Here is a 143070-nt window from a genome sequence, read left to right as displayed (position 1 = left end):
AAGGGGATGGGGAAAGAAATGAGTGCTAGGGAAGGCAGACACAGGGTTTGATTTGTCCTATCTCTTTTAAAAGCCATCGTGATCTGGGGTGTTAACCTGAAAGCACCGTCAAACCCTTCGGATCAGCCAGGGAGCCGCCAGCAGTCTGCAGCAGGTGGTCAGCTGCTGACTGAACGCACCGTGTCAGACCATGAGCCGGCAAGAGCTGTGGGTTCCACCGAGCAAGGGGCTTGTTAAAACCTTTGGAGATTTTAACACGGTGTAGCAGGAAAGCTGCTGCCATCAGCACCATAGGACAGCCTGAACCCAAGCTAAAAAATTTTATGGTTGAAAAAAACAACAAAAAAAGGAGAGCGAAGCTTGCTGTGCAGAGCCGCAGGTGTGGAGCCAGGGTTAGCCGGGCTGGACCAGCCACAGGCGCTGACATTTTAGAAGTGGTGGCACAAGCAGAAATGGGAGCTGCTGCTCTGGAACACGGACCCTTTCCCTGGAGACCAAAATAGATCTGCTTGCAGCTGAGCTGCTCTGCTCCCACCGGCCAAGTGCAGCAGCCATGGTCTGCATGGAGCGGGTTGTGGAGGGGCGGCTTGTTTGAGGGCTTCTCCGACAAGTGCGCTTCCACACGGGGTGTTGTAAGTCAGCAGCCTCCTTTACTTATTTAAGCCTTTACTCAGCAGGTACCATAAGCATTTAAACTCTGCCTTGAGTCCTCCGCAGGCCATTGACATGCAGGGGTTAACGAAGCAAGGGCAAACCCATGCACGTGCCTGGGAAGGTGCACAGATTTGCAGAGGAGCCCTGCCCCTGCAGAGGCATAGGTTTTGTCCAGAGCTGGTACATCTGTAACTGATCGTGGCTCCGTGTTTACAGGTCTGGGAATCGGCAGCAGAGGGATTAAAAGCAGCATGTTTAGCTGCGAAAGGAAAACATCCCTCTTCCTACACCAGCGCAGTGGCTCTTGCAGGGGCCTCACTGCAGCACATCCATGTCCATCACGGCCAGTATTACCAGCTTTGTAGAAACCAATCGCACGCAGCTGGCCTGGTGTGCACATGTGCATGCACATTGCACAGGCATCAAAGCAGCCTCTTATGCCTTCTCCTGGAGCTCCTGCACACAACCTCACCTCCCCAGCCTTGAACCCCTCCAAGACTATGCTCTTCATGCTGAGGAGTGAGGTTCATCTCAGGGCACGCAGTAACCAGGCAGGGTGGCTCTGCCATTGCCCACAGCTGGTTGGAGCCGGGGTGGATGCACCACAGCACAGTTTCTAAGGGAAAAACTGAATTTTTGGGATGAGCTGGTTACAGAACAACATTGCCAAGTGGCCACAGGGTGCAGTTGGAAGCGGGCACAGTCCTGGGGCAGTGGTGCAGCTGCTCTGCACTGGGGGTAGTGAGGACGGTATTCCAGCAGTGTCTTGACTTCAACCTTGTGTAGACTCATGGTCAGCACATATAGATACCATAGGGGAAAGCTAACGCTGGAAATCACCTCTAGCAGTGAAAATGGGCACCAAGGCTGTGGGTGAAGGGTGCTGCACTGGGCAGCGTGTAACAAAACCCAGCAGCATTGGTTTACAGAAAGACAACGGGTTCTTGTGTATTAGTTGTGACTCATTCAGGTTCCCACAGGTAAGGAAACCTTGGGAGAATTATCATTGTGGTCATTGTATCATAAATGTCTGCATTAAAGAATGCATTTCCCACACAGGAATAAAGCCAGGACCCCTCTTTCAGAGCAAACCCTGGGCAACAAACCCTCATTCGGCACATCTTACAGGATCCTGCCCACGCCACAGACTCGGGCCATCCCAGATATGCTCCCACCACCTGAAGGGGAGAGATGAGGAGCCTGTGTTTGGCTGTGCCAGCATGTGCTCTCAAACCTCAGAAGTAAACATGTCTGTCTTACCCAGAAAATGATCCAGCTGATGGATATTTCCTCAGGGAGACAGGTCTGGTAGTCTCTGTTCCCCTGCCATCCCTGGCTGGGCATGCCGGCAGCTGAGCTGGCACGCCGTGGTTCATGCCGCTGCAGGAGGGTTTGCCATCTGGCAAAGCCACGTAGTGATGATGACGGGCATCTAACTTCATGAACAATGAGTCATGGTGTGGCCAAGCTTTATTTTCCTACACCTCTGTTCCCTGAAAGCAGCAACTCACCGAGCGAGAGCAAATGCCAGAAATAAGCTTGGCTCACTGGCATGTGCGTTACAGGGATGCTTTGGGGGAGCTGGTTTTCCCCTGGGACCCTCTATTCTCCTGTCTGGATGCTCACGGGTATCCTGTGGAGCCTTACCTTTCTCAAGAGAAAAAAGAAAAATCTGGCATGTGAAGGAAACCTGTAGAAGAGCAATTCAGGTGATAGGATGAGAGGAAATGGTCTCAAGTTGCACCAGGGGAGGTTTAGGCTGGATATTAGGAAAAAGTTCTTCACCAGAAGGGTGGTCAAGCATTGGAACAGGCTGTGCAGGGAGGTGGTGGAGTCACCATCCTGGGAGGTATTTAAAAGATGTGTAGATGTGGCACTTAGGGACATGGTTTAGTGGTGGTCTTGGCAGTGCTAGGCTAACAGTTGGACTCAGTGATCTTAAAGGTTTTTACCAAAACTAAATGATTCTATGATTCTTAAAATTCAGTAGGTCTACCCTGGGTAAGGCCTCACTTTGGCCCCAGGCATGGGAGGGGACCCTCCTGCCCCTGCCTGGCAGCCTCCCAGTGACTACCTGTTGGACATGGGTCTTTCAAGGTACCCAACAGTAAATCTCTTTGGGATCCTCCTGGAAGAGGGATGTCACACAAATGCCAATGACATAAATGCCTCTCACCACGGACTCCTGCCTGTGCATTACCAGATCCTGGCTGCAGGTGGGCAAAACACAGGTCTAACAGCAGTGACAGTGGCACCTGGTGAGGTACACTGTTCTTCTCATCTTCAAAGCATTAACTGGTGAGAATTAATCCTCATACCAGGCAGATGAGTCTCATGACCCTTGCTCCACAGAGAGACAGAGTAAATGATGTGATGAAGGGTGAATCAGGTCATGGCTGCAATGAAATCACGGCAGTTCCTGCTTGCCCATCCCATGACCATTAGGCCCTATGTACTCATCAAGGAGGCAGCTGGCATCCAAGGCGGTGCGGGAGCCAGCCTCTCCTCTGGTGGCAAGTCACGCAGCTCACAGGTAGGTGCTGGGCCATGACTCACCTTTGGAAGCAAGTTCCAGCCCTGGATGTGGCTGCGGAGTTGCAGGGTGTATCCTCTAACAACTTGCTCTCAAGGTCTGATGGTACAAGACCACCCAGTTAAGGATGCTGGAAGGCTGAAGGAAGCAGCTTCTGGCAGGATTGGGGCGCCAAACTTTTTCTTTGTCACCTTTGAAAGTCTGAGCCCAAGATTTTAACCCTCTGGATGGGGTCTTGGCTGCTGACGCTGGGGTCAGAGGGTCGTTTGTGTAAACCACTCGTGGGGACTCAAGCCAGGAGACTGGCCCCGAGGGCAGATTTGGTCTCACCAGCTGCTGCTTGACCTTGGGTGAGTTACTTGATCTCCCCAGGCAGAAGCCTACTCCACACTGAACTGGGAGCAGCGCAGAGCAGCAGCTCCTTGAAAACTGGAGGGAGAGGAGCAACATAGTTTCCTGGGCAAATACCTGGAAGCGGTTTTAGTGTGAAAATAGAAAATACTTAGGAAAAGTAAAATGATACTCTGGCTTTACCTTGGTTAACAGAAATGTACCCCTAAATGCAGGGTGATGTGGTTAGGACGGATAACAGGGAAGAGAAAGCCGCAATAGTACTGGCAGTTCCCCGTGCACAAAAGACAAACAGCGGGGTGTTGTCTGCAAGCCAGCTTCCACGTACGTCACGCGATGGGCCAGCCTGCCCTCCCTCCTCCCTGCACCATAGGTAGATCTAAAGGAGGAAAGAGCCTGGAAGCAAATTCATGTTAGCAAACTGATTGAAAAGAGGAGCAGACTGAGGGACTCGTGTCTTGTCAAATTGGAAGTATATCTGGAAATTATTTCTTGTGTATAGTAAATTGTGCATGATGTAGATGACAGCAGGCTTGGGGATTTGATTTCATAGAAAATATATATTTTCCATGTCAAAGGGCGTCCCCACCTCCCGCCCGTTGGGTTAAGCCCAGGATTTTGCAGCCAGGAGTTGTTAGTACTTGACATTCAGTTCCACAATGGAGAAGAGCAGGAGTTCAGAGCTACAGTGGGCGAGCAGCCAGCAGCGCCTGAACTGGCCATGGCGACAGTCCTGCAGGACACATGTTTCTCTGTGGGACAGCAACGTACCAAGCCAAGAGCTGGATCAACTTCAGGACCTCCCTGAGGTCTGTGGTGGTGTGTGTGCTGCACTGCCGGTGCTGGGGAAATCAAAAGGCACCGAAAGGCACTAAACTCTGAGGCTATCATGCCTGTGAAGATCAAGTCAGAGGTGAGGTGGGCTTGGCCTGGCTTTGGTCATGGCTGACCTCCTAGAATAATCAGTGAGCTCCTGTAATTACCCTGGGGACATCACATAGTGGCCATGCCTTTCAGCTCTTCTGTCCTCCTTGGGGCACATCATGGCTGTGGCTCTTACAATGGGTCTGAAGTTTGTTACTGGCACTGCAGCATTTTCTGTGGGTTTTGTGGCCCCCTGTGCAATGAGCATCACTGTCTGGTTGCCCTCAGTCTCGGGGGACCCAACTGGGTGACCTAAATTCTCCCTTTTTTTGCCCACTGCTCTCGTTCTCTCTATGCCTGTTACAGGGAGGTGGCTAACACCGGGTACTTCCTTTTGCAGCCTCCTTGCATCCTAATTTTCCTGTCTCCTAGAGGATTTGGAGCCTTCAGAGGTGGAATGATGATACAGTCCAAGAGTAGAGCCTGCTGCAGAGGACGGATGTCCCTGGAAGGAAAGGTAGGAATGCAGATGGAGGGAATGGAGTGTGAAATTTCTACCCTTCTGTCCCTCCAGCAGCCTGCAGAAAGCAGCTGCTTCCATCGCATGAAGAGCCATCATCCCCAGGCAGGGCAGCTTCCGAAGGTGAGAGGTGGCCCCAGGTGAGGTCTGGGAAGGTGCCAGGGGGTTACAGCCCTGCCCACTGGGTGTGCTGCTGCTCCAGGCCCCTTCAACATGATGGGGGACAAAATCTGAAGGTAACCTTTTGCTGTCGGGCCATACAGCACATCTACCCTCTCTCACAGGCTCTGAAAGGAGCTGTTTTTTCTCACTGGCTGTTAAGCGAATGCGATTTCATGGTCATGCTATAGAAACCACCGCAGCAGAAGCAGCCTGGGAAGTTTTTCCTGGCTAGATTTAAAGGTACCCCTTAGCTGACCCTTTTGTCCTTTACATGTTTCTAGCCCAGAACTACCTGTAGTACAGAACAGCTAATTTTTCCACATGTGAGAAAAGTCCTCTCTTGCACCAGCAGCTGCTTCCCATGAAAGCCAGAGCTTCAGCTGCTTGGTCGCAACACAGAGCCCACAGGGGTTTCTGAGGATGCTTGCCTCCATGTCTGTGGCAAGCTCCAGCCTGGGTTGCCCTACATTTTGCTTACCTCAACACCACCCTGCCAGTGTCAGTGGGATGCAGCCAGCATCCCTGCCTGATGGGTCGGGCCGTACAAAGCTGCTCCAGGGTGGCTGGGTCTCGTGGGTGGCCGCTGCCCTGCGCAGCCGTGGGAGCTTGTTGCAAAGGGCAGCGGGGCCATTTGCTGTGTAAAACTCCCCGTGGAGGGAGGAGCACGGTTATTAGAGAGTTCCGATCCTTCTCCTGGTTGGTAGGATACACAAGTTTTCCTAAACACAGCCTGTCCAGCTGCATTCCTGAAGCACAAATTCCTTGCTGGCGTAGCTCACCCGGAGTGTGGCCAGGAATAGTGCTGTGGCTTTGTGTGGGATCTCTCCCAAATACATCTTTAATTGAACAGGGCCATTTGGCCCATGTGCTTGAACTCAGACCAGGAGAGAAGTTTTGTAATTACTGGTCTTTTTGCCATTTTCTACCCAACACCATCTATTCTTTATCCCTCACATGTATGACTTAGAAGCACCACCGCTTTCAGCTTTGTTTTCTGTTTCTCAAGCATCTGACGGATGCTGTGCATGTACCACTGCCCTCTATAGGGCTGTGCATCAGGCCAGTGCAGGTGCCAGTGAGCAGGGACACTGGTGGAGCCACTTTCTTGAGTTAATATAGTTAAGGCTTGTTGTCGTGCAGCTGGAGGTACTAATTTCTGTCTCTAAATTCACATAGCTGAGATTCAGCTGGCTACTCCTAGCCGCAAAGAATGCTTTGCTGGAAGGGTAGTTGCCAGCTTTCTGATTTTTATCGTAAGTCTTGTGATAGCTAGCTTTCCTTTGACAGCACCGATATCTGGAGCATGGTTTTGGGGTGAGAAGCTCAGCTTATGTTTAAACCCAGAATGCACATTTGCAGCCCTGTCAGTCGCAGAAAGAAGCTGCAAAGTGACTTCTAGCATGCTGCTGTGGTTGAAAAAATGCAAAATACCCTGTGCTCTGGTTAAGAAGACAATCAAAAAAAGAATATAATGCTTTTTAAGGCTAAGTTGTGTACTTGGCACTGGCAATCTCAGGGAAAGATGCCGGTGTACCAGGCCCTTCTGTTGTGGAGAAGCTACCCATAATCTTGCGATCCAGGACTGCAGGGATTCAGATGTCCTGGAATAGGTGACAAATTCTTCCCTTCACTCCTAATAAGTGCTGAGGAGGGCACAGCTGCAGTGGTGAGCTCAATGTGCCACCTCTTATGCTCAGGACCTTTTCTAGAGGAGCAGGTAGGGGAGACATCAGATCAGGTTGGCTCCTTTCCCCTGCCCTGCCTATCACTGCCCACAGGCAATCTTAATGCCAGCACTCTCAATCTAAATACACACAAGCAAGACATTTTTATAACCCTTTCCTTTTTTTTATGAACAGTTCCATGAAAGAGGAACATTTTCTGATCAGACCTCCTGCTGAGGACCGCTGCACATCTGAGTTTTTCCCTTCCAGTAGGTAATATGAAGACGTGTCTTAGGAGCTTTGGCTTCATCTCTCTCAGGCTTGGTATTGCTCCAATGGAGGCAAAGACTTTGTGGCTCAGCAACCACAGTTTTTAATCCGCTTTTTTGTGTGCTTCCCTGTGCTGTGTGCAGGCATAATCACAGTGGTCAGCCCGGGCTTTCAACTTCCCCCTTGCTGCCTTGTGATGTTTACATGGTGTGTAGTGTTCTGCAAGCTTCAGATAAACAGAAATAAAAATCAGTGTTGGTTTGCTTTAGAAGAGTAACCCCTGGAGTCAACAGCCATTCATTGGTTGTAACCTTTAACTCTCACACCAAGAAGTGACTTTACAGAAGAAATAAATAGAGTATCGACTTAGGGTTCCCATGTGTCACACTGTTTTCACATGAAAGCATTAACAAACTAAACGCAGCATGGGAATGAAGCAATAAAGCATCTGGACTGTCTTGGCCAGGCATGGAGTTGAGCGTGCCTGATTTTTCCAGGAAGCAAGTGAATTTGCAGAGAAAGTGCCAAGGAGTCACAGCAGCATCAGTGTTATTACAAGGAGGGGATTTTCAGCACACACAGTGTGGAAATGATAATGGGTGGCTACTACATCTTTAGGATCTTTCAGTCTTTCTGCAGGCAATGGGAGCCCAGAGACAGCCCAAGAGCGACACTCTCCAAGGTGTTTTTCATCAGTCTGAGGCTGGTAGCTGCAAGGAAAGGGCACAACACTGGTACTTGCAACAGGAGGAGTGAATTCAGAGTTTAAGTCCATATTTCTTCTGCTACAGTTATCTCTTTTTGCAAGTTTTAGCTGGGAAAGAGGCAGTCTTCACCTGGTAAAATCGAAGGAAGATCTAAGAAATACCAGATCTATCTTTACAAATATCTATTTAGCGGCTTGATTTTAAAATTTTAAAATATAATTAAAACTGCAGGAAATCAATCAACTTGCTGCTTTGAGGGTCTTCCCATTCAAAAGACAAGTCCTGTCTCTTAACTGGGGCTAATAGTGCAATTACACAGCCTTGTGCCGAGTTGCTTGTCTCAACACTTGGTTGATGGGCAGAAGGATTTTTTGGAGAGTATCACGGGTGCCTTTCCCAAGGTTGAGGTACAAGCTGTGACAATCCCTCGAAGTCACAAAAAGGCCCCTTTATATGTTGGCAGGGGTTCAGGTATTTGGGGTTGATGGAAAAAATAATTAATCCCTTCCATAGTCAAATTGGGATATGGGGCTGCAGGATTCTGAATACCTCAGCAAGCTCAGCAGGCTCATAACTCAAAAGAAGCCCAAGTAGGCCATCTGTGTGGCTGGAACATCAATTTTGGTTTTTTTTTATTGGCAAGAGCTGGTGCGCATTAAGAGCCTCTGAGCTCTGCAGAAGCAGTTAGGTGCTTTACTCCGCCATCACAAATCGATCCTAAAGGGAAGAAGAAGTTACCTGTCATCCTTCCTTGGCTCATGGTAAGATATGTGAGCTGCCACATTACAATTATAGGCCAGTTCAGGAGAAAATTTTGTCCCTCTGATCCAAAACGCATCACCTGGCCCAGGACAGGACCTTTCTTCTGTTTTTTGGCAGTGGACACACACAGTTGCCTGGGTTTAACAAGTCCCCGTGCACAAGGAGAGCTGCAGGAACGCCGTGGCTCCGTGCTCTTTGTGTGCACCAGCTGCGAGGTGATGCAATCTGCCTTCCCACTTGTTAAATGAGGTCAGATTACCTTGCATTTCACTGGAGTCAGAAGTGCGGTCGGGGACAGTTACTGTGGCTCAGCTCACAGGCAGGAAATTATTAAATTTCAGTAATTAACTGCAAGAATGAGTCTGTCAGTTGAGTCTGTCTCAGCCTGTTCTTTAGGTTGCAGGTCCCTGGGAGCAGGAGCTGCTTTTCTCAGAGCTATAGTCTCTAATGTGATTTCCCACCCATATTGCATTGAAAGGTGAGTCCTCCTAAATTTGCATTTAATTTGGATGCTCTTCTACTCTAGCTCACCAGGGGTTGGCCCAGGCTAGGTGGGACACAGTAGCTCTATCAACCTGAGAGTGTAAGAGTCTCCTCTGCTGCTGCCAGAACAGCTAATTTGGCCTTGGCAGCTGCTGTTGGCAAGTTTCCCACTGATATTAGTGGAGCAGGTTTTGTTCTTAAATTTGCCATCCATGTCCCTAAGGAATACCCTAGTTTGAAACTCTGTGGTGGTTCATACGAGGCTATTTGCTGATATTGTCCATCTGCGGACCAGTAGTCCTCTTCCTCCAGCCCTATTGTCTGGAGGCAGAGCTGGCAGCCAAGAAAAAACGCTTCCCAGCAAGCACCATCCTATTTACTGGGGGGTGCTGAGCACTGTGCAGAATATGCTGACTTTTGAAGTGTGACCACTCTAAGCTGGAGCACAAGGAAGGAAAACGCTTCTAGTTCCAAGTTTAGTAATCAGCTATTCCATTGAGCATGAAACTTGTGTAAGAGTTTATAGCATTCGTCTTTTTGTTGAATATCCAACAAGTACTGCAGCAAAATTAATTCCAGATAATACAGTTGAGGTTCATGGAAAAAAATCTTGGAAAGCTTTTTTGGAAGGGGATCTCCCGTGTATATCTATATATCTATATCTATTACGGGAAGGACGTTAGCTGTCATGTGGGAGGGTAATGACACATGGGGCCTAACAGAGGTCTCATCATGTGTCTGTGGAAAATACATATTGTCTAAGGCAGCGTACATAGCGTAGGAGAATTAGGAAACCTTGAACAGGTGACAGCTGATTTAACAGCTGAATTTTTAGATCCCTGAGCTATTTGAAATGCAGAGATACATCAGAAGACAGCTACCTACCTTAAGCTGCCTGAACCCAGTGTTTCCCTCCTGTTCCCAGGCACTGCAGCTTACGTGGTACAGAGTTGTTATTGTTTAGCCTGTGCAGAAGCAGCTTTTGTCATCATATTGGAGTCTAACTCCTCCAGCTAAATTAGATCACTGTAGCAGTGTAGACAATATACAGCCCTGCAAGCCAGCATGTAAATTTATTACTTTTCCCATAAAACGAATTTCACAATGTTTTTGGAACAAGCCTTCCCGCTGTCTTTTGAATGGAGAGTTCAAGTGGAAAGAAGAAAGAGAAGGTAAATTCAACTTCAAATCTTCAGACCCCAGATCAGCCCCAAAGCATTTGTGTCATCAGAGGCAGAAGCCACCTTATCTTCTGGTATGGTTTTGCTGTAGCAGAGAGCTTGCAAGAATGCCTGATACCATGAGAACAGTTGATCCCTTTTTCACCCTTCTCCAGTGCTGGGATTTGTGCAATATTACATTCAAATGTGTTTCTCAAGAAAAGTCAACTGGGGTTACCACCCAACTCTTTTATCTTGATGGACCTTCAAAGCCATTCCCCATCCCGATACCCAGCCTTATCTGGATATAAACAGAGATGCTCAGTGCATCTCTGGGCCATCTTCCCCACATGGTCAAACTATACGATCATCAGCTGTTTCAGCAGCAGAAGCTGGTGTGAAAACAAAATGGCTGAAAGATTTGTATAGGCTGTAAAAAGGAACAAAATGCAAAGGACAGAGGGATGCTAGTCCCAGAGAGGAGAGGAGTGTGTGGGTGGGTCAGTTGTGCTCCCCATTGATCCTCCTTCGCTGGGGTGCAGGGAGTCTGGATGGATCTTTCTGAGGGGCCCTTGGGTAAAGACTTGAGGATTTAGATCACATCAGCTATGCATGAATTTGTGCACCGTTGCACACTGTCAGAAAAAACACAGTTCCCTCCAGAAAGAGGAAACCATTTTCTCTCCTGCTGGGGGCTGAAGTACGGAGAGCAGAGTGTTATTGCACTGATCTGACTAAGCTGACATAATAGGCTTCAAATAAGTAAGTCCAAGGCAGGCAGTAATTGCAGTGACATAGGCTTAGCGGTGAAAACGCAGATCGGCACACGTACGCCCAGCTACGAAGGAGGGCACTGTCTCTTCTTTTGCTCCTTGCCCCATAGGACTCCATTTTATAATTTACGATTACAGCTTGATCGGCACCGCAGACCAGAACCAACAGATGAAATGAAACCCGATAGCCCCTCCCTGCTATTTAAAATAATATTCCCAAAATATCCCCCTGTTCCCCAGGCATGGATAACACAAAGGGCAGAAGAGGACATCGCCTCCCAAATTCTGAGTTCGTCTCTTTCCCCAGCCCGGTCATGTCCTGACCGTCCATACAACTTGCCTAAATATTTCTATCATTAACAAAAGAAAGGAAAAAGGAAAAGGGGCATCCTCTATCAACAGGCAGAATGCCTGACTGCAATGTTTCCAGCAGGAAAAGGTTAAATTCAACTTTATGACATTTTTCATGAAGTGTCTGCTCTCCAGGGAAATTCTGGGTTTAGAAACGTTAGGAGTTCACTGCTGTGGTGACATTACCTCGGTGTGCCCCAGGCAGCAGGATTTTGGTTTCCCTGCTTTTCTATCCTTTTGTCATAACATGCCACCTTCATTCTCCAGGAGGACAGATTTCAGTGCTTCCTCGGGGTTTTGGTTTTTACCAGTGAAATGGCCCATACACCTGGCAGCGTAAAGTGCATTAACTACAGGTTCCATCACATTTAAAAGGCATAGAAAAAAGTCAGCACTGAAGTTATGCCTCTTCACATGTAAACCTAATTTTATGACCAATGACACGCATGTTTTTAATTTACTTTATCCTGTACAGGCTAGCAGCAGCAGTCAGTCTGGTGGCAAGCTGTTGGTTTCTTCCCCTAGAAAAAGCAACACAGAGATGTTGTACAGGGTCAGGGCTGGGACAAACTAACCTGATGTAAAGGATATTCAAAACAACATAAAAACGAGCCTGTACATAAAAGCTTTAAGTGGTGCAACGCAATTCCTGCAATTAAACTATCATAGTATCAGTCAGGCCATTGGTCTGGTTTGCTGGACTAACAGGAGGATAAAGACTCAAGTTGGCAGATACCAGAGTTTCAGCCCAGAATTTAGTTCTTGGACTAGATTCCAAGACTGAAGTACGGCTCTGAAGGCAGGAGCTCATCCAGTAACTGGTTGATTCCCTCTGCTGGGAAGTGATAAAAGACATCACTTTTACCAGTGAACCAGATGGATATCTCTTCTCAGAAAACGCTGCTGCAAACTTGAGAGGCATTGTGTTATGTACAATGTTCATCTCCCTGGCATGTTGGACTAAAATACTCTATCCATGATAATAAAATAATTGGCTGTAATTTAACATGTTAAGCAATCTGGCCTCAAAAGTCATCAGAGAGTACATGAGAGGATTTAGCCCCTCTACAGGCAATCATGGCATGTGTTTCTGTGGTGCAGGTAGCAGTAGAACTGCCCCCCCTTGAACAAAATACAACATTATCCCAAGCACACAATCGGCATGGATCCACCAAGACCAGTGTTTGGAGTGTGGAAGAATCCTGTGGGTCCTCCATTATGTGTTCCAGCCAACTTTCCTCTTCCTCTCCCAGATAAAATGCCCTGAAGATCTAATGGTAGAATTTGGCTCTCAGAGCTAGAAAGCTCCAACTGTAGCCAAAGTAATATCCTAAAATAGAAAGAAAAATGAGAAACCAGAAATGTTGTTTTCCCCTTTCAGAAGTTTCAGCAGGAAGCTAGCAGTGAGAAACCGCTGAAATGGCTCTCTCCCAATTACCTCTCCTGAGCTGGTCATTGCCTGAAACGCTCAAAAGATCCCTCACCCCAAGGCCCAAAGCGACCTTGATTTCATGCCTGTGGCTCTGGTATAGCTGGAAACCACCTTAAGGTAACTGAGCTCAGGATTTAGTCTTTCTGTATGAATCAGTTTTAGGGAAGCTGATAGCTACAAATCCCTGTGTTTTTGTTCTGATGAAAACAGCCTGAAGATCTAAATTTAACAGTTGGTTTCACAATGCTCATTTTTGACTGTAAGTAAAATCACCCTTGAAAAAATAGCTTATAATCGGAAGAGATATATTCTCCAGATGCTGGAAAAGCAAACCAAATAAGCTAACAGGACAAATTTATTCTCATTCACAATTTAGATAATTTCTGATGGAAGCTTTCTATCTCTGCTTGGGATCTTTGGATGAATATCGTGAATAAAAATAATGCTAGTTACAGAAGAGATTCATATTCCTGACCCGATTTCTGAGGAAGATACAGCACATACCTACAGTGTTTGGGTCAAGAGGAACGACACCTGCAGAGAGAATCTGTGATGTGAATGTTTTTTTCACATGATGAAACCAGACAGAATATTTTTCCAAGATGAAAAAGACTCTTCTTCATGCACAGAGTTATTCTGATTAATTTCTCCTTGTAGGCAAGTTATCACTGTCACTTACCCCACGGTCACATTATTCCACTTTAACAATGTAAAGAGATCACGGAGTGGATGTAAATATAATTTATAGTTGAAGAATGCCATAAATCACCTGCACATTATGAAGCAATTTATAGTAAATGAGAGTGGGGCCTCTACAGTGAAAATCTGCTCCCAAGAGTGACAAATAGCACCTTCTACTTAGCACTTTGTATTTGAAACAAGGTCTGCTTTCATACAAGCCAGGATGGATACCAGAGAATGATCTGTGTCCTGCTCCTCCTTGTGCTTCGTCAGCAGTTCACCAGGTTCCAGCCATGCAGATTCACGGAAGAGAGGAAGACGCGTATGTGTCCTTGGAAACACAATTTTATTTGGGAACATCCTGAACCTCAGATGCCAGTGGCATTCATCAATCCAGCACTTAGGAAAAAAAGGATTGCACTTATAAACTGAATGCAGCAGAGACCAGCTACTGCGAGGAATTACACAGAGGCTCCAATAATAAAGTGTACCATGTCACAGACCACCCCCAAAGCAGGAGATGTGCACCCACTATGGCTTATGGCCTGTCTTTGGCCATGTGCTACTTATCCAGGGGCTGACACCAATGTCCCCTCTGCATGCACAGGTGCACATCTGCATGGACACCTCTGAGGAACCAGTTGGCAGGTGGGTGCCAAGGGCACACATATGGTCCAGGCTGCCCTCCTGGGACAAGTCCTGGGCCTCCCCGTCCTGGGTTCCTCAGGACATGTCCCAGGCTGGTAGGATGCTTGAGCATGCAGTGAGACTTGATTCATCCTCATCTTGCACTTCCGTAGAGATGGTTGTCCCCAAAGCCATCTGCCCACTCTGGTGAGGGGGTGATACCTGTGGTCCACCACCTCTGTGAGTACCTTCTTTCCTGCAAAAGCTCCTCTGGCATCCCCCAGAAGAGCTGCTGTGGAGAGTTGGCACTGCAACACCTGGTGTGGATGTGGCAGGCAGCTGGGTGTGGCTGGATGAGCCACACTCATGGCAGAAGAATGTGACGTGCCTCCCTGGGCTGCAAGGTAGCCTGCGGGCAGGCTCAGCACTTTGTCAGCTTCACAGCCAGTGCATTGCTCTGTCTGCCATGTGATGGATGAGCAGGCAGCGTGGCATGCAGCTGCTCTTCAGCTCCTGGTGGAACCCATCTGGAGAAGCAGTGAGCTGGTGTCAAGCGTGATGTGTGCTCAGGTGGCTAGCTGGGTGGACCATGAGGCTCTACTTGGGCTGTCAGCGCTGCTCCCTGACTGAAGCTAGCTCCCTGGGAGAGGCAAGGCTTGGGAAGCTTCCCTAGGAGGGGCTGAAACAGGGCCAGTGCTTGCCCCCCAGTCAGGTCTATGCAGAAGTCCCACCAGCAGTCCCACCCCATGTTGCTGTGCTCCATCCTGCCTCTTCACATCCCACTTCTGCTTCAGATAAGTGTCCAGTCCTGAAGACATAAACATCAATAAAAATAACTCTTTTTATATTGTTCCTAGACTTCAACCATGCCAGTCCCTTGGACCTTCCATTCAGAGCAGACTGCAGCTTCTCTCGTCTTCCTTGTGGCTGCCTTGACTGGAGTGCCAACCTCCTAATCCTGCCTGGGCTCAGACTTGGCCCTTCTCTTTGGGATTGACTCTGCCTTGCCCTGTTCATGCTTACCTAAGAGAAGAAGGTCTTTCTTTGTTGGGTCCTTGCTCTTTCCTTGGGGGACAAATTCTTCCCACTGTGATGGACTCGATGTCTGCCTTGGAGAACCCACGGGCTCAAGTCTCAGCTCCAGCTACTGGCAGCCCCAGGGTTTAGGGCCTGGGAGTCTGGAGACACTTGACAGTGGAGCTGTTGCTTTGGCTACTTCTCTCTCAGCCCATGTTGCCTACTCTTTCTGCTAAAGCTACAGTTTCATTCCCCTGAACAGTCTGAGGTGACGCTGTTGGTGAAGATTTAAAACCATAATACCCCATGAGAGACCCCTCACGGTACAAGAACTGGTTTTGTTGACAAGGGCCAGCTCATCGGCTGGAGTTAGTCAGTTCAGCATCAGTTTAGCATCTGTGAGGATTTGTTGATTTGCACATGCAGAGGATTTGGCCTCAGTGCCCGGTCCATATTATTTTACAGCAGATAATGAATGCAGCATGTCATATTTGCTTTTCCTACCCTCCCCCGAAGCTACAATGCTACTGACCTGAAAACATTTTCCCACTATTAAACTTTCAGTCAGGACATAAGTCCTTTTTAAAATGCTGAACGCCACGCAATGCCTTCTCCTTGTGTGGGAGAACAGCTCTGCTGCACCAAGAGGAGGTGTAATCTTGACTTACGGGATAGAGATTCCTTGTGGCACTGACTCATACGCTGTACGTTTGCACTCATTTTCACATCTTCCTCCTGATCCTGTTTTAGGCTGCATTTCCATTACTCCTCCACCCTGGGGGAGGAATCCTCAGCCAGCGCAGCTCTAACCCGGAAACCACAGAGGATGAAAAGACCTTTCATAGCAGTAATGATGCCATGTTCATCTCCTCTGCAGCTGCATTTTGAAAACAAAAGATCAGGAGGCAAAGTCACCACCCACAGCAGAGCTTGCAGCTCCGCAGCCATCGGGGACTGGTGCAAATGGGCCTAATGCAGATGCCAGAGAACATACTTTCTACTGACATCAGGGAACAACAAGAACTGAAACGATAACCTAATCTAGGGTGAACACAATGTCTGTTTTTCCATATTTAGCAAGAATAGGCTCCGGCCATGAGCTGAGAATTAGCTTTGCCCACGCCCTAAAATCTTCACATGTTTGTAACCAGCTGTTTGGGTCTATCTATTGTAAGGACCATGGGATGTCTGCAAAATAAGGTGGCGGATGCAATTCCACTTCGTTGCACCTCAGTAGATACCCATGCCTATGCATATTCCAGCTCCGGTGCCCATGAAAGATTCACCATAAAATAGATAGGAAGACACGTGGAAGCACATCCAGTAGTTTGGTGAGTCTGTTGTTTGACACAAAGTGTAGAAGAAGAGGTTGAAGGCCATGCACCCATGACCTCTTTTTACTCCAGCATATTGCTAGGCTGGGTTTAGCTGTGACTTCTGGGCTGAAGTGCTCCTTGGGCGCTGCTTTTCCAGCATGCCTAGCACTTTTGAACTGGCAAAGGGTAGGTGATTGACATCAGACAGAAGGCCTGATTTCATCAAGGCTTTGGCGTGCCACTTGCTGGAAAATCTATTCCAATAAGTGCCATCCAATGTTATTAAATGTGGCACTGAAAGGTAAACTAAGTCCCTGCCAAGGAACTGCCACTCTGGTCTTGTTTGCTGTCTGCTCACACAGGCAGGGCTCATGCTAGTGCTCAATGGGAAAAGGTCAGTGGGACTAGGAAGGGTCTGGCTGCATCTGGCTTTAACTTCTGAAAGCCCCAGCCACAGAGCAGCAGTGTGATCCTGTAAGCTTTGTATGTAAAAATCCAGCTCTTCCTTCCCTTGGACAGGCTCAAGAGCATGAATTGGAGGCAAACTGACTTAAAGTTGGATGGTCTTTCACATGCACTCAATGTGCCAGTGCTCACATGAGGGGCAGGATGGTAGAGGACCAAGCTGACTGTCCACGTGAGACACTGAAATGTCCATGGGAAGCCTTTAGGAGCTTCCCCAGAGACTGTTTCAACCCTTGTGCTAATTATTTTCTTCTTGACCTGCTATGAGTTCACTCCCATAGCTGCCCACGGCTTGATAATCTTCTCTGGATTGCAGGGCTCTGCTTGGATTTCTGTCACCGCCTCTGTGTGACCTGTCCTCTGCCAGGCAGAAACCTGCAGGGTCACATGAGGTGCCCGTGCTGAGCTGGAAACACGGGAATGGGTTATTTCTTCTGAGTCGAGTGGGACCCTAAAATAAGAACCTCATTTCAAATAGCATTTGGCACGGCAGAATGTGTTTGTCTTCTCCAACGTGCGAGGTAGGGAAGAACTATTTTCTCCCTGGCACGGAAAGGAAACAGGAGAACTGAGACACCAACGCCCACGTCTATGAAGGTATTTAAGCATTCGTTGGGATCTGCTTGTTGTGGCCAAGTGGTTTGTTGATAGTCACACACAGTCTGGGACAGCAGGTGCCTAAACCCCGTGTTTCCAAAGTCCTAAGGTAGAGCCTTATCACAGGGTCGGGTTTCTCCAAAGCTCCTTGCAGGACCAATCCTAGGAAAGGGCTGATGCTGCGGGTGCCAGTTCCTCTGTTTATTTCCATGGTGCCCCATCCCTGCAGACACTTTTCCACCCCATGCCGTGCAGGCGCCTCGGCAGAGGTTGCTCTCAGCGCCTGGCTCCGCTCGTCCCTCGCGGGTGCTGCGGAGGAACCACCTGTTACTCTAAATCTGGCAGCATTTCCCCGTCCCCCCTGCATCCCCATTTCAACTTCTGTAACTACATCTGTGCGGCTGGTTCTCTCCTGCTATGTAGAAACTTGGGCAGTCACATGGGGACTTGTGGGGTCACTTGTACTCCCCTGACCCTGTAAATGTAGAAGGGTCAGTTTATTTCCAGAAAGTATGGTTTACAAATGGTTTTCCTTTCATTATTTTAGATGTCAGCTAGAAGGGCTCTGCTTGTTCCCTTCAGCAACAGCAAGTAAATACCTGACCTGTTTAGAAAAACTTAACACCAGAGACCTGGAGAAATCTTTGGATGCAAGATGCATGCTGAACTGTGTGTGACCCTCTGAAGAGAAATATTAGCTTAAAATATTAGTAAATGTTTTTTACTGAAGATAAAAGAATATTAGAGAAAATATACAAGACTTGGGGTCAAAGGTCCCTGCGTAGTCCATTTCCCATTGAAATCAAATGGCCAAAATGAAGAGGTCAGCAGAAGTTTGCTTGAATTCGGGTTGCGGAAAACAAGGAAAGCTCTTTGCTCACTCCAGGCAGTGCTGTTATCAAGAGGATCTTGTCATATCAGACCCAGGCCAGGATTTTCAAAAGCAGTTATTTGGTTTGCTTGCCTTGCTTGAAGCACGCTGAGCAAAGCCGCTTTTTGGAAGGTGTGAGAAATGGTGGAGCACCAAGAAGCCCCAAGCTAGTCCTGGGAGCCTTAACCAATGCCCTGAGGCTGCTTTGAAGCATTTGACTCATCCTGCTGTCAGATCAAAATCCAGGGGATAAATAGGGAATTTTGACTTGGACAAGTGCAGGTGAAGCGTATACTGTTGAGTCCTGGGTTGCCAGCTTGGGCATCTCCGTGCTGCATCCCCTTTCGTGCCAACACAGGCACACAGAAGCCAAAGAACGGAGATTCTTCAAGTTAGCTTCAAGATTTCGGGATGAGTTGAGCTTACCAAGGCAGGTGGTGAGTGCAGGGACCTAAGGAGTCATGCTTGGAAGACAAGGTTGAAGGACTCCTGCAGTTCACAAATGCTACTTGGGAACCAGATAGTCAAGTACTGCCAGTTCCTAGGATCAGCTTAAAGTTAATAGAGTGATGGCGGGTGCCCAAACATCCTTGCAATCCTACATTTGCAGGCAGTTTTCATCACAGTACAGACAAAATAAAATGGTTTTTAAAAACAACACACCCCGCAGGTCTCTGTCCTTGCCACTGGGTATATGAAACTTAAACTACAAAAAAAAAAAAAAAAAAAGCTAACAGAAAGGAATGGATTCATATAAATAATGTAATTGGAGACTCTTGAAAGTAGCAAGAATGTGTGAGACTTTGATACATTTTTATCCTTTTAAAATAAAACAGATGCTGAGGGGAGGTTATAAGAAGGCATCTCAGAAAGGCTGGTGCAAAAACATTGAAAGAACTGAAAAACTTGCTTTTTCCAAGAGAACAAGCAAGGACCTGGTCCTATAGACCTTGTATATAGAAACACATGTTATGGAAATGCCATGTTTTGTCATTATCTGAAATTGCAGACTTGGGAATGAAATGAGTCCATGGAGTGCTCCATACATCATCACTCTGAATTTGGAAAAAAGTTTCAGATGACCTCAAAGGGCTGATTTTCATATCTTCAAGCTTATTTGGGAGATTGCCTCCAAGCAGAAAAGCCCTTGCTTAAGTGCATGCATTACTAGTCCATGGGCACAATCCACCTGCAAACCCAGCAGATATTTGTGTCCTTTTCATAAGGCCTGTTCTCCCAGTGGGTCTATAACTCCATATTCAATCCATCCTTAATTTCTGTGGAAAGCAGTGTACAAAAACACATTGTAGGAAAGAAGGAGGGGTCCAACTTCAGCCCTATTATTTATAAAGGCTTTTCTTAACACGGGTAGTCTTTAAAGAAGCATTTGGTTCCCTTTTTTTTTTTTTTTTGTGTGTGTGTGTGTGTAGCCTCAGTCAAAATCAGACCCATATTTACTTTATAAGCCTTTGTACTTAGCCAGCTGATTACCAGTTCATCTCAGATCATCCTTATATTAATTTAAAAGCACTGTTTCTACAGGTGTGGTTACATCCTAAACAGCAAGCAGCTGCAGTGGGGTTGTACAACAGCAGCCTTCCGCAGTTCACAAAAGACAGTGCTTTTCAGGCTTTTGTGGATTCATTCACAATGTCCTTCTAGGTTTGGTGTCATTCTTGCTTTAATGATGTGGCAATGGAGACATAAAAGAAATAACGTTTTACCCGCCATCACTCAGCAAGTCCCACCCTTTCTCACTTGACTGATGATGCCACATAACTGCTGCTGATACACACCAACAAACTCTCCTGTCCACCATTAGTGATAACGAAGAGTGAAGTATGAGGTAAGGCAAGACTCGATGAACAGAAGGTGCCCTGTAAAAGAAGGGGCTTGTTTCCCCGTGGGTGCATCTCTGATTTGTCCCTCCCAGTTTCCCCCATCAAATGTGCTCACACAGATGCCAGGGGAGTCCCAACCATGCGCCAGGCAGGGGGATCAAGGTCTGGCTCCATAGGGATGCTTTGTACTGTCCTGAAAGCGTAACTTAATCCTGCTAGTGGATAAAAAGCAAAGCAGTGAGGATAATGCAGTCTTGAGTTTCTGGCTCCTTTGACTCCATCCCTGTCTTGGACAAACTTCATCTCATCTCCAAGGAGTTAACTGAGTCCAGATCTCAGTATTGTCCTCCCTAGAGTTTATTATGAATTTATTAAAAAAATCCAATCCCTTCAGCTATGAAAATTACCCTAATTTGTCTATAAATAGGCTTAACCTCTTAAACTGTGTCAGATGCTGCTGATTCACCAATCTGATCTAGATCTTCAGATGTTCTCTGCTCCTACAGCTCCAGGGCAAATGACTCATGCTGTTTGCAAGTGCCATATCCCACTGAGCCTGGCAGTACCACAACTCTGCTAGCAGTGTGTCTGCAGATTTCTACTGAAACCTGGGCAGGGCTTTTCTCCTGGTCAAGCTGAGCTCACCAACATCCTTCAGCCACAAAGTGGTATGTTGTATTTATGTGAAAATCCATATATTTGCATTAGTCCAACCACAGATCAGCCGAGGAGAACGTATTTTAGAATCAAGCAAATGCGACAAAGGCAAAACCCTACTGATCCATGTAATCATTTCCCCAACTGCATTTCTCTTCCCTGGTGGTAGTCCTAGGAATGTTGGTCTGCCCTACCTCTCACCTTATCTTTGAAATTGCTTTGGAAATATGAAAAGGAAATGCCAAAGTATTTTCAGTCAATCTAAATGACTTTTATAGTTTGTTCCTGGAAATCAGGGTGCCCTGACCTGTCTTGGTGTTCTCTCCTCATGCTATAAATCATTCGTTTTTAAGAGCAGAAGAGATCTACTTTCCCAGTTGTGTGCCCATTCCTAGAGTTGTCCCAAACCTTCTGCTACCTTTCCTAGGGAAGGGGAAAATCTAGATGTTGAAAATCAGGGGAAAAAACTCTTCTTCTAGATATGTTTTAGGGTAATGATGCCCTTCCAGCTATGAGGCATCTGGGGACAGAAGAGGCTGGTATCCATCTGCCACATGTTGCCTGAGTTTCCAGGAAGCCCTGGTCCTCAGCACTTGTTTGATGACATTTGTGTGTGGATCTGTAGGATGGGTGGTGGGCCAGGGGAGCCACAGGGAAGAGATGATTTTGTTTTTTTAAGGTGTGCTTCAGTTATCCAGGTTGCGGCATAAAGTGTTGCTCTTGCCTAATGAACAAGTTGGATGCTCTGAAACTCCAGCTGATGATGCTCTGAGGGTCATCTGTGTCCTCTGCTCTGAATCTCTCATAAGCTCTTTAGAGTAAGGGCCCGTGTATTTTACACTGCCATCACAAATAACAGACTCTCGGCTTGAAATCTGTGATTGACTGTGCATGTCACATTTCATGCCATTAAAAACATAAGCTCAAGCTTGGAAGGGCGAATGTGCTTTTGGCTTCTCTGCCATTTGTATTTCAGTCTGCAGGCACCACTTCTTTCACTGCATGTTGCTGTTTTTCTCTTGAAAAAATTTCCAGAGCCCCCTGTGCCTGCAGAAGAAACAGATTCTATTTACTGACATTTGTTCCAAGTAATAATGAGCAGAAAGACAACTCTTGTAGGCTCTAAACAGGGTCTCTCAGCTAGAAGCCTTCAGGGCTTCAGCCAGCAGCTCCCAAGCCCAAAGGCTGCCTTCTTTTAAAAAAGTCTGAATTATCCATTAAATACCACAGCGTCTTGAAGAAGGTCCATGGGACCTCTCTGCTTTCCTCCTCGGTCAAGGCTTGAGCTGGCACCCAGTTAAGCTGCTGGGAGTCTTCTTAGGATGCCATGGCTATGTGTGCGCTGCTTGCACAAGCATTGACTAGTTTATGCCATGGGTAGGGGGAATTTGGGATCCCATTAATGGTTAATTCAGGTGCTTGCAAGGGAGTCCCAGGGCTGGCAAGTGGCCTGAAGCACTTGGAGGCACCACTGACACAGCCTGGGTGTTGAGGAGCCTTTCTATGCTTTTGCACAGGGTGAACCCTGTGTCAGTACCTTGGGGAAGAATTGTCCCCTGCCACTGGCTTCCTGTCTCCGGACCTCAGTGTATGGCAGGGGACTCTCTTTTGGTGGCTGATCCCTTCACGTGTCTCTAAGGGATGCCATCCTGCCAGGTGGTAATGGACAATAGCCATGCATGCCCTGATGCCCTGGGCTGGCTTCCCATGTCATGCTCGCTAGCGGCCCTCATGCCAGAGGCTGGTTTTTTGACAGGCAGCATATTCTGCAGTGCTCAGGCTGTCTCTAAGACTAAGAGCCCTACCCGGGGAACAGATAAACAGAATAATGTTTGAGCCTCTGGTACTCTTTAATGTCATTTTCAGGGAAATATATGTGTCATAACAACATAAAGCAGGCATAATTCCCTTGCTTTCAATCTGTTTGGTGCCAGGGTCCACGTCATTTCAGCATCAAAATAGATCCAGCAAGCTCATGGTAACTTTGCTCTCCCAAGAGCTGCCTCTCTTGCCCCCTTGGTTTGTACTTGTCTCTTGTCTTCCAGCAGCCTTCCTCACCCCTGTCAGAGGATGTCACGTACTGTTATGGTTAATATCTAATTTTCACTGGAAGCCCTTGGGAATTGGGCCCTTATCTCCACATACCATACACATCAAAACGGTTTAATCAACCCTATTAATTCCAGGGCTTGTTGCTGATCCGGATAAAACACTGTACTTTCCCAGCACTGAATCTTTGTAGCCAAGTTTCACGTTGCAGCACCCTCCACGCAGATTGCTCTCTGCTTCTTGGGGCTGGACACATTCCCTAGCAGTCCCTCACCCCTCACAGAGAGATGCCAGGGCCCTACTATAAGGTTCAGATTGGTTTTGGCTGATTTGCCAGACCAGAAGCATCCCATCAGCTTGAAAATGTGGACTTGAGAGTCCTTGGTGTCACTTCCCAGTGCTCTGGGTAGTCATTGCCACCTCCAAACACGGGTGCAGGGCACCTGCAGAGCACATCTGCCCAGTTGTTTGGCTTGAGAAGGTGTCTAAGAATGGGAAGCATGTCTCAGCGACATGCTAAGACCAGGGAAAAAATGGGAAAAACTCAGGAGATATTACAGCTGTAGCATGGGGGGACCTGAGGAAGGGGACATGCCTTTGTCATTGTTCCAGCATGCCTGCTTTAGGGAAGGGTGCTGGGACATGACTTATTCATCAGGAGACAAGTCTGATAGAGTAACAAACTTCAGAGGACTAGATATGGAAGGATTAGACACAGGAGGATGGTCTATAGACATCTTCCTGACCAGATGAAGAAGTGGACCAAATTCTGCCATCTTTTCCCACCTCCAGCAGTATTTTACCTCATAGCTCACCCCCATCTTAAAGCCAAGAGTCTCCAACAGCTGTGGGGATGTCACATGTTTAAAGCAACCGCAAGATGTCCACCTAATGTCCCGGGGCTGCTCGAGACATGCTGCTCCTTGCTTTTCTCAGAAAGGGTTCTTGCAACATGAAAGAAGTGCAGGCAAACAAAGAGCCCCAGGGAGAGAAGTGACAAGCAGCAGCTGGAGCCGGGGGGTGACTTGCCGAGTGACAGAGCAGTTGGGCTCCTCGTTACTCTGCTACTATTTTGGAAACATCAATAAACAGAAGAGGCCAGATCAATCTCTCAGCGCTCCAGCACAAACCTTGAGGAGCCCTGTTGACTACTGTGGCAAGGGCAGCCTGAGACACCAGTTTCTCCACATGCATTGTGCTTTCTTTGGACCCGGGGCAAAGTCATCAGAAATAGCCACTGCAAACATTATTAGCAGTCTCCTAATTAGCAAGCCTCAGCTCCTTTGCTGGTGCAAGCTTGCACCAAGGAATTCATGCTAATTTGTACCATGGAGAGTATTACTCTCTAAATTCTGTGTGGGAGCTTTCAAGCAGCTGGAAAAAAAGTATAGATGTTTATATTTTTAAAAAGGGATAAAAGGGATTGTTTTTGCCACTGTCAATTATTAATGGCTCTCAGGTCAGGCTAAGGAACAATGCCAGGGATAAATTACCCTGTACGCTATTCATATGTGCTCTCCCCAATTGTTTCCTTCTCAACCAGAGGATTCACCTCGCAGTGAACTCCTTGGCGTTTAGAAAAAAAGACTGATGAAGCAATGAACTCAGAGTGCCCGTTTATTTATGCATCGACATCTTTCCTACTTTGTCAGGTGTGTTTAATCAGAAAGAAGCAGGAAATGCATTATAATTATAAACATATTACCATGCAAGAAAAAGGCTGCCCTTGCAAAGGATTGTGTTGTTTGATAAAATGATTAGAGTGAAAAAACACAGGCTTAACCTGCGAAGCTCTTTGCTAAGATCAAAGCAAAGCTGCCTGCTACCACAGGCTGCCTGTGCAGATTCAGCTCTGAGTTTGCAGCGAGGGAAGTGGAAGAAAGTTAGAAAGAAAATGCAATCTCCTCCCTTACTTTTTTTTTCCTCTGAAACTTTTCCCCCAGTATAAAAAATGAGTCAAACATTAGATATTTGCTGTTAAAATTAATAGAATTAGTGATGAACCCAGCTGAGAACACAGTAATTAGGGCCCGGTCCAAAACCCCTTGCTGAAGCCCATGGAGAGACTTATTGTTTTCAATGGGATCTGGCTCAGAATCCTGGTGAGCCAAAGCAAAGATGGAGTTACGGCATAACCCTGGGAGATCCTGGATCTCCTGCAGTCTTTCCATGTGACCTTGCCCAAACTTGCAAGCATTCCTTAATCCTGAGCACAGCTGAAACAGAGTCACTAATCTGCTGCTGCTGCAAAAAGCAAAAAAGTCCTTCTAGGCTGTGAGACCAGGAGCGCTGTAGGTAAGACGCAGAAGGGGTTTATTGCCTTCCTCAGCACCATGAGGCTGAGCCACAGCCCTGCTCTTAAAAAACAACAACACAGACATACTGGAAATTTTCCAGAGGATAGCAACAAAAATGATCAGAGGTCTAGAAAACATGACTTATGAGGAAAGAAAGAAAGGGCTGGGTTTGTTTAGTCTACAGAATTAGAAACATCCTAATAAACTTGAGAGATGTAAAAAAATGTACGGTATCAAAAAGGCTAATCAATTGCCCTTTATCTCTGTGGAAATGGCAGAAGGTACAGCAAAGATTTAGGATAGATTGTATGAAAAGCTGTGAGGTTAATAATGCACTTAAGTATGTTACTGAGGGATGGAGCAGAGTGTGTCTCACAGGAGATTTTCAATGTGGTGGACAAGTCCCTGCCATGAGGGCCTGGGTAACTCACTATTTCATGGGGCAGGCTGCTTTCAGCTATGGTTTCCATGATCTAGTGACTGTCTTGGGACACCTAAGAAGGAGACCTTGGAGGTGATGAGCTTTCACAGCATTCCCCGATTTGAAAAAAAGCAGCAGGTGCTCAGCCCTTTTACTAGTTGACCCCCAAATCACTGGCCCTTTCTTAAAATCCTCTTTTCCTTGGCTTCCATGGTTATTAAATAAAGAGAAACAAATTCCCATCTCTTCACAGGGCTGTCATGATATTTAGGAAGTACCTTGATGCTCTCCCATGGGGAATTCCCATCTAAGTGAATGCTGAAATGCTTGAAATTAGGATGATGATACCTCTGAAAAAACATATGGTGATGCAGAAAGTGATCCAGGTAGTGGTGACCTTGCAAATCCTGCTCAGGAAAGTCCCCTCCTGATGCTGGAGAAAGAGGTACCTTGGTCAACCTTTGCTAGATGTGCTTTCACCCATAGCAACACTAGGTACGACAGTTGCAAAGCACTTGGGATAGTACTAAGTATTGCTCTAGGTGGGCCAGGTGGTGGCCAGCACCTGATTAGAAAGGCAGCATCCTTTCTCCCCATAGCATCTGCCCTGGGGCTGCATATCCTGGGCCCTGAAGCTGCTGCCTCCCTGTGACTCTGCTGGCCCTTGTCTGCCTTGGTAAAGCTCAATGCTGTTCCCTGGTTTCAACCCTTTTTGCAAAGGGCCCCAAAAACTTTGATCAGTTTGCATCCAAACTGACCACAAGACAGAAGTCTATCAGAAAACAGGCTTTATATTAACTACCCAGCAGAACCAAATTCCTTGATTTACGGGCATGAGGTGAGGAGTCGGTGAAGTACCACAGGGTTGCAGCCAGAGCAGGGCTGGCCATAGCCCTTGGCAGCTCTAAGGACTTGGGGGAGATGTGAGGGCTCCCCGAGGGCCGGGGGAAGGATGCTGTGCTCAATGCTATTGCAACCGTGCCTTTTCTTTGCACTCCCCATTTCCTGCCCAGCTACAGCTGTGCAAGGTACTATTTGGCCCCTGCATGAATGCTGAGAAAATCACTAGTTATACGATACAGGAACGAAAAAAATCTGTTTGCTTCCAAGCACAAACCAATGACTGTGGCAATGGTTTGCAAACATGGGGTTATGGCCCCAAGTCAGCTTTTTCCCCTTGGTTCTGGGTGTAGTCACGAGCCTGGCAGGAATCCGTGTCAGCTAAAATGCATGGCAGCAACAGGCGTCTCCTGGAGTTTTGGAGCTGAGTGGGGTCACAACAGGAAGGAGTTTGGCAAGGCGGCACTGTAGGGTTAGGAATAAACATCTCCCCGGGGCAGACTTTCCATAATTGGCCATGACAAGGCTTCTTTCTCCAGAGAGCTGGAGCTGGTCTGTGAGGAAGCAGAATGAAATCACTGCTCTGGTCCAATTTGGCATGTGCCCGCGATTTAGCCCTGCTTTGCACAGGGAGGAGGTGATGATATAGACTGAAAGACAGAGGAGAAACTTAGCCAAAGACTTCCGAGCCGGGGGGTGAGTTTGGTTTCCCACTCATTTTTTGCAGGTTTACTCAGATCCTTAGAAGGAAACCCTGGCACAAAACCGCTGGTACAAAACCAATTCCCTTTATCAACAATGCCGAGAGAACAATGGGGACTCCTGAACACAAAGCTTATACAAACAATAACAACCATTTTGTTTCATATTGTTAAAACAGCAGTTGATACGCAATGCTTCCTTCCAGCCCCCCACTTTGTTAACTATTTCTGTCACCCTTCTGCTCCCAGATACAGATTTATGGGAGGGGATCTTAGCTGTTGGAGTGGTGTCCTGCAACGTGATGGTGACCACACGGCTGTGCAGCCTTCTGTGAAGAGGAAGGTTGGGTGTGGTTTCCTCTTGACACCCTGAACCCTTGGAAAAGCCACACTTTCTTTCAAATATGAAGAAAAAGGGGTGTTGTCTCTGTTGTCCTTTCTCTGGACGGTGGTCATCAGTGCTATCTTCAAAGCTCCCTGCTGTCTCAGCAATCTTACCAAGCCTGGTGACCTGACAGCAGTTTACAGCCTGTTCGGTATCTGATGATTAATCCCCTCCCTTTAAAAATATGCACTTAGTGGCAGAACCCCACAAAAATATTGGTGGAGCCAGAACTGCTTTGCCAAGTGGCAGACTTAGACTTGCTCTTCTTGGAAAGCTGGTTTCCTGTCACTGGCTTTTTCTCATCGTTGTTTTCCAGTGGTTTGGAGAAAAGAGAAAAAAAAAAAAATTGTTCCTCCCAAATACCTCTTCTCCTTTACATCCCTTTTCCTTCATGCGTCCTCTCTGCCATTCCAGATTACAGGAATTCCATCAGCCAACGGGCTTCCTAACTAACCCCACAGCTATCCCTGATGCAAAAGGAGAAGCAAGCTCCCTGCAAAATAAGACCCCTTGAAAAAGAAGATGCAATCTTCATTTCCATCCCACCTTCTCCCGCTTCTTTGGAGAGCAGGCAGATGGAACAAAAATCTTCCATGCACTATGAAGGAGCGGCAGCTCAGAAAAGTCACATCTGCATCTTGTTGCAATGTGAGAGTTTAGATCACAGCGTTAGCCTTTTGCTAATTTCTAATTTGATGCTAGGAACATTTACGTTTTATTTCTTATGAAATGACTACCATAGCTAACGCAGGCAGCTGCTGCTGGGCTGGCTACAAGACTAGAGCTTGGGGCTTCCTATTCTAAACATTCCCATCACTTGAAATGGAGGCTTGGTCACCACCAAGCAGCAAAGGGCTGCGGCATGCAGCTGAGTTTGCATGCTAACAAATGCAGGTTACCCAGACCTTACTCTCCCTGGAGAAACCAGCATTCCTATTCACCTTTCATTTAAAGTCTGTGCAAGGCTAAATCCTGCAGCAGGTTCTTACCCAGCATCTTTTTCTGGTTTTCTGCTGAGCCTCTGTGTAAGGCCCCCAGGCTGGACTTAGCAGCACCATGTGCAATACTGGTCAGGTGAATACAGCATGAGCACAAAGCTCATGACCTTTGTGGCAGAGCGTTTGGGGAATGACTAACGCAGCTGGTGCCTTCAAGGTCAGGAGTTTGTGGGACCCCATGAGGATTCCCCACGTCCTCTCTGCAGAGCAAGGTGGGTCCTTTCTGAGAAGGAAAGCACTAAATGTCCTGGGGAGTACCAAAGATGGTTTAGAGGAGTTTAGAACAGGGGACGCACTGGAGTGTAAGGCATCCATGGTCAAAGAGTTTGTGTGGCAGTTTTCCTTTTGGTGTCCATGTGTCAGTCTCTGGATCATAGCAGTCCAAGGAATCCAAGTCCTTGATGGCATTGTCCGTGGTGAGACATCGTCCTCCTGTGACATACAGCTTGTTCTTGATGACAGTGGCCCCGTGATGCATTCGTCTGTCCTTCATGTCTGCACATTTAACAAACTTGTTGCCTTTTGTATCATAAGCAATTATTCTCCGGGTGTACCCTAAATGCAAAGCCAAAGGTAGATGAGACAGGTAATATATTTTCTGCTAGTCTTCAATAAAACATGTTATACTAGCACATAATTTGGCAGAATTAAGATACCTAAGCTGGGAAGTAATGATGTGTTGCAAGAATGCCTGTCTATCTTCCCTTCCTGTTTGGCCTCACCCTGTCTCAATAGCACCTTGGCAGCCAGGGTTTGATGACCACCATAAAACCCCTCAGAAACTTGTTAAACACAGTTGAACCTTGCAGTTTTCTACACGTGCCTTCAAACAGCCCAAAGTATTTCTTTTCACCCAACAGACTTCTAGAGCTTTGCAGAAGGATGGCTGCAGAAGCATGGCCTCAGAATCTCTGAAGATCTGCACAATCCAGGCCTGGTATTAGAATAGGCCTGTAATCAGAATTGTACTGAAGTTGCTGTGCTGAAGTTAACAAGAAAGGTAGCCTTGAGCTATTCTTGAATCCTGAGACCAAGTAATTATGTTGTGCCAACAGGCCGTGGCTGTAACAAGATACAGCTGCTGGGAAAGCAGGTGCAGGGCCAAGAAAGATAGGGACCGGTATGGGAAAACAGGGAGTAACAAACTGCAAGGCTGAAGCACGGCAACACAATTAGCTACATGGGTAGAATGCTTATTTTAGTCATGATAATTAGGGGTGTGAGAACCGTGCGCGTTTAGAGACTACTAACCAATTATATTTCTGCTTTACGAATATGTATGTGTATCGGTTCTATATAAGTAGTGTTAGAAACTAATAAAGTTGAGCAAGATGCATAACTCGTATTGAGCGTCTTCTTGACTCCGGCGAACCCTTCTTCCAGCAGAGCTTCACTTGGAAATACAGAAACCAATGGCACATGGGGAAGGAGCAACAATGCCTGGTTGGGTTGGAGTCATAATTGTCTACTGCGTTGACATGGGTACTCAACAGCACAGTGCCACTGCTGCTTGCTCCACTCCCAAAGCACTCAGCGCTGTGTCTGTGCTGGCCATCACGTCAGTGACCCAATGGACAGCTTGTCCACTAAAGGGTGATAGCTAGTACCAGAGCCATTGCCCTGGAGCGATGGAGGTGTGGAAGCCTGGTATGCAGCAGTACCTTGCTCATGTATCCCTGTAGATAATCAAGAGTGCCCATGGCAAACAAACTGCTTTAGGCTGTGTTTTTCAGGCTTTGAAGCCACTTTTCCTAACAATAATCAAGGCCTGCCTCGCTTAGGCCAACCCATTCCCCTTTGTTACAATATGGCCAGTCATGAAAAGAGGACCTGAAATGTGGCAAAAGCTGTTTTTAAGAGAAAATATTAGTTTTGTGTGTTTTACCGATGTTGATAAACTAAGAGTGTTTGGCCAATGTTTTGGCACGGAAGGTGAAAATTAGCATGGAAGTAAAACCTGACTGTGGTGAATCTCTCTACTTTCACGCAAAGTGAAAGATGTTTAAAGTTAACATGAATTTCTCTGGATTTTGTTAGATAAATAAAAAACAAATTGAGAACTTAAGCTCATCATCATCAGACTTGGGTCAATGCAGGCCCTTCAGATCAAACCATCTGAAGATAAGAGGTTGAAAATACTGTATTCTGGGCACTGTGGTCTGGGGTCAGGGTAATCTGCCACACGGGACCCTGATAGTCTTGGACTTTTTGACTCAGCCCTCCCCCTATTCTCACTGCAAAGGGTGGCAGTGGCCTCCCTCTGAGAGATGACATCATGTTTGAATCCTGTGTGATTTGAGTTCAGTCCTCTGCTCTGCGAAAGCTTCCCTAGGTCTCATTTTCCCTTAAATAATATAACACGTGCTTCCTCATGCCAGTCTGTGGTCAGGGGAGTTGCATTAAGGACGGTAGTGCCAAACTATCAACAACATGTGATCCATCAAAGTGCCATGGCCAGAGGCTGATCCTCAGGTTGAAGAAGACACTGAGAAGTTTCCTTTTTTCAAGTGTTTCACCCCCTTTCAGGACATTTCACAATGACCCTAAGGAGGCAGCTACAGGACTGATTGACCCCTCATAGCCCCTGTCCCCAACCATCCCAACAAGCCGTCCATGGCCTTGTGGTAACCACGCTCTCCACTTTTCCAAGAAGAATAGACAGGGAGGGCCAGACTGTGAGCCAGCAGGAGGGAGCAGGTTCCCCATGCCCTTGGCTTCCTCCCTTCTGCAGAGCAGTAACTTGCATTGGCTTTTCCCCAGTCTTCCCCCACCCAGGTCCTGCTACTTGGAGTAAGAAGGTGCCTCATAGAGAACTTGTTCCCACTTCCATGGCCATGAGACCCCATGTATGGAGGCTGGACACACTCCTCCTTTTTTTTCCCAAGCTCCATGTGCTTATTGAGGGAGCACCCCAAGCAGGAAAGCTGTGAAATCCCACAGGAGCTGGGCAGGGGGAGGCAGAAGGGAGGGGGAAACAGAGCCCTTACCACCTACGATGATAATCTGGTCTTCAATAACAACAGCTGGTGCACAGACGTTCTTCACCACTCTGGTCTCCATCCGAAACCATGTATTCCTGGAGACATGGTAAACCTGACAAATAAATAAAGATACAGACGCAGCTGTTTATGTTGCATTTTAACTGGCAATTATAATTACAGAGGAACTGATGGGTTTTACTTTGTCCTAATGAATATTATTCTCTGGCTTCAACTGCTGGAAACCTGAGAATTTACCCATTTTTTTCCCCGAATACGTCCCCTTGGAAAGCATTCTAGTTCTCCAGGCTTGTCTGCTCAGGAGATGCTTGCACATGCACTAAGGCAAAGTGTATCTGCCATAAGCAAGCTCCTCAGCTGTAAATCTTTGTATGGCAGTTAAATCACTGTAACTCCTGGATAATGCTCTACCAAAGTACAAGCTGTTTCATTTAATTTTCCAGTTATTCTGTGTGTTTCTGCCTTAGCCTTACAATTTTCTGGGCAAACAAACCTCAGCTTCACCAAGCTCTGCTGGCAGCCCCCGTGTTTGCCCAGCTGCTATATTTGTGCTGGTGGCTGGTATGCACTCAGATTGGCAAAGGGACTTGTTAATGGGACTTAGAGTAGTATCTAAGTCATCAATTTATGTGAGAAAAGGAGCTCTTGCCAGATGATGATCAGTCATCTGTATATGGGTGACACAAACTTTTATGTCATGTCATCCACTTCTTAATATAGCAAATATCTCCAGGACATCTCCCCACTAACTGATAAATACATTTCCTTCCCCCTGATAATCAAGTAGCGTTATCACTGTAAAGAAGCATTGCTCATGTGCTGGCTTCATCTTATCCTTTAATGATCCTTTTTAGTTAAAACACGTAAACCAGTGAAAAATACTCATGGGGAAAGTAACACTACGACGTTGCTAAAACATCACATCAGATAAGAAAGGATTTACGTATTTTTTCCTCCTCCTAACTGCTGAAAACAGGCAGAGAGCCAGCAACATGTGGCAGGAGGCATATTTTTAATACAACTGTTTACACGAAATAACTGTCAGTTTAAGTCCTGGCCCTTTGATGCGTGAGAATCTAATTGCTCTAATGATCGTGAGTCTGCTTTTGCTGCAAGCGAGCAGGTGCACGGCTGAGACCCCAGCTGGGCCACTGAGTGGAAAGCACTGGTTTTGGTGAGATCAGCTACAGGCATGAAGCCAGGCAGGAGGGTCGGCCGCTGCCTGCCATAGCATCACCTGCAGCAGCCCTGGCCCCTGTGCCCACCAGCGGCAGGGGTGACTGACACTCGACGAAGCACCTCAGGGCTTATGCCTGAAAAACTCAAAGGGCAAAATGAAAGAGCTGCAATATTCCTTGCAGACAAGACTTCCCTGAAGCCATGTGTCAACTCATCCTGCGTCTTGCTGCAACTCACAATAGTTTTCTTGGGGAGTTTGATTTCCTCAGGAGTGTGATGAACTGCTGAATACCTTAGATGAAACAGCCCTCAGCAAGTAGGACTGACCATTACCTGGATCAGCCGGACAGGGTTTTGCATAATGTCTTCTCCCCCAAAGAGGTAGACCCTCTGATCTTTGGCAGCAACAGCAGGGTGAAGGACAGCAACGGGCATGTTTGCCATGCTCTCACAGGTGTTGTAGATGCTATCGTATCTTTCCACAGAATTCAGGATTTCCTGGTTTTCACCAATTCCACCGAATGACAAAATATAATTTTTATATGCCAAGCTTCTGTGGGAGTAACGTGGAACTAACATGTGCTCAACCAACCTCCACTGATTGAGTTTGAGGGAATAAATGTAAATATTATCACTGACCGGGCTTTTCTTATTGCTAACAGGCATCCCTCCGAGCACATAAATATTGCTGTGTAAACTGACTGCGGAGGCTTTGTACAGGCGCATGGGAAGTTTGGCCAGACTTAGCCATTGGTTTGTCTTGTTGTCATAGAGCAGGACATCCCTTGTCGTCTGCTGGCTGTCCTTCCTGCCACCAATGATGATGAGGAACTCTTGGTTGGAGTACCTGCGAGGAACGTGCAGCATGGGCTTGATGTCAGGTGCATTGGTGCTGTACAAGGAAAACATATGTCTCCGGGCTGACTCAAGGATGCTCCTGCAAGTGGGTGAGGATTGAACGAGAGCGTCATTGGCGATGAAGTGGAAGAGGAAAGTTGGATGGACGTACTGAAGCCTGACCTTCTTGAACAACTCTTGGATGTAGCCTTGCCTTGCCTGGAGGTCGTGCCGGATCCAGACCATCAGTGCCTCAAAGACCTGCTCCTCCTCCCCACAGAGCTCATCGTCCCCAAGGTAATCGATGAGCTCCAAGAGACAAAGGTCTTTCAGGTCCTCAGAAGAGGCCACCTCAGGAAAGCATTTCAAAGCCATAGCCTTGGCTTTCTTATTCAGGCTTTGGCAGTTCAAGACTTTTGCCAGCCTGATCATGCTCAGACAGTTGTCAGGAGCCAGCTTATCTTGGAGGTAGGCAGAGCAGGCCTCGAACAGCTTAGCATACTGCAGCATGGAGGCTGTCTCCAACAGGCACAGGACATTCTCAGCGCATATAAGAATCTCCCCTGTGTAAGCGTAAAGGATAATCAGATCCAAAACCTTGGCGTCGATGCCCTTCAGGATGACTTTAGCCTGGTGGCTCTCTCTGAAGTCATTACAGAACATCGCCTTGAAGTATGGACTGCTGGAAGCCAGCACGTTTCGGTGACAGGGGATTTCAAAGCCCCCGCAGCAGAGGGTAACATCAGTCAGCATCCCGCTCTGCCGCAGAGCATTCAGCTGCCTCAGCAGTTCAGAGGAGAAGTCCTGGTCTTTGAAGAGAAACTCCTCAGCTGATCCCTCCTCCATAGCAAAACAGAAGAGAGATGAATTCTGGACTTGACAGAAAAAGACAAGTTCTTAGCAGCTTTTGTTGAAATATCCAGCTCCAAGGGAACAAACTGGGACTTTGATGTTGCTCTAAATATGCATTCACTGTTACACATAAAAATGGAACATGGTTTAAGCACAGTGGGAAAACAATAAAGAAGCTAAAAGGTCGCTAAGACCCTTTAAAATTTCCATAAAGTTATCAGATAGGTTGTAGCTCTGAGGTCAGTGCTGCCTGTGTCCCTGGCAACAAGCAAAAGCACTAAAGTTATCTCACTGATTTGGGATTAAAGCTGGATGGCTGAAGCAAATGGTTTGTTCATTTTAATCACGATGAATAAATGCACTTAGACATTTATTCACTATTTTAAAGTATTAGCAGTTTAGTAGCTTGCGCCTCTTCCCCCTAGAGTTAGTCACTCCCAAGGAATGTAAATCTGGCAGAGCTGAACTCTGCAGCAGGGCAAACGAAACCCTAGAGACTGGGAATCTGCATTAAAACGGTTATTTATTAACTCTGCTTAGCTGTGTATTTTTTTTATGTTAATCAGACACACAATGACTAAATTAAGTGCCAGGCAAGAACAATATGATGAGTATCTATTGTCTATGAGGCTAACTGCTCAACCTGCAGTGAAACGGTACGGTAGAAACGTTTACCTTCTGTCGTCCTTCACTGCATGCACTTACTCTCTGTCGTTTATTCTCGGCTGAGATTTTCCATAGCTAGAGCCTGGATAAAAACCTATAAACCCACAGGACGTTTCTTTCAGTAGGTAAGTGATTCATAGAGGGCGATTTCTGGATGTGTTTATTCTGAAGTCACTTTTGCCGCTTTCAGGAGCTGCGCGCAGGAGTGGCGAGGCGGTGGGGCATTGTATACATTCCAGCGCTAAGAATAGGCACACACGGGCTTCTCGCTGTTATCACATGTGACGCTGACGCTGCCTTTTGCAATGACCTGGCCGGTACTGAGCATGCCCGAGTGGTGTTTTTCTGGCAAATGTTTACATATAATAAATAGACAAGGAGAGGAAAGTTCACTTAAAAAAGTCCTGGCTGTCCATTTGGAAACAGCGGCAGGACCCTGTCCTAAAGTGCCTGGGAACTCTAGAAGCCTGTAAACAGTCTGCAATGCCTCGTGCTAGGTAATGCACTGTCACTGTAGTTTCATGGAGAAAGAGGGAGAGAGAAGAGCTTCCAGGGACCCCGCTGGGAGAGACCGTGTCTCCACCTTATGGAGAGATCTGGGGAGCAGCAGCTCCTTGCAGTCTGTGGGAGATGTTGATGCACCAGGACCCCTGTGTCCAGGGCTGCCCCAAGCTGGGCAGGGAGACCCCAGCTACCTCTGCTGATCAGAGAATGAAGTTCATTCTTGGAGCAGTTTATGATGCTGCTTGGTATTTCATATGGAAAATATCAGGTTGTGGCCGTTTCTGTAAGGACCTCACTGTCTGAAACCCTTGGCAAAGAACTTCTCAAGCAGGTGACTTAAAGAAGCTCAGTGTTATGGGTGGGGGGACCAGAGCAGGTTGCTGAAGCTAGTGCAGCAAGCTGGAAACTATAGAGTCCCAGCGTGGCATTTAGCTCCTCAGGGTGGACACCTCGCTGGGGTTCCTAGCTACAGAGGCCTGCCCACGAACAAGGTGTCCGAGCTTCTTTTGCAGCCGGTGAGGTCTAGTCAATACAAGCACATCTGCTGAGTTATTCAGGTCACCAGTAAGTACCACCTATGTTTGGGCAGGTGAGCAGTCCTCCAGGCACTGCTAGGTCTCCACAGGTGCTCAGCTGCCTCAATCACATGCAGGTGTCCATATTTAACACTCCCGAGTAGGTATCTGCGATGATGAGCCTAAATCCATCCCCAGGGCTGGGATCAGTCAAGTGCCTCATGCCAGCAGAGGATCTCCCACAACCCCAGCTGTCCCCCAGTGGGCGTCTTCAGCAGATCCAGTGTGATGTGTCCCAGCTCAGTGCCAGCTTTCTGGGTATTTCCAGAAAAACTGCATGGGCTGCCCACGGACCCATGGACTGGGTAACTGGATTGAGCCCTTCATCTGTGCTGAAATTCCTCCCTTTGTTCTGGGATGGGACTGAATCCAAAATGTCATTTCTAAGCATTGCTACCACAGGGAAACACAAGGTTAAAGCAAAACTCCTCATATTTTCAAAGCCAAAGCTCATGGGTGAGTCATGCCTGCATCTAGTCACAGCGAGGCAGATGAGTGAAAATCGTTGGGAGCTCAGTGCCCTTATGTCAACTCCTGTGCTGCGCTGGTGTCTGCAGTTCTCCATATGTCCCTGCCCCCGCATCCGCAGCCCAGCAGACTGCAGGGATGGGTGCAGCCTGTTTCTCTAAAAACAGCAGCTTTGCATCACGGGTCATGCCATACGTGACCTTTCCCAGAGACTTTTCAATGCAGCGTAACAACGTGGTGAAATGCCTGGAGGCTAACAAAACCCGGAAGGCCCAGATCCATGTTAGAGACAGGGTGGAGTTGGGCTGGAGTAAGGAGCTTTTTGGAGGTTGTGGCATCTTCCCTTCTGGCACAATCTGTGTGTGTGTGTGTGCACACGTGTGTGAATGGCCAGGTGAAGTGAGGGAGGGGAAGGGCAGGAGCCACTGGACTTGATTCCTGTAAATGAGCCCCTTTGAGGGTGAACTTGGCAATGGGGAGCCTTTTCCCTCTCCTTGAGTAAAGAGGCAACCCACAGGATGATGTTGAGGCGCTGGGGAACATGCGCCCTTCTCTCCCTGCTCCCCGCCGCCGCTGCCTCACCAGCTGGCCATGATCTTGCTATAAATATTTAGAGTGGCATTAAAAACCCAAAGGAGAATTTCTCTCTCCTCGTCCAGAGAACATTAGCTACCCAAACAAAACGCCCTCTCGCTTTCTTTGTTGCTCAGTATGTATATGCTTTCGTCGCGGTCCGTTTTGATGATTGATTTAGGTTTCTATCTCTGTTCTGGCTCTAACTCTTTGCTGCCTGTTTAGTTCTGCCTCTTCCTGGCAGTGGCTGTGGATTATTTTTTTAACCCTTAAAGAAACAAATGATGCTATCTGACTTCACTAATGACACTGTTTTATGGGGTCGTGGAAGGGTAGGAGGGATGTTCTTCTGCTTTAGATACTGATAAATGTGGCATTTATTTAGAAGATCCCAGGCTGGAGGGCTTTGCACGGTTATGCAAACTCCTGCTAACTCAGAGTACAGCGTGTGCTGTTTAAACAGCTTATTGCTCTCGGGGGGGTTGCTGCTCCCTGCTGAGTCCCCACACAGGTCCCTGCCAATTTGGGGCCAAGGCTCCCAAGCAATGAAGCTCTTGCTGCCTGCTTTACAACTGTCTCTTCTTTCTTTCCCAGAGATTATGGTTTCAGACACATCTCCAACCAAGTGGGCACATCAACACTGCTTAGCTAGGATTTCCTTTATAAATAAACTAGAAATAAATTTTCATGGCATATCCTAGAACAGTATGTCCTATATGGCCCCTACTGCCGCAGCATGACCCCTGGTGAGAGGATAGAGCTGTTTCTCCTGTGGGACAGTGCAACTTGTCTGAGAACAGCTGTTTCTGAATGAGTTGTTGAGGCACATTTCCTAGGTTGGCATGCTATTGACTGAACCAGGCCTGGGCAGTCTTTTTTGGGAGGACAGGATACTGCATTAACCACAGGAGTGGGATGTCGCACGGATAATGGGCTGGTCTGGACACCATGTGCGCATGGGAAAGTGGGCTTGTTCGCAGGTTATGTGGGCCAGCAGCACTGTGAGATGTGATGCTGCAGGTCCCCCCTCGCCCTTGAGTGGGACTGGGAGCCACTGGGGGCTGTTATAAACGGTGCCCCTCTGCAACTGCTGCTGTGTGAACTCCACCAATGGCCACTTTCTAGAAAATGGAAAAGTCTGCCAAAGAACTCACCCTGCTCCTTCTGCTCTCTCTCCTTAAGTGTTTGGGATTGCTCAGTTTTGGAATTAGGATGTCTGAACCTTTGATCTGACCCAGAGCAACTCTTCTTATGTTTTAATGTAATGGGATGATGAAATTACTATTATCGTGCACTAAGCAACAGAGTGGAAAAAAGCTGTAATCTAATCGGCCAGCAGACAGGTGCACGGAGAAGATTGGTGACGTCAGACAACTTCTAAAACTCATACATTGATCCTATTACAATTCAGGTGAAAATGAACAAATACGGATAAGGATAAAGGACTATTCAAGGCACAGACTTCACTGAGCTTAGTCAGTGTTATGTGCACTGCCTCAGTGACTACCAGCCCCCACAGTTATCAAGGGAGAGATCATCCCTTTCCCCAAATTTTCAGTCTAAAGAGACAGGGGGACAAGAACAAATATTCCTTATTATGGTCTTCATAAAACCGGGAAAGGGAACAAACCCCAGGATTAACATTCCTCATTGTAAAAAGAGACAATTACGGGGAGTGCAATTGATCAGATGCCATGTGTTGGAGAGGATGGGAAGATGCTCCAAGCACCAAGTGGTGGCTGGCTGGGGTGACAGCCTTCAGCCCAGGCTGGGAGAGCAGCCAGCACTGCCTGGGATGCTGCATGCCCTGGCAGTGTGGGGGTTGGTCATTGGGCCATGACACCATTTTGCTCATAAATGGGAGGGGAGAGAAATGCAAGAGTAGAAAGGAAGACTCGTACGTGGGAGAATTATTAGATATCTCTATTGCATATTTACACATGCATGTAAACATATATAACGGATATGTGCATTGAAAGAGCAAAAATATGTCTATACAGGCAAACTACTATCAAGAGATAGCATGGACAGGGACCTTTCTACTCAACATGTATGTCTGTTTCTCACCCAGCTGATAACACCACCAGGAGACCAAACTCCACACGTGATGTCTGAGCCAGACCTGTGAAGAAAATGTTTCCCGACAACCAGCACCCAGTTTTTGACTCATCCTGACACTTCCCACTGAAGCAGCCTCCTCAAGTGCTGTCCATGCTCAGCTGGAGCCCAATGTAGATTTACTATTTGCTTCACTGGACTGGGACAACAGCCCTTTGACATTGTCCTTTAGCTCCCTTATTGACATCTCAGGGCTGCTGAAGGCAATGAAACTCCCCAAGCTAGCAACTAGCAGAGAAGACACTGAAAAGTAAACAGAATCCAGTGTGAATATGGGGAACCGATAGGCAATCACACATGACAAATAAGATGAAATCCTTTGTGCTACTCCAGGCAACAGAAATACAATGACTATTCCACACAGCACTGCCAGGTGGGGTCTCCTGTTCAGAAACCACCCAATTCTAGAGTCATGGGAAGATTGGGTTGGGGACCCCCTGGGAGCAAACTTTGTGCAATCTCCTGCACACAGTAGGGCTAACCTCAGAGTTAGATCAGCTTGCTCAGGGACTTGTCCGGTTGAATTTTTGAAATCTTGAAAGATAGAGATTTCACAGCCTCTCTGGACAACCTGCTCCAGCTCTGAACCACTCTCCTGATGCAAAATTTTTTCTGTATGTCTGACAGAAATTTCCTTTGTTGTGAATTGCGAATGCTGCCTCTTGCCCACAGAAGTCTAAATTCCTTCTGCTGCTACTAGTTGCCAATATCTGGTCTTCTTCCTATTCTTTAAGTTCAGATACCCTTGTGGTCCTTCTCTCTCAATCCTCTGTAATTATTGCATTACTCATTTTCTATTTAGCTGCTCAGCAAACATGGTTTCTCCGAGTGCCCTATCACCACAGCTGTTGTTCACATTGGTATGATGCTTTAATTCTGAACCAAGGCTTAGTTTAAGACTTGATTGAATCTGTCTTTGGTTCTGATTTTTTGGGCAAGGTAGCAGACCACATCTGTAGATACTGGTCTTGAAATCTGAACTTGAATTTTGAACCACTGATCTAAACTTTTGTTATAGAGGCATAGGGACATGTTTTACAGCACTGGAGACACAGAGCAACTTCCCAAGTGTCTCTGCCATCACTGTATGTATTGTGCACAGATAGAGAGATATAGCATGTAATTCAATAATTGCTTTGGCCCAGTATGTGTGGGTGTGAAGATGTGTGGGCTTCTGGCTTGGTTTCAGGCCAATCTCTAATTAAAGAGTGAGAGATTAAGATGAAAGCAATTGTACTCATCCTTCTTTAGTCAGAATGACCTACTAGTGTTAATTAAAACAGTCTTCAGGCAAAAATAAATTTAGCTGCCAAAGTTATGTGCTTCACATTAAATAAGGAGATAGCTGGGTTTCAAGTGTGCTGAGTTTCTAGAGGTTTCACAGAAACCACTCATATAGCTTTGGGCACTCTTGTTGGAATATTTTAAAACAAATCTTTTGCCTAAATCAGCTCCTTCATGTGCATTTCAGCAACCTGCTGGCTTTTTCTTCTTTCTACATCGTTTGAGAATGGGTACCTGCCAGCTTATCTTGGATTGAACATACAGTGTGGCCTCTGGAGGATAAAATATCACCAGAAACACTGGACACCTAAGTAGATCATTCATCTATCCTTTCTATAGTCTCTGGTTACAAGAGCCCCGTGGCAACAGCAACAAGAAGATATGCAGATCCTGCACTGCTCCGCTCTTTCTGGGTCTGAACGTTAAAATGCCTTTGATAAAGGCAAACCTGGAATCAGGTCTTTCATTTCAGGTTCAGGATCTTCCCCTGATATTTTAGGTTGCTAGAAATGTTTCCAAAGGAGGATCAGACATTTAAAACTCCAGAATGTCCTTTGACACTTCTGTGACACACAGATCATTGTTCTTAAAAGCCTTCACCTTTCTCATCTCCCATTTATTTTGCCTCAACTTTACAGACTGTAACTAGACAGCCAGGTACGACTGCTGTGACGTTGATACAAGCAGAGAGAAACAGGTCCAGTGCTTCAGAAATATTATTTTCAATGGGAAAATCAACTGTGGTCATAAGTATGATGGCCACCAGCCATCAGACCCTCAGAGGATCTAGGCCCGAAACGCCCTTCCCCTTGCAGAGCAGTGCACTCAAAAGAAGGAAGGGGGCAGATGCAGGGAAATGCTCGCAAGCCCAACTTCTTGACCCAGACTCTTTCTCTCTTCTTATTTATCAGGCCCTGTCATGTTATTTTTCATCCACATCTTCTCTCATACAATTACAGCATTTTAGGGTAAATCAGGGAGGAATTCTGGTGGGGGTGAGCCATGAGATCAGACCAGCTTGCTCAGGGCTTTATCCAGTCAGATCTTGGAAACCTCCAAGGATGGAGACTGTGCAGCTGTCCTGAGGCCCATGCCTGCCTCAGTGGGAACCTCATTTCCCTGCCTGGCAGATCCACCTCACAAATCCCCATCTCTTCCCCAGCTATGCTTCTGCACCATATTCCAGGATTTGGTGCCAATGGGGACCACAAGTCCTTATATCCTTCACAGGATAACTTCGGAGGTCACTATGTTGGGATAACTTAGGAGGTCACTATGTTGAGAGGGCAACTCACAGACAGGGAAATCACTCTGGCCTTCCCAGCTGATAGGAGGATTTTAATCAGGGCCTGAATTAAATGATTAATTCGCAGCCCTCAGGTTGTTTAAAAAGCTGTGATAATGGGCTGAGAAGAAATTACTGTCCGTTTTCTCTTGGCAGGACTGTAACGGCATGACATAGCACCCGTAGAATTGGGGAAAGAACAGGGATAATCTTCAGAATGACAGAAAGACAGAAAATCTACCCAGAAGAAATAATAACAGAAGATTCTTCCACATACCCAAACACAAAGAGGTCAATTTAGATTTAGATTTTTTAACATGTCTTTATTGCTTAAGGACATTTGGCGAGATAGCCATAACATAAACCTCATGTCCAGCATTACTTGGCAACACATTTCCCAGCTGGAAAGAAAATAAATTGGATTTTTTTTCTTTGTGCTAATGCCACATTTTTTGGATGCTATTTTGGAAACTAATCAAGAGGTGGCTGCTCAGCATGCCTCTTCATTCTTGATGGCTTTTTAGTGCAAAAGAGCCAGCAGCAACTTTCTGAAGTCCCCAGAGGTATCCGATCGGACAGCTTCAGCTAACGACTTCTTGTACATTTGTTGGAACTTCTCTTGTATTGCTGGCAGGTCACTCTAAGGAGACACCAAGAACCTCTTTAGAAGCACGGGATGTACTTTGAGTGATATGCCCTGCTTCTACTGGGACCCCTGGGATCTGATCTAAAGCCCATCGCACCCAGTGGGAGGAGGAGAGGAGAAAGCAGATCTAAAAATCTTGGGAGGACTTTCAGCTTAACTTTTGGATTTGAGGTAAGCCCATGTCTGATGGTGTGGTGAGGGGATGCTAGCTGCAAAGAGGGGTACGGGCCTGTGTGGAGAGCTGTGCTGGGGTGACCAGCGCCATCTCTGCCCAGTGCTCAGCAGTGCTGTGAAGGCATAGCCTTGGGACCGGACAAACTCAAATGGGTTGCTGAGACCTCCTGAGGCTGCTCCATGGTGGCAAGCAAGGACAAAGGCACTTCCAGGAGTGTGGCTAAAAGAGAGTTTTGTTCCACCCACAGAAGTAATTTTCTGGTTACTACAGGGGGAGAATTAAATGCCTTGTCTCAAGCTTTCCTGTGAAAAGGCACCCGTTGGTCTGATCTTTACCACTTTGGGTTGTAAATGTTATCATGATTGGACTACGGCTTAAGAGAGAGACTACCCTGGAGCCTAATTTCTCGCACTGCGGACCATAGAGAAATATGCTCTTCTCTCTGTGAACGACTCCTCCTCTTTGTCAAGACTGAAACAGTCCTGGGGTTACAACCTACACAGCTTACAAGGAAGGAAGACTTAAAGACTGTGTTTAAGATCTCAAATGCCTCGTGTAGTTTTGTGCTTTTTAAAATGGCAATTATCTTCTTTGGCTCTTTATTTGTCTTCCCTCCTTCCCATCTGTTTTTCCCATCTGGAATCAGAGAGAATTTGCAACATATGTTTATAAACAATTCTCAATTTGGGAACTGCTGCTTTATCATTACTTAACTAGGGATTTACTTTTACACATCCTAACGGGGCCAGACCTCCCTGTGGATTAGTTTTAACCAGGTATCGTTGACTCCACTTGAAATTGCCTGCATGCTTTCTGGTTTAGTTCTTTTGAAAACTAAATAGATGCAATATTGAAAGAGCGTGACCACCAATGTTGTTGAGCTGAAGTGGGTTGACTGAGCACATGATCCACCAGGACTCACTCCATATCCTCTACATTTATATTTCTCCCACAGCTGATGTGAGGTATTACAGGTCACAGGGTTCCCTACCTCAGCCCTGGTCACAAGGATGCGGATCAAGGTCTTTTCGTCAGTCCCACCTCCTTTCATTGAGTTATGCAGAAGTGTAGCGAAGTAACCTGGGCAGTCTTTGGCACAGCTGACTAGAGAGAACAGGAAGAGATTTCATTATACTTGTATCTTGACATTTTGCAATACACCTTCAAGGAGAAGGAAATAAACAAGGAAGAAATAAAGGAAACTCTCTAGGGTTTACTTGTGAGCTAGTGGGGCTTTCATCCTGTGACTGGTCTCCTATGGGTATGCAAGGAGAAGTCTTGGAGGTTGAATGGGATGTACAGTTCTCCACTGGGAAAGCATGTCACACCGTGAATTATCAGTATGAGCACTCTGCCATTCCACAGTGAAAATGAAATTGAGGAGAATGAACATTTGCCCCTCTGGGGTTCCTTTTCCCCCATCTATTCCGATGCTCACTCCGCAGCTCACAAGAACAAGATTTGGGAGAGCCCAGACCCAGATGGATAACAGCTATACCAGCAAGTTAACCAGAGCCAGGGCACAGGCTTAAACACCAGTCACAGTCATCCCCAGTGCTAAATTGCTGTTGAGGTCACTGTACATTTTTGTGGTGGCTGGATAGCACACTTCTGATGATGCCCAGGCATCCACTGGAAGCTACCAACAGCCATGGCTTCAGGGGCAGCTTTAAGGTGAGCAATCTGTGTTAGAGGGCAAAAAATTTAGCTGCATGGAGAGGAGCTGTGTTTAGCAAATTTTATTTCTAATACCAAGGAGTCCAAATTGCTACTGAAAACTGTCTCTTCTCTTCCTGGCTCACTTTAGGGCTATCTTGATGGCTGCTGCCAGGCTATACACAGACACCCAAAAACCAATGTCAGATGATGGCAAGAACTAGAAAAGAAAGCTCTTGACACCTTTTTTTTTTTTTTTTTTCTTTACCAAGAGTGAGATAAGCCTTCTCCAGATCTCCAGATGTTTCACTTTTAATGGATTCTTCTATATCCTTCCCACACACCTATGAGGACAACAAAAAGGAGCTATAAGAGCTGCTGTTTGTACATGTAATCCCACTGTCATAAAACCAGCATCAGATTTAGGATCCAATGGCAAAAAAACAGTTCAGATCCTTTAGAGCCTTTCCCAGGGAGTAATTCAAGGCCAAATGAAGTTCTCTTCTGGTGCAAGTGCTCACAGGTCCACTAAGAAGAGAAGAAGGTCCATGGAGCCAGGTAAAGGTGCAGTGGTTAAGAGATGGATAACCTACATCAAGCAATTGCACTGCTATCTGAGGGCTTCTAGGACAAAGAAGATGCAGCTTCTTTTTGAGTGACCCCTAGTCAGGAGAAACTGCTTGAGCTTCCCCTAATCCCTCTATCAAAGGCTCTGGATGGCTCTCACACAAATATGATAATTTTTGGAGCTTTCCCAGCTCTATGAAGTTTTGTTACTTATTGTCTTTGGCTTCCCAGGGAAAGTTTACAACACTGCAGTTGTTCCTAAGTTTTGGTATTATTCTGTAGGAAAGGGAAAAAAGAGACTGACACTTCAAAACAGAGTTGATCCTGATTTATGAACTCCATGAACCTCAAAGGCTTTTACTTTGCTCTGTTTTGTCTGTCAGGATGGCCCCGCGTGGAAGACTTAAGTGGACTTTTAGGTCAGAGCTGGGAGACCATGTGTACAAAGCTACCCTTGTAGGGTACCTTGTAGCTCTATTTAGGCTTTATTAATATATATCATATAATATATAATATGTAATATACAATATATAATAGATAATAGATAACATATAATAGATAATAGATAAATAGGCTCTATTTAACTTTCCAACTGCAGAGGGGGACTGAAGTCTGCACAGCTCTTATCTTGACGCACTTCTGCTTAAGTACAGCCAGGCAGGATGTGGTGGACCAGTTTGGGCAACCTGATCTGCTTGGCTTTTGGAATCAAAAAGCCAAGGTAGCTTGGCTATCAGAGCACTTAACTGAACCCCCAGGGTTTGAGCCACTCCAAGGGAGAGAGCCTCAGTCAGCGACTGGGTTTGTTCTCCTGCCAACAACAAACCAAAACTTGGATGAAGCTGCCAACATTTTTCCAGCTATGGGCTCCTTATTATGCTGACGCTGAAATATGGCCTTGACTGGAGCTTTTTTCATCTTCAGTGCCTAGGGTTACAGTTTTCTGGTGAACTCAGAGTTATTCTAGGGAATTTCAGGACTGTGAGCCAGAGGCTGGACGGGGGACCTTCTCCTGAGAATAAATGTCACTGCTGAGCTTCCACCTCACTGTCAGGAGAAGGACCTTGAATCTCCCATTGCTTTGACTTTCTCAGGCCATCTCCAGGTGAGGCATCTCAGTGGGGGTCACCTCCAGGCCCAGGCATGTGTAAAATGTCCCTGGTGGGTGACACAGGGAGAAGTACCAAACGGCCAGGATCCCGCTGCCTACTTTGCCTTATGTTGGGAGACAGAGAGTGCAGCAAAGTACCCGCACAGGCTGTCTGCCCAGCGTGGGCAAAAAGGAAGAGGCTGTAGATGTGCCTCTGCCCAGCCACAATGAGCGTGTGAAGCAGTGGGATCTGGAGGAGAGACCTTGCCAGGCTCTGCCTTGGAGAAATAGAGGAAAAGACTAGAAAAGCAAAACTCTGCTACAGGGCAGGAGTTTTTAAACCTGTCCCTTTGCTGGTTCTCCTGCAGGAGTGGGGACACCCACCATCGTGCAGCTATGGGAGGGAAATGACATTATGACATTTATTTGGCTGGATGTTTTGTAGGTTATGAAGGGGAATAGGTTCTTCAGCAGCAGCAAATATAGCTTTTATCCCCTATTTCCGTAAGATCAGGATCCAGATGAATAAGAATGTTTTCCGAGATTCTTAAAGCACTGAAGAAGTTTTAAAACGGCAAAGAAAGGATGGCCTGGTCTACATGTTGTTGTAGGGTCTGCAAACTCATGCCAGGCCCTATGCGACCCACATCGCAGAAGAGAATAACTCACCTTTTGGTACGCTTGAAAAGTAGCTCTCAGCTGACTGTAGCTTCTCTTTGCTAAGACCACGTTGAAAGCCAGCTCCTCTGTTCCCCAGCGGCCTTCTCCTGCCTTAAATATTACACGTTATTTTTTTGAATCACTTGTTTATTTGTCTTTACTGTTAAAGACAAAAAGTCAGCCAGAGCTCTTGATCCACCAGGCTCCAGCCTGTGCCCCCCTTGCTCACCTTCCACTGCCGTGGCCCCTGTGCATGGTGTGTTTAGCCACCCCCAAGACAGCACGGGGCAAATGAGGATTTCTCCACAATTGCACTTACTTTGTACAGATCTGTGGCATCTTGCTCAGCGAGCTCTGCATTGACCTGTTGGGTCTCATCTCGGGTTGCCTAGAGAAAAAAGGACATGACCGTGAAAAAACCAGACCAAGCGCAGGTTAGGTTTCATAGTGGAAGGGAAGGTGGTCAGCCTGTGGCCCTCACAAACATTTTGGTTATAGTTTTGCTGCCATCTGCTGACAGATGTCTCGTAACGGGGCACGGTGGGACTTGGTGGTGCAGCTTTGAACACGTTTACTACAGCCTCTGGTTTTGCTGACTTCAGCCTGGATGGTAGGGTTTATCTCCCACGTTTATTTGCTATGTGCTGGGACCCTGATGAGACAGTAACCCTGATGCCTCTGGAGCAGGAAGGGACTCTCAGGGGTGGGCAGCTGCACAGCATTAGACCATACCCTGCAGCAGGGTGACCCGTTGGTCCCCCTTGTCCCCAGACTCTTTGCCATACCATAGGTGCTCCTGCTCCCTCCCCCAGCCAGCATGTGTCCAGAGCAGAAAACAAAATCAGAGGAAAACCTGATCTGAGTTTGGAGTTACGCTTGCTTTGAGGAGGGCTGGACTAGAGTAGCTCCAGAGATCCCTTCCCACCTGGCTGCTTCTTTGGTTCTGCTTTCTGCCACTTTTTGCTGCTATTTTTCCACTGGTGGCAAGTGGTTGCGTGCGTGGCCAGAAGCTGGGGTGGGAATGGGGCTGAGATCTGCAGGCAGAGCTGGGGCAAGATGGCCCCAACACGGCCTTGGGCTTTCACCCCTTGAGGGCTGAGCTGCTGGGTACGTACAGCACCCGGGGCTCAAACCACAAACTGGTTTATCTGTTATACAGCTACTGCAAAATGGCTCCCAGTACTTGCGGTGAAGTGCTGGTGGTTTTCATCATGCTGGATATGCCCTGATAACTGCAAGATATCTTCCTGGCTAACCTATATACTCTGACCATTCACTAACACTGTAATGCCTGGTAGAAATTATGAAGGACTAATCTATGAATAATATGTATTTGCCACTCCTGAAAATATACCCTAAGTGGTTGAAGAGCTGTGACAATGCTTTCCAGAATGGGAATCTAACTGTGATATATTTAGTGATGTGACTGTTAGGTCTTCAAAGCGTCTTCTGTTTATTTAATCTTGTAATTTCTCAGGGCTGTCTGACCAGACTGGCTACCATGCTGCATTTCTAGGTGTGATCTGACTCTTCTTAGTTATCATTCTTACTTATGAATACATATATTCATAAATGTCTTTATGAAAATATTAATTTTCTTCTTTATTTCATGTAGGTGGTTCAAAATAAAGTGTGTTCTAATGGAAAATATGCATTTTTGGTGAATGGAAAATAAATAGAACAGCAATCTCTTTCTTTATTGTTCTGGATCTATCTGAACTGTAAAATCCTCAGCTGAGATGGAAATTAGATTTTGTTGGTTTGGGGCAGAATTCAGCATAATGTAACCATGCCCTTGAATGGGTATTCTAGCCATTACCATGGCATAAATAATGATAAAAAAATGCTATTCTCTTCAAAGTATCAGAATTTATAAAATTACTTCTGATTTTAGAAATTAAAATTGTATATATTAAAAGGCTATAGATTAGAAGGCTCTTATACTGAAGAATGCCTTTTGCTTATGATGATTACCTCATTATTATATCACATATTGTAATTACTTTATTATAAATACAAGCCAATATTTATTATGATTACTCAGGGTAGAGAAAACTAAATACTTCAGTCAGGCAACTGCATAAAAGGAAAGCCCCCACCAGCCTTACCTCGAGCACAGTGACTAATATCTTCTGTAGGGAGCCACTTGTGTCACTTTTAACATCAGACTCTAGATCCCTATCAAAGACTATGGAGAAAAAAGAAAAAAAATCCGTGAGGGTTCGCCCAGTGATAAAGGTTTTAAATGAAGGCATTTGAAGGACAATACTACTTACGCCGTTTATATGCCTCCTTTATGTTTACAATTTCCTAGGCAAATAAATAAAATAAATAAATAAGGAAAAAACACTTAGAAATAATAAATACAAATTCAATTAGTTAATAAATAAACAAGCAAACAACCCCCCAGTATGTCAGTGCCATGACCATGTTTGCATGAGGTGTAGCAGGCGTGGGGATGGGAGAAGCTGAATTCCCATTCCCCACTGGTGCTGGGACCCAGTGTGGTGCAGACCCACAACTCAAACCCATCCCTGTTCAGGACAGCATTTCAAGGGATGCCTGACTCATGCAGGCATCTCTCTGGTTTCACTTGTTTTTTAGTGTTAGCTAAAGGGCCTTTTGAAGAGGATCTCGTTCCCATAGCTGGTGGGAGCCACCTCTGAACAGTCAGAGCAGTGCCAAAGCTGCCTCTAACAGGCACCCGGGGATTTCTCTTCATCAGCGCTGCTTCTGGGCCATCCACGGAGATATGGACGAAGGAAGAAATTTGCATTCTATTGCTCTTAACTCCTCCAAGAGTTTCAGCCCTGGTATGGCAACCTTACCGCTGCAACCACAGACAACAAGCATTTCAGCTGTGGGAGCTGGTCTGATCCCTCCTCCTCCTCCTCCCGGGGGGACACACGGGACGACGCGGAAATGCTCTTGGCTAGCTCTTTGCCCTGCTACCTAAAGAAGGTCATGCATGGCGTCCCAACCTTATTGTTTCGTGTGCAGAGAACCTCAATCAGCAGCGACTCATCCGTCCCAGCACCCTTCATCGCCTTCTGAAGCTCCCGGGCCTCATACTCGCAGGGCAGGTCCAGCAGAGCCAGCACAGCCATTTCGAAATTCCCACTCAAGTCTCCCTTCAGGTCCTCTACCAGATCCTGAGGGGACAGTTGGAAGGGTTAGTGCAAATGCTGAGTTGAGATTAGAGGGTTTCTTAATTTGTTTCAGGGAATTTCACAATTTCAAAGCTTCTTCTGTACCAGAAAGGGACAAAAACATAAAAAAGACTTTAAATACGTAGACTTCTTTTTTGCAAAATAAATTCCCTAAAAAGTTTTGTTTGGGATTGAATGAAATGATTGTCCCATCTTCAAATACCAGCTCATATCAGTCCAGTTTTGACTCTTGTTTAAATAAATGCAAACTAGTGTTTTTAAAAACTTAACAGGAGGAGACTTTACACTGAAACTTCCTGCTTCGAGCTGCAACAGAAGGGATTAAACTTATTAAACTTCTCTTCTTACTGGAAAAACCAACAAATTTTTACAAAGTGCTTTGGTGCCAAGCAGTCAGCATTTTTTCCAACAACAACAACAAAAATAATAATAATAAAAAAAAAATCAACCTTCTGATCTACTTAATTCAAAACGTAGTAAGACCCTGGAGTATGTACACTGGAAGGCTGCCTGCTGATAATTCATTTGAAGCCCTACCTCCAGTTAACATTTCCTGTAGCATGGGAAGCACTTGACAAGTTCAGAACAACAAAGCCCAGCTCTAAATCTATTGTTCTTTAATACCCTCTTACACAACCCCGAGTGAACACTCAGTTTATTCGAGCCAGATTGACATGGGTGTTGGAGCAGTTTCCGCACGTGTGCCACGAGCCTTGCTGCTGCCTGGAGCAGCGACAGAGCGAAACGGCACAGCTTGCGGCTCCTTCCCGAGGGATTCAGGCTTCCCAAGCAAGCGAGAAGGGTTGCTACGTGCCATTGTAACCGGGATGTCTCGCGGCACTTGCTCATTTCTAATGACTATTTTTCTTTATCCTCATTATAGAACTAAATTAATAGTATTTACGTAACCAAAATCTTTATCATGCTTGCTGTAAGTTCTACTTACAGAAGGATTTCAGGTTCAGTGCTGCCTGTCTTATTAATATTGATTAACGACTAATGAGCAAGCAGACCTTAAGAAAATACCAATGTAATGATAAGCTCTGAAGGAGTCCGCTTTGCACCTAAATAATATATTGGAAGATTTATTTTTCTTACATGCAAAATCATTAAGGCAGTCTACGCTTCCTCCTCCAGAAATCAAGTCCCCAGTGAGACTTCTTAGTTTTACAAGGTGTATTCTACTTCATCACTGGAAGAAATCAATACTACATCTACTAAACTCAACAAAAATATCATGATGTAAGATCAAACAGTTCCTCTGAATTTGCATCTGGTCTAAGAGGGATTCTGACTTAAAAATTTCCCTTTTACATCAATTCCTTTTTCTGAATGTGCTGAAGATGAACACAAGCTGAAATATTTTTTTTATTTCAGTTATGAATTATTTTCTAGCTCTCCCAGCTTTGATTAAAACACTCTGATCTGGTTGAGGCTGAACTCAAGAAGACTCTGAGGCTAAGATTAGAAATATAATCTGTATTTTAGGAGATAAAATAAATTGCTGAATAACTGGTGTCCTCCTGAAATCCACTGTGCCCTTGTTCTTTTCAGAAGTAGAGGCCTGTAGGCTATATTTCTAGCAGGCATGCAGTTTGAAACAGGGGCCATTTATATTGAAATACCTTATTATACAGAGTTTTGTACTTCTGTTTTATTTGTTGTCTCTGCTCTGATGTTCGACTCGACAAGACTTCAATAATTTTCTTTTCATTGGTTCCTGTAAAAGAAGTTGCACATAGTAATTACTTAATCGTGGATCTAATGCAAAGGATAGAAAATGTGATCTCTAAAGAGAAAAAAATTGCTATACGTATATCCCCACTGATGCCAACTTTATGATTTGTAGCACCTAAGGTTCTTTTGCGGATATATTTAATTGTAATCAGCTACAATGATCAGACCATAATATAAAAGTTCACCATCCCGTGCCACTCAGATTTTACCAGGGCAACTCAGTCTTCTGTTTGAGAAGGTCAGGCACTACTCCCAAAATCAGGGTTATGCCAGCACCGGCAGCCTGACATACACGTTTTTGGTAGCAACGCTTGTTAGAGTAGTCCTGAGGGATCACCCACCAGCTTGTGCACTAAGTGCACAAACACTTGTGCCGGCACAACAGGACAAATAGCGTGGGGTGAGAGGCTGGGGCAGGTGAGGATGTGTTTAAAACAGCTTCATTATCCCACTGCCTGAATGTACAGCCTGTACAAAATGGGTTGTGCCTTGTGCTAAGCGGAGTCAGGAAGAGGAGCAGGAACTGGCCTTTATGGTCTGAGTCTCTGCTGATGCCATTGTGCTTGGCAAAAGTAAGTGAGAGTGAAGGGGGAGCATGGGGTGCCCCAGTGACAGGCACCACAGCAGCTGCATCTCCCGGGAACCCGCAGGAGAACTGCACACGGAGCACACTCCATAGGAAAGCCCTTGGGCAGCTTGGAGCTGTAACTTACGCAACGGATGGAAGCAGCTTTCTAAAGGCGATGGCTTTGTTCTTGTACTTTTCTTGCTGTCAGCCTTATAAACAGATGTTTGCACTAAACAAAGCTGCTGGAAGGCATTTGTTATGTTTGTGGAACAGGACCACAGTGATGTTACTTGGATGCCCAAAAGACACTTTAGAGTAGCTATTGCATTCACACACGTGCCCTAGTACCCTTCCATCCAAGGGCCAGCAGCCTGCCTCAGGCATTATTTTTTCAAGACAAGTATTGAAATGGGGAATGTGTATCAGGAGAGACCTATGACCCTGCATGTGATGGGCATTGCCAAAATGCCTGTGGTGCATAAAGGGTTTAGATGGCAGAGCAAAGGCATCCATGCCAGGTCTGCTGATGCATGCATGTCATGCTGGTGGACGCTGCCCCATGCTCTCCTTGTGCTCTTCCATCTGTTGCATCCACATACTGGGCTTTGTGCTGTGCCTCATCACAGGTTCTTGGGAGCAGGGACCAACAAGGCCTTCCAAGGAGCTACCAGTACAAAGGATAAAAATACAAATGATATTGGCATTCAGCAGCAGCTGATGCATTTTCATGCCTGCCTATCACCACCAAGTACATACAGGGCAAGTTTAAGGCATCTGGTCCAGTTTTTCCTGCTTAGAATAGAGGCAGAAGGCACGGTCCAATTTCAGAAGGAAAAGATACCTTTTCTCCTATCTGGCAATGAGGGGTTAAACTGTCAGTAGGAGAGTCCTCTGGGGAGCTCTCTTGAGGGGGCTGAGTTGATAGGATAGGAACAGTTCCTAAAATTCAGCACATAAGTAGCTGATTCTGAATGTCAGTGCTACACCAGGAAGAAATGTTTAAATACTTGTTTACTGTGCAAATACCTGGAGTGAATTAATGACTTATTGCTCTTGTGTGCTGCCTGGCTGCTCTCCCTCTGCTGGACATTGTCACTTCCATGGACCTGAGGATCCCATGAACACTGTGCATTCCTGGTTCCTGCCAGTGCACAGTCAGCCAGCTTACTTCAAACTACCTTAGAAGATGGTGGGAGGCAGTATTTTTGGTTAAGAATCACTGATGCAGATTGAAAGCACTGTATATTCCTTTCAGCTGATGGAGCTGCAGTGGGCTTTGATGAACATTTGGAGGTGGTGATGTTTTTTACTGGTCCTTGAAGGCCTGAGAAAGGACATATAACCATGACCTTAGTCTGACTGGAATAGCTGGACCCCATGACTGTCATATCAGTCTTGGTAGCTTGATGTTCCTATCGCAGGGAGCAAATATCATGTTTATCCCAATCCCCTGGAGCCAAGCAATTAACAAACTTGACCTTACCAGTTTTTGAGAAACAAGCTGGCTTCCCTTCACATTTATCTTATTCGTATAAAACTTTGTGGGTGTGCATATTCTTTGAGTCAGTGACAGAAAGCATAAAGATTACCTGAAACTTGTTGGAACAGCTGTTTTGCCCTAAGTTTATGTATACGTCTTTCTAATATTGAAATGTCCTTTGTATAAAACCCAGGAGGTTTCTTACCTGCTCCTTTGCAGGCACTATGTAGTTTCTTGGCATCTTGGTCTGCATCAAAACCATGATGATGGTGTTTATTGGTTGACTAGGAAAACAGGAAAACAAGATAGATGGGAAGCAATTTTGCATTAGTCTCACTGAACGACAGCAGTCTGGGTCAGGTTCTTGCTTGATCTTTGTTCTCACCATCTAAACCATTCACTGGTTTAAGAGAAGTTCACACTGGGCTTTGCTGAAATACTGTATCTATCACTAGGGTGCCTAGAATGGATCTGCAAATAGCTGTCACCACATGACACACAGTGCCAATCGTATATAACATTGTTCTGCCAGTTCAGGCTTATTCAAATAATTTAAAGGTAGTAACTCCATACTAGGCACCTTCATGGAGATGTAATATTATTTGTTTGTACTGCTTTAATAACAGGCCAATATAAATGCCTTAATCAGATGCATACAGAACCAGGCTCTGTCTCTGCAGTACGTTTGTTAGATAGGAGCTTTTACAATCCCAATCAGCTGAATAAAAACTGGTCCTGCAAACCTTTCTTGCGGCGATGCATTCCTGCAAACAAGATAATTGGACATACGTAATGTGATAAAGCTGGTGCATTTTATATTTTGGCAAAATACTACATGTGGTTGCCTTGAGCTAAATCCATGGGGGATAATAACTCAAAGTCCACAGCCACAACAAAAGTTTACAGCCTGACATATCAATGTAAACAGTGGCTACTAATTTGGCAAGCTGTGAATCACAAGGTCTGAAATGCTGGTACATCCTCTATTCTGCTGTTTCTCGGACAAGGATAGAAGTACCTGAGACCAGGAGGTCAGCAACATTTGCAACACCTGTAATCAGAATCATGAATCAGATCTTTTAAAAGCCTAAGCTCTAAAAGAATACCTGAAAATAGGTCTTAGGTTCCTAAATCAAGTAGAGCTGTATCCACAGCATGGACTTGGGGGGTCTAAGTGGGCACCGCAGGTACTTTGGCATTTCCATTCAAATAGCAACATGTCGATCAGGCTAGTTGCTTTGCAGGGCTGCCAAGCACTGGCACCACCACTGTTAATTAAGGTGTTAACTTAATTGTTACACTGTTAACTCCAGGGCATGGCACTCTGCTTTCCACTAAATTAAGTGTTGTGACACCCCAGAGTATGGCAGTCTACTATTAAGCCCTTTTGAAAATGCCACCAGCCTACTGAAGAGCAGAAGAGGCTAAAAGGCCTTGTCTTTGGGGATAGCACAGGGCAGAGATGATTCCTGAAAGACAGGAGGCACAGGATTGTTCTGCTTGTGGGATAAAAATAATTTAGCCATACGGCTGTGGGCCATGCTCTGCCATGCATCCATCTGGCCGGAGAACAACCTTTTTATTTACAAGTATAGCTACAACCTGGAAGTTTGTTGGTATTCTTCAGAAGTTTCATGCTGTGATTCACTGGTGGAAGAGCTACATCTCTGGACAAAGGAGTCCTCTGTCAAAAGCCAAAGGGTCTTTTCTCAAGGACAAAACCCAAATCCAGTCCCTACACTGCTTTACCGATGCACCTTTGTGACAGACTGAAGACCATTCAGGTACCTGGCTTTTCTCATGCAGTTAGCAGCTAGGGTACAACTTATTGCTAATGGTAGCTGCATGTAGTGCAGCCAGCTCACTGAAACTGGAAGTTATTTTGACAACAATAGCAATTAGTAAGGTACAATAACACAATAATTCCTCTTGGTCTCTACAGCACAAGGTAAACTTTCATTGCCATATCAATATCACAAATGTTGCTTGTAAATGCGTAACCTACTGTATGCTCTGACACACACACACTTCTCTAAACCTTTCAAACAAGGTGGAAATAGATGCATATAAGTAACTAATACTTTCTAGTGGGAGATTTTACTTAATTATCTTCAGATGTCCCAGAATTTTTGTCAAAAAGGAAAGGTGAAAGTACAAAGTTAGGAAACCGAGGCACTGATCACTGTCTTTATCCAAAATGAATTGCATTCACTTTTTTCTATTATGATAGGGTGTATGTGCTTCTCCTTTGATGGAATCATGTACAAAAGAAAGCTTTTTTGCACAACATGCTTGAAAATTAAGCAGCTTTAATTTCTTTCTTCCTTTCTGACTGCTACATCCTCATTTTCATTCCTGTGAGAATAAAATTCACCTCTGTTCTCTGTAACACCAAAGCAAACGACAGCTAACCAGACTCAGTGATGAGCGTGGGGGAACGGAATAATGGGATCCCACAATACCATGGAGGTTTATTCTGGATATACAGACCCAGGATGCAAATGCTGCATGCACAAAGGGCCTCTGCTGGAGAGTCATACGGGCACAGTGTTGCCACAAGGAGCATGGTCTAGGTGCTGCTCAGTGCGTGGCGGATTCAATGAACATCATGGTGTAGCATTCAGGAGTATGCTTTGCTGCCTGCTCAGCTGAGCGTGTCCTGCAGACAGCAGCTTGTGGTGCCAGTATAGTTTTCCCCTCTCAATAATACCAAATTTAACATGCAAAATGTTTTCAGACACTTCAGTCCATACTTTAACGTAGGATTGGTAGTGCTGTCAGTTAGGACTACGTTGCATAATGCACTCCTAATTACTTCTTGCATCTGTATCATGCACCCTGGAGCAATCCCAAAAGACAGCATAAGATGGAGAGACAGTATCCCTGCCTTTCCCCTGATGCATGTGGAATGCTCTTAGTTGGAACGGGGTACAATATCTGAATGGAGTACATGATGGTGACATTAAGATGTCATTTTGGCTCTATAGTGTTAGTATGCTTTTCAGATGATGTTCATGCCACTAGTATGGTTGATCCTGCTGTCTTTGTTAGGCAGCTGGTACGGAAGTTGTTCTAGGGTTGTTTGCAAAACATTTCTTTGTGAGGGTGAGGACCAGGGAAACAGCTGAAAAATCAGCCAAAAAAAGGGACAATTCTGGAGCACAAAATCCAGATAGAAATGCTAACATATCAAATGCATAGATTTGACTACTTTGTAGTATCCAAGTGCTATTCTAACTTGTAACTTACTATAGCCCCCAAATTGGCTCCAACAATGAGTTGAGAACTGTTACTCCACATTCATTTCCTCATGACCTGGGACAGAAGATGTACTGGTGAGGAGTGAGAGGAAAAAGGCTTTGTCTGGCATTTGCCCCCACTTTTCAATCATTCAGCCTGGACAGAAACACCTACACAAACACCCAAAAGCAAGAAGCTGGTTTGCCTTACCCACCAGCAGTGCTGGGCTGTGGGTATCGCTCTCGTCATGTTAATGCTGCCGCCTCTGCAGCTCCCACCGCCTCAACCCTACCACAGATGCACCGGGTCCCCGTAATGTCATTACAGGACTTTGGGAGAGTGGTTTGCTCCCTTATGCCTTGATGGATGGTCAGTTACACTCAGGTTTTAGTGAGTCCCTAACTCCTAGGTGCAACTTGTCGTAGCTGTTGTGTTTGGGTGTAGCACAGTTGCAACAGGCAGGAAAACAGTAGCACCAGCGACTGAAACAACATTGTGGATTTATGAGGATTCATAAAGATACGTATTTCTTTTCAAGGGGAAAATCATGCGGGAGAGAAGGAAGGCCTGTTTCTTAATGATGTTCAGGACATGTTTGTTTTAAAGCAGCACTGTTGAGTCAGCTCTGCTAAAGCCTCCATCTACAAATAAATCACTGTAAAACATTAAAAGATGCACCCCGGGGATATCATTCTTATAGTACTATGTGTAATCCCAGCATCAGCTTTATAGATGGGAAACCTGATACTCTGGGTAAATGACTGTCAAGGCCAACTCCTGAGTTATTTGGAAAGCTCTGGTTAAAATCCACCACTGGCTAGGTCCCAGCCTTGACCTTGCCCACTGATGCAGCCTTTCTGCGCAGGAGGGGGAAAGCTGCAGGTTTGGAGAGGTGGATTTTCCTGCAAGGGATAAATGGTGAAAGAAATGGGTGTTTAATACCATTTGTAAGTTTTAGGCATTTTTATTTTAAAAATATGGGCAGAATCACTTTAATATAGTTCTTGTTTTAGAGTTAGGTTCTAAGTTTAATTTGAGTAACTAATGACTTACAAGTGTTACAGCAGTTTAGGTGACAGCATGATGTGCAGTCTGGAACATCAGGTGGACAGATTGCATACAAATGTTGCAGCTGGACATAGGATGTAAGGGAACTTGCTTTCATAAATTAGTCCAGCTCCATCTACTCAGTTACTTCATATTCTTCCACATTTCTCTCCAATAGCTCTATATTAATTAGTGTCATCAGAGTTCTGGTGGTAAGAAATCTTCTTTTTAACTTCCAGCCTGGCTGAATTCATGGCCTATGTCTACTTGTTTTTTCTGCCTACAGTGTTCCTTAGCTTGAAGAGTTTTTGCCTCACTTAAGCATATTTTAAACAACAATCATTTCCTCTTGCAGCTTTGGCTAGAATTGCCACAGATTTATTTTTGTTACACTGTATAGATTATAACTGATCTAAACCTAACACTTCTACATTGTTGTGAAGCACAGAAAGCAGTTTTTCCTGCTGTAAATTAAATTTGACTTTAAGGAGATGTAAGATAAATTTATGGTTGAAGATGGTTTGCAATGCTTATAGCAGCATTTGGAGACTGTTCTTTGCTAGTTCAGCACATGGAGCCCTTACGGTGCACAAATAAACATTTTAACAAAAGGGTTAGCAAAACCAAGAAAGGCATAGTGGCGACGGGGGGTGGGGGTGGGGTGGGGGTGGCAGGGGGAATAAGAGCTCTGGTGGATTCAAGGCATCAGTAGTTAGAATTGGTGGGGTGTTGCAATACATCGCAGACATTTCTGAAGACTAAGTCTAGTATCTTCCTTGAGCCAAATACAATCAAGCTTGCAGTAGATACAAAGTGCTTATATGTCAGTAGACAAGAAGAGAAGAAACACTACCATGAGCATGCCAGGTAGCTTCCTGTATTACAAAAAAGAGAGAGCGTGCCCTACTTGAAAATAGTGGAAAATACAGCTGAGCAATCACGGCTATTTTTCCATTTCCATCATTTCAAGCAGATGGCGCAACCGTGCTCAGGAACAGAGGTTTCTGGAGGAGTACTGTCAAAACAACAGAAAGGGTAGCTGCTCGGGATGCTGCTGACAGTGCTCACCCACTGCAGCTCTCACGCAGATCGATGCTGATAATGTACATTGAGAGATGCAGACACAGACCCTTCTAGCAAGCGCCAGCAGAAGCGTGGCCGCTGACAAGAGCAGGTCTAATAGCTATGGGCAGAGCTCTAGAAAGGGCTGGATTGATCCAGGGATGTTGAGTGCCTGCCCCAGTCTTCATTTTTGCCAGATCCACTTAATGTGCTTTATTCAGTGCATGCCTAATTTCAAGCTTCTCTTTGGTTGCTGTTTTCATTTTTCTTTGGCTTAACAAAAATAAAAATTAAATCTCAAAATGGCTGCACATAGAAAGGGCAGACTGACTCGTGCTCTTTCTGGCACTGACTCCTGCAAATCAGTGTGGTCTGGAATAAAAATTAGGGCTGTATTCAGTTGTCTAAATGTAGGTATCTGTTGCTGTTAGAGATGCCCCAGGGTAAGCTGGCTGCTGCCTGTCAAAAATGAGCAGTGTCCTGTGGGACCTGCCTCCGTCAGCCCAGTGTGGATGTCTCACATACCTGAGAGCATACCAGTGGTTACTGGAGGTAGGCAACAGAATCATGCCACACCTATTTCACCAGTTTCCTTATTCTTCACGTATACGTAATCATGTTCACAAAAATGCATTGAGAAACCCAAGGTTTTAAAAAGAATGACATAAACCAGTTCCATGCGTAACACTCTGAGCTTTCCTTTCTACCAAGCAGGTGAGCGTCAGTTTCCCACAGATTTATGTCTCCTGTCTGGCTGATTTTGGTGCCTCTACCACCTACTGCAGCTGAAGCAATTCCTGTGATGGGCAGAGGCATAATGGCCCATCGCTGTGGGGATTCTCTGGTGTCTTACAAGGGTTGAGCTCATGCCTCTGTCTTTTGTTCAGCAGACTTCTAATACAGTCTCTCTCTTCTCAAGATTTTCAAGAAATGTAACAGGCACTAAGAACTCTGAGACTAACACCCTGCTGGTAAAATCTGAAAATTGTCCAGTGGCTTCAAATATTTTTAGCTAGGGTAACAGAGAAATACATACAGCAGTGTCATGCATCCAGTTTCTTTAGGAAGCCAAGCCCCAGACAATCCATAATATCCCAAAGGTGAGCACAGGAATGCCAGAAAAACAGACAGACAAGCCAAAACAATTGAAAACCCATCACAGATAGGAAGCTGTGGAACCTGTTGAGATTTTGCAGTTCTCACTGTGCGCAGTCACTGGGTCACCAGTTCAAAGACCTTTGGGGACCCTCATCTCCAACTAATGAACCAGTTCTCTAGCTCAGCACTGCCAGAGCTGTCAGGACTGGTTTGGGCAGAGCTGATCTTGCTGTAGGCAAAGGATAAGTGAGCTGACATCTCAAAGTGCCTTCCAGTTCTATTGTTTTCTGTATTTCTCTTTTGTGTGGTGGGGAAAATGCAATTTCTCTGTCTGCCAAGAAATGTCCCAAACCATCTAGTCACCTTGTTAGCATAATAAATGAAAGGACTGGGGTGTTTATCTCATTAGTTAAATTGTATCTATTATACTAGGATCATGGAAGACAGCTTTTGGCAAATCAGCACCTATGTGATTAATTTTTTATCAACACACATACACTCCAGATTAATTATTTATCCTGGCAGAAGCCTTCAATAAGCTATAAATGCAACTGGAATCTAAGGTTAACTAGACTAACAGTACTGGATAGGATAAAAAGAAAGGGCATGTTATCTTAGATCCTGTGGTTTGTGTCTTCTAGTACGTAACACTTTGTGTGCATGACATCCTGTTAGCAGAACAAACGCTGAACTCCCACCCAAAGGGACAGTCTTAATGACAGCCCAAATCTCATTACTCATTTTCAAGCATTTCCATGTGTTAAGAATAAAACACAAGAACAAATATGGGAGTAGGCTGATATATTTCGATTCTGATCTACTTCCAAAGCGTGGATTGAAAACATGATGACACATCCCTACTTCACCAATAGTCTGATTTACTGATTTACTAAAACAAACGTTGCCAGTTATAAAGATTTTTTTTTCGCCCTGTTGTAATGCCTCCTTAGGCCCTTTTGACCTGGGTCAATTTGTGGATCATTGCAGAAGGTATGAGCATAACAAGAACAGTCACAGCCTCCTCCTGCTATATAAGGTATATTATATTTCTATAATAATGTCACCCTATTTGAAACCCATGCATTCCTAATAGAAAATGTATCTTCCTGCTTCTACCAGTGAAAAATGCAGCTGAGGCTGGAATGAACACCAACAGAAGCCATTTCAGAGGTAGCACCCAATCTGCTTGTCAAGCAGCATCCCTCCCTCACCCATGGCAAAGAGCCTGGAGACATGTATCACACATCTAAACTGTGGGCAGGAGAGCTCTCGGTGTCAGCAGGCAGAGGATCACCCCTCCACTGGGAGCCTTTGGCTTTGCCATGGGATGGATGAGGCTGGCAATGGGGCCCAGCAACCTGTGGCTGCTCTCTGTGGAGGGAAAGCCCTGGGACACTGGCACAGACCTGCTCTTGGCTGTGTCAGCCAGCCTGCCACAGGGCTGTCAGTGTTCCTGGGGAATAAAAGTGTGATTTGTTCAGAAAGCTCCAGACCATCAATCGGAAAGGGCAGAAAAGCAGATAAAGCCCATTTCATTTCAGTGTATAGGTACTTCCATGAGAAAGACTTCCAAATATTAGAGAGCTCTAATATAATGGAGAAGCAAAAGAAGCAAAGAGCAATTACTGGTAGGCAAGGTCAGGTCTCGTCTAATTGGGAAAGGCTGTTCAGGGGTGAGGATACCTGGTCACTGGTGCATGATGGGTTCACCATTGCCTATCATCCTTGCATCAAAGCAAGATGTTCTTCTGCAAGCTCTTCTTCAGTGAAATTCAAATAATTGGTCTCAATTATTCAGGTAGGAATTTATGTGAAACGTAAAGCCTTTTAGCATATGGGACAGAGTAGATGGGTGCTAGCATCTAAAAAAAACCCCAGAAGCGAACAGCAGCAGCATGTTGGAAGTGGGGCAGTGTCACCAAGCACCAGAGTTTGTGCTATGGTAATAAAAAGGTGGGGTTGCTAAACACCTTTTTTTGACATATGCCAACCGGCAAAGTGGTACCTTAAGGGCTATGTGTCCTTTTGACTGCAAGGTTTCTTCCTCTGCTGTTTTGTAAAATGTACCTGTCATTTTTGTTTGAGCAATTTTCTCAGTAAACCACAACACGTAATTGGAATATTGCCAGCTGCCTTCTTGTTGACTGCTCTGAGAATGGTATCAGCATCTCCGAATGCCGTCCGCCATCTGCCAGGCAGGCTGTCACTCTCCCAAATCCTTACGGCTGTTTTAGGTCTAACAGCTGCACAACAGCAACATGCGCTGTGAGGCCAGCTTATTGCTGACAGTTTGTTGCTATCAGGAACAAAGCAATTTCTAGATGACTTCATTTATATATATGTATTATATATATAACTACTGGATATTACAATATATGTAAATCATGTAGATTAGATTTCATTACTCAATGGCCTTTGCAATGACTCGGTGACTCTTTCCAAACTGAGAGATGCAAATAACTTTTTCTACGACTGAGACTAAAACTACAGTGATAACAAGATCCTAATAGAATTAGTTGTATTTACTTTTTCCTATTACAAACATGCGGCAACAGTGCAGGTAATTGCTCTGACAGTTATTTAAACTGGAAAATTAAAACCATCTCTCTCTCTTACTATGCCCCTCCTGTTTCTAAGTGGCTGTTAATGTATCATCTCATACTACCTTATGGCTAATTTTTTATCCACTCAGTTTATTCACACTCATTACGATGACAGAGAAGTTCATGATTAAGAGAAAAAATAAGTTTTGGGGGGGTTCTCTCATGGCTGAATTTTAAACTGTCTGGCTTTAATGTGTCCAAACCTTCCTGTGGCTGGTGGAACTCCTTAACGCAGATTGCTTTGAAGATCAAGAGCTGGCTACCAGTGGAAATGCCAAAGCTGCAAACCTGCAGCTTTTATTTCTAGAGGGTTCAATCCAGATGCTTAAACACAGACAACCTGGAGATGTGCCAGAGCACCCAGCACCTGCACGGGGCTGGCAGAGGTGACACAGGGCTGACAGGAACCTGACTCCCCTGGTGTTGCAGCTGAAGCCAAGGCAGCAAAGGATGCTAGGATTCTCCAGAGACACCACGCCTCTGTTTAGTCATGAGTCATGCCTCACATCACTTCCTTTTAATACTTAATGGCTTTCTTCCCCTAGGGCAAACCTGAAATTTCAAGTCTGGAATAATTCTCTGTTATGCTGGGGGTGGACTTGACTACTTTAGTTTTATTGACCATAATGCCTGGTTGGCAAACACTTTGTATGCTGGGCCATTAGGGGTAATGATAGCTAAAATGATTGGAAACTGCCATATTCTGCCTCTTTTTTCAGCTGAGATACCAAATCTCTGTCTTGCACGCTGATACAGAGACAGCTAAAATGTTCTTCTGTCTTACTAAAAATTTTACACTCATTACGTCAATTAAGGCTTGTGATGAGTACTGGTAAGTTAACATGGATGGAACTGAAATAAATTCTTGCGTATGCCAGCATGAAAGTTAACATGACTTAAGTACACCTATGCAGGGCTGAAATACATGAACACAATCTTTGGAAACATGATGATGACTCTCATGTATTTTAAAGCTCAATTATTTAAAAGGAGAAGAACCTGAAGGATGTTGCACCCCATCAGGGAAGCCCCAAGATTACACACTTCTCCCCTTGGTTCATTTTAAAACATTCCTCTGCAAGATGCATTATCTGAACACCAACCATACATACATAGACACATAGAAGGGCTGTTACTATACAGACATTACTTGTTTAGTGTCTGACAGCCAACTGTGTCTACCGAACTTGGAGACTTCTGTGTCGGACTCTTTTCCACCTCACAGGGTGGAGGAAGTCTCGGGATATCCCTGGTCAGCTGAGTCACCTACAGCAGCAGTAATCAATCTATTGCTTCTGTTAGTAGTCACAGTTAACAACAGAGGCAGAGTAATTTTTCTAGATAGTAACAACAGAACTTGATAGAATATGCTAAAACTGTTGTATACAAAGAAGAGCTTTAGAGTCCAAGTATTTTGGAATTTTTTTATGTTTTTGCAAAACATAGTTGTTTGACCTATTTACATTATGTAAAACATAAATGTAATGACCCTTTGATGCTTCAGATGGATTATTTTTTTTTTTGCCACAAATGCATCATACATTTTTCATGGGTAGATGCTTGTTAACATCTACCACGGCTGCACTCACAGGACAGACCTAAAAGGAACAGCAAATATCCTGGATAAAAGGGGATCATGGAAATGAAAAGAATTTGCCACAGTTCTTCCCCTGTGTTGGGTGGCTGAACAAGAAAGTATCTCTGTCTCCTGCTGACTGTGGGCTTATGGCCAGGGACTGAACAAGATTCGACTGTCCCTGAATATTGGTCTGTCAGGGGAAGCAACAAATAGCTATTGTTGAGCTTTGTCATGAGATAATAAAATCATGCTGTGGTAAGTAGTACTTGTACTAAGGGAACATTTCTACAAGGATAGTAATGTCCATAGGCAACACAGAGGTCCTCGTGATGTTTGTGAGCTTATGCCCAAGAGGACTCCTCAGGCAGGTATGTTCTCCGTGTTATACTTACTTTTTTACCTTCAGGTTCCCCAACCATCTGGCTCACAACAACCTGCCACCCCCCTTCTCACATTACAGAGTCTTCCCTGGCAGAAGGTTTGGGCTGCTTTACAATCAGAAGATGAAACTCAAGGACATCCCAGAGAACCTCAAAAAGTGGTTTAAATTACAAACACAGAACTTGCCCACCCACTAGATTAATTCAAGTCACAAACATCACAGAGAACACTGGAATAATGCACAAAGAGTCGTCTTGGATTCTTGAGAGACAGAAGGTAAAAAACCAATTACACAATTTCACAAAAGTCAAAATCCATCAAACTTTTCAAACCAGCATACCATCAGAACCATTGCTGCTTTTCCCAAACTGCCCCCAAAGCACCTTGCTTACAGCAGAGCAGCTACCCAGATTTTCAGGTGGATTTATTCCACTTCTGGTGATTTTGAAGACAGCAGCAGTACAGGTAAGCTTGATGCAAGACCGCAAACAGAGAAAGTAACTAGCGACTTTAAATCTCTAAGGAAGTGCAGTCAAAAACTTTGTTTGATTGTAGAAAAAGGGACTGGATCGAGTTCAGAGAGAAAAAAGCATGTGGAAATATGCAGATTTGGAGCTGTAACGTTGCATGGGGTACAGACCTTGACTGGGAGTTTGGTTTCTAAGACAAAGGTACACTTTAGGGCTAGTTAGAAATTTTTTGCTGAAAGCGTATTTTTTCAGTAAAATTTGGTACTTTTGATCAAATTAGCATGCTCAGCAACATACTAATTTTGATAAAAGCTCCATTCTAAAATGAGACATTTTGATATAGCTGAAAAGTTCCATTTTAACATCCATGTAATGGAACCTTTTCTTTGAACAATGCTTAGCTTTCAGTGAAAACCTCATTTAATAATGACATTTAAAAAAAATATAATTAAAACCTAAATCCATTTAACCAAATAAAATATCTCATTTGACACAGATGATTCATTCTATATTTCTCCTAGCAGAATTTGGGCTATTCAAAAATTTTTCACTTCTGAAATTTCAAAGCAGATAAAATTTTGGAAAGATGCAGCATTCAACAGAACGAAACAACCCAGTTTTACCCAGCTTTCTAGTGCTGAGATGGACCTCAAAGGTGGAGTTGCCTTTGTGCACTGCAGTGCCTCCCAAAGCCACCATAAACCACAGCAACAGGTGCTGCAAGACCACGGTGCCCCTTTCATCCTTCATAAATAAAGTGCTTACTGGCTCATCTGCTGACAAACTGGTAGTCCCTATGGCTGGTTTCCGTATATCCTCTGTGAGTCTGTAAGACTTGCTCTGGAGGTTTAAAAAACACAAGATGTAAGACACTCATGAACCTACGGTTGCAAAACAGGAGATCAGGAAAAAGAACAAATTGCAGCTGAAAAGCCTGGTTAAGAATTTAGTATTTTCAAGGCTATTCCAGAAGCGGTTCTCTGATACAGATGTAGGCATTTCTCCAAGATAACTTGTAATTTCTAGGGACAAACAGAATGATGCAATTCCCAGATAAGTCATGGGCTGAATCATGGAATTCTCTTCCAGTGTGGGCTCACACCTTTTTCCACTGAAGCTTACAGCCCAGCTCTGGTGTGCTGCACCTACATCCAGGGTGTAGTATGGACCAGTGTGGAGCTCATACAACTGCTAAACCTGCCCGAGATGCAGTGCTGTGATCTCTCTTGCCACAGACAGAAGTCAGCTGGCTAGCTTAAACCTAAATTGCGTATGCCTGCTCTACACTGCATTCAGTGAACTGCCCAGTGAAAGGCTCTCCAGGGTCAGGACCCTCAGGAGGTGCCTGCTGACAACCCTGCAATGTGTGCTTATGTGGACACGTGGGGCTGTGGCAGGAGCCTTCTTAGTCTTGTTCCCTAGGCAAAGACAGGTTGCTGAACTGCTTGCTCCTCTCTCCTTATGCAAGCAGCCAGTCCAGAAAAGGATGGTGTGGAGATGGGACCATCCACCCTTCCACAGGGAGACAAAATGCTCCTTGACTTAGTAGCTGGAGCTTTGTGTGAATGGCACAGGCTCTCTTGCTCAATCTGCCAAAGAAAAATGTCCTGACGAGCTGGTTCGAAAGCAGCAGATGCTTGGCATCTCTCAAAACCTTGCTGAATTTGAATTAAAAAAATAGTCACATAATAAAATAATATAAATCTTAGAGGAACTAATGCAACATTAGCCTGTATCAGTAAACAAGCTGTCTTCTATTGATATATACTGTGAAACTGCAGGGTTTCACCATTCACTCATGCACTGCTGAATAAATACTGCCTTTTATCCATGAATTTTAAAATTGAGGCTAAAACCCCCCAACTTCTTCAGCACAAGCTACTCAGCTTTCAGAAGGACCAATCACTCGCAGCTACCACACACAAAATTTCGACAATCAGGTTGCTTTGAGGTTAAGTATCTTTATGCAGATTTAGATATTTATTATTAAACACCTAAATGTTAGCCAAAATTGTCTCAGTCAAAACTCATATGGTAATTTGATGTGTAAAACCTGACACCTTTTTTTTTCCTCAGGCCCTTCTGTGAGCACCACATTTTGAGATTCTACTATTACACTACCATTCAGTGATAAACAGCCAGTTTTTGAAAGTGTTGACCTTTGGGACAGGAATTTTTTCATACATCTTTAGGGAATTATTTTAGTGTTCAGAATGTTCCAGTACAAATTTGCTAAACTACTTACAATTAGTTTTCTCCCAACATCCTATACATAATTTCTTTTTCTCAGAATTAAAGCGCTGCTCTTTTTAACTAAGCCGCAATGAGCATTAAAACACTCAGAACCAGTGTGCTACAGTAATAGTTTCATTATTCATGGACTGCAATTAAGCGATGTTACCAGCTACATGCAAGTTTTCCACCCACGCTTAAAGTAGATTTTGAGGTTAAATCTTCATTTGCAGCTGTATTAATGTCATTTAAAGTGAAAATTGTCAAAAATAAAACCAGAAAATTGTTGCATTTTTGACAATCCAAATTAAATAACTACTTACATGTGAACTGCCCATTTTTGCTTAGCCTGAGTGTGTAGAAGATGCAACTCTTCTGCACTTCAATAAAGCAAGCATACAGACTGAGTAGTCAACTTTTATTAGAGCAGCTAAACCCTACCCAACCCCGGGTTAATCAATAACTTCTAACATTATTTAAATACTAGCCATTTTGAGGTGGGGTGTATTCCTAGTTACATGCTGGCTTTATTATCTAATATCACATCCTGTTGGGTCATGGAGCTGGCTGGTTTCTCCAAGGAAAATCAGGATTTCGCAATATAAGCCTCAAGATTGTACATACTTATTTATCTAATTGCTATTACAATGATTCAAAACATATGGTGGTGCCCAACGTGAGCTTTCCAAACAGGATTAGAAGGAAGGATGCTCCTCTGAAGAGTTTATATTGGATCTTATGGGATTTAGTGGTATTCAATACATCACTGAGGACCCTCAGCTCCTACAAAATATTTCTAACAGAATCTCAATGCTTTTATTGGGTTTAAATGGCAAGGTTTTGGTGGTGGTGGTGGTGGGAGGGGTTTGCAGGGGTGGCCTCTGTGAGAAGAGACCAGGAGTTGCCCCCTTGCTGCACAGAGCCAGCACCAGCTGACTCTAAAATGGACCCACCACTGGACAAAGCTGAGCCTCATCAGAGATGCTGGTGTTGCCTCTGTGATCACATATTTAAAAAAGAGTAAAAAATACTGCACAGCAGCTGTGGGAGAGGAATGAGAAAGATGTGAGAGAACCAGCCCTGCAGATGCCTAGATCAGTGAGAAAGGAGGGGGAGGAGGTGCTCCAGGTGCTCCAGCAGAGATTCTCCTGCAGCCTGTGGAGAAGACCATGGGGAAGCAGGTTGTCTCCCTGCAGCCCATGGAGGTCCACAGTGGAGCAGATATCCACACTGCAGCCTACGGAGGATCCCACACTGGAGCAGGTGGACATGCCCTGAGGGAAGCTGCGGCCCCTGGAGAGCCCATGCTGGAGCAGGCTCCTGGCAGGAATGATGGCTGGTGGAGAGGAGCCCACACAGAGGCAAGTTTTCTGGCAGGACTTGTGATCCTGTGGAGGACCCCATGCTGGAGCAGGGGAAGAATATGGGAGGAAGGAGCAGCAGAGAAAGTATTATGGAGTGACTAAAACCACCATTCCCTGTAGCCCTGTACTGCTTGGGGGAAGGAGGTAGAAAAGCTGGGAGTGAAGAAGCGAAGTTGGGCCTGGGAAGGAGCGGGGAGAGGAAGGTGTTTTTAGTTTTGTCTTTGTTTCTCACTATCCTGCTCTACTTTTAATTGCCAATAAAATCAATTAATTCCCTTAATTCAAACCTGTTTTGCCCATGACAGTAAGTGATGAACAATCTCCACGTCTTTACCTCAGCTCATGAGGTTTTTCATCTTATTTTCTCCCTTTTGAGGCGGGGGTGTGAGAGAGTAACTTGGTGGGCATCTGGCAGCCAGGCAAGGTTCTGCTTTAGACCTCAGGTAAGGCACCCAGAGGAAAGAAAGAGAAGAAAACAAGTACACTTGAATTTATAGCAGTTCAGGAGGAAAAAAAAAAAGTTAAAATTCTATGTGATTATCTAAACAGTCAGCAAAAAAAAATACAAAAAATCACAGTGTTACTGGAAGTGTGGTAATATTTCTAGGTTTTAAATGATTTGATAGACAGTACTTTCCTGCAAAGACCTTGCTACCATTCAAACACACGTGAAAACAAATGATCAGCTTTGATTATGGTGTTTGAACATATGCTATGTAAAATTCAAATGTGAATGTGAAGAATTTTATACAGAATTCAATGTTTTGTAGTAACACACTGTCTCAAAGGCATCTTCAAAGTCTTTACTGAGCTGGGAACTACCCACTTCTTTCATAATATTTTTGGGAATAAAGCCGACCCAACTAACATTAAAGGGAACACTGAAGTCAGAGGGAAAGCAACTGCAGGGTTTCTCTGGAATCTGTAAGATCTGAGGGCACTCATATACTCAAATACAGACTCGTAATCCTGCTGCTTTTACTGGTTGTGAATGAAGTACAGCAGCTCAGCTCATTAAGGATTTAAAACAAACAGCAGACCGAGTCACAGTATATCGTGCTGTGCATGCAAATGATCTATCTGAATGTGCAAATAGGGTGTCGGTGGGAAAACTATGTGCTACTCCCACTGATCAGTTTGGTGGACTTAGCTTATGTACCAGGAGTTTAAAAGCTTGTATAATTTACAAAAATTAAGGACCGTATGGTATCTTTCAGCTTTGTAAATAACAGGACTGACTCCCTGCAGAAGATCTGAGGACCGTACTCCTGTGGGTGACATACCCCCAGGCAATGAGATAGGGGCATCTCTCGGTATCTAGTGAATGGAGTCCGCCTCTACCTATTTCTTCCTTCTTTTGCCAGCAGCATGGAAACCTGAGGGACAGGTATTATGCCATGGCAAGACCAAGTAGGCTGGATGCAGAGGACAAGGCGGCACTAGAGGCTTACCAGAAGGGTGCCTATAAACATCCTCCTCTGAAAGGTGGAGCGGGAACAATTCAAAAAGGTGAAAAAGAAATGAAATAATATCCCAGGTAAGAAACATCACACACTGCAGAGCATAACTGTTGATGGATAACACTGCTATAGGGAGAAGAGTCCGCCGGAGTCAAGAAACTACTCAATATGAGTTACGCATCTTGCTCAATTTTATTAGCTTCCAACAATTCTTATATAGCCTAAATACACTATCATGCTTTCAAAGCTTAATCATGATTGGAACAAGCATTCTATTCATGCAGCTATTTGCGTCAGCTATGTCTCGGCCTTGCGGTTTGTTACTTCTTCTATCTACCTCCTGTTCTTGGTTTTGCACCAGGTTTCAAGAATAGATCAAAGTTACTTTCTTTTTAACTTCAGCACAATTCTAATTCCAGTACACTTCTAATTCCAGGCCTGGATTGTGCACTCCAGGCCTGGACTGTGCAGACCCTCAGGGGTTCTGTGGCCACGCTTCTGCAGCCATTCTTCTACACACTGCTACTCTGGAGATTATTGCTGGTGACCACCAAGCGAGTCTTTGTTCTAAAGGCAACCACAGAACTGGTTGCAGTCGATGGGCCTTCACCAAGGCTAAATGGTAGAGGCAATGAAAATCTTGAGTCTAGTGAAGTAAATAAAATAATAAAGGACCGAGATAGTAACAGGTAAGAACTAAGTGAAGCTGAGTTTTGTGCTTTTTGCAGAGGGTATTTGTGGGTGGCAGCAGTGCACCCACAGGGCTGGGCAGTGAGATGGTGCCTTCTCTGTCTGCAAGAGGCAGAACTTTCCCTGGAGAGACAAACACCTGGATTTGTGTGACAGAGAAACACGGCTTGTGGATTACATCAGAGTCAACAGCCTTCACCAACTTTGACTGCAGCATTGGTATGAGCCATGAAAGGGCTCTTACAGTGGTATCACTGCCTGCCACTCCTGTTCAGCTCTGTTGATCTCTGGAAAACCTGTGTGAGACTGAGAATTTGCAGAAAGTAAAGACAACCACAAGAATCCTGAACCGTATTTGGAGATTGATACAGACCAGACAAAACGGGTGGTGGGTTGACCAGAGACTGATCAGGCACTATCAGTCTTATCAGATTTTCAGACAGGTATACCAAAACATTCACTATCAGGGGTAAGTTGCAGGAAGGACTGAAGCTTTCAAATCTTTCAAATGTTCACTTTGGAGAAGAAATGAAGGGGTTGAAAACTGAAGTGGAAGTCCTAAAACAATTCAGCCCATCAACAAACTTGGCTAAAACCAGGCATTTACAATTGATTTGTCTCCTGTTGGAAGTCGGTGTCCTTGAAGGAAGTCAGTGGCCCATTCCTGGATATGCAAAAAGCATTATTTCAGAGGAAATAATTCCCTGGGAACTATTTGGTCTTGAGATCTGATCAACAGTTGTCAATTTGAATAAGCAGCTCAGGAGTGCTGCACAAATCACTCCCAAGGAAGAGAAAAGAGTCACCTTGGAGAGCAGATATTCTTCACTTGTCGGTGAAGGTGGCATGCAGCTGCTCAGGCCAGCCAGGACTCAAAGAAGGAATGTGACTAAGAGATCTCATTGCAATTTCTCAGTGCAGGTGCTTAGTTCAGAGGAGAGCTGCACTGGTTCAGCTCAGGTCACTCTTTCAGAGTACTGTATATTATACCTTCAGAGTACTATACGTTATACTTTCAGAGTACTACACATACCGGTAGATATCTCAGCTACCTGTTGGTGGGAAAGGCAAACTGGCAGGCCCCCACCAGTCCATCAAGCCAACTTCTGTTACAGGAAACAGAGGAATTCACTAGAGGAAGCCAAGCTGCTACTTCTGATCTTGGACAAGGAGGAGCTGGTTGAAAATCCAGAAAGGGAAGGTAATTTGTCTGAAAGCAGTACTGACACATGGAGTTAAATTGTTGCAAGGAAAAAGCACAAAAGACTTGGAATAACAAAAAAAAAAAAAAAAAAAAAGCAGACTTTTGAAAAGTCAGTGAACCAAAAGGTAATGTCTTTTGAGAAGGTGATCTCAAGAATGAAGGCTGCTGAGAATAACTGGAAGCAAATATATTGAAACTCAAGAAGCAAATGTTCTCTATAGGGAGGAAAGATAGGTAACACAGTAAGAAAAATGTGTAGCAGTAAGTCTGCCGCAAATGCTCTTTGAGAAAGCAAAACTCCACAAGTCAATTAACAATAACTGAAGCTGCCAGTAGATAGAGAGAACAACACAGGAATCAATTTAGAAAAGCAAGTGGACAGAATGAGTTACGAACAGCAAGAGACAGCAAAGGCAAAAAGAAGATGGTCCAAAAATAGCTCAGAAGTAAGGGATAAGCAAAGGTAAATGGAGATTTATTAGAGAATGTGGAAGAAGAACAGCTAATGGATGATGCATACCACGCTAAGTTTTCAGTCCTTGTTTTGCTTGTCCTCACAAAGAAATATTATTCCTGCCAGAAATTAATGCATTTAAGTAAGTAGTCATGTGTACCAACCAGAATAGAAAAAAAAAAAAAAAAAAGTAATGAATATTCATTATATATAGTCAGCAGCACAGGTCTACTGAGCATCAAACTAGGTGTAGCAATCTCTGAACCAGTTGATTACCTGTGAGTTCTAAGAGAGGTCAGGAAAAGTTGTAAAGGACTGGACAAGCCTACACATAGTGCCTCTGTTCCAGGACAGATCTGTTCATTGCTGCAACTTCCTGAAGGGTCAGCTGGAGAACCTGTAAACTGTGCAACATCCTACACATAAATATCAATCCTGATGAACAGAGCTGGGAAGGGAAGTGGTTTTAATGATATCCTAGGCTTTGGAAAAAAGGATCAGTAGCCTGATCCTCACTGCTCACTGTATTTTATATACATGATTTAAAACAGTGTGATTATAACTTCAGAGTTCAATAACCTCAGGTGAAGGTGCAGGAGTTCAGAGTGTTTTATCTATGACCTTAATTTAGAAAGTGAATTTGAATCACTTGTCCTGTTTTTTGTTCAACAAGAACAAAATCCTGTTGAAAATCAAGTACTTCTGCTATTGGCTTCTAATCAGAGCTCTGCTCAATTATTCTGCCTCTCTGAAGATCTACCCTACATCAATAGTTGCTTTCTAATGGTCTTGTTTTTCTTCCCTTTTGCCAGTGCTATCACTGAAAAGTCTGAGACAGCTGATAGCTTTAATGGAAGAGGAATAATGCATACATTACTGTTATTCTAAGCACTTGAATTTTTAGCTTGTGGATTCTCATATCTGTGTCTTACTAAAAGTATTATTCAGGTGCTGGTGCCACTAACAAGATAATTTACCTCAGAACCATTGAAGAAAAAAATTGTCCTGCCCTGTTGAGAGGTATGTCCAATTGCTCATATCAAAAGCAAACAAACAGTACCAGCCAACTACCCGTACCATCTGGTTATATAGCAATGGGCAAGGCAAAAAAGGTTTTTTTATTACTATCTTTTCATAGTTTACTTATAAACCATTGTAGGGTGTGACAGAAAAGGGCTCATAAGAAACCTGAGAGCTGGGGTTAAAAGAACTGAGGGATGAAGTCAGATTCACAGGCTGTGACTGTTCCTGGACTGAAGCCTGCCAGTGACATGAGCAGGGAGGTCTTATCTGAAACTCTGGAGATCATGTGAGCTGTTCACCATGTCCTCAGCTGCAGGGATCTCTCTGTGTGTCGGCACCATGGGGCATATCCACTGCTGAGGCTTTGTGTCTCTGCAGTTAATGCAAAAGTAGGATCCTAAAGATAGCAGTGACGCTAAAAAAGGAGAACTGGGTCTGCAGTTCTCTGGGGAATTAGTCGAAGATAACAGAGCACTGAGATTCTATTGCTCTTGGTCCCCTTTCAGCCCCAAGGTTATTACCAAGCACGCATGGTAACAGCCTTAAAAATAAATTACACGTGTGATCAGGGCCTCACTTGCTTTGTTTATTCTAACACACTAAATCATTCACTAAAATGTTTTGTAGTGTTAAAAATATAGAACTCTTCCCCTGTCTCCAATTCCCTGACACTTAAAATGCTTCTGCATGGCAAGCTGCTGATTTCAACACAGGTAAGACTTTAAATGACACACAAGAACCTAGATTGTAAGATAAGGAAGGGCACCCGCTGCTATTTATTTGACGCAGCTTTCTTGATAATATTAATCCACTTGCTCGAGACCCTGCGTGAATAGGATGGGTGGCTGGTGGTATCAGAACTGCAAGCTTTCAGCCCCCACACTGTGCAGACCGTGTACTGGGGGCACAAGCCAGTTGCCGTAGCCCGGGGCCACTCCTAAACTAACATCTTGCGCATTCCTTGTACTGAAACGCTTATTTGCTGTACCTGCCCTTGCTTTGAGCAGGGAGTAGCATTCGTCCAGGTGTATCATCAACTGCATTAGGGAAATGAACGTTAAAACTAACCCAGCAGGTAACAGAGGTATTTTAACCTGGGCTCTGTTCCCAACCTGTGTCAGCCCACGGCCGGCGGCGCGGGTGTCTGGAGGAAGCAGCCCAGGGGAGGGTTTACCTCCCCAAGGCACAGGCACCTGGGCCTTAGGGCCGCTGTGGCAGCACAAGGCACACCAGGCCGCGACAGCCCGGCCGCGTCCCCCTGCTGCTGCCGGGCTCCAGCACCCCGACTGCGGAGAACAACCCGCTCCGCTTGCAGCTGCTTTTTAAAATCATAATGCCGCCGCGCTCCCCCGCCGTCCGACGATGCGAAGAAGCGTCAAGCCCCCTGGGCCGCAGCCGCGCTGTCCACCCACCGCCTCCCCTCCGCGCATGCGCAGCCGCACTCGCGGCGCTTCCGCCGGCCGTCTCCCGGGGTGACCGCCACGCCCCGCTCCGCCGGAAGTGACGCCTGCAGGCGCTTCCGGGGGCGTAACGCGGAAGCGGCGGCGGGCGGGAGGTGGCTGTGGCGGCGGCGGGGGTCTGAGGGCAGGGCGGCCCCTGGGCTGCAGCGCCTCCCGGTGGCGGGGCCCTGCGGCGCGGCCGGGTCTGCTCGCCATGAATATCGACGTGGAGTTCCACATCCGCCACAACTACCCCTGGGGCCGGCTGCCGGCCAGCGTCAAGCAGGTGCCGGCCGGCCGGCGGGCGGGCGGAGTCCGGGCTGCCGAGCTCCCGGCCCGGGGAAGCGGGAGGGTGCGGGGCGGGGTGCGGGGAGATGGGGGGACCCGGCCCTGGCCGGCTCATGGGGAAGGCAGGCGGCCCTGTCCGCGGGGGCCGTGAGGTTCCTGCGGGGGGGAGGGAGGCGTGTGGCTGTGGGGAGGGGGGGTTACGGCGGCGGGTGTGGGGATTCCTGCGGGGAGCGGCGTGTGAGGAGGGTGTGGGGCTGCGCGGCCCCCCTGGGGCGAGGGGGGATAAACGAGTGGTGTCGGGTCTGTATGTGAGGAGCAGGATATACCTGTGCGTTTGGGGCGGCCCTCCGTGAGGAGAGGGAGGCGTAGGGGTGGTTTGGGGTCTCTGGGCAGCGGGGGATGTGGGGGTCCTCTCGCAGCTTGTGCAGACACGAGACCGGCTGAGCCGGCTGTCCCTCATGCAAGCCCTGGATACTGTGAGCTGAGCCGGGACGCAGGTGCCATCGGATTCCGTAGCCAGGGAACTGTTGCACGAGTGGCTCGTGGAAAAGAAAACCTCATGAAATTTTGATTTGCTGGATTTAATGGGCCTCTAATAGCAGAGGGGAGGTATTGTGTCACATGGAGGGGAGGTTCTCATCTCCAAAGTCTTACTCTGCTTGAAAGCAGATGCTGTTAAACAATTCCTGCTCTTGCACAAAGGAAGGATGGAGAGGGCAGTGGCTGCAGGCCCTGAGTAACTGAATTCGTTGAATTTGGGATTTCAGGAGCTGTAAGAGGGGCATGAATGATAATTTTTTTTTACCTGTGCAGCTGAAGTGCTATACTGTTGGCTGTGTGATTCAGGATAGAAAACCTATTAGTATTTAATGTGTTATTTACTTAAGTGTAACTTCTGGAATGCTGTTTTGTTTACATTAGTGTTAGAATAGTCCTTAATATTTTTGTGCTTTGAGCAAATACCTGGATCTCTCTTTGGATACTTAATCAATTATGGACCCTGTCTGTGATACCAGATGTTTCTTCTCTAATACCTGATTCTGTAGTATGTGTGCAACCTACTTGTTTATCCCATATATGCAGTAAAGTACAGTTTTATCTGAGTATCTTTGTTAATATTAGCATCAGTGAAGGAACCAGGACAGGGTGAAAAAAACCCAAGAAGATCACTTGTTGCGGATGCAGAGTAGAAGAGTAATACGAAGAATTTTGCGGGGACAGTTTTTGAAATGAGGCATTTAAAGCATCAACCAGAGTTCTTGTTCTGTCTTCTTTCATGATAGTCAAGTGATGTGCTGTGCTCACACCTTAATCTTGTGACCTAAGATCACTTGATTGCCTTGCTTGTGTGAAGCTACAACTTGAGCTGTTTCGGTATTTATTTTTTGCGTTAATAAGCTTAGCTGGAGAAGTGGAAGTTTACATGTCATTCACCATGCTTGGTTTGTGTTAGGCTAATTCTGGGTAATTTTTCAAGGCTGCAAGTGGCTGAATGCTTGGTAAAATGCCTGATGTTTCATGTCTTCTGGAAGATGGTTGAGATGGATGAGAATTAGACGCTGCTTTTTTATCCAAATGGTACTATGAAGAAAAAGGCTAAAGATTATTGCTTAAATCTGCATCCTGTGCAGTGAGCTATTTAACTAAAGGTACTTTTGACCTCATACAGAGACTAAATACAGTATCACTGTTGAACTGAGGGACTCCCTGAGTAATGACAACTGCCTGCATATGTTTCTTCATAAGACACTGCCGTGGTTTAACTCAAAGGGGTTTTGTGTTTGTCAGCTAAAAGGCCTTTATGTTTTCAAGGGTCTTGGAAACTCTCAGAGGGAATATGAAAGGCAGGTCGTACTCTACAGCATCCGCAATCAGTTACGATACCGGAATAACTTAGGTGAGTAAAGAAGCTAAGTAACTTCTTATTGTTACCCAACTCTTCTGCATGGAAGCTTGTCTTACTGCAAAACTGCAAGGATTAGCCCTGTTCAAAGGTCCCTCCTTCCCTGAAAAGAAATACTTTTAAATGATAAAACATCAAGAAAAGTCTTGACTTCTGAGTCTGTTTGGCAGCTTTTCTAGTGAAGCACTCTTTAAGGTTACTGAGTTGGCAGGTGGAGCTGAATTTCTGCTGTACTTATCTTGCCCTTTTCCAAGAAATTAAGAGATGTTAAGAGAGGATTTGACTAATAAAATAAAGCCTGTCACTAGATGAGATGCAGACAGTGGCCCTGACTTGTTTGCAGACTTTGATTAGTTTGCATTGACTGCCTTCATTTGTCTTCCCAAAGTAGATTATAGCTTCACTGATTTTTATGGTGTGTAGCAATAGGATAAGGGCTACTGGCTTTAAGCTGAAAGAGGGTAGATTTAGATGAGATATTAGGAAGAAATTCTTTACTGTGAGGGTGGCGAGGCACTGGACGAAGTTGCCCAGAGAAGCTGTGGATGCCCCATCCCTGGCAGTGTTCAGGGCCAGGCTGGATGGGGCTCTGAGCAACCTCGCCTAGTGGAACGTGTCCCTGCTCATGGCAGGGGGGTTGGAACTAGATCATCTTTAAGGTCCCTTCCAGCCCAAACTGTTCTGTGATAATTAAAAGATGATTTTCTACAGCCTGTGTTAGTTCTGTGCCAATGGATCCCTCCCTGTTAACCTATAAGTTAAATCTGCTCTGTTTTAATGTCATCCTTAAAGGCTGTAAGAGTACTGCTATCATACATAGAAATCCTTGGATGCTGAATGCCCTGCACCACTCCTTTATTTTGTTCTTCGTTTTCTGTCAATTGCCATTATACTATTCTTAATACTTCTGTTGTAACGTTTCTTTAAAATTGAACATCATAGAATAGTGTAACTTTTTGTTTCTCCACTTGTAGTTAAGCATGTCAAGAAAGATGAACGTAAATATTATGAAGATTTGTTAAAATACAGCCGAGATCATCTCATGTTGTACCCTTATCATTTGTCTGACATCATGGTAAAAGGCTTGAGGGTAACACCATTTTCCTATTACACAGGCATAATGGAGGTGAGTACAAAGCCATGGTGAGAATATGTTTTCTGTCCTAGAGATCATGGTAATGGCCCTGTAATGCATACGAGGCAGTGTCACGTAGTTTGTTTGGTTTTGAGGGGGGTCTACTAACAAGTAAGGAAACGTAAGGAAAGGGTCTAGAGAACTACTTGTACCTGCAGTTTCTTCCCTTCTGCCCCTGTTTGCCTCCCAAGAGCTGGGCTTCATCATGTGGAGCTGGGGTGGGACGCACTCTGAGGCCAGTCTTTCTCTTTTGATGTTTGAGATTTATGACTCTTCACTTCAAACTGTAAAAGAAATACCTTATTCTGTTCGATTAATAGAATGAAGAGATTCACCATTTTTAAAAACCAGTACATTTAAATGGTTATTTTCTTTTTTTGTTCTTTTTCAAAAAGGACACTTAACTGTATTAGAAGCTTTTGTAAAAGCTTGAAGTAGATGCTTTTTTATGAGAACAAAGATGGTTCTGTTTTAGGTTAGCCCTCTGGCAACCTTTTATTTTCATTGGATATCAGAAGTGCTTTTTTAAAACTTTTTTTGTGTATAGTGATGGCAGACAAAACAGATTGTTAGCTTATTCTGTTATTACTGTTAGCAATTCTGTGTGCTGTTTTTTTGTGTGAAGACAGATACAAGATTTTGGTTATTCTTTCAATCTGCATTTTTCTTTGTAAAGCTTACATTAAACAGAAGTCCTTTTTTTAGGTATTTAACATACTGTATAACGATTAATCAAGCAATTGGCAAATTTGATAAGGTAACTGACTAATAAATTTGTTTTAAGTTCATTTTTCTCTTAAAAATAAAAAAAGGCAGGCAGAATTTTGGACCTACCTGCTTCACTGAAATGATGACATTCTTGTTGCAAGTAAGTTTTGTTGTCTTTTTAAGGATATAATGAACAGTGAAAAAAGCTATGATTCGTTACCCAACTTCACTGCTGCTGACTGTAAGTATTACCTAGTTGTTACTGCTTTCAGTGAAATAAGGAGCTTCTGAAAACAGATTTGTGGGCATCTGTTTGTTTGAACATAAGCATGTGAATGTAGGTGTACAAGCGTTTAAATAGTGATATTAAGGAGCATGTGCTCTCCATACAGGGTTCTGACCACGTGGTCAGCGCTGGAATTGGGCTAGTTTGAGTACAGATAGGCCCGGTGCAAGACCTTGTACAGCTTCTGTCTGTCCTTATATCGCGTTCCTGTTTGCTTGTGCTTCTGGGTGAAAAGTCTTACTGGCTGTTGGGCATCAGCAAGCTGAGTTGCTGGTCCTCTCCTAGTGCGTTTTTTGGCATGTGTCGGGCAGAAAGCTTTAGCAAGTTACTGAAAGGCTGTTGACGCTCCTGTGAATTAGAATCAGTGTGGACTAAGGGATGGTGTACCAGAAAAGAGAATCTCCTATTTTATGATGTTCCTGGATGTGCCAGATGTTTTATAGTGTTTTCTATTAGACTGTTGTGAGTATAGGATGGGGAGATTAGGAAAGCAGAAACATTGAACCTGGTGGAGGGGAACAGAGTAAGAGCAATAGCCTACTGGTAAGTCTTACGGAGCAAAATGTAAGCTGCTGGTGTAGGGAAGGTGTTAATCGCACCTGCCACTGAGAAGTTATAGCTAAGACTTCATTCCTCACCTTGGGTATGAATTTATATAAGGATAGTGTGTAGTCAGGTGAGGAGTAGCCTGCAGCTTCTGAAAACAGTTGGTTTGGTTTTGTTTTTAAAAAGATATTGTCAGTTAACTGTGCTAATTTGCCTCTATATTTTGTTTTTGTTTTTAAAAGGGATCTTGTTAATGGTGCTAATTTGCCTCTATGTAATGTTCACACTGGGGAAACATATAAGGCAAAACCTTTTTTCCTCAGCTCCATGTAGCTTGTTGGAAATCTAGTGATAGGAGTATGAAGAAAGGAAAGGCTTCTGTGTTTGAGTGGCTCTTTGCATTTGGTTATTTTTCCATAACAGTTCTGTTACTTTAGCAGCAGCTGCCAGTCAGTGACTGTGGTATAATTAAGTTAAACATCTTTATTAACATTTTTTGATAAAAACTGGTGTGGAACTACAAAGCTGGAGTTAAAACTGAGACAGAATATGGGTTAAAACTAATGAGTGGTTTTCCAGTATCTGTTCACAGTTCCTTAATGGTTGAAGGCTAGAGATTATAGAATTAAATTTTGATTCAGTTTAGCTCAACTGCATCTTAATCATCTTCCTTAGAGGCTTAGGTGGCCTTTTTTGCTCTAATTCTTAGTTTGAAGTTCTAATCCAGTGTGTAGTGTGGGCTTAGTTTTTATTCCTCCTAACTTCTGACCAAAATCTGGTACAACTTTAGTCCTGTTTATTTGAAGCAGTTATTACCTGTTGATGTGAGTGTAGGAGAGAAAGGGCTTGGATTATTCCCATATCACTCAAGTCACAGGGTAGAAGGGATTTTTTTTAACCTGTACAGAGTAAATGAATGGGGATGGCTTCTGGTTTTAGATGCACGCAGTTCTCTGTCAAATTCTGTTTGAACTGAATTTAGCTCCTATAAATATCCTTTTTTTTTTTTGGAAGAAACAGTAATTAAAAATAGTATTATAGAAATAGGTGTGATTCTTTGAGGAATGTTTTATGTACCTTCAGCTTAAGACTGTCTTAAGAGAAATAAAATCTTATTTATTTTTTAGGTCTAAGACTTCTTGGTATAGGAAGAAACCAGTATATAGATCTAATGAACCAATGTAGGTCTTCAAAGGTAAGTTTGTCTTTAATTTTCCCTCCTCTTTCCTTCATCTTTCCCAGTGCCGTGCTGTGTGTGTGTGTGTCCCCCCCCCCCTTATTTCATAGAAAATGAAGATCAGAATAATTTCGTGGGCCTGGTTAGTTTAATAGTGTGACTACCTGACTGTGACATAATGTATTTCTGATTATATTGTCTTTCCTGAAGTTAATGCAAGAGCTCTTTAATTTAAAATCAAAGTATACTAAAGAAAAAGATATTCAGTGCTATATTTTTGGTTTGGATTTTTTTTAAATCTTATATTTTCAGAGCTATATTTACTTGTGACATCAGATAACTAATGTCTTCTGGCCACTATAAACATGGAATAATGATACTGGTTCTGGAAGAATTATTGCATGTTTCTGTGGGTGGGCTTTATTCTAGGATAGCCCTCCCATCTAGGTATAAATTTTTATAATACATATGTTTTCCTCTAAGACAATGGTAATAAAGATGAACAGGTGTCCTTGCACATGAACAGCACCTGTGGAAAACATTGTAATGACTGTCGATAGAAGTAGGCCCTTTAGTTCACAAAAGTTCTTTTCTTCAGGAAACTTGTAAGTGCTCTTACAGTAGGTTCACAGTGCTCTTTCAACCAAAAGTGTGCTTACCAAAATGTGAAGCTGATAGTGAACCAAAAAGTAATGGCTGCACATGGAAGAGAAGATATTTAGGTCTATAAATAAACAGTATCATCCAGTTTTTCTTTCTTGGACTGACATTCAGTGTACTTTTTAAGAACCATGCTTATTGAGAATGTGGGGTACTTTGTCTTTTAAAGTAAATAAAATTGTTCATAAAATGTTTTTTTTTTTTAAGATCACTGAATTCCTTTAAAATACCCAATTTGTATACTTTGTTTGCTGTGCTTTTACCTGTTCACATCAGGAAAACGTCCTAAATAGTTTAAATGTGGACTTGATCCTAATGTGTTCGAATAGTGTGGTTTTTAATTAGTGACATGTACAGTACAGATGAAAATATGGGTTTATGTGAAGACTTAACAGTATCAGATGTAAATAATTTTTTCCTTCTTAATTTCATGTGATTTAAGAGAGGAGGGAAACTTAGTAAATGACAAGGCTAGCAGTATTTGTGTATGTCCAGCCTGTGAATATAATGTACTTAAAAATGGATGTTTATAAACATCCATTTTTATAAAGGTAAATGGCTGTCTGCAGATGTGACGTGCTCTTTATTACTATCTCAAATGGGCTGTACCACTGCAGAAATTTTTCAGAAGGAAAACTGCTCATGATCTGTTACCTGTGAAACCCGTGGAGATTGCTATAGAGGCATGGTGGGTTGTGCAGTCTGGCTACATCACTGAGGATGACATCAAGGTATTGTAGTATGGGTTGCTTCTCTAATTTTAGTTGAATACTGATAGTCCCTGAAAGCAGGGGCTTCCTTTATTCTACATAAAGATTATGTTGCAGGTTTATAAGTACTCTGTAATGGAAATTGTGATGTTTTCTTTGTTGACATATTCTGCCCTCTCCCTTCTTTGTACTTTCTACATTATGTACAGTGCTGAGGTAGTTTTGTGTCAACTATCTGTGGTAACTGATACGATAATGTGCTTTGAAGGAAATAAAGAACAAAATAAGTTTTCTTAAATTTCATATTTAATCTCAGAGAGCTCAGTTTTGACTGAATCTTCACCTTGAGTATAATTCGAATCTGAATGCCAGTGGACTTTGAGAGATATATATATATATATATGTTTTCATTGTTTCTGCTCCTTGTGTCTCCTTCTTGGTTTTTTTTTTTTCATTGTTTGCACATGAAGAACATGTGAGCTGCCTTAATGTTTCATCCTCATTCTACTTCCATTCTCACAGTTTCTTTTCACAGTCATTTGATCTGGATTTAATTCCTTCTCTGGAAGTCTTTTGTTTAGATTGAAACATATTTAAAGCAGCAATGGAATCTTTTTTGGAATATCTTGGCAGTAGCCCCTTAAAGTCTGACATCTGATCAGCTCAGAGTAGTTGACCTGATGCATATTATTTTGATATTGTAATGGACCCCTTTCTAGAACGGTTCCAATTGTGTGGCTGAATGCTTAGTTTGGAAGCTTTAAAGAGCAAACCTATTACACTGTGGACTTCACTTGCCAAATACCTGTGCAATTAAGTACTGTTCCTGGAGCGTGCGTAATTTTGTATGAGGACAAGAGTAAAAAAATGTTAAGACTTTAACAGGAACTGCAGTGAATTCTTCAGTGCACATAGTTTAAGAACTTGCATTACTTCCTATATTCTTATATTACTTATGACTGATTTGAGGCTGAAATTTTTGGCATTTTTTCAGTGGTATTAAGTTACATACACTCATTTCTACAAGATTAACATGATTTCTTTTACCTAGATTTGTACTACATCGGAGAAGTCTGCTATTGATAAGATCATTGATTCAGGTCCTCAGCTTGCTGGTTCATTAGACTTCAATGTAGTTCACAGTAAGTTTTTAATGACACTTCTCTTCTGTTTGTAGATTTTGCTTAGTAAGTTCTGAGGGTACTGCCTGAAAACTGGCAATAAAAGGGGATGCAGGCAGCTGAAGCATAAGAGGAGGTGGAGGAAAATACTCAAGAGCTTGTACAGGCTGCAGTCCAGATCTTGTAACTGTTTAACAGTGAGCCGCGAGCAGCTGTTGTTCTGTTGTTGTTTGATTCAACAAATTCTTTCATTAGAAGCTATCACTAAAGATTGTGGGGGAAGGGTATGTAGATGAGGACAAGAGAAACTAAAATTAAAAATGTCAGAGTTAGTAATCCTGGGTGGTAAAACTTCACTTCTTGCTTTTCAGAGAAGAGTTGTGATTTTTTTTTTTTTACTGTTTGAAGACCATAAAATGGGGCTTAAATCTAAGAGTGTGTCGTATTTCTCAAAGGTCTGCAGCTGTTACTGAAAAGTGATGTCTCCCCCCATTTCAGTGTAACAAGTATTAGATATACACAAGTCATATTAGGCAAGGAAGTACATGATGACCGACAGACTCCTCCTTGAGAAGTCTGTCTGTAAATGCTTGGCTTATTACAAGCAACGGAACCTGTGCACTGTAGTTTTCTTAAGAAATTGAGTCAGAACAAAACAAAAGTGAAGCAGGTGAAATTCAAGCTGTGGAGTGGGTCTGAATCAGTATAGGGCTTAAGAAAATTTGAATTCTGAAAATGCTTCATAGTTATTCTCTATACATGGCCTGGTGTTGCTTCTGGAGAGGGTTACAGCTCAGGTTTAGTAGGTTTAGGAGGATGTAATGTAACTTTCTATGTTAATTCATGGGTAGAAAAAGAATGTATGGAAATTTAATGTAATGGACTGCCAGTAGGATGGGATTTTATGGGGAAAGAGGACTGTTTAGTCCAAACTGCAATGTCATCAATACATTTCAGGTACGGTAAATAAAGAAGTATGAGAACTGAATCTGAAGGAGAGACAGTGAAAAGCACCATTAGCATGTTGATGGCTCGTAATGTCATCCTGATCCATCAAAGCCGATTTGCTGATACACTCAGCTGTGCAAACTCATGTGTGTGTCACTGCCCATGTTGAACAGCCGTTGTATCAGCATGAATTCAGGCTAGTTACCTGCATTAAACGAACATTTTATTTCAGATCTGATTCGGGGTGGTAATTTTTCTAGTTATACTATAATATATACATACATGCTATAGCTGGGCTGAGCGATGTTTGGGAAACATCCTGACAATTTTACTTCAGGTGTTTAGCTCTTCACCTGAGGGCGGTTGGTACACGTGCCCTGCACTGTAATGAATATGGTGTAGATGGGAGTGATCTTGGGTAAGAAAGGAACCGCAGAGAATAAATTTTCTTATTTTATACAGTGTAATTTAGCTTTATGCTTTACTGTTATGGTATAGCTGTTACAAACCTTAAACTCTAGAGATAAGCATGCTGAAATGTTTTGCGCTTCCTTAAAAACTTCTCCCAGGCCTATCTACTCTTCAGAACTCTGCTGATATGCTTAGTGCTCGAATCAATCTCATGTGGAGAAAGTGTAATTTAAAAATCTACCATATTATTGTCCTTATTGTATGTGATGTCCATCTGTATCTGCTGCAGCTTTGCTGATGACTTGTGCTGAAGTGCCCCAGAATTTATTTTTGCAGTTGTATAAAAAAAGACTTTTCTGTGAAGATGTGTGGGAAGGATGTCTGAGAACCATCAGAACTGATGTGATTTAGTTTGTATCCTTGCTACGAAGTGTGCAAGTTCCAGCCTGAGTTAGGGGAGAACCAAAATGTAGCCAGCATCCTCAGCTGACAAAACTAATTCAGGATTAAAAAAAAAAAATGCACTTCCTGACAGTACAGTGATGATGGTGAAAACTACATTAACGTTTAGGCAGAAAAACACTCCTCTCTGTCAGATGTAGCTGCTTCGATTGGTGGTTGTTCTGCTCTGCTGTCCTGAAAGTAGCTGTAGAGTTCCAAGTGTACTGCATTAGACTGCAAGTAAAGAACTCTGGTTTAGGGTGACACCTGTTTAATATTGTGTGTGGTTTATTGATCCATGCATTGCAAAGTAATATTCTGTGTTGGAGGCTATCAGGAAAAACCTTGAATTCTGCATTGGCTGATGGGGAAGTTTACTTAGTGTATCATTAATAGTCTGGAAAATGCTTTTCTCTGAAACGATGTGCTTTTATTTATGAAGGTTTGTATAACAAAGGATTTATTTACCTTGATGTACCAATATGTGATGACAGCTGTATAGCAGGTAAGTAAATCTGTAATGGTATTATACCTATGTTTTCTTGGCTTCATTTCAGTTATCCTGTAGTTTTCTGCCTTGGAGGCTGTGCATGAGTTTGCTTCAACAAAGCATTTGAGCTATAATTTTTTTTCCTAAATGTTTTAAACTCTGTCAAACTGTTGTTTTTATTGTGTATAGTATTCACTTCAACTTGAATTCTGAGATTTTAATCCATATTTGGGCAGATAAGATTCTGTAAAAGAGTTATGGCATGAATTAATAATTACCCTCCTATATACATCTGTAATGAAAAGGGAGAATAGCATAGAGAAACATAGTTGCCTTACCAAAAGGCCATGGGTTTTTTTTACTCCTATTTTCTATACAGATGCAACATTTTTATAGATGCTGAATTCATCCTTCATGATCTTGTCACCTCAATTATAGACAGGCACTGTGTCTGGGGACTGTGTAGGCGCTTAAACTAGCACAGCGTACGGCTGCCCTTTGAACAACTCATTATGTTATGCTAGGTCTTGGGGGTGTTGGAATGCCATATTATCTGTAAAGATTTAAATTGTTTAGAACTTGGTCATGCAGAAGTACCTGTCATTGCTGTAGTGTAGAGATCAGTTAAGGAAAAGTCCTCTAAATACAAGAGACTTCATGCTTATATAATACTTTGGGAATCTTAGCTTTGGAGTGTGGTGTGGGGTTGTTTTTCTGTATTTCATTCCAGTCAGAGCCATGATGTAATCTCCAGACACATTACAAAATCATTTTATGGGCTGCATGACTGGAAATTCTGTGGTGGATGAGCCGGCGACTGCAAGGCTATGATGTAAAAGTCAAGTGGCTTTAGTTTTTATAAGAAAACACATTGACAACCATAAATTTTCTTAGGGAGTGGGAGAATTTTAAATACCATGTATGCTATCTTTAGGCTCTTTGTGACTGGAAGAATCTTCAAACTTACAGGTACCATGAAAACTATATAAGTGTATATTTATTTTTCTGGTCTTATGCAGTTTCAGTTTAATTAAATAAGTTACCAGATTGTAATTTTGCAAGTAATTCTTCTTTTTTAGTACCACCACTTGAAGGTTTTGTGATGAACAGAGTGCAAGGTGATTACTTTGAAACACTCCTGTACAAGATATTTGTTTCGATAGATGAACACACTAATGTGGCAGAGGTAAGTAAAAATTACCTCCCTGTGTCAGGGAGGATAGGAATACTTGAAAGGGCTCAAAGCACACTGCTGAGAATACTCAAGGCAGAGATATGGATTGATACAAGTGATTTCATTTAGAAGTATTGCCAGGCTGAAGATCCAACGTGTTTCTTTTATCTTGAACGTGACTTTTATAGTGCTTCAGGCTTGAAGAGTACCTTCAATTCAGTGAAAAATTCCATCAGCTGGAACAAATTTATTTAGGGTTGACTAACTTAAACTGTTTTATATGAGCTAGAACTGGAGAAACAGCATTTTCCTAGTGTGAAATAAAAAAAAAATAATTCTTTGGCATTGAAAACATGCAGAGTATTAGAAGACGCTCAATACGAGTTATGCATCTTGCTCAACTTTATTAGTTTCTAACACTACTTATATAGAACCGATACACATGCATATTCGTAAAGCAGAAATATAATTGGTTAGTAGTCTCTAAACGCGCGCGGTTCTCACACCCCTAATTATCATGACTAAAATAAGCATTCTACCCATGTAGCTAATTGTGTTGCCGTGCTTCAGCCTTGCAGTTTGTTACTCCCTGTTTTCCCATACCGGTCCCTATCTTTCTTGGCCCTGCACCTGCTTTCCCAGCAGCTGTATCTTGTTACAGCCACGGCCTGTTGGCACAACATAATTACTTGGTCTCAGGATTCAAGAATAGCTCAAGGCTACCTTTCTTGTTAACTTCAGCACAGCAACTTCAGTACAATTCTGATTACAGGCCTATTCTAATACCAGGCCTGGATTGTGCAGATCTTCAGAGATTCTAAGGCCATGCTTCTGCAGCCATTCTTCTGCAAGTATTGTCTTAAATAGGAATGTAACTTTTGCTAAGTATTTATCATTTTAATGAGAAATATGTTTTCATAAGGTCTTATTCTCAAAACTTCGTGAATAAGCACCTGAAAAATACCCATTAAATATATCCAGATTTGCTTTTCTCTTTGTATGGCTTTTGATATGCATGAGTAACCTAGAAATTACACAGTGGAAGATGACCTCGTATTTCTTTTGCATGCTTTCAAGTGGGACAGTTATGAAACTTTATCCCTTTTTTTTAATCACTTGTGGTGAACACAAAATTGCTTCTGCAAGTACAGGCTGGGTTTAAAAATAAAGAAAACCCATAAAAAGAAAGCCCATGAGTGGTGAATTACCTTGTATTGTTAATACTGTATTGTTAATTTTTTTATTTTTATTTTTATTTTAGCTTGCAAATGTCCTAGAGATTGACTTATCTTTAGTAAAGGTATGTGTGTATAATGCATCTGTTGAACTTGACGTGGAAAGTTCATTGTCTTGCAGCCTGGTTTCATATAACAGTTGCTTATTACATGTGTGTCTGTTTCTTCAGAATGCTGTGTCCATGTATTGTCGGTTAGGCTTTGCTCATAAAAAAGGCCAAGTAATAAACCTGGATAATCTTCATCCATCATGGAAGAATGTTCCTTCAGTAAACAGACTGAAGTAAGTGTCTTCATTCTTTCACAAGGCTTACTTTTCTTGTTGAAGAGAAAGCTTTGAACCAAAATCTGATTGTAAAGCTATTGGTTGTTTTCTTTGACTTCTGAGGCAACAAATGTCACTTGGCTTTCTAATGTGTATAATAACAAGGATACTTGATCCTTTTTTTTTCTTTTTTTTCTTTCTTTCTTTAATCTGAGGATAAGGGGTGGTAATATAGCCTGTAAGTTCAATGTACTACTTTTGTTGCTGTTACTTAATGCTGGCTTTTTGACCTTTAAATGCCTAGTTGCTCACTTTTGAAGCAGAGAAGTGTATACTTGCTTTAAACTCCTAGGGCCAGAAATAACAGCTGTTACTGTGCTAGTACAGAGACAATGTCTCTTGGCACTGCTGTCAGTGAATACGTACATAAAATTTGCTTGCTTGGTATCAGGTACCATTGCAGTTCTTTCACTGACACCTATGTATGTCTATATCAAATCCTGGAAAAGTGATGTTAATACCAGTCAACAAAGGATTCTCCAAGTTGGAGTGCAAAGTTGCATTAATTAAGAGTTGTCATGTGTTCTTAGTTCAGTATCTATTAAGCCCTTTAAAATGACCACTATGCCTGAGTTTTCTTTAATGTTTATTCAGACTGTGAGAAGAAAGTGAATTAGATTTTTTTTTTTTCCTTTGGACTCTTTGACAGCGGTGATTTGAATTTTCAGATCTCTTTTTCAAAATCTGGTATTTTCAAACCCCTAAATAAGCTCTTCTGCTGAAGCTAAAGCAGGACTCCGAGGGATGTCAAGCTTGACTGATTCAGGGCTTAGAAGTATTGAAAGGCATGTACTGGGTATGCCTGTGCATGGACTACTAGCACTGGAAGGCAGAGATACTTCTCTGGTGCTACAGTGACCAATAGATGTGGATTTTAATTCACATTAATAGGAGTACTTTGGACGCTCAAAAGATGCTGCTTTCATGGGACAGTGGGGAAAACAGAAGTCCTATACAGGAAGCTGGGTCATCAGCCACAGATACAGATACCAACAGCCAAGATGATCCAGGTTAGCACTAACAGTAAACTTTAATACATTAGGATCAATTACTTCTATATTTCTAGAGTGCCATAGGCTGTAGAGGGGTCTAGAAACAAGTAAAACACAGATTGTGTAGATCCTTTTTTCATATGGAACATACAGTGGGGGAGGTGGTGTCTATTCTTGGTTTAAAATTCTGTAGCCATATAGCTTTTCTTCTGAGGATGAGACTGACCTGTATTATGGATATCAATTGATGCAAAGATACGAGCTTCAATTGAGAAGTCAATCAATAGTTTAGTAGTGATAAGGGAATTCTGTTCCACTCAGTATGGCAATAACTAACTTTTTTCTGTATTTCTTCAACTTGATGAACTTATTGTAAAAGAAATAAAATGTGATCATGTATTTTCTTTTTGTTCTCTTAGCTGAAACAGCCAGTGTGAGCAGCCTGAATCTGTCTAGTGGACACACAAAGCGTATTGCCTTCCTGTTCGATTCTACTCTCACTGCCTTTTTAATGATGGGAAATCTTTCACCAGTATGTCAAAATTGTTCAATGTATTATGCCAAGAATAAATATGTAGAGCTTTAAAATACTTTGACTTCAATATAATATGGTTGTAATTATTAAAAAAAACCTTGTGTTACTTGTTAAAAAATGTTTTTGCTTAATAAAACTTTACTTACCCATTCCATTCTCAAAGAATTAAGACAGTTTTGTTTTGTTACTCCAGAACTTGAAAAGTCATGCAGTCACTATGTTTGAAGTTGGGAAACTGTCGGATGAGAGTCTTGACAGCTTCTTGGTGGAGCTGGAAAAGGTAATCTGTTTGTTACATGTTTGATCAAATGCTTTTTCAGCACTTGGAAGTGTTTAAAGGGCCAGAAACACCGAGTATTTTCATTGTGTAAAACTGCTTATTTAGCAATACAACGATAAGAACAAGCACCTTATCATACTGAACCTGGTTCAGTTAAATGTTTCTTATTCACAGCATTTATTTCTGTAGTGACTTTCAGGTGCACACTGTGTATGCATATGAATGTGGTGAGTCTGGTGAGCAAAGTGAGTCCGTGAACTACATTTCCCTGAGTCTGTATGTCGACACACCTGCATTAGGGCTTGTTCAATAGAAATCACTTTCTTTTTAGTAAAGTATTAATATTTCTGAAAGTCTGCATGTCATTTTTGTAGGAAAATTTGACCATTATGTCTGGAATGCTTAACCTATCCACCTTTTAAAGATAATTCTAGAAGGACAACTGTAGAATTTTGTAGGAGGACCACTGGCAATTGCTGTATCGTTGTATACCAGTCAGCATGACTGGACATTTAAATCCTTTAACCTAAAGACTGTGTCATAGTTCTGATTTATAGATGTTGTATTTGTGTACTTTTTGACTGTTTGACTAGCATGGCCAAAACTCAATTTTTATTTAACAGCCTCTGCATATGAGCGGCAGGGTTGTTACTCAATTATGAAACTTTAAAATGCCGATTTGTTAATCTTTCCTTTTATGTAATTGTTGCTTGTGGAAACTACCTGCCACTTGTATGCATTTATGTTTGTTTTTTAGGTTCAAAGCACAGGTGAAGGGGAGGCACAGCGGTACTTTGATCATGCGCTTACGCTGAGAAACACAATACTGTTTTTGCGGCATAATAAAGATCTGGGGGCACAAGCTGTACAGCCTGATCAACCTAATAATGGTACTGTGAATACTCTTGAGGAAATCCTTCTAAGTTTGTTTACTTACCTGCTGTGGGCTCAGTTTTCTGATTAAGCTGTTAGTTCAGAAAGCAATTGTTTCGTACTTGTTTAAAAATAGTTTGAAGCCAAAACATCACTTTTCCATCATCCTTTGAGCCTGCATTACTGGCTTTGCCTGTTGAATGACAGATCTGGTTGCCAAAGCTTGGACTTAACATCCAAAGCAATAGATTAAAGCATAATGAAGGCAGGACAAGCTGAACTTGAGGAAGAGATTGGTTTCAAATCTTGTGCTTCTGAAGGCCATATAAAGGAGTCATTGTTTACTCAGAGTTGCTCTGTCAAATGAAACATTTTTCAAGTGGTGAAAGGGAGTGTATTCTTCTAATGGGGGTAGATATTTTTTTTAGATGTTTCTTACTTCCTTAGTATCTCTGCTTATTTCCTGGGCTCAGTTAGTTGGTGAGAAGCAAGCTGTAGTTCTGCCAGACAACCCTGTATGAATGAAACTGCTAAAGTTATGTACAGTTTTATTAAAATTCACCCCAATAATTCAAAACTTAATTGTGGAAAATGTTGTATTTCATGGCTTAGCAGGGGAGAATGGAAAATCTGAAATAATATCTTGGGTTGTGTGTTCAATGCTAAGTGATAATTTAAGAATCTTACACTTTCCACATAGGGTTTCCATTGGACCTCTTACGATGTGAGAGTTTGCTCGGCTTGGATCCAGCTACGTGCAGCAGAGTTCTCAACAAAAATTATACTTTGCTGGTTTCCATGGCACCACTTACCAATGAAATTCGACCTATTAGCAGCTGTACACCCCAGGTGAAAAAAATACGGGGGGTTTCCTCCCCAGTATCTAGTAATGTGGTATCTTAACAGCTTTGTTTTGGATACATCTGTGAGATGTCCCTTTCAAAGTAACCCAAGTACTGGCATGTAGAATAGTATAGCAATTAATCTAAAAGTGTTTAGTGAGGGGAAAACTCAAGTATTCACATTTGTTTTATTTATTTACCTGTTCAATTTACCTGTTCAGGTAGAGTCAATGACAGATACTTTGTTCTTGAATTTGTAGTCATAGAAAATACTATCACCTTTCTGTAAAGTCTTGCAATACTGGACTAAATACCTAGAATATTAGTAGCAGAGTAATACATTTGAACTCCTGTGCTGCAAAACTAGATTTATATTTCTTTAAAACTGTTGATTCATAAATGATAGCTGTACGTAAAACAGTTGCAATGTTGAGTTCTTCCTAATTTCTTGAATAACCTCTCTTCAGCATATTGGACCTGCAATACCAGAAGTCAGTTCAGTTTGGTTCAAACTGTATATTTACCATATAACTGGACAAGGACCACCTTCTCTGTTGCTCTCTAAAGGAACACGTCTTCGAAAACTTCCAGACATTTTTCAGGTATGGTATTCATGGATTTATTTTTCCTCCCTTCTCCAAATGTTTTAAAGATACTCTGTACACTATTTAGGGATGGCAGTTATGTCTCCTTGTCACAATGTCACTCCAGTGTATTTATGCCACCCCTTTCAATTTTAATGTAAAATATGCTACTGCAGTCATTGTGAATTTAAGTTTATGAGCCTATCCCTAGAGTGTGTTACAAAGATGTAGAAGACCTATATCAAAAGATAAAAACCTAGTATATTGTGCTTTTTCTAGTATCATGCGAGATAGGACATCTCTGCATATATCTTTCCCTGGTTTAGAAGATGGCTAAGATGATCGCTTTCAGTTTGGCCACTGTAGAAATCTGTGATGGAGGCTTTGAAGTTCTAGGCTGTAATTATCCCATCAGTTTAAATGACGGAATAATAAAGATTGCACTAGGTTAGACAAAAGGCCTTCCTAGCCCAGTAGCCTGTATCTAGCAGTGGCTGGAAGTAGGAGGAACAAACTCAGCATGCAATACTTCTTAAGACCTTTCCAGCCCTCGGCAATGTTCTGGTCTGGAACTTCCTGATATTGCTGTATGTGATATTGCGTATATAGACATTGTGACTGGAATTCTTGTCTCTGCAGTGATCTGTTGCTCTCCTGAATTCCTTCTAGCCTTGAATCCACCTAACTTCTTAACATCCATACAGTGCTTTGGCAAGGAGTCCTGCAAAACAGTGCAGGTGATAAAAGCATGCCTGAAAGACTTCAGATGCTGCCTTCTCCCATTCTGCCACTTGAGATGCTAATAAGGACAGATGTGCCGCAAAGGAGTACTGTTAGGTGTGTGTATGCTAGGCAACCCTAGGTAGAAGTGGCCATGGCAACTTCTAAACTTGCCTGAACCAAAAATCATTGTACCTATTGACTTTGATTTGAAATACTGCAGATGCTTAGTAGTGTTTAGGTCTTGCTGCTCACAGCGGAATTAATAAAATAATATTGTTCAAATTCATAATTGTAGAGAGGCCTCTACAGTTTGCATCTCATCGCTCTTGAGTAGATGCTTGAGGAGCTAAATATATTAGAACAGTAAGGAGACCTTCAGAGAGAGATGTGCATTCTTTGGGGTACCTACATCAGCAGTCGTCTCTGGCTCTAGGATTTGTAGATGTATTTTCCATTCCTCAAACCTCTTTCATGTGCCCCTTCCCTTTCCAATTTCAAAAATTTGGTAGATTTCGATTTCTAAGACTTACTTTAAGACAACATAGGATTAAGTGAATCAAGGCTTCTAGAGCAGAAGGCGTTTTGTAAGGCTGTGGGTGATGAGCTTGATTCAAACCTTAGTCTGTCATTAGCCTAAACTACCAGTAAATGTATGGATTGTGCACTTTTACTAGTAAAAGGCATTGAGTCTGTAGCCTTGGAAAAGTTCAATACGGATTGAATCTCAGTGTGCTGATAGGTTAGGCTGTCTTGTACTAAATGATCTCACGTTCTGCAGTGTCACAAACTTGCTGGAGCTTTTTTCCTCTGCATGTATATGTGAATGTTTCTCTCCTGCTACTGTTTTGCAGCTTCTTCCTTAGGAACTGTCAAGATATTTCTAGAAATCTTATGAAGGTTCAGGGGAATTCAGTCTTGAAAACTGAGAAACTAGGAAATTATTTCCTAGTCAGTGTTCTTGTTTTCCTGTTTCTCCCCCTTGGATAGGTATTTTGGGGACTGATATACCTTTGTTTCTCTGGTGGTTTTATTTTATCCAGTTTATATTTTGCTTTCAATTTTATGCAGGTTTATTTTCATCTCCTACTTGCTGGGAGGTAGATAGCTCTACAGGAATCGATGACAGATACCTCCTGTTCAAAATAGCATCTTACCTTTGAGATTGGCAAACTTCTGTCTTTACCAGGAATATGAACATGAGTTTGAGAGAGATGAGAACATGAGTATCCTTGGTACAGAGAATAACACTGTAGAGTTGTAGTTAGCTGTTGTGACTTCGTGATTGTAACAATATGCTCATGCCTAACTCTAGTATTTCACTTTATGTGCTTGGATGGTCCATTACTACTGTAAATATTCTTAATTTCTCTCTTCTAGGGTTATGATCGCTTACTAATAACGTCTTGGGGTCACGACCCAGGAGTAGTTCCTACTTCAAATGTGCTCACAATGTTGAATGATGCTTTAACGCATTCTGCTGTTCTAATCCAGGTACAGTGTGCTCTGTATAAATAATGAAAACACAGAATTTTTTTGAGTTAAGCTGCTACATGGTAGAGAACACTAACAATGTAGGAGAGCTACACTTTTGCCAAGAGCTGAAAAATGTTTAACTTCCCTAGCCAATGCTGCTATGATTCAGCCGTGGTTAAGGCATGGGTTTTGAACTGAATGCCTATTACGTATGCATTATTGTATTACAGGCAGATGTAATAGAGTTTTGCTAGCTAAAAATGAGGTGTGGATTTATGAGAGTAGGGATATAGGAAACTGGAATGAAAGTGAAAAGCCCACAAGCTTTTTAGACAGCGGTAGTGTAAAGCAACAGGGAGTAGAAACTGTATTCAAGAAATGGCCTTTTTTTGGGGTGCTTGGTATTTAGCTCTTACAGTAAAGTATGAGCAAAACATGTTTTTTATCACAAACAGCAGAAACAGAGTGGGTTTTTCTATTTGAGAGAAGTAAAATAGCTTCTTCTGTTTCTTCTGTTCAGCTGAACTCTCAGAATGAGTTGTTCAAATAAATAGATATTTAGTATTGTAACAAACATAGTTACACATTCTCAAAGGACCACTTGTGACAGCCTTGACTGCTCAAAAATGTTCTGTACTTAAGGGTGGAAGCTCTGTTTTGCTTCAGGAGCGCTCAGTGAATAGAAAATCAGTTTATAACCAATAATTGGAGAAAAAATCGCTCCTCTTCACTGAAGCTGAACTTTTTTGCGTTCACTCACATACATTTAGGGGGAAGGGTGGGGTATTTTATTAAATTACTTATTTCAGCTTAGTAGGAACTTTAATGTATAAATATCTTGATCTTATTTGTTTCATCACCTTGACTGGTACTCCTTAAAAGGAAGCACAAGTAGGACTAAGCTAAGCTGATGAGTATATATTTTTTTTTTTTTGTTCCTAATTTAATTACTTGATGTTCAGGGGCATGGCATGCATGGAATGGGAGAAACAATGCACATACCTTTCCCATTTGATGAAGCTGAGCAGCAGGGAGGTAACTGATTGTCTTTAACATAATCTTTATACCACCATTTTTAACTCTCTTGCACGTTACCTTGTGCAGTAAGGTTGCAATAAACCTTTTGATACAAATTTTCTTGGACTTACAAGTCAAGTTAGATGAGAAGATTTAAAGAATACTTAAAGGGTTGACAGGTCTGTTCTGAGCTTAGAGATAAAGTCTTCTGCTTTCTATCTTCTCTCTCCTAACTGGAATGTGTTTTCTGGCCTCTTCTTTCCTAGCACAGGTGTAAAGTAGTAACTTCCACAAACACATCTGGATCTTTCTTTGTGTGTACTTGCTTATTAACTAGCAAATATTTAATATATTTAACAGCATAAATAAATCTTCTGTATGTTCTATTCAGCATCTCTTAACTGTAAGACAGGTGAGATGAAAACTGAACAAACTTATCTTGATTAGTAGCACTAGGAACTATTACGGAGGCTTTTTCCCCCAGGAAGAGCTTTGCTAGCAAAATCTCCTATTCCTTCAAAGTCTGCCTAGCTCAACTGATTTTGAAAGGCAGGAATTAACATGTTCTGAAATACGCCTTGATGAGTTAGGGCACAAGCTTTGCATAATTGAGACCATAACCTTCCCACCTGAGAGCTGCCATTAAAGTATGAATTTCCAGATATGAAATCTAAAATTATTTAAGCTACCACTTAGAAAAATCGGGGCCAACTAAAAGCAAAGCTAAACTTTCTAATTTAATTTTCACTAGGTTCAAAATGAGTTATTTTCAACAAAATGAGTTACGTTTGTTCACACTCTGAGATGTCTGTTTTCTTCCAACTTGACGCTAGGTGAAAAATCTTGAAGGCAGAATCTCTAAGTTCTAGCATGAGCAACTCAGTGTTGAAACTCATTGTTAATCTCTAATATTCTATTCTAATTCTTCAGAATTTCAGATATGTGGAACATGTATCTTGTATTGAATTTGCCATAAAAGACACTGGCACTGAAAGAGCTGGACATCTGATTCCTAGCTGAACCTTTCCATCTCTGCTGTCTATATGTGTCTGTGTGTGTGAGAGAGATCATCTTCTGTTTGTATTTTTCTTTTTCCTTGGCTTTTTTACTGTACTATAAAATTCCAATTAGTGCTTGGTGTGGGAAGACTGTGATCACTTAGGTGTTACCCTAGATCTACCAATGTGATCACTAACATGGAGCATAACCAGAGAGAAAAATCCAGATAAAAAAAACTTAGCCTGGCCTAGAGATGAACTTACATGGTTATGGAGGAGGCTTCTTGTAAAATAATGTTGAGTATGTGTTGTTTTTCTACTAGACTTCTCTCGTGTGAACATGGGCATTCATGCGGCTTTAAAAATACTGAGAAGCAAAGTAGACTTGCAGCATTTTTGTGGCTATGTCACTATGTTGAATCCTTCAAGTCGGCACGCTAACAGAAAGCTGAGTGATGCTTCCGATGGGAGAGGTTGGTTACCAATAATTGTCTTTTTTGGCTATGTTCCCTTAATTTCAAATACAGTCATTTTAGCAGAGGTGAGCAAAGGATTAAATTCTTTGGTTTGAAACTCTAAAAATTATAATCCAACACAGATAGGAACCTATTTTGAGTGTAAATCTATTGGCAGTAGGCTTACTTCCTAATTCTTCTTTGTGACTAGATCAGAAATAGCAAATACAGACTGAAAAATCACTGGACTAACAGTCAACAGAAGAAAACCAAAATTTCAAAATATTAAAAGTAAATTATGTCATTTTTATATGCCAGAACTGAATCTTCTGTAAGTGTGCTGAAGATCCTGAAGTTACTCCAATTCTAAAATGAATTGGACCCTATGTTTCTCCATATCCCTTCCTCCAGTTTTCTAGCTGTAAGGTCTTTGGGCAAAGCTTGTGTCATGTTCCTTACATCAGGTGGTAACTAAACTTATATTCACCTACATGTTTATGTAAAAATTACTTTACCTTTAGGAGAGGCTGAACTAGCATCAGGTTCTGATGTAAATGGGAGCACAGAATCATTTGAGATGGTAATAGAAGAAGCCCCAACGGATTCTGCAGTCAAGCAAAGCCTTGAAGGTAAAAACATGGCAAATGGCTTGTACTGAACATTTTCAGTCCACTGGGATACCTTGTTTTTAAGGATCTTAACACGTTGTTTGGTTGTCTGGGACAAGTGCAACACCAACTGTTCTTCCTCTTTAAAATCTGGAATCCCTTAAATCTTTGAGCAGTTCAGTAAATGAACTGTCTTAAAAAGTATGAACTGTCCAGTGGATCCTGCTCAGAGCTAACTGATTTCTGGGGTCAATATTTTTGCTTTGTCTCTTATTAAAATTTGGCTGTCCTTTGGTTTTCTTTCTGTAGTACCCACAACAGAACTGGAATGGGTTCCCCTGGAATTATGCTTTGGCATTCCTCTCTTCAGCTCCGAGTTGAATCAGAAGGTCTGCAGAAAAATTGCCACTCATGGATTATGTAGAAAAGAAAGGTGAGCTGTCATCTGTCAGCTACAGGCTTAACAGTTTGTATGTGTTATGTCCAGAGCTTCTGCAAAAAAACCCACCTACAACTCAATGCCTACTAAAGCAGAACTGGGCTCAGTTTCATGGAGTGCTTAATTCTAGCATGTAAGGTGGTTGCTTTTTGGCTACCAGCTATAATGTGCAATGTAGTAGACTTTAGCTGTGGTAAATTTAAGATTAGGCTGGTTTTGTAGCTTCTGCGGAGAAAAAGTTAATTCTTTGTAGTAAACTGTTTATGAACAGATCAGGAAAAAAGTACATTTGGGTGCCTTCCTACTCATTTCCCCTTTTTAGCCTAGCACAGGCTTTTTCTTTCTTCCGCCTGACTGTTTGGGGCAGGGCTTACTGGCAATGGTTTGATGTAAAATGTGTTTAGCTCTTGTGGAAATTTTCTTTGCTATTGGTATTTTATTTGCTGAGTTAGTCATGGCTTCCGATCAAGGTGTCTTCTGCTTTTTGTTTTTCATTATGAAAGATTACTCTTTCAACAATGGGATTTTTGGGTTTGTTTCTTTTGTGGTTTTTTTTTTTTTTTGTGTGTGTGTGGTTTGTTTTTGTTTTGTTTTTTTCCTGGGGCATGGTTCTGGAGACCAAAAGTAAGGCTGCCTGGAAACATGGCTTAAGGATTTTATTACAGTAGTTGACCTGTTTTTTAACAGTGTGTCGCTAATCTGCTTAAGTCATGTTACCAGACTGTGCTGCATAAGTATGAGACATAATAAAGTCTAATATATTAATTTCTTATGTAAAATAGCATTTTTCAATTGCAGTAATTTCACTTTAGTTAGTGTAAATGTCAGCTAAATGCTATTTTCCCTACCTAGACTCAAGAGCAGATGAGTGGAGCACCTCTTCAGTGATGACTATCAGGCTTTCTGTGTGAAACCTTTTAACTTTGTCACATGATGTTAGGTACTACTAGATTTACTTGTGAGCAAGTTACTATGGTGGTACTTTACTCGTAAAAATTTTTGCATCCTGGACAAAGCTTCTTCTCTTTTGTTTTTGGCAGCCTTCAAAAACTCTTACATTCCAGTAGAAAGCTGTCTCTTCAGGTCCTTAATTTTGTTCATTCATTTCAGGTAAGGAGCAGTAACCCAAATGTAAATCATTCTGATTGGTCTGTCATCCCTCTTTGCCTTTCTACTTGCCATTCTTGGGTGTATGGAAATATACGTGGTTTGTTTTATTTGCTTTTTCTTTGAATGGTAACTGTATTAAAAGCACTATCAACCTCAAATGCTGCTGGTAGCAAAAAGTGAGTACTTCCCTATCCCTTTTCTAATATTATTTGATACTTCTCTCGACTTCCGTGGTTGCATTGTGTAATTAGTTTCATTGTTTTTTTTATGGGGCTTGCACAGTACAGCAGAATTGTTCTTTGCTCCTCCAGTTGTAATGCAGCCTACTCTACTAGTTACTTGATTGATTCTTAGATATGTTAGGGAGATAATACTCCAAACCATGGATGTGCTAATCTTTTGAGATTATCTGCATCTGAAGTCCACTGTGTTCCCTTAGGAAAAAATAAAATACATGAACATGTGTTTCATACCAGTTACTTTTTGTATTTGTCCAAAGATCCTCCAGAACTTGGTGTTGAATGAGTATAGATATGTAAAACTGCATACTCTGGGAGGATTTTTTTAAGAGCATGGAGAGAGAATAGAATAGGGGTCTCGTGTATCAAGCAAGGAGCAGTGCCAGGTCTGTAGCCTTGTATAATTCTGCACGGAAGCGTATGTTAGCAAGGCATGTCCACATTTAACATGGAATCTTCTTAGCTGTGTATGACTTGTGATACTTTTCTCTAAAACCCTTATCTTTTCAGTAAGGTAAGGAACTTGTAGGTTACTTAACCAGGTAGCATTATGGGTGGTGTGATCCTGGAATTGCCTCCTTATGAGAATGGTGGAGATTCCCAGTAGGTCTGAAGCCTCAAAACCATCTGTCAGTCTCAAGTGACTCCTGTCCTAATCTCTTAGATGATCTCTCTGAGATACACTCTCCTTGATGATGATCATAGAGACGGGGGAAAAAAGAAGGTGCTGAAGTGATTCTTAAGCTGAGGAAACCAAACTTCTGGGAAATAAAACTACTCAAAATACAATCAAGTCCGTGCCTTCAAATATGTATACCTCTTAGCACATTATGGGATAAATAGCAGTATGGTAGCTGTCCTGAAGACTTTATAGCTTTACATTCATTTTGCTAGGCCTTTCCTTCAATTTTAAGCCTTAGGCTTCCCTGAAGTTTTCTTTGAAGCCAAGTAATGCATGCACAGATGCAGCTGAGGCAGCTGTACGCTTATTTCATGCTTCCCTTTTGTTTATTCCGTTTTTACTTCCATAACCATTTGGTATTTATTGGGTTAAAGTAACACACTTCAGAAACACTAAGTGTATTTGCAATTTAGATTAGCCTGTCAAATTTAGCTGTTAAATCCTTCATTGTTTGTCTTGTTTTTAAGACACTATTTCTTCCTTTTGCTTTCAGGAAGGTATTTCAACACTGGATCAGCTCCATGATGCTGGTTCTTCCAGTTCACTTTTGCAGCCTATTTCTGCAGATATGGGTGTTCCACTTCCTGCCAAGAATCTCATGTTCAAAGAAGGTGTATTATCTGAATGGAACGGATGGGCCCCTTCCTCAGTTTTTTTCAGCCACACCTAAGGAACAGGCCAAATAGGGATTCTCATGCATTGATCACTAAATGCCTTTCTTCTATTATGGTTAATTCCTAGTGCCAACCACTAAGAAGTGTACTGCTGCTGCAGCATAACCCATGTAAAAGTAGTGTTATAAAAATGTGTCGTGTTGCAGTATTGGGGAAGTGCTTAAACAGTCTAGAACTTGTTACTCATTACTGCATATCTTGCTGCAACAGAGAGCTTTTTAGCTGTCAGCACTATTTTTATCTTGAGACAATCTTTCTTTTGTAACTAAACACGCCCTTTCTAGGCTTTCTGATGATTGTTAAATTTCTATGCTGTCACCACAAAATTGCAATAGTAGTTTTCTATGTTCGTTACTCAGACATAAATTCTGTTTAGTTTTGTACTGTATTACTGAAAGTCTTTCTGTATAAGGAGAGAGATTTGGCTCTTCCTCTGAAAGCTCAGTGATACTATCTGTTTAAAAAAAAAAGTATCATGGTGATATGGGGCATTAAGAATTGTTGAATTCTGTAGTTCAGCTTAACACTGGGGCCTTGACAAATCAGTATGATGGGAAGAGATTTGATGCTCACAGGAGGCTGAGTTAGTGCAGGCTCGAAGGCCTGCTGATGGTTTAAGGCCACTTTGAAGATGTGTGGTGCACTTTCATCTCTGACAGAATTTGATGAGGTGCAGAATTACGGAAGGGCTGGAGTGGTCAGCTCTGTTTGTGTGCTTCTTCATGATAACGGGTTCGTCTTGCTCTTTGTGTGAAACCAGGAGTGTCTGAGACTTGATCACACTGAGTTAGTACCTCATTGTTATTTGAAGCTGGTGATGATTGTTGTGGGAAAACTCCTTATGTCGTAAGTTGAGTTTAAAGTAGACAACTAGACCTGTCCTGTTGGTTAATGTTTGAAAGAAGAGGGCTCTTGATTTTTTCAGTCACTAGCAAAGGAAGACAACAGCAGGGTATGTATAGGCAGAGACTTCTCGGAATCTGTTTTCCTTGAGCCATTAGCTGCTGGTTATAACAAATATTAACAGTGAGCTGTTGCATCTAAAACCATGTTCTGGCTGTATTTATAGGGGATGATTTTTATGTAGCATGATTTCACTTTGTTTATATTAGGCATTAACAACTTCTTGCCAGCTTAAAAAAAAGTCTGTCCTGTTTAGCACACAAGGAGAACAAGAGATGTAGAATGTTAAGACTTTTAACCCAACTGTCTAAAGTACTCTGCCAGCTCTCTTTACTGGAACTGCCTTGTTTTAAAAAGTCATAATTAAAAATGAGACTTAACCATCCTGTCCTTGCTAGCCTACAATACGTAACGGACCAAGAATCTGTGGCACAGATGATGCTGGAAAACAGCAAGGAGAAAAATGGCACCATTTGGGTTTGTATCCTGTTCTGTACGACTAAGAAAAAACAGGACAGAACTTTGAAAAGGACAAATGTACCACGATAAGATAATGCAGTGGCTTCAGTTACAACTGTGAAAATTCCATTCTTTTTCCCTTTGCTTTATATACATTCCTAAAGTGTAAGTGTAGGACTTGCACTCTTAAGAAACAGAGTCTGTAGTACTTCAGTTTGTTCAGTGCTGCTTTCCTACGTCTGTTTTGGTTTTGTATTTTACCAACAGCAGCTGAACTTGCTATTCTGCATATGTTACAGGGTTAGATTCTCTATATAAGGTTAATCACTTAACACTACAGTGACTTTTGTACTGGACGTGCATACTCTCCGTAGCGTGTTTTAAGTTGCCTTATTTCCTTCAAAAGAAATTAAAGAGGAACTGAATGTCAGTCTGCTAGAAATGGCAGAGGAAACATCTACTGTGAGAATTGTTGTGTGGAGATTAAGTCAATATCTAGCACTCTAGATGAGCTAAGCAGTAGGTGATGGCTTACACTTTCAGTACTGTAGATGTTACTTTAAGTGCTACAGTGAGCTGTAGTAGATGAGCTAGTTTGCTGTGTTGTATTGAATTTTGCCATGCACTATCTATACTGGTATGTTAAGTGATGATAGTGCGTTGTGTGGAAGTTTGAAATTGGATGAAAATTTCTTGTTCTCACTGCATATTCTTCGGTGTTACTAAGTGAAGGATACCCTTTGTTATTAGGTTGTCTAAAGTAGTTTCTAAATAAAAGTAGCCTGCTCCTCAGAGTTGTTTAATTCCCATGAATCTTACAATGAAGAGTGAGAATTCCAGATATGTTGCGGTTTTTTCAAACTCAAGCTACTCTAATTTAGGTGCTTCAACACTAGTTTAGGGGCTTAAATGTTCAGGTCAGCATACCCGAGTTTACTGAATAGATTGCAACCAAAGAAGTCCATAAAATACCTGAAACTCGACTACAGATCCAGTGCTTGGGATGGTCCAGAGGCTTTATTCAAAGTATGGGACTTTTGTTTTAAATGTGGTGTAAAAAGATCTCAAAGATCTTCATACCAAAAGAATCTATTTTATATTGTATTGCAAATAAAGACAAATTAAATAAATTTCTTTTCTTCAGGTAGTTTTATTGACAGTGGGGAAAATCATATGCGTTACACACTGTAAAGCTGTTCTAAGTTTTTGTCTTCAGCAAGATGTTTTTTAAGTTGTGGAAGAGCTGTTGGCTTTGTGCTCTGGCACAACCCTAGTAATACTCAGTCTAGATGGATGTACCTGAAGATGTTCAGGAGCCACTAGAAAGCATGTTGTGTTGTGTTCAGGTTTTTTGATATGACTTATTATTTCACAGTTCTTTTTTTTCTTTTCCCTTGTTCTCAATTTTTCCTTTATTTTCTTGTTCAGTGTTCCAAATGGTTTGTATTTTGAAGATTTTAAAGTAGGGCTGTAACTGAATACAGTTGCGCTCTTCTAGTGTGACATTGTTAATATTATACATTGAATTGTACAAAGTCTGTGTTCAATTAAATTATTGGCACATGTAACAAATGTTTACAAATAAACTGGTGTAGGTCAAACCACGTGCAGAATCCTTCACATGCAGTAGTTTTCTTCCTGGGCACAGCACTGAAATGTCACTCTCACTGTAGTGCTCAAGACTACCAAGTGTCATCAAAGTATCTTTTTCCCATGTGCATGCAGTTCTTCAGAAATGCAGTTTTATCAATGGAAACACCTTATTTTAGCATCGTTTTCCCCACACCATACGCTTAACCTCTAAGGAGAAGGGAAAGTACAAGAGGATGGTGTACAGCAATCTAAGCCTGTAGTGTTGGGTGTTTGAAGGCACTTGCACATGTGGGGTCTTACCCATTTTCTTTGACTAAAGACATTTTTGACTAGGAACTTGGAAGGAATGAGATCAAAACTGTTATTTGTTTCTTTAAATTAATCCAGGCTAAGTTTTTTCATCTTAGCAGTATAACTGCAGAGAGTCTGACTGTTGGATTACAATATAAGAAAGAAATATAGACCTAGGTGGTGAAAGAAACCTAATAGCATCCTCATTGGGCTTAAATCTTCCTTTATTCGATCTCAGATTTTCTGGAAAATGTGTATGCAACTACCTCTTTTTTTCTTTTTTTTTTTTTTTTTTTTTTTTTTCTTTAATTCCCCTGTCCTTCCTCTTGACCCCAAGTTGTTTTGTTCAGGTCAAATACTCCAAACACGTGCCTCTAGCTTTGTCATCGTGATAGAGCTCAAGGTTCCTTTTGGACCACACATGAAATGTATCTGGTTTTATTGTTCAGCACTTAAAGCTCATATTAATTGCCCCCCCTGCCCCCATCCCCTGGAGCTAAGCCAAGCTTTTTAATGCTTCTGGAAGAGGGCTTTGGGCGACTTTGATTATCAAGGTCACTTGCTTAGGAGCTACTTGGTACAAGGTGCCTTTTGGAAATGGTGAGTTGGGGCTAGGCAGGCTTTGGGAGTTGGTCTTGCGCAGAAACACAAAGTACTTGTGGGGCTGGAACGAGGGATGCGGCTCAGCGTTCTGTCTTGTACACGTGGAGCTGAACGGTGTTGCGTGGTGTGCTTAAGTCTTCCAAACCTGAATCACTGTCTTCAGTAACGGGCTTAAGGGTTGCGGGTAACTCCTTGTATGCTTGATTCTTTTGTTAGGTGATTCTGCACAGCTCGCAAAAGTGAATCAAAAGCATCGCTGTGTGAATAGGATGTCGGAAGCATTAGTTTATGATAGCTTTCATGAATACGGTGTTGGATTCTTGCAAATTAATGGAGACCTATATTTATATAGGTTTAAATTGTCTCTTTACATTGTGGATATATGTCATGTATCTCTAGGCTCCTGCTCTCCATCCTTTGTTTTCCATTCCACCCTCCCAATCAAAGAAAACTATTGTTCCAAGTCTAAGCAGAACTGTGAAAACCTCAAAATAGGTGCACAAGTGACCCGTGTTGTCTCCCAACATTTTTTCTATACTACAGCAATATAATTTCTTACAATTCCTTATTTATTGTCATCTTGTGTTGTCTTACAGACAACACACACCCCAACAAAGGATATAAGGAAACTTTTTTTTTTTTGGCAATTAAGACAGTGAAGGGCTGGTGCAGTCTCCATCTGTGGAGGTTTTAAAAAACAGACTAGATAAAAAGCCCTGAGCAACCTTACCTGACCTCATGGCTGCCTTTGCTCTGAGCAGATTGGACTGCAGACTGCCTGAAGTCCTTTTCAACCTGAGTTATTCTATGCTTCTGGTCATAAAATGCATGAAGGAATTTTAGACACTTGTTTTTAAGTAGGACAGGGTCAAACGCTAGACAAAATTCAGATTGTGGGTTTGAAGAACACTAGTATAGTGGAACGTACAGCCAGTAATACAACAACAAATTTTCGTAAAACTAGTTCATCACTACTAGCTGCCAGCGTTAGACCAGGATTATGAATGCGGTGTTTGTGTGGTACCAGCTGCATGGAAGCAAACGAACCAGCGACAAGAAAACTTGATGGCAGCAAGAATGTTGGGACTGGAGCCCAGGGCAGCAGCAACAGGTGGAGGACTGAGACCTTGGAGAAGAGGGTGGATGGAGATGGGAGGGTGACGCTGCAGAGAACGGTAGCAAGGAGGCACGTGGCCACAGCAACTTGTAAGTTGTCAAAGTGCTTCCAGGTTCTGTTTTACCTGCTGGTGTCTGGTATGGGGGGATTTACTGCTTTCCTGGTCCAGCAGCACTGAACAGCTTCCATGGCCTCAAGCTCTGGGTGTGAGTTTTGCTGCTGAGAAACATACATCGCTGCTTGAGCTGTAGCTGTCAAGCCTCAGTTGAGTTTTGATTTCTGTTATATAGGTTAGCGCAGAAAGGTTTTTGTGGTTGTTAATGGGCAGGTAATTTTCTAACCTCAGAGGTGGATGCTTTTTTATTGACTTTTCTGTTTGGGTTTTTTTGCCCCCACATGTGAAAGAGGGGAATACTAATGAACTGGCTGTATCCTTTATTTCTAGGTGTGGTGTGCCTGTAGCAGACATCCCAGCAGGAAAAAAGCACCGTGACAAGCAGAGGGATCTGTTGCAGGGCTTTCACAGGCTGTTCTGTTGTGTCTTCCGAGTTGCTTCTGTGTTGTACGAATCACAGATACTATCACTTGAAAACAGTGGTTTCTGTGTTTGTCTTGTTTCAGCCTATTTGCCATTTTGTTTGTAAATGGTAAGGGTTTAGTTCTGTTATGGTCTATATTGTTATAGGACTTGAACTTGTTTTTCCTGGGCTGTAGCTTTTGCTTGCTTTCCTTCTATAGACAAAAAATCGATCACATTTTCTGCGATGCCTGCTTTCTTGATATTTTCCCGTGGGTTTTTGTGCTGCAGCCTCAGCTTTTTACCTGTGGCTAGCCTACGTGTCCCTCTCAATTGCTTTACGCTGCATTTATTGTACTCGTGCAAAATCTAACCTATCTCTGCTTATCTTTCCTGTTATTAATAATGTTCACTTGTGTTTTTCCTTTTGTAAAGCCTTTGGCAAACTGAAAGCTTTCTTTCATTGCCGTTAATGCATAAAATCCCATATGGGGGTGGGGGGGACCTATGTTATTTTGCTTTCCATCACGGTACACATGGGCTTTCATGCTGAGCCATGAGTCCCCTGCTTATGCCATCTGTTTGAAGGGTAGCATTGCCTACACTGATAGCACTAAATTTCTCCGAGTTACCTGGGCCTTTACTTCCAAGAAGCTGTGGAGTTCGGACATGGATTCTGATTGAATGATTTGTCTTGGCGAGACACTGTTTCGTTGTTTCTTCAATTAGTAAGTGTGCTTCTTCAAAAGCTGCAGGACAGTGGGGTCCCTTGACCTGGGAAGAGAAAGATTTAGAAACAATGGGAAGAATTAAGTCACTTGTCAGGAATGAAATGTTCCGTGTGACATTGATGCTGAGCTTGTGGTGTTTGTAAGCTGTTCTGTAGCATATATAGCCTGTGACGTGTCTAGTGTGTGTATGAGCCGTGAGGTTTAGTAAATAGTCTTGGCCCAGCATTGTTGACTGAAAAGAGTTGTTGCAATAGAAGGAATATATTCAAGTGGGCAACAGAAATGAAAATGGAAAGAAGCAAATGGTGAGAAGGAGGAAGGAATAGTAGTCTAGAAGAAGTGCTGGGGAAGGAGGGTAAGTGTCTGTCTGACCTGTTATATCCTAGAGCTCGCTCTTACAGAGTAGAGGAATGGCAACACCTTCTAATTATAGGTCCTCAGGGGACCATTTCTGCCCCCAAAAAAACAGGGAAGAAGTTAGACACAGAAATGAGCGGTGCCAGGGCTGTAAACAGACTGGGAAGCAGGGAGTAGAAATAGGATTGGAAAGCATTCTTATAGCTTATTTTTCCAGCTCTCTGAGCTCCTTCAAACGATCAGCATGAATTTGCCTGGATTGTATTTTCACCCAGTGTATAAAAACAAAACATGTTTTAAAAATGAGCATGAGGTGTTAATAACTTTTTTTTTTAATTTAAATGAGATCGTGTAGCTGTCATACTCTGAAATCACATGTTTAACTGGACCATACAACGTGATGTAGTAGATTGAGGTTTCTAGACACACAAATGTCTTTCCTCTAGGTGTCAGCACTTCTCTTGTTATCGTCTTGACCTCTAGCAACAGGCAGCATCAGCAAAAAAACAGTGGATTTGTGTGTGTGTGTGTTTTTTTTGTTTTTTTTTTTTTTTAATTAAAAGTATTATTCAAGTGGATGCTCTTTGCTAGTGAATACTGCTGAAGTATGACAGTTTTATATAACCGACAGGCAGAACTCTCCTTACTGGTTAAAGAGGCTTCAGAAAACAGACTTGGTTAAAATGTTACTTGCAGGATATCATACAGCTGTTTATAAAACTATCTAAATGATAGGCCTAGGCCTTTGGCAAATATTGACATGACAAATGATATTCATCAGTTGTAATGAGCTTGGTGGTTCCGTAAGCGTTGCCATCTATGACAGCATCTCCTAAGTTAAGCATTAGCTCCAGGTTGGCCAAGTTCTGGCTTTTGAAGCAGAGCCAGGGAGCCTCTGAGAGCAGGATGGGGTGTAGGACTTTGTTACTTCTTATGTGCAGCTGGGTCATGTTCGCGTTTGTTCGTCTGCTGCAAACCCAGCAAGGGCAGACTTAGGCTAACTCTGCTTTCCTGGAGGACTGGAGTCCCTCTCTGGAAAGGTGGTTCAGTGCTGAGTGGGACTCAAGTGTCTGAGCAGCCTGGGGAACTGGGGTCTGAGACACCTTAGGAGCAGGAGAAGGAATGTGGTTTAGCTCAGTGCTGTTTATTTATTTATTTTTTTTTTTATAACAGGTTTGGAGGGTGGAAGAATGAATTTGAAACATCTATTTAATGCGTAGATAGAAAATCGTTGTGAAGCATCTTCTCTCTTGGATCTGGTGCTCTCTCAGATACCTGGCAAGTCTGACAGTGCTAGCATACAGCCATTTGATTCAGAAATACACTTGGGATTTGTGTTCAGAAGACTACTGAAGCTTGGTTTTGTAGCATTCCTTGTACTTCTTGCTCTGCTTTGATCCTGGATAGCAATTTGTCTAGGCTGTGCCTGTACTTCTGACCTTGTGAATTACTTGGAGAGCTCTTTTTTCCTTGGCATGTGCTTCCAAGGCAGTGTGATAAAGTATTATTAGCTGAATGTCTATGTGTCTGTTTCTGAAGTATTAGTTTATTTGGCTAACAAATCTGATTGTGTTGGCTCATATTCTTCATTAGACCAATATTTCTTCCTAGAGAGCTGATTTTACAACTATGTAGAGTATGTCCCGAGGGGACTGAATAGATGTCAGTGACAACACTGAAGGTTTATCCATGGTAACACGGTGATAATATTTCAGAAGGGGGAAGGAGATACTGCATTTTCACCTCCTCTTTTCAGAGCAGATGCATCTCAAATCCGTTATTAAACAGATGGCAGGATCTGTAATTGGAGTGCTCTGTATGCTTGTCTTCAGGCTAGCTGTACAGGAGGTGAAGGTGCCGTGGGGTACGAGTACAACAAGATAAAATAAAATAGACCCAGTTCCTCTGGACAAGATGGTCTGGAGGTTATGATTTGACTTGAGTTCATGTATTGAAATAGCGAATTTACGTCAAGCCTGCAGACTGAGTTGATTGAGCCAACAGCTCCTGGGGACATCACCAAGCTTGTGAGGAGAGTTGGGCAAAGGCAGCCAGCCTCATGCAAAAACTGTCTCAGCAGCAGCAGAGAGCTTGGCCTTGGCTACACAACATACCCACGAGGCTGTGTAAATACACAAGGTGCCTGAATCTACCTCCATTACGAGTGAGACACACCCAGGTCGATCAGCTTGTGCCAAAGCAGAAGCCTGCGAGCAGCTGCATGTGGGCACCTTCTCTGCACCTTTGTGTAAACTTGCGCTTTAGACCAGCAAAAGTGGAACTGGCAGGGACTTTTTTGATGAGCAGTCCTGGGCAGAAAGTGCTGATTTGCTGAAAGGGAGCTTCATGGGCCCAAGATGCCTGTGTATGTGCAATCCACCCTTTTTTTCCCCCTGTAGCAGAGGTATGTCTATAATTGTGTATATATACATAGAGGTATGTATATAATTCATATAAATAGCTGCATGTAATGGAAAGAAACCCTATAGCCCACAATTAGGAAAAAAAAAAATATTAAGCATCCCATGTAGAAGAACTGTTATGCTCTGAGTTGGGTAGAACAGCTGCTTTCTGTATCAAGGGAGTAATATAAATACTGCTTTCTTAGGATGCAGAACAAACCGTTACTTCTTTCATAAACTGATTTTTAACTCCCAGCCAGTGGTACCACTGTGCTGCTGATACTGGAAAAGTACCAATTGCTGCCTGGCAGGGTTTTAATAGGATGCAAACAGGCAGGGCTTCTGCAATCCAACAGAGAGCAGTCTTGCATTTAAAAAAATGAGACAGTAATCTATTGCACAGAAGTACTGTTGTACCTGCTCCTTCTCAGTTAGGAGTAGAGCAGCTACCCAGAAGCTCTTGATTTTAGAAAAATAGGTTTTTCTGAACAGGCCTTCTCCCCTTGTATCCCTGTTCCTGGTTGAATCTCCATCTGCAGAGGGTGGATGAGCTTGTTGTGAGGGTACCAAGTTTCTGGCTTGGCTTCCTGCCTTTCCTTTGTCTTTGTGAGTGCTGCAGGGCACAAGTGGCTTCTTGACGTGTGCTGGTGCAGGGTCCCTACCCCGGGGGACGTGTCAGAGTGGTGTGCCTGGCTGTCTGCAAGCCACGTCCCCGCTTGGCTGACTGCCTTTTCTCAAAGACGATGAGTTTGTGCTGTTCAAACAGCCCAGCTGCCAACCTCTTCATGCTTGCTTGCAGTCAGCATGCATGCATCCATGGGGCAAAAACCATCGCTCCCTTTGCGCTTAAAAGCAACCCCTGGACCACTTCAGCAATGCAGCCCAAGCAGATGCCCCTAAAGCAGTTTCATCCCTGTGTCCAACCCCTTTGGACCATCCTGCATTAGCAAAGCACGGCTGGATTCCCTGCGGCTCTCGCAGTGGGGTGGGTGGGGGGTGGCTCGTTGCACACCCAAGGTGGTGGTGGCACAGCGTGAGGGATTATTTTATGTCATTTGTAGGCAGGTGTCCCCCAGGCTCCGCGTTATGCTTTGCTTTTGTGGGCCAACAGTCAGATGTACAGTCAGGTAATACTTTGTGTGAGGAGGGAAGGAGAGAGAGGAAGAAATGATTCTTAGTGTATAGTTCTTGTTAGACGCTAAGAAAAAAAAAACTTAAAGATTTTTAATGCTCTTAATAGATTTCCATTTGCTTGAATAGAGAAGAGCTCAGGTGGATTTCTTAAAATATTTAGAGGGTAAGTTTAGTTTGATTAAAGCCTATATGGTCTGCCACTGAAGAAAAGTTGCTATAATGGAAAAAAATCTCCTGAGATAATTAGTCTGTGCTGAGATCAATTAGCAGCGCTGGTGGGATGATTCAAAGGAAGGAGCCTGACCCTGGAGTACCTCTGGGCTCTTAGCAGGGCTGTGGGGGAAGAAGAGGAGAAATAGATGGTACCATGCGACTGAGAGAGCTCACAGGAATTTTATTGCTATTGCTCCTGCTTTGCTGTACCAGGACTGCTGGGCTAGGATTGCTCTTGCAGATTTTTCCATTCTATTTCCTCTGGCTCTGCTGTCAAACCCACAATAGTGACATTGCTTCATGTCACTATTCCAGCATCTAACAGCTCCTTGGGAAGGGTTTTTCCCTATGACAGAGCCGTGCTGTGTCTTCCTGCCTTTACCTTGCTGCACACCTCCCCTTCCCACTCGCAGCACCTTTGACAAGCTGGATGAGAAGACATGGTGATGAAATGTGTCCCAACCTGCTCCTGAACATCTCAAGAGTCCTGTCATCTCAGATGACTTCAGAAAGGTCTGTGCAGGGATGGGAGGCCACTGAGGTACCAGTGAGAGGGCTCTGATAGAGCTGTACTGTCTGCAAGAAGAAACTGAAGTTTCTGCAAGAAGAAACTGAAGTTTCTGCAAGAAGTCTCCTGAAGGTATGCAGTGATGACAGAGTCTTTCAGAGCTGCCAAGTTGTATGTAGCTGTTACATTGGAAAGGATTGCTCCGTGCATGAGAAAAATGAAGACCTATATTGGCAGAAGCCTTGCAAAGTGTTAGAAGACATGGAGGGTTACATGTGGGGGAAAAAAATGCAGCAAGCTTTTTTTTTTTTTTTTTTTTTTAATGCTGTGGACTTCTTTGAACTTGCATTGTGTTTGTGTCACTGAAATACATCTTTTCAATCATAAGTGCTATAAAGTTTAATTTTTCTAGAGCAGGGAGTTGAATGGCATCTCAGGAAGAGAGTAATTACGCTTCAAAGCTGAGACATCATTTGGAATAGGGTTATTTTTAATCTGGGATTAGGTGACCCCATGGGGTTATACTGGTGTATCTGAGCTGCCTGAATGCTCTGCTGTAGTATTGCTTGCCCCTACCTCTGCCCTCGTGTGGTTTTGCATGTTTCACCTGCTTAAAGTTTGCTTTGTGATGTTACAGTCCCTGGGGTTTAAAAGTAGGAGCTAATTTAATAGCAAGCTTCAAACTGCTGAGTAAATTTTACATGCGCATGAAGGGAAAAATGACAGAAAATCTTCAAATGCTTAAAAGTAGTCATCAGATCAGCTTACCCATCGAATAAGGTCGTTTTTTTTAATCACCATATATGTCTGGTAAAGACTGTAGCTATCCTGTGGGGTCAGGCTTAGCTTGGATAGAAAAAAAAAAAAAATTTTGCAGAACTGGGCTCCTACCTCCAAACTAGTTTTGACTTTTGCAGATAAATTTATTGGCATATGGGATGCAACCAGCCCTTTCTGCCTCCTGTCCCCTGTTCCTCAGCAAATTTCTGCCCTGGGGAGCTCTTGCAGAGGTTGGACAAAGCAAAGCTGCTCTGCAGGGGCCCTTCTCTGTGCAGAAACTTGTCCAGCCCAGCAGATTGCAGTCTGATTTAAGGGATTATTAAGAAGGTGGCTTCAGCTCCTGAGATCACGTGGTTTATAAATCAAAGCAGTGGGGTGGCTGAAGTGGTGGCCAGCTGGGGCTTGGTGGCAGTGGCTTTGTGGATGTCGTGGCCACAGTTGACTGCCACGGTTGAGATGTGCAGAGGCTGTGCATGTTTCTGTTCTCGTTCATTTTTTTACAGTCTTTTCTTTTAAAAATGTTTAGAGGAGAAGGGGAGGGAATGGTCTATGACACTGCAGTGTCCCTGGATATCACTTCCCACTTGGGAACATTACATGAGCGTTTTGGCTTTTTATAGCCGCTCCAGTGAGCCAGTTTGCTGTCTTCGCTTCTCAGAACCCAACACGTGTACAGCTGTGGGATGAAGAGGTTTCATCTTGTGTTTAATCAAAAGCCTAGCAGAAATTGTAAATCCCCGTTCTGAGCACGGTTCACGTATATTTAAAAGGTCCACTGCGAGGATGTATACATCTTGTCTCCTTGCTGTGATCCTGTAGCCAGATACCTCATGGTCCCCTGGTTTCAAAATCCAGTCCCAGGAAAGTGCTTTCTCGAATTATCCAGAGCTATAATGTGTTTACAGGCTTGTCGCACTTTACCCTGACAAAATGGTCAAAATTTGCATTTGTGGAGCGCTGTGCAATTCTGTTCTGCCCTGATGTGAATTATTGGCACTGGTGGTTTGTACTGGGGTTGAATTAGATTCATTTGCTAACTTACTGCTTTGCAGGACGATGAAACCAGAGTGGATTTATTTTTTCCTGTGGTAGGTGCGGGGTGAGCTCTGCTTCTTGCTGCCTTTGGAAACATCATGCTTTAGAGCAACTGTGGGAAACAATTGAAAGCAAATTTACTTGCAGCCAATCAGTTTGAAAAGGCTGTGGAAACTGATGCTGGTTATTTTCAGGACGAAAGGTGTTGCCACCAACTGTAGCATGAATTTCTTTGTCTTGGGCTTTCTAAAAGAAGCTCTGCCAAGGTTGAGCAGGGGTATAAGCAACATGGGTGTAAAAAGGAGGGGTGACACACATCTGATGTATAGTTTGTAGGAATGTGGAGCTTCTCCCTGATGTCCCCAAGACCTTGCAGTACTTGTTTTATCTCAGCAGACTGAGGTGCTTTAGGAGGAGGAGTGTCCTTCCCTGGGAGGGCACTTCTGTATGGTGTCAGGGTGTCAGACCTGGCTCCAGGTGAGAGGCTGAGTACCGTGTCTGTAGCCTGGGACCACAGGGAGCTGAGGGAGAAGGTGGTGGCATTTTTTGCAGCCCCTCTTTGCCCCCTGCTACTTACACGGAGCACAGAAGCTCAGCTTCTGACGCCAGTGCTGCTGCTGGCTCCCACCAGGCCTTTGCCAGTTGCTTCCCTGCCTCTTTTCTTGTCAGCGAGGTGCAGATCCAATATCGCCTGCCTCGCCAGGGGGCCATGAGAACTTGCTGCTATCATCTCTGCAAAATCTCTCGTGGAGGAGATGGGTGCTGCGAGAGCGTTTCTGTTGCCGCAAGTGCAGTGGAGGGAGCCCGGCTGAATGCGGTGCACGCTTGTGCTTCCCGGCACAGCTGGTGCCTGCCGGGTCCTTGCACTGGCTGTGCTGAGCTCCCTTCTGCCAGGGTTAAGCTGGAGGAAAGCCGCTGGCTTAAATCTGGCTTATCTTAGGTCTTTGTGATTTCCCCAGCAGGTTCAGTTTCCTTCCTTCAGAGGACTTCAGTAAGGCAGCGTGTGGGGAGGCTGGGCTGGAAGGCTTAGCAGCGTGCCTGAGCACCCTGATGTATTTAATATGCCAATCTAATATGCTTAATGCGCAGCTCATGAGGACTAGCTGGGGTTAGGTGCATCTCCAGCCTGAGGACAACTAGCCAGGTGACTGTAGTGTTCTTGCACCCTGTTGGTCAGTTGGTCTTATATTGCCTGACTGATAAACTGTCACGGCATCGTGGAAGCAACATACACTGCCCTTTGCAGGTGCTTTCTCGTTTTGTCACCCGCGAGCTACTTTGCTTTTTAATGTAGCCGTGCACTTCCCAGTTATGATTGTGGAAGGCAACGCAGCTATACAGTTCGTTAACCCAATCTTTCTGCATCTCTGTCGTGTTACTCATGAGCTACAGTGGGATGAAAGAAAAAAACCCAGAAAATGATTGGCTTTGGATATTTAGAAATCGGAGGGATTTGGTGGTTGTCCCTGGGATGCCCCCGTTCCCATATGTACAGACCAGGGAGCAGCGTGTTCTTGAATTTCTTAGCAGCACCTATAGCTGTCTGTGTCCAACCCTGATCTAGCTGCTAACATTTCGATGGGTAATGAATACAGTCACCAGGATCCCAGTAGGCTTTTTCTCCACTTCTCCAAACATATCTAAATTTTCCTGTAATGGTGAATCCATCATGCTAATTACAGCTATGGAGAAAGGTTAGCCCTGTCTGCCAACAGCTCATCTGCATTGCTGAGGCACAGGTCAGACTTGGGAAGGATTTATTTCTGTTGCAGGTTTTTATTTAATCCCAGTAGTAGTTCTGGGCTTTATTATTATAGCAGCACAGGCATCCTCCGTTAATTCATGTTGTATTGCTGTGCCTGTCACACGTGGGCTGCAGACTTTGGTGCTCAGAGGCTTCTCGGGCTGCGTGAGGCTGCATACGGATGGGTGATGTGGGGAGTGGGCTGAGGGTGGGGATTGCAGTTCTGGGGGAAGGAAAGAATGCTTAAACCAAGTGAAAATGGATGAAGGTCTCCTGGGATTTGGGACATCTTATTAATATTCAGAAATAGAGCTTATAGCTTCAAAAATTACCGAATTATGCTGTGCATCGTCGTTTTTGCAGACATCTTTGCCCTAAGTGGGACGAAAGAGAATGACTGTGACTGCACTGTCATTTTATTTGTAAACAGAAATAGGTAGGCCATCAGTGACTTTGCTGTAGGCAGTATAGGTACCTCCTTATTAAATAACTAAAAAAAAATACGGCCCCTGAAGGCTGCATTTCTAAGGAATTCTAACAGCTTCAGAAAGGCCTTGCAGCTGGCACTGTGATGTTTGTGTGATACCTGCAGAACACAGGGTTGATGCTCTAGAAGCGATGGAGACCTTTTTCTCTTGACTTACCCCTTGCCTGGGTTACCGCCGGGGCTCTTGCCAGGGCTGGAGTCAGCAGAAGGTCAAATGCGGGTGAATGGAGGCAGATGCCTCAGGAGATGTTCCAGCTTTGTGCTGCCTCTGTACTGGGCTGTGTCTAAAAAGCAGTGAACCCTAAAGGAATGGATATGCTGTAGCTTGGCCGCTTAGGCTGAACTTAGAACTTTAATTGCCCAGAAAGCTTATAGAAGGTTGTTCTGCGTCCTTCATGACAGGGACAGCCCCATTTTTGCTGGGAAGAGCTCCTACACAATGTTGCCTGCTGCTGCCTAGGTGTCTAATGGATAATTGTGTATGAAGCTGGTAGGGAAATTGTGTATGTATCTGTGTAACTTGCATATAAAGTGCCACATATGTGTTGCTTTCTTCTATATCCTCTTTCCCTGCTCTGAAACGTGTCCCCTGTCAAATGGCTCTGGAGGAAGTGCTTGGACTGGTGAGTCTCCATGTGTGAAATGCAGAAAAGCCTCCTACCTTATCACCCTGCCACAGACCCTCCCAGGGGGATCCGCACCATCCACTTCCATCAGATACGTTTGAGAGACAGACCTTAAATATATAAATTCATAGCAAAAATTCTTCTTTGTCCCGATAATAAGTTGATTAAAACTCCTATACTGAAATGCTGAAGAGCAAAGAAGAAACCTGTGACAACAGCCCAACTCTCTGTGCTGTGCTGCCTCATTTCAAGGCAGATGGTAGCAAATTCTCATGAAGTGACTAAAATTGGCCAAAGTGAACAAAAGTCATTGTTCCACGTGTTGTCGAAGATGCAGCATTCAAGTGTCCAGCGAGCATGAGTCTTCCCAACCTAAAAAAAGTGGTAAACTACGAGGAAGCTATGTTGTGGGATTTTTGCGTTTGATTGTAGAAGCAGCCGTTTATGCTCAGGTCATGGGCCAGGACTAAGTTTTCTAAAACATGAATGTGATAATTGAGCACAGTCAATGGCTCCAGGAGGGAACCCTGAAGTACTTGTTATTTGTGGCACCAATTATGCAGCAAGACAACTTCCTGAATATGTCACTTTCAGCAATTAAAAAATGGTTATTTTTATCACAAATGGCAAAAGCAATAAAACATCAGTGCACAGTCCAGATCTGGCTCTTAATTTCAAAGGACACAAATTATTTTAAGGAAACAGAGGGCTGACTTTTGCAGGAGAAGCTAACCTTTTCTTCCCCATATTCCCTGGAACTTTCTGTTGCAAATTCTTTAAATACTTTGCACAGTCAATTAAAACTTGTTATAACAATATATGATGGTTCGGCCCGGTGCAGCAAAACTCACAACTGGGCATTTTGCAGAGTGTGACTAAGGGCATGAAACATGGGATTATGCTTGGTTTGAAGGTCACGTATGTGATGCTCCATCTTGCTGGGTTTGAGTTTATGATGGCATCACTCAGCACAGGTGACATTTTCCATGTATTATGCTGGCTGCCTGCAGTGCTAGGTAAACCTTATAAGTAGAAGGCTGCTGGTCTGATTTCTGCTTGATTTTAGTGTCTTGCTCCTTTATCAAAAACCATTTTGGGCCAAGAACGTGAGGCTGGAAGAGAGGGAGAGTGCTGCTGGGCATGGTGATATGCACTCCTGTGACCTGGCATCTTTCTGCGCAGCAGAGCACTGAGAGCATTTTTGGTTAAAGTTAGTGAAGTTACGGTCCGTGACATAGTTGCTCTTGGCCACGCTGACAGTGTAATACAAGCATCTCAGGCAAAGGTGAGCAGAAGATGAAGCATCAGTGATGCTGTGAACACTGGGGGGGACATGCTGCTCCGATACAGCAATAAGTACAGAGGCAGCATTAATATTGTCAGAAATGTGTTGGGTTTCTGTGGTTGTCCAAGACTTGCAAGTGATGTTGCCTCAGGATCAGGTGGCAAATTTAACCTCATCCATGTTGCGGTACAGAAGGGCAGACCTGTGAGGTTCCTGAGCGGCACAGCTGAGATGTCTGTATTTCAATTAGGATGAAGGAAGAAACAAGTGAGAAGTTGCAAAGATATCTGTGTGACATTCTTAAAATGGCAGGTCAGGGAGACAGACACACTTTTGAATGGCTGTGGCTGAAAGCACTCGAGAAGGCAGCAGGAGGTTACCGAAACCGAGCTGAGGTTCTCCAGGCTGAACAGCAGCGGGGGGTACTGAAACCGCAAAGCAGGTCTGCGACACTCGTCTGAATGTGGGACCGAGGATACCAGATTCTTAAACAAGATTTTGTCATTGTATTCCAAAGTTTACCATAGTCTCTGCAGACTTCAGCTGAGCTTCACGGCATTTTGCTGTCATATTTAATATTTGCTTTTTTTTTTTTAACTGTAAAAATTTAACTTCCCAGGGTGTTTTTTGTGAACCTGTACCCAAGTTGATATTTTCATCAGGCTATTCTGATGGCAAACTAATGGCAATTAGAACGCAAACCAGATGCGTAGTCATAGTATAACAATTAGTATCTTTAAAACCTATTAGACTGTTGTAGACAGAAGGATTCTGTATGGTTTGTATGGTGATTTTGTGCATGGGAACGTTAACTGTATTACCTGTGTAAGCAGCTCTTGGACGGAGTTACACTTCAGAGAGTGTAATGCAGAAAGGGCTGGAGGCTTTAGTATTTACCTGCAAAAAGAGTGAAGTGACTGTCTTCCCCAAGGTGTTTAGTCCCTGCCGACCACCTGCTGCCACGAAGCTTTGGCTCTGGCGCTGGTGCCGTAGTTCTCTGCAGAGTATTCAAGAGCTGTACAGGGTGCTGGTATTTCTGTAAATGGATTTTAGCTATTTGCTATGAAGAGGTTAAAAAGCCACTGAATTAGACTCTGGAAGAGCTGTTCCTAGTTTTACAGATCATTTGAGCGTGACACTCACTTTTTTCAAAAAGGCAACTACCTGAGATGGAAATCTTAAGAATAATGCAGTTCTTGCATTTTGAACTACAACAAAAAAATCCATATAATGTTTTTAAGTTAGACCCAAAACCTTTCGACTTTTAAAAACATACTGAGTTGCAATTGCAAATCATGCTGGCAGCTTGCTTATGTGGTCGAAGCAGGTATTCACTGCTGGAAATACAGAATTGTGTTTGGGAACATCAGCTGCAGTCAAAGGTCTGTTAGCAATAGTGATACAATTTGCTTCCACTGAGCGCTGAGAAAACCTCTGTGCTGAAAATAGCCTTTCTGAAGTATATTTGCCTACCTGAACGTCATGTCTTGAGCAATGGTGTGGGAAAGGAAAGCTGGTGTGGCAGCTCTGTGGAGGCGCTGAAAGCATGAAGCGGATCTGAAGCCCAGCGTGGGCTGAGCTGCGGCAGTGCTGGGCGCTCTCCCACTTGGACAGCCACCTGGGAAATGATAATTAAACAATCCCCGTGCAGGGCTGCCTCTCTGATGTAGGGGAATTCAGATCCAATGTTATAGCCAGAGAGGGAAGTACACAGCTTTCTGAATTTCACGTGCAGTCAGAAGCGAGGTGTGGCTGATGGCGGGGTGTCTGGCAGGGGGATGGAGATGGCAGCTGGCAGGTTTTCCAGTGGGGATAGGGCTGTTCTTTTGCTTGCCCAGTACAAGCAAGGACAGAGACTGCTCCTCTGTAAGAAATAATATTCTGTGTTTTGTGTTCCTCCCTGGGGGCTGCCACGCATTGCTCTCCAGCTCTTGCTTTGAGCTCAATTCCAGCCTGCACATGCCAAAAACTGCAGTGTAACCAGCCGTGAGCCTGTGCGACTGCCTGCCTTGGGCAAAGATGAGGGAAAAACAACTTCCCTGGGGGGTTTTGGAGGAAAGCACACAAGCATTTCATTAGCCAAGATACTCGTGGCCTCTTGCTGGTGTTAGATGCCCTTTGGATATTTTTAATGTCCTCATGTGAGAGAGAAGCTATGGATGAGACAGAATCATGTACGTGTATCTCTAGTCTGTTTTAATTGTGCTTCCTCCCTTCATAATTCCTTGCTGTGGGAATTGCAGCTGAAAAAGTTTTGTAAGAGAAATGTGGTCGAGACAGTTTGTGCTTAGGAGTATCAGATGTTTCACTTCAGGGTGCTGTGAGCCCTTCTTTGGAAACAAATCTCATGGGGGGGGGTGTGTCTTTGATCATATTTTATTTATTCTGAAATCAGCAGAGTTTCACTTCAGACTCTGAAAACTGGAGTATTTTTTACATCTATACAGCCAGCTATGGAGGAGGAGATTCAGCAGCTGTGCCTTGCACATCTGCTGGCTGTTTACCCCTCGCAGGTGTGCCCTGTGGACTCTGCTTTTGTCAGCTCTTTACCCTGGGATGAATGCAAATAGCTGGAAAAAATGGATTGTCTGTGTTCTGCCGCTCAAGTTTATCTAGAGAGTTCATCCTCACTTGATTAAAAAGTTTGCAAACCAATCTGCAGTCCTGCGCAAGTAATAGGATGGCAAGAAGATTCATGCCTCCACCAAACTAATTTGTTTTTATCTGTATTCTTTGGAGTGAGTGATAAGTGGTGTTTTCTAGAGAAATGGAGTTAATCTTTCTCAACACAAGGCATAAAACAAAATTAAACAGAAAATTGTTGAGCAGTTTTATCTAAGAAAGGAAAAATCTGGTTATGCTAATAGCAAAGTACTTATTTACAGGGGTATGTTATGGTTTATGATCATCCCTGAAAGAATCATCATACTTTAAAAAAGTTCATGTTGAAGCATCAGCTTCCCAGTCCAAACAAGCCAGTTAAAGCTGAAGACCAGAGCTGAGAAACTCTAAATGACATATTTTTCACAAATAGTTTACCTGTTGAAAAAATGCAAATGGAACAGGCTTTTTTTTTCTGAACTATTTGCTGATTTAATCTAAATATATTCCATTGTGAGATATTTTACCCACATTTAAATTTGAAAAGTAAAAAAAAAAAAAAATTATCATGCTAAAATAGGTGTTTCATTCAATCCCAGATGGATCAAGGTTATATTCTTCAGTTCACCAGCAGAACCAAACTGGTCCTCTCCTTTCGGTTGGTGGCACAATGTGTGAGACAGGCACAAGGCAGCCGTGTGTTCCCCAGGATCGAATGGAGACCAGTGCTGGCTGCTCCCCTGCAGAGAGTCCAGACAGGTCTAGAGGTGCAAACACACGTTCCTGCATGGATCTATAGAAGTTGCTGCTTTTTTAAGGGAAAAGGAACAGCATTAAATTTGTGGGGCCGGTTTTCTCTTCTCCAAACCTTTTTGGTTCAAAGTCCTCCCTGGGAGCATCCTTGCAGAGAGGGATGCCCAGCCAGAGCTGCTGCTGTGCCCGTGCCTCACAGAGCAGCAGCCACAAACCCTGATGAGCCGGTGGGAGTTTTATCAGGAAGGCGAAGTGCTAAAGTGAGATTGTAACCATCTGTCAATAGGTTTTTCTGTGGGAGAGATGTAAAGGGCAAAAAGGTTTTCATTCTAGGTAATCCTCAATTTTCTTGACTCGCTGAGCAGCAGTGCTGTGTCTGTGTCTCACCTGGCTGTGATAACTGGAACAGCAAAGCTTCAGAATGAGAAGAACTGGATGAAAATATAAGAACAGAAGTGAGAGGATGTCCTGATTGCAGTGGTCCCTACCAGTCTCTTAGGACTGACTCATTCATCAGCTTCACCATCACATCAATCCCATATATGGCATTGTGGTGGTCAAATAATTCCTTTTATTTTAGAAGAAAAAAGCAGTGGTCCATATCATCACACTGAAGTGAAGAAATGCTTATTTCCTGATTGTGCTGAATGCAAGATTGCTGAAGCACTCCAAAGGCGGTATGGTAACCGCAACGGTGAGATCGCAGGGAGCAACCCAGGTAATGTGATCTGTAGCAATTAAAGAGGTAAAATGTCTTGTCTTTCAAGGTACCAGATTAGTTCCAAAAATACCTTGCAAGTTCTGGTGCCTGGCAGTTTCAAATACAGCTGTGTTTGCATAGTATAGTTTGAAATGGCTCTTAGGCAGAGCCTAAGTGTATTGCTAAATGGACACACAAAATGCACCGTGGCTGGCCTTTATGGCAAATGTTTGGTTAAAGGAATGTTGTTGGGAATGTGCCCGTCTCTGCTGTGGCTGACACTAAGGATTTGTCATTGCAAGTTAGAGGACAAAATGGTTTGATATTTCCAAAGATGAGGGGAGTGGAAATCCATGTGCCTGTCCCTAGTGCTGGTTGCAGTAGTTTTATCCCACTGTCAGCCAAAATGGGGATTTTGTTCCTGCTGTATACTTGAATCAGGGTAAAAAACCCTGGAATGTTATTGAACTTGTCGCTGCAGTCATTGCAGTATAACGGGACAGATCACATAAATGCAAGGTCTAGCTTCAGCCGCTCTGACCTGTACTGACAGGGACCCTTGCAGTCCTGAGTTATTCAGGCAACTGCTGGCAAGATTCAAGGCTGAATTTATCTAAATATCATAAATCCAACAGAGTTTTTAAAACCACAAGAGACCAGCTAACACTGGTCTTCAACCATACATGTCATCTCTGTTCTGCCAAGGAGCTCACTGCTGGGTTTTGGAGGTAGAGAGGCTGCAGTCATTCTGGAAAGAGAGATGTGGGCAGGTAATGGTTTAAGGTTTCCCAAGCCGTGGATTTGCTTTATGGGAACAGCCTGCAGTTAAATACATTTGGACAATTGTGCTGGTGAAGGTGCTCTTAGGAACCAGCCCGAGAGTGAGTGACTCCAGCAGCATGGAAATTGCTATAAACAACAACAACAACAAAAAAGGATCGTTATATCTTTCTTGCAGGCAAACTGGTTTTGGAAGTAGCTGACCTAAAAATAAAATAGAAAACACTGACACCACCCTTCAAAGTCTTCCAGGGTGCGTTTGCTCTGCCTCCAGCGCCTGACTGCCTGCTCATGTGCTCTGCTGGCATACTGCCTTCCCGGGCTGCCCAAGGCTGGGCCATCCTGTGCCGTGGCAGCCTAGCACCTGAGGGACAGGGTTGGCAGAGATCCGAGATCTTTTTGTTTTCTACTTTGTTCTGTTTGGAGAACATGTTTGCTGGCTCCGAGATGCAGCCCGGGCTGAGCCCAGTGAGCCTGTGGCGGCTGCATCTTCAGGCTGCACGATGCGTGTGCTGGTTCAGGGAGCCCCTCCCTGGCTGCCCCATGGATATACTATTATTTATATAAAGCAGAAGAACAAGTTCAGGAGAGACCAAGGCTCGTGTTTCCTTTCTCTTTTCATTTTTTCCTAAATTCATAGTGTCATGCTTAGCACATCCAGGCAGGATGCAGAAGACTCACCTCCCTGTTGGGTTTCTGTCAGACAAATTGACCTGGCATTTCCCACGTTTTTATAGAAATAGCTTAGCAGGTGTTGAGTGTCAAGACTTCATCATGGAAAATGTCAATTGCTGTACAGGCACTTTAGAGACATGCCTAGAGTTTTTGGAAATAAATGTAATTTCAGATTAGTGACTGGCTTTCTCCAACCTCTGATAAGTGGATATTTGGCTCTTGAATATATATATATATATATTATGCTCCAAGATATGGCTTAATTTGCAGTGTGTGGCCAGAGCTCTGTGTGTGTTCCTGATGCTGCAGCTGAGTCTCCGTAGCTGTGGTGGAAATGGATCTCTAAGAAATGGGGCAGGAGCTCTGCTGCTGCAGCTTCGGGGGAGAAAGCGAGGGAGCAGGCAGTCCCCAGGCTCTGCTGGCCAGCGGGTTGCAGCTGAGTCTCCGTAGCTGTGGTGGAAATGGATCTCTAAGAAATGGGGCAGGAGCTCTGCTGCTGCAGCTTCGGGGGAGAAAGCGAGGGAGCAGGCAGTCCCCAGGCTCTGCTGGCCAGCGGGTCCTTACTCGGAAAGAAAACAATTAAGTGACAAAGGACTTTGGTTAACCTTCACAAAAAAGCATCGGGCTTTCTTTCCTCCCGTTCTGTTCTGTGTTTGTGTGAAAACATAGTGACAGTTAAACGAGCTTTTTAAATCTTTCATAAAACAGGTTAGCTGTGAAGGCAGAGGAGTTAAAATAGTCTAGCATTTTCCCCACAGACTTGCTCGCAGAGACTGCTACAAATACCAAGGTCTGCAAATCCAGGATTCCTATGTGCAGTTGCTCATTTTTGCACACAGAAATTCCTGTGAGTGGCTGTTTTGAGGGAAAACCCACAGATCCTGAATTTTCTTCTGTTCCATCTGAAAGTCATTTTTTCCCAATCCAGTTCCATCTGAAGTCCATTTTCTCCATTTTTCCAAATGGGGGGAAAAAAAATTATGTAAATGTGACAGTGTTTTTAAGTCCACTGTTTTTTTTCATGAAGGATCAGCTAATTATTTTTAAAGCATCTGAGGAGAGCAGAGGGGAGGCGAGGCAAGGCAGGCTTTTGGGGACAGCTATGAATTTCTTAGATAATCTCATTTCCTGGCTAGAAGTGGTTTGACAGACTACCCCTGGATATGAAGCACTGTATGAGAACAATCCAGGTCTGTGTTTTATGGAGACTTTGGAAAAAACAAAAGCTGTGTGTGCTCAAATGCTGATGTAAGGAGATTATATCAGAGGTGACTGCCAGCTGCATTTCCAGTTTCAGCGATTATCACAGTGCTGCTTGGATTTGTTTTGTACTAATTAAGTTTTAGTATGTCTCAAACTTGTGTTAGTATCTTTTTATTATGTTAATATCTAAATTCAAATTGAAAAGTGTAGCTAGCAGCCTACACATTACCTTCCACAAAACTAATCTGTCTTGAAAAAATGATTTCATGTTTTTTTTCTTGAAAAAAAAATCATATTTTTTGAAATAACAGACAGAAAACTTCTGTCTTCTCTTTCTGTTTTTCTTCCTGTTTATATTCCTAGATGCCTATTTTATCTGGCTTTCAGGTCCCCAGTACAGTGCTTTTTTGCTGCTTAAAATAAAACAATTCCTTTGCAGGCTAACAAATGTGCTTCCAAATCAGGAAGGCAAGTATTTAGCTTCTGTGCTTCACTAACCTGTGCTGATGCTGTGAGCTTTCTGCGTTGAACCTGGCAGTGTTGGCATGTTCAATAGCTAGACATCTCCGCCGTGACTTATGGCAGTGCAGAATAGCAAATATTATCGCTCACTTCATTTTGTGCAGAATAACTGATGGGAAGCAATGCAGCTTTTTATGTGCGTCCTTGTTTAACAAGGGCTATAATTCGTGCAGCATGTGGTTGGTGTGGAAAGACTATTTAATGGACGCATATTTCCCCCCATTTACAAGTCAAACCCTCCTAATAAACAGTGAGTGAAATCACAGGGAGCTTAAGGAGATGCTTCACCTTTCATATGCTCTTTTCTTTGCTGGGTAACAGGCAGCAGCTACATTTTCCTGTCTCTGACAGTCCAGACAAAGCTTGGTGGACTGTTGACTTTAATGTCTCGTGGAGTATTATAAAAGAAGCATAGAAGCGGCTTGTATAAAAAGAATCATCTTCTTTTACCTTTGCCTTTCATGGTTGCTGTATTTTTAGTGTAGTTTGAGGCAGTGATCAGAATGAAGATGTCAGACTCACACTGTGCAACCAGTTCAGCCTGCAGCCAGACTGCACCTTTGGTGTTTGGATTGGGGTGGAGTAGTGCATGCCGTATACAAGCTCCCTTCAGCCCTTGGTTTGGGTTTAAAACTCCGGATTAAAGTCCTGGGGCCAAAATGCTCTTGTCCATTCTCTGAACTCTTAGCATGGAAAAGATGCTGCTGCAAAAAGAGCTTGGACCCACGTTTCAGCCAGCTCTGTGCAGGTGATTAAAGATTACCATCACCAAATGAGAGTACAAAATCATGCGGAGTGTGGATGAACAGGACTCTGGTGGTTATAATTATCCCTGTTCAGGGTCAGGGTGTTGGGTGTCAGGGTCCCCTGGGGTGGGATTTGGGTACTGCAAAGCAAAGGGGCGCTCTCTGTCCCACCTTTGTCCCACCATTCATGAAGCACAGCCTGGGTTGACTGTCCCTTGCTGGCATCTCCAAGGGCTTCGGTGGTGACCTGCCATGGGGGCACGTTCATGCTTCTGGCATTTCCATTTTGCACTGGTATCCTTTGTGACTCAGGATGGAGCTGTGGGTTCCCTCATTCTCTAGAGTGGGAGCTGAGTGGTCTGGGCTTGATCTGTGTGACTTTACCCACCTCCTGTTTTCTTGAGCTCGTATTTTTAGTAAAATAGAATTCTTTCTTCCACCTTGTCATTTTGTAAATCAGTCTTATGTGTGAGTGATATGAAAATGATATGAAAAGCAAAGCCAATGCAGAGAAGGCCATGCCATGGGGCCTATTTATAGGGCAGTGCCCTTCCTGAAGTATGACCTGTTGGCTCAGGTTTTTAAGCTTTTTGGTGCAAGAACTATCCTTCTGCATAGGTCCGAATGAGTCCTAGGACAGTGGCACCCAAATTTTGAGTGGGGTTCTCCAGAAGTGATCACTCTTGCTAAACCAGAGACACTCATGAGCACTTAGCAATGCTGAGGCCATTCAAGGACATGTAAAATATTTGTGTTTGGGCAACAGCGGCAGCATCTTTCTGAGGAAGAGGTTTGAGTGACCAGGAAAAAAGGTGTGAAGTGGAAACGTGGAGCCAGGAGGTACCCACCAGGGGTGAGGCTGGTGAGAGCCACAAAGATGACTGCTTGGTGATATTTGCCAGCCTTGCCACCTCCTTCATGCCCTGATAAGGGAAATGAGTCCATGGAGCCAGAGGAATCATTGTCCTGGTTTTGCATATTCCAATCTGAAGTTGCACCTGAAATCACGGTGGTGTAAATACACATTTGTCAAAAGCACAAGGAAAATTCTCATGGCTGCGGCACTGAAATAACAAGATACTTCCTCAAAGTTAACTGTATGTTTGACATTGACTCAAACTGGTCTGAACACAGTGTACAGGAATGTTGTTACACCAGCCTACTTGGCAGAAACTCCATCTTATAGACAAATTTTATGTTTGCACCTGGCCTACCATTTGATACGTGCTATAGAAGCTGCACCACATAACAGTCTTAATGGGCTGACAATCAAAAGCAAGCCAAGAACTGAAAAATAGCCATTGCAAGGGGGAAAACTCAGTGCCATTGGCAGAGCTTGTAGATGGGAGTTTGCATTACAACTCATTCCCCTTCTCAATGTAATGCCTGAATAACTTGGAATAATTGTGTCACATTATCTGATGTCTTAAGATTGGTTTGCGTGGTATGGGGGAACATTAAAAACTGCAAACCACCCAGCGGTGAAGTGCCCCAACAGGTAAGACTCAGAGTTACTCCTTGATTTCTCAGCCTGTAGGCGGTTTTGCTGTACATGTGGATGGGTCTTTCTCTGCAGCCAAATCATGCTAGAAATGGAGGAGAATATTTAAAAAAAGGCTGGGATTCTCAGGTGATATTGTTCCAACAGCTCAGGCTATTAATAAAAACCAACCAAACAACACCACAACAAAACACAGGAAAAGGGGACTATGATACCTTGCAAAACCTCTAACGGTAAAATCATGATAAAATCAAGGTAAGCCTGGCCATGGAACTACTTGGAAAAGTTTCTGGCTGATCCTGTCAAACTAACGTCCTTGTGCTCTACCCACTAGGAAAAAGCCCTTCCGACTTGCTGCTTTGATATCAGAAAATGCAACATTTGTCCATTACTTTCTTTAACTGAATTAAGCTAGCACTGACTGAGGAGTTTGCAAGAACTAATGAGAGCTGAACACCATCTGGAATGCCTAAATTGGGGTCAAGTTATCAGATGCCCAGAAGTGCCAGTGTAGCTATTTGTGAAGATGTTTGCCATGCCCAAAAATTAACAGAAACATTTAGAAAGCTTATTTGGTTTACAAATTCAATCCTGAACAGATGAATCAAAAGTGGCCAATTTGGAGGCAGGGTCGGTGTTTTCTAGCCCAGGTCAGCTGCACAGTCAGCATGTGGAGCAGAGAGCTGTTCACGGGGGGAACCTTTGCCTCCCTATAAAATCAAATGAGGTGGGGAGTGGCACCTTGTATTTGTAAGTGGGACCACACCTGAGAAGTCTTTATCAACTGTATTGGGAGTTATTTTAGGGACTCTGAATCACAGTGTATGGGGACTGGGCATTTTAGGGACTGTAGTACCTATGCTGGATGCTGAAGAAGCTCTCTGCAGCTGGCCCTCTGCTGTGTTTTGGTTTCTGGAGCTGGTTTGCAGTGGTGTGAGGTATCGGGAAAAGAGACTGCTACCTGTTACTGCTGTAGCGTCCTGTTTAAGGCCTGCCTGCACCTTTGAAGCAAAGCCATATGAAGACAACGCCATTCTGGTCTCATTCTGGTTTGAGACGTCACAGAAGAAAATTAAATAACGCGATAATATAAGAACAGCTTTACAAATTATCCCACAGACATTTATGAAGGCAAAGCAGCGCAGATAAAATACACAAAGCAATTCCAAATCCATTAGCAATGGATGTGCTTAGAAGCCCTGTGTCTATTATGGAAATTTTTGGGCAGGTGTCCATAAATTGATAAAAATGCATACCCCAAGCGATGCTGATGAAGCTGAGGCTGGATCAGTAGTGAGGGAGCTGTGCAAGGCACTGACACGAAGTATTCTCCATAACTATACACACAAAGAAACAAATATGAGGCTGGGAAAATCGGAATTCACGTCAATCTAACTTAACAAGGAGAAGTGATTGTTTCACAAGTGCTTATAGAAGGAATTAAGTCTGTTTAATGCAGTCATTAGGAAAAAGGAGAAAAGTAATTGTGAATGATCAGAGGGCGAGTCTGACTCATGCCAAAATCAAAAGCATTTCAAAGGCATCACTGTATTTGCCTTATCAAGCCTATACTATGGAGTAAGGTCTAAATAAATGAAGAAGCACATGGTGTTACAGATGCAGTAACTCCCTGAGAAGGTCTCCCCTGAAAGGGGAGAAGGCATACAAATAATTCTATGGGCAATGATAACTTTAAAGCAACTTGTTTGTAGAAAATTAGGTTCAGGGGCAACAGAGGAGGGTAAAAAGATGAATTGTGGAAAGGAGAATGAAAAATTACGGTAGGCAATGCTGTATGAGGTGTTAAAGCACAAAACGTTCCCTCATGCATGGCTTGGAAGCTTGCCTAGAGGTGGGATTTGTATTATGGACACTGCTGAGAAAATCCTGTATAAACTTGTTTCTGTTGAAATAAAAAAAGCAAAATAGGCATCTGCTGACATATGAACATGAAAATGTCACCCACAGGTTTTCAGACCCAATTTAAGTAAATAAACTTGTTGTGGGTTAACTAAACCAACAGGGCATATCTATATGGGATACCAAGAAGTGCTGTTGCTAAAGTTTCCTTTCCCTTTTCTAAAGCAACACAGCTATGGAAGAAAGCAAACCAACTTTATCATGTTTTTAACTGCAATTGTGCAGACACAACTTTTTGAATGGTTATTCAGAATTTTATTACAGAGGGAAACCAAACCATCTGCGTCTGAGCTGCATGGGAAGCTGTAAGAATGCAAATGAGGAGAAGAAATGTATTTGATTCGCATGGGAGAAAACTGGCCGTGTAAATTCCGGATTCTCCATGCTGTAAGTAAAAGTGAGAAAGGGATGCATGTGAAGCAGAGACATCTCTGTGTGTGATACCTTCAAACCATTGGGAATTGCTCGTGTAACAGCAGTGGAGGATCCAGGTACAAGCCTTTGTAAATTACATTTGGTTTTGTTAAGTAAATCTAGGGGAGGGATGCGGTTGAAGCTTTGCCTGTGGAGCAGACAGATGCGGTGTCAGTGATCACACACTGCAGGCCAGGTCACTCGTATTTGCATTATGTCCTTTCTACCTGCTGCCAAAATCAAATATTGCAGGACTCTTGGGTGGCGTCAGCTAATACCGTATGGGGAGACTGCATTTGTACCACAGCTACGGTGGCCTAATGTTTTGAGCTTGTTGGGAGTATGTGAACAGGAGCTGCTTAAGGTGTTAGGTATTAGGTATGCCGTCTTTTTATGCCAGTAACTTTTTCTTTCCTGGGCCATGGATGCAAATGTTAAACCTGAACCTGCTGGGAGAGCTCAGGGGGTTTGCCTGGTAGATGTCCACACCTGCATGAGATCTCTAGAAGCGTGTTTGGTCAGCTAAGCTTTCAAAATGCTTCTTTACCTCCATTGACCAGGAGGCTCCAGATGACTAATTCACATGTGAACAGGGAGTCTGCAGACATCTGGAGACAGAAGAGGTGAATCTCACCTCTGTCATCCACGTTACGTGGATCATGACCTAGCAAACTGTATGACTTGCAACACAACTCCCTTCTCAGAGGAAAGAGGAGAGAGAACAGCAGAAGAAAACCAGGAAATTTGGCAGCACGTTCAAGTTCCTCCTTTTATGTTAGAGCTGGCCTGTGCGTGGCTGTATTTTGCACCTATTTTGTTAGATTTGTCGGTAAGGGGGAAAATGGATTGCTTTAAGATGGAGGTAAGCTGGTAAGTGAAGTAAAATGAAAGACAGTGTCTGTGTCTGCAAAAATGACAGTATCCTGGAGACTAATACTGTGTGTGCTTTCAGCAGAATTACAAATATTCCTGCTGGAAAGGCAATCGTGTAGTAAGTGGGTTTGAGTCAGAGAAGATGCCAGTGTTTTAGGAATTGCAGCATGGGCTAGAGTGATAACAGATCTTTGCCATGTTTGTTTCCTGGTGTTTAAGCACAGAGTTAGGGTGAAAAAAATACAAAGCGTTTAAGGCTGTCACATCAGGGAGTCAGAACTATGCCTGAAGCAGCACCATGACTACATAGCACCCACATCTGTGGGTGCTCAGCATCCAGCCTGCAAGGTGCGGAGCACGCACGGTCCCCCTGCAGTCTCTGGGAGCAGACTTTGCCAAGCAGTGCCACCTGCTCCAGCCCATAGATTTCACGGTGGCACAGCCCTTCTCCTTGGCCGTGTCATAACTTGTGCTGGAATGTGGTGCTCAGAGTTTCCTGGGGTGGATGAGAGACCTTCATGCTGCTGAGATGGGTAAGGTGCCACGGTGTACATAGCTACATCACCTGCTTTCACACAGAACTGCCTGTGGATGGAGGAACCCAGCATCCTGGTGGCCACGTGGCTGCCTTGAGGCTTGGGACAGATGCTGCTGTAGGTGCTGGAGAGTGGGACTGTGGAGGACGACAGGATTGTGGTGGTCTCTCTGACCACAGTCACCTTCCACACCAGCTACGACTCATATCCTGCAGCTGTGTGGCAGATGCCTGACTCTCTCTTCGCTGTGCATTTAGAAATAGGGCTGTCTTCCCCTGTGATCAGGCTGTGCTGGTGCTAGTTGAAGGGGGGTGGCCCCTCCTGAAACCCTTGTGGTGGTGGGAGCTGAAGTTTCCTCCCCTCAGAAAGGCTGCAGGGGAGCAGGGGGGATTCAGAGAGAATGGTTTTGATAATCCAAAGGATAGGAAACAGCTGAGAACAACAGAGTTTTGTGACTTTCTGAAGAGGAAAAGATGAGGGAGGGCATGGTAGAAGTCTGTAAAACCCAGAGTGGCCTGGGGAGGGGGTGGACATCTTGTTCACTGCCTCTTCCAATGGGAGAACTCCAGGCCAACCGATTGCACTAAAAGACAGTGTAAACCCAAAAACTGTTTGGTTTAGGCAAGATTTAGGCATCAGGTTTACACAAGCTGTGGAGCAAGTGGCACTGGGGAGCTGTGGTTGCTAGAGGTGCTGGGGTGAAGTTCTTCTTTCTCTCCCCTACCAATTCAGCTGCTACAGACCAGGAAAACGCATCTCTTCAGCAGGGTTTCTCAGGAGTGTGCCCTGCTGTCATTTCCCAGCAGATATTCTTCTTGCCATAAATGCTGCTACTTCCTACCAACTAATTCAAAGAAGCAGGGCTGCTCCTTTCCTCCCTTTCTCTGGAAGGCTTGAACCTCCAGGAGACCTCATGCCTTGAACAACTTCTAGCATAAGCTTTTTCTGGAGAGAGTGGCCCAGGCTTATGCTTTCCCTAGGCTGTGGCAGGGCAGAGATGGGCTGCAGCCTCCCCAGTATGCTCCAGACTCCACAGCAGCTTCAGTCAGGCAGCATATGCCTCGGGGGGGTTCCTGTTGAGAAAGCAGAGAGAAATGGGCCGTCAAACTTTTACGGTGGGTTGTAATTAATTTGCATGAGAATTCTTCCATTTCAGTGCATGGAAAATGTTTCTATAGTAGCTGAAAATGATCTCTTTTCCAATCATTCTGCATCACTAACCACCTTTTCGGGATTGAATTTATTCATGAGAACCCAGCAACTTTCTCTGAGAAGTCTGAACTGCTAGAGAAGCCAAAGATGATGATCTATTAATTGTGAATTTTAAACCCCTTTGCTTTAAAAACTACTGTATTTGAGAACCTTGTCCTCTGTGCTCTGAATGGAGTAGCTTTACCATTAATGTCTTCTGGTATAAGAACATTACACGGTCCTGTGCTAAGTAGCAGCAGCTGACCTGCTTCATCTGTTCAGCACGGTAGTGATGTGTCTTATGCAAAATGTTTCTACAGTGAGAAACTGTGAACAAGTGTTTCCCACTCATCTTTGCCACCATTCCCCTAATGATTTTAGAGACCCTAAGGCATCCCACCCATTTGTCTTTTCCAAGTACTAGTATCCTATTTTTTGTACTTGTAACTTGTCTGGAAGATACTCCAGATCACCTCAGTCACTCTCCTCTGTCCCCTGCCAGTTTCTACTGTCTTCTTTTGGGTCTGCACAGAATACTAGACTGCACAGAATATTAAAACTAGGTGTATACAGTGGCATAGTACTTTTTGTCACAAAACAAAGAGATGACGGATGCTTCGTCCACAAGAAAGACTCTTAATATATGACCACTGCATAAATAAAATGTCCTTGTAATGAAATCCCCAAGTGAATTTTCACAACAAACCTCTCCTTTGGTCTTTCTTTCCCCTTTCCTCATGTGTATGAGAACCTCTGTCAGCTTTGCATCTGCCTGGGTGGAGCCCTTCTCCCCATTGACTGTTTTCCCATTTCTGTCCATCGATGTGCTTCACTTGGACCGTACTTCTCGGCATTTCAACACACTACGTTACGTTAATCAAACCCCCCCTTGCAAGCGTAATGGCGCTGTTCAAACTAATAGTGATAACCAGATGATGAAAACTAGCCACACCTTTTGGTTACCCTTATCTAAACTCCCTAACCAACTTGCCTCGTCAGGGCTTGAGGAAATATTAGTGGGTAAACATTTATGAGTCACAGCGGTTTCTGGAAGTCACCTGCCTGAGCAGCAGGGAAGTGCCCGGGCTCACATAATCCCTTGGCCAGGGAGCTCTCCCCAGTCTGTATTGCATTGCTGGAGATGGGTCCTGACAGACCTGCTGTTACCCCCCCCATTGAAACACAACAAAGTTTTCCGTGTTTAATCATCGGGTAGCTGTTTTGGAAAAGTTGCTTGTGTTATTGGTTCTTGAGTTATTAGTCTCAATTTATACCAACCCAAATCCCACTGTTGGAGGATGGAAGAAACCCCCCTGTGGATTTCTAATAGAGTGAATCATTAGATCTCTGCAAAGAGTATTTGCGCTACAACCCCCTGCCCCCAGCCGTTTCTGAGTATGTAGTAACCCTAAGATAGGTGGAGTTAACCCTAAGATGGCAGAGGGAAAGCCTGGCATCGACACCCTTTTCCTCTCCCTTTTCTCCCTGCAGATGACAGCCCATCGCCGCAGTCGCTGCTTCTCAGCTCACAGTCCGTGTTTTGCAGCCTCCTTTGGCCCTGGGGTGTTCAGGCGGGTCAGACAGACCTCACTGAACTCCCGGGTGACCTCCTCCAGGGCACTGTGGTGTCTCTCATTTCACTTTCATTTATTTCACTTCCAAACTGAAGCAAACCAAATCAAATTGCTGGCACGGTATTTCTGAGCATGCCTCTCTACACAGAGATTAATGCAGTCAAATCTGTCCACTTTAGAAGTTAATTCAGATTAAGTCCCCTGGCCCTCCTGTGCCGTAGAGCTGTCAGTGGTCTCCCACAGAGCCAAGAGATTGGTAGCTTCCCAGGAATTGGAGAAATAAAAATACCCAGGGTGAGATTAATGTCACTGTATCTTTTAAAGCCCTTTTCCAGCCAGTGCAGAGCAGGGAGGCACAGCTCCTCTGGTGTCCTCCGGACAGTCCTGGAGCACTCAATTGAGGGCAGCTGGTCCCTGATGGATGCCTGGCACCATGCAAGATGATTCTCCCTCCTTAAGATGATGGGTCAGTAGCCTGAATGTGGAGGAAATTACATCACTTCTGAAATGTAACATTCAGTGGCAGCTATAGTATCCACTGATCTAGCTGTGCTCCAGAAAAATGCCCCAAATAATTAAAAAATGAAAGAGTGCAGCACTGTGAAATGGAGACTTTCTTGAATGTGGGAGCTGGATGGATTGAGTTTCACCCAGAATAGCTTGGAATGACTTACAATAAAATTTGAGTTTTCATCTTTTGTTTTATTTGAATCAGTTTTCAGAGCTCAGCCCTGCGGCATTCCTTAAGGAAAACCGGTGGGTCACGCTCAGTTCCCCTAATGTGCTGTTATCACAAGCAAAATTGGAACTGTATAAACACAGGCACCTAGTGCCATTAGAGATGCCAGGGAGCTTACCCATCAACAAGGCCTGGCAAGTATAGGATCCATAGGACTCCCCCATTTCTGGAGCAGTGAAGGGAGACCAAGTGGGATCTCCTGGAGCATGACAGATGGCACTGATTGCCCTTGTTGAAGCAGAGTTGCTCCTTTGAGTCTGTATTTCTGAAGCTGGGTTCTCTCGTGTCTCCAGCTGCTGTCCTGATGAGCATCCACCTAGACATACCTAGAGCCTTTCCTCAGAAAGCTGCTAGAACTACTTTGTCAGGGTAAGCTTATCTTTGGGTGAAGGAATGAAAAAAACAGCTCTCCTGGTACCTTCAGAGGCCACACAGGGAACCTGTGAATCTAGAACAAGTACTTAAGATTGTGGTTTCATCAACATCTGAGCCAACCTGATGGTTCCATCTTCCCTTTTGTCCTTCTTCCTGCTCTCTGCTGTGTGACGGCTCTCCCTTCTTTGCTTCTGGCTCCAGAACCCTTGGTTCCTCCTGCAAGGCAGTTCCAAATTGTCCACTCATTTCTGGTGGGTTAGTGAGTTAAACTGGCTCAGAGCAGTGCTGCTACAGCTGGCCTAAAATACACACCAGGAAAGTGGCTGAGAGCAGAAGAGGGGATTTGTAAAGGGGAGCAATGTCTCCATCCCTTCTTAGTAGCAGTGAGCTGTTAAATTGATTCAGATGGCTGCGTGAAACCCCACCAATGATAAATGTCTAAACTAGGTGGCTTGAATGTGGCCTTGTGTGTTTTCCTTAGCACCTGGAACATCCGTGCTGACTAGCCACATGCTAAACCAACCGTAAACCCTAAAAAATCAAATAAGAACCCAAACTAACCGTCACGATGCAAGACATTCCTCTTGCCAAGAGATCAGGCTTTTCTTTTCTTCCCCATTTGCTCCTCAACGCAATTCTTTGGCAACATGAATTGCAAAGCTACTGAACTGGGTGGCAAAATGACTGCACATGCAATGTACTGCACAGTGAGTCAGGTCTCATTTTTTGTGCTAATTGTATGAATTGCAGCAGTTTGTTTACCCTCTTATATGAATAGTGTTTCTTAATATGTGAAACAGGTTTACTTTTGCAGAACCGTGGAGCACAGTGAAGCATGTACATTTTTTTGATATGCGAGGTCAAATGATCAGCTAGGTAACACTTTCTGTATTTGGTCAGCAGGTTGGTGTTTGATTAGTTTAATGAGGTTAAGCAAGACATTACCTAAAATATGCCTGTGCTTTGTCCCAAAGTTTACATTTGTATTGCTCCAAGGACTGATGGAAATGTTGCATTTGCTGTATCACTGTGATACTGTAGAACATCATTTTTTGTATGAATAACTTTAAAATTATATCCTATGCTTGCAAATACCTCAGGGAAATAAGGAACTAGAATCATTCTCATATTGCAGCTGCATAAGCTGTAGTTCAGAGAGGATGTATGACTTGTGCGGTCACAGTAACATCAACATTACTACAGGGAGCAGGTTTCATCCTCGACCCGTGCTGTAAATCCTGATATACCTGCACACACCATTACCAGTATCAGAATATAGGATCATAGAAGAGGATCACAGGAGGACTGAGCTTGGATTGTCTCTAGTCCAAGCTCCTGCTCAGAGGAGGGTGAGCCATGAGCACAGACCAGGTTGCTCAGGGCTTGATCCAACCAAATTTTGAAAACCTGTGAGGACAGAGGCTGTGCAACCTCACTGAGCAGCTTGTTCTAATGCTGGCTTGTCCTCACTGTGAAAACATTTTTGGGTATATCCAGGACATATAGGGAGCAATATCTGTGAACCCTGGAGGGAACTAAACTCTTGAGCTTTTTCTTGTGCCTATCCACTCCAGTGTTCTCTAATATCTTGGTCCAGCTCCCGTTGTTTTCTTCGGGATATTTGTACACTGGGGAGAGCAGTCTGAACTGGCAAGTCTGGAGAGAGGGTCTGTGCGTGCAGAGAAGGAGCAGAAATTGTATTAGTGCAGCAAATACCTGAACTGAAGCCCAGTGAAAGGAAATGCATACCCCATTTTGGCATTGTTGCACCCCAGAACATCAGGATATTGTGTTTCTGGACAGGTTCAATGAGCCAAAATGCTGCCGTGAGTCGTAAGCTGGTTCCACCTGACCACAGCAGCAGAGCAAACTCCCTGGTGGCAGGAGAAAGAAAAAATGTCTCTGTAAAGAAGCACTATGAGCCAAAACCACAGCGTTTTGCAAGGCTTCACTAAGCAGCTACCTATACTTGCACACTTCAATGCTTTGGGACACCTTATCTAGAATAAGAGTCATGAATACAATTAATTGTTTAAACAGCCCCACCCTACCGTGGCAGATATCGCGGTGGGTTAGGCATAAATGCAGGCAGAATCCCGATGGCAGCTGAGGGAGGATGAGCGGTGTGTCTGGCAGGTGCTGGATGAGTTGCTGAAGGTCAGCTTGACACCACACAACAGGGAAGTGTAGATGGAGGCAAAAAAGCCAAGGTAGTGTCTTTTCTATTTTTCCTCTTCTTTGGCACTTGAAAATGTAAGACAATCTGCAGCCAGAAAAATGAGGTTTAGAAATACTTACAGACTTAGAATTTTAACATTGAAGTGGTTGCGTGGGGGTTTCATTTATGTCAGCAAGTTTATATTAATTACTTATGCTTTAAAAGTCATTAAGGGAACATCATTAATTGTACTAAACTGCAAATGGGAGATGAATGTATCTGGCAAGCACATTTTCATGTGTCTTTAGGGTTTTCTTTTCCTGTCCACTGTTTTTTAGAAGTTTAGTGTCTTCAGGATTACCCTCGTTCACACATGGTGTGCATCAACCCAGCAGTGCAAGTAAGAGAACAGAAATCCCTTGGAGTTCCCTGGTCCAGACTTTGGGGCTCAGATATACAGGAGCGGTTTCTGTGGCCACATCAGCTGGTCTAACGTTGCTGGTGTCTCTCCCTGTAGTTTTGTGATTCTGTCTTGAAGAAGTATGCAGAAACAGCATGCCGTGTTTTGTAGGGAGAGGCATGTATGCTTCGCTTTAACCAGTGAGAACTTCTTTTGATTTCAATAGGATCCATCTAAGGGCAAAATCTGACACTTAAATTTTTTGATGTTCAGGTGCGGCAGCTGGAAATACTCTTATTTTTCTGAAATCAATCCAATTAATGAGTTAAGGATTAGCTCTAATTCGTGAGGTGCTTGTTTTTCATAAAGAAAGGATACTGGCTTTTTGCTGAATGAGAACAGAGGAACATATGGGTGTTTGTGCCTATACGTGTATACATGTATGTATGCATATATCCATGTTTATCTGTATTTTTCTATATTTCTGTTTACAGTAAGAGTATTTAAATAGAATGGCTTGATTATAGTGTGTTTTCTTCTTTCTACCTTCTTTTGCAGTGCAGCTGAGTGTGGTACCGGCAAAGTTTGCCCTGGCTGTAGTAGACCAAACCTAGAACTTTTTCATGGATTTTGTAGCATCTATGCAGACTCAGAGATGTGGAACTGGGACCAAAGCTTGGCCAAAGTGCTTAAGAGGATTTGCCTGAGAATTTACCATAAATTAGTTTATATAAATAGTAAATAAATGGTAGTGGTTAAATTAATTCCACGTAGTGACAGATTTTAATTTGTGCCTGCCCTAAATTCTAGGACAACTGCACAAGGTTTTGTATGTGAAGAGAAAGGCATTTTTTGTTTCAGTAGTTTGCTTTCTTGAATGAAACAGTCTAAGAAAATGTACATAAAATTAATCTAGCATTAGCTCTGGTAGGATTTAGATCAACTTTTCCTTCTGCTGAAATGCATTTCTTCTACTGAGACAGCTGGAGCTTGAATCATTTACTGTTCTAGGGGTCTGATGCAGACAACAGAAATCTTCTCCACCTTCTCCATCAGACGCCTGGGGTGTTGGATTAGTCTCTGCACCACAGAGTTCCCAGACTCAAGGTTTTTAGAGGTGACTCTAAACAGTTTATTAGCTTTGGAAAGTGGTAATTGTTTTTCATGGATTAGATAAATCTCATTTCAGTTGATGTAGTTGAGTTTTAAGAAACCATAGTCATAGCAATGGAAAGCATTGTAAACAAGCAATGCTACAGCTCTTGGGAATTTGAATTATTCACAGGAAAATGTGAAATAGCACAGTGACATGAATCCAATCTTAAAAATATTACTGCTAACTTCTTGTGGGCCATTTGCTTAGGTAGCTCTTTCTGACATCAATAAGTTTTTATTTTGAGGATGCTGAAATATTCAGCATTTGATTCAGTCCGTGGTCTCATTTTCTTAGGTGCTGCCATTGAAACTTCAGAAGTGAACCTGGTCTTTATGGGTAATAAGGAAATATGGGCAGTGTTAGAGCTGACATTCTACTTATTGTCTGATTTTATCTCAGATGCAGTTCTGGGATAGCTCTAGAGAAATAAGTAATTGCTTCAGAGTTTACATCGGCATACCTGGCAGCAGGATTTAATCAATTAAAAATAAATGATGTGACTTGAGCTGTTTATTGAGATGTAAATGGATGGCTTAAAAAAATTGCACAATTATTACAAATGAGACCAACAATCATTTTACAATAGAAAACAAAGCACAGGTGTTCCTGCTTGTGCATACCTCTTCCACCCCAGAGTCTGAATAGTTTGAGGCTGCTGGCGTGCAGCTGTGTTGGAAAGAAACCTGTATCGCAAGGCAGCTCTGGGCTGAGGCAGGCATGGGGAGCTTGGCAGGAAAACCACACATGATGCAGCGAGGAAGGAGCTGGGCCTCCCCTTGGTGAGTTCTGGGTGGCTGCAAGAAGCATCTGACTCTGCTGACACTGCTCCGGAGGAAGGTTTGGGTTTCTCTGTAAGCGCTCAGGGAACTGTAATCCCTCCTTTTTCTACCCTGTGCTGTGGATTGTCATCTGTATCACTGCTGAGGGAAAGGAAATGGAAGCATCCCCTCATGAGCTCCCTGGGGAGCATTTGGCTGTCATCAACCTTGTGCCTAATGGCACAAAGTAGTTCTTGCGTGTGCTTGTGAAATGAACATCTGCCGGGGCTCTAGGGCGCTGGTGTGTCCAGCTGGATCATGATGGCCTTTGGTGTCTTGGTTGCAGTGTTGTAGGTTGACCTCTCCTGGTTTAGTTGGCTATGTGGGAGCATGGGATTTGGATGCATCAGCACCTGCAGTTTGACCCAAGCCAGCATATCCCCAGCTCCCGTGTGTAAAAGTTCTGGCACATGAAAAATTTGAGAGTTCAGATTTAGAGCTCTGAGTATTGGACCATCAGAAAGATGCCTTTAATTCATAGCAAGCTGTGAGCTAAGGATGCAGGTTTTTCTTGCTGGGAAAGGCAAAACCTGTCCTGAGGATTGTATTACCTGTCTGTGTAGAAACAGCTCCTGGTGTTAAGCCTGTAAACACAGCAGGAAATCTCCTGCTGTTGGTTTTGCACATAGATAAAGCGTGGTGGCTTATGAAGCCCCTTAAAGTGCTCTCTCCTGAGAAACAAGTGAACAAAAAAGATCAATGGTACTCTGAAGTGTTTTGAGCAAGTACCTCCAGAACACTTTTTGTCTCAAGGATGCATTAATTGCAGCCTTCTTCCTTCTTCCTCATTACATGCCTTGAATCTTTTTTCCTGGCATTTTCATGGGTCAGGGTGATGTACAGGCGCTGGAGAGCAAGTCTGTGTCTCCAGCAGGTGACCTGGGAAGTCTGGGGCAGCAAGGTCCTGGTTTTACTCTCTGCAGCTGGAGAAAGCTGCCCTGGGAGAAGGGGCTCTCCTGCAGTCCTCTTTCTCCTCAGGAATGTAGGAAATCATCTGTGATCTGCTGTGACCACCAGCAACTTGCTGCACCCACAGTGGCAGTGAACACTTGGGACATCCACTGCCCATGGGGAAACTGCTGCTCTTTGAGTCAAGTCATTCTTCTTCTTCCTGATTCCTTGTTACTTCTTTATTGCTATTTTTTCCCATTTTATTGCCTGTTTGTTGTTTATTATGGAGCTACTTGTAAAAGCTCTGGGAGGCTGGCATTCAGGTCTTGCTCCTAAAGCTGCAAATGGTATCACTGAATAACTTCACCTGGCTAAAATGAACTGTATGGATAGAAAAGGTGGCTGATGTTGAGGTCTTTGGATGGGACTTGGAAAACGTGTTTTGACTCCTGTGTGTAACACCAGCCTTAGATCCTGCCTGCAATGCACACATGCTGCACATGCCTCAGGGAAGTGTTGCTGAATTGGTTCTGATGCAGCTTTTCCCCATTTCCTCTTTCTGTTATATTTTATGTTACTTGTACCAATGTTTGCTTCTGCCTTAAACTCTTTATTACAAGCCCATCAAATAAATAAATACAGTGGGAACCAAGCAGGCATCCCCATTCCTGCAGAAAGCTTGCTACTCACAGGACACAACTTAGCCCTTTTTATCCTCAAAGGATGCCCACGATGACCTGACAGGGCTTCGAAGAGGCTCCACCAGGTGGCATTTGAGGACCAAAACACTGGTGGCACAGGCAGGTTTTGCGGTGTCACTCCATGGACAGGGTGATGGATAATCTCATTTTGGAGAGGCGAGATTTGCTGTCTCCAGCCATGAGCAGAAGCGAACTCGCACCACTGTCTCCCCTTCACTGACCCAGAGAGATGTTGACATCAAGTTACTCCTGTAGAGCTCTTCAGTACAGCTAAACATGTTCATAAAAAGATGAGCTAGCTGTGTTTCACGCAGGGGTCAGTGCAAGGGCAGGGAAGCCCTTACATTTGGGCCTCTCCATTGAAACCGCCTGGACTGTACAAACACATCTTTCCCTCCCCCCGCCTCTTAAAAACATTCTACACAATCCCTCTGTATTTGAAATCTCTCTCTGTCTCATTAAGAAAGTTTGATATATCCCTTTCTGTGTTTTTTTGGTTTTTTTTTACCCTCATGCTTAGACTTGCTACATGAGGGTGAGATTAATATGAAAAAATTTAGGTGTCTCAAGTGTCTAGACTCGCTTCCTAGCTAATGGAGCTGATGGGGAGAAATGGACACTTCTGGTGCCTGATTCATATGGATGCATTTCGGATGTCTACTTGATACTGATTACCTGGGATGACTGACTGGGATGTTGCAATCTACTTCTAGATGTCTGAAGTTAGGTGGGATGAATCTGTCACTGGTATCTAGGTATGTGCAGCCAGGTCCTTGAGTAAAAGCAATCCCATGGATGGGTTTGCCTTTGCCTGAAGCAGGAACAACTCAGACTGTCTTTCCCAGCGTATTTTTTATGTGCATTACAGGGACTTTATCTCTTTCTGCAGTACATAAAACTTCTGGTTGGGCAGGGCCATTTTGGTTGGCAGATCCCCTAGTGTTGAATAACCAGGTGGCTTTTGCTAAATGCGTATCCCAATGTTTACATGTCCCAGCGCCCATTGCTCTCAGTGTATCCTTTAACAGTCCATTGTATTGTTCGATTTTCCTGGAGCCTGGGGAATGATAGGGGATGTGATATACCCACTTGATGACATGTCCTTTGGCCCAGGTGTCTATAAGGTTGTTTCAGAAATGAGTCCTATTGTCTGACTCAAATCTTTCTGGGGTGTCAGGTCACCATAAGACTTGTTTTTCAAGGCCCAGGATAGAGTTCCAAGCAGTGGCATGGGTTGCGGGATATGTTTCCAGCCATCTGGTGGTTGCTTCCACCATTGTAAACATATGGCACTTGCCTTGGTGGGTTTATGGAAGTGCGATATAGTCAATCTGCTAGGCCTTCCCATATTTATATTTTAGCCATTGTCCTCCATACCAGAGAGGTTTTAACCACTTGGTTTGCTTGGTTGCAGCACATGTTTCACATTCATGGATAATTTGTGCAATAGTGTCCATGGCCAAGCCCACCCCTTGATCATGAGCCCATCTATATGTTGCATCTTTTCCCTGGTGGCCTGAGGTGTCATGGGCCCATTGGGCTGGAAATAATTCCCCCTTATGTTGCCAATCCAGATCCACCTGAGCCACTTCAATCTTAGCAGACTGATCCACCTGATGGTTGTTTTGATGTTCTTCAGTCTTGACTCTTGGGTACGTGAACATCTATATGAAGTACTTTTACAACCAGGTTTTCTATCTGAGCAGCAATATCTTGCAATAATTCAGCAGCACAGATGGGTCTGGGGTCTGTGCTACCAGTTGGTCTGGTTCCATTGCTGTAACCACCCCCACAGGGCATTTGCCACCATCCATAAGTAGTATGAAATACTGGCCATTTTTCTTGTTCATGAATGTACAAAGCCAGCTGTACAGCTTTTACCTCTGCAAACTGACTCAATTCACCATCTCCTCCAGCAGTTTCTGCGACTTTTGTGGGACTCCATGTAGCAGCTTTCCACCTTTGATGTGTTCCTACAACACAACAGGACCCACCAGTGACTAGGACATATTGCTTCTCATTTTCTGGTAGTTCACTGTACATTGAGTCCTCTTCAGCATGCGTAACCTCCTCCTGTTGTGATATTCCAAAT

General features: G+C 43.6%; 3 protein-coding genes across 5 annotated transcripts; 1 reads left to right on the top strand and 2 right to left on the bottom strand.

The window, feature by feature from the left end:
• Positions 1-26232: 26232 nt before the first annotated feature.
• On the bottom strand, positions 26233-35354 carry KLHL38 (kelch like family member 38). Of its 2 annotated transcripts, XM_027804241.2 has the most exons (4): positions 34992-35354; positions 32961-34436; positions 31437-31542; positions 26233-29004 (listed from the first exon to the last, which is right to left on the bottom strand). In XM_027804241.2, exons 2-4 carry the CDS (start codon positions 34308-34310, stop codon positions 28718-28720), a joined length of 1743 nt encoding a protein of 580 aa, XP_027660042.1. In that variant the 5' UTR covers positions 34311-34436; positions 34992-35354; the 3' UTR covers positions 26233-28717. The 2 variants fall into 2 exon arrangements, with proteins under 2 accessions (XP_027660042.1, XP_005438486.1); XM_005438429.3 differs by lacking the exon at positions 34992-35354 and having other exon boundaries at positions 32961-34951.
• Positions 35355-42091: 6737 nt separating this feature from the next.
• Positions 42092-67643, bottom strand: ANXA13 (annexin A13). 2 transcript variants are annotated; one of them, XM_014279363.3, is made up of 12 exons: positions 67574-67643; positions 65784-65858; positions 53744-53822; positions 51379-51473; positions 49565-49735; positions 48860-48893; positions 48692-48771; positions 46903-46971; positions 46593-46694; positions 44535-44610; positions 43602-43714; positions 42092-42429 (listed from the first exon to the last, which is right to left on the bottom strand). In XM_014279363.3, the coding sequence occupies exons 1-12, from the start codon at positions 67586-67588 to the stop codon at positions 42310-42312; spliced, it is 1029 nt and encodes a 342-aa protein (XP_014134838.1). In that variant the 5' UTR covers positions 67589-67643; the 3' UTR covers positions 42092-42309. The 2 variants fall into 2 exon arrangements, with proteins under 2 accessions (XP_014134838.1, XP_005438487.1); XM_005438430.3 differs by lacking the exon at positions 65784-65858 and having other exon boundaries at positions 67574-67640.
• Positions 67644-74982: 7339 nt separating this feature from the next.
• FAM91A1 (family with sequence similarity 91 member A1) lies at positions 74983-103932 on the top strand. The gene is made up of 24 exons (XM_055704921.1): positions 74983-75170; positions 76985-77069; positions 78050-78201; positions 79102-79159; positions 80878-80945; positions 82205-82318; positions 83349-83439; positions 85661-85723; positions 86788-86894; positions 88144-88182; positions 88288-88400; positions 89334-89452; positions 89854-89966; positions 90163-90249; positions 91007-91139; positions 91823-91971; positions 92432-92566; positions 94649-94762; positions 95707-95779; positions 97083-97232; positions 97736-97843; positions 98132-98255; positions 99302-99371; positions 100786-103932. Exons 1-24 carry the CDS (start codon positions 75099-75101, stop codon positions 100960-100962), a joined length of 2514 nt encoding a protein of 837 aa, XP_055560896.1. The 5' UTR covers positions 74983-75098; the 3' UTR covers positions 100963-103932.
• The last annotated feature ends 39138 nt before the right edge of the window (positions 103933-143070 follow it).

This window comes from Falco cherrug, chromosome 3 (assembly GCF_023634085.1).
Source record: "Falco cherrug isolate bFalChe1 chromosome 3, bFalChe1.pri, whole genome shotgun sequence".
NCBI lineage: Eukaryota > Metazoa > Chordata > Aves > Falconiformes > Falconidae > Falco > Falco cherrug.
The sequence above is the reverse complement of the archived record's forward strand: the minus strand, read 5'-3'. Positions and strand labels throughout refer to the sequence as shown.

Bases quoted from the DNA above. Each gene is read 5' to 3' on its own strand.
- ANXA13 (XM_014279363.3), bottom strand. The intron at 48,772-48,859 runs GTAAGTAGTATT...TTTTCTCCATAG, and splicing joins AAAGGAGGCATATAAACGGC to TCTTTGATAGGGATCTAGAG. The intron at 46,695-46,902 runs GTAAGTGCAATT...GTAATATTTAAG, and splicing joins ATGCCACAGATCTGTACAAA to GCAGGAGAAGGCCGCTGGGG.
- FAM91A1 (XM_055704921.1), top strand. From the start codon at position 75,099: ATGAATATCGACGTGGAGTTCCACATCCGCCACAACTACCCCTGGGGC. The intron at 80,946-82,204 runs GTAAGTTTGTCT...GTACCACTGCAG, and splicing joins ACCAATGTAGGTCTTCAAAG to AAATTTTTCAGAAGGAAAAC. The intron at 89,453-89,853 runs GTTAGCACTAAC...TTGTTCTCTTAG, and splicing joins CAACAGCCAAGATGATCCAG to CTGAAACAGCCAGTGTGAGC.
- KLHL38 (XM_027804241.2), bottom strand. From the start codon at position 34,310: ATGGAGGAGGGATCAGCTGAGGAGTTTCTCTTCAAAGACCAGGACTTC. The intron at 31,543-32,960 runs GTAATGGTCAGT...TTTATTTGTCAG, and splicing joins ACCCTGTCCGGCTGATCCAG to GTTTACCATGTCTCCAGGAA. The intron at 29,005-31,436 runs GTAAGGGCTCTG...CTTTGCATTTAG, and splicing joins CCAGATTATCATCGTAGGTG to GGTACACCCGGAGAATAATT.